Source organism: Aricia agestis, chromosome Z (assembly GCF_905147365.1).
Source record: "Aricia agestis chromosome Z, ilAriAges1.1, whole genome shotgun sequence".
Lineage (NCBI taxonomy): Eukaryota > Metazoa > Arthropoda > Insecta > Lepidoptera > Lycaenidae > Aricia > Aricia agestis.
Window position 1 is genome coordinate 2,323,769 of NC_056428.1, and position 144,179 is coordinate 2,467,947.

At 37.3% G+C, this 144,179-nt stretch overlaps 3 protein-coding genes and 1 long non-coding RNA gene across 4 annotated transcripts; 2 read left to right on the forward strand and 2 right to left on the reverse strand.

The window, feature by feature from the left end:
- Positions 1-16,131: 16,131 nt before the first annotated feature.
- Positions 16,132-75,562, reverse strand: LOC121739071 (prolactin-releasing peptide receptor-like). The gene is made up of 4 exons (XM_042131387.1): positions 75,401-75,562; positions 55,124-55,154; positions 28,540-29,960; positions 16,132-16,436 (listed from the first exon to the last, which is right to left on the reverse strand). Exon 3 carries the CDS (start codon positions 29,830-29,832, stop codon positions 28,546-28,548), a length of 1,287 nt encoding a protein of 428 aa, XP_041987321.1. The 5' UTR covers positions 29,833-29,960; positions 55,124-55,154; positions 75,401-75,562; the 3' UTR covers positions 16,132-16,436; positions 28,540-28,545.
- LOC121739072 lies at positions 18,138-22,714 on the forward strand. The gene is made up of 3 exons (XR_006037391.1): positions 18,138-18,203; positions 21,559-21,560; positions 22,699-22,714. It is a non-coding gene; the product is annotated as an uncharacterized LOC121739072 (long non-coding RNA).
- On the forward strand, positions 44,800-47,119 carry LOC121739475. The gene is made up of 3 exons (XM_042131960.1): positions 44,800-45,622; positions 45,672-46,280; positions 46,404-47,119. Exons 1-3 carry the CDS (start codon positions 44,800-44,802, stop codon positions 47,117-47,119), a joined length of 2,148 nt encoding a protein of 715 aa, XP_041987894.1.
- A 12,967-nt stretch (positions 75,563-88,529) lies between the features above and the next one.
- LOC121739476 lies at positions 88,530-89,976 on the reverse strand. The gene is made up of 2 exons (XM_042131961.1): positions 89,511-89,976; positions 88,530-89,272 (listed from the first exon to the last, which is right to left on the reverse strand). Exons 1-2 carry the CDS (start codon positions 89,974-89,976, stop codon positions 88,530-88,532), a joined length of 1,209 nt encoding a protein of 402 aa, XP_041987895.1.
- Between the last annotated feature and the right edge of the window lie 54,203 nt (positions 89,977-144,179).

Consider the following 144,179-nt stretch of genomic DNA (forward strand, 5'->3'; position numbering starts at 1 on the left):
TGAAGAATTGACCACGTGAGCGGACATAGGCTTTTTTTTTTGCGGAAAAATGTACGGTTGCGTGAAATTCCTAAATTACGCAAGCGAAGCCGCGCGGAACATCTATTATAAGTATAATTATAATAAAATCGTTGGAAAGTCAATTCTGTACATTAAATATTTTTGTACAATATATAATACTTGGGATGTGATCTACTATAACTACTATGCTAACGCGGACGAAGTCGCGGGCAACAGCTAGTAATATTATAAATTTGTGTCTGTCAATGTGTCTGTCTATCTGTCTTCACGCCCTTAACTGCTGAACCGATTTTGTTGAAATTTGGTATGCAGATACGTCTTAGTGTCCCAGGAAAGGATATAAGATACTTAGTTAATTTGTGGAAAAATATACGGTACTCTTACGATAAACGAATTTTAACGCAACGGAGTTGTGGGTTTCATCTAATTCAATAATTTTAATAAGAATCAATTACTAAATCTACGTTAGTATTGTTAGTGTTTATGATTACTTACATTCAGTTTATTTTAGTTAAGATTCATACTTGTGTTAACTTTGGGAACACTCTATATAATACATTAAATTAAGAAATTTAAAAAAACCCCCGCCAAACAACTTTAAAAAGTAATGAAATAATATATTTTACTGACTTAAAGTTTAAATAATTCCTAAGTGTAAAGTGATATTTAGTCCATAATTGTTGTCACGGTGTGTCGGGGGACCGCTAACAGTGACTTTTGCATTTTGTATCGCCATGTCACTGATTGTCTCGCACATACATACATTAACGTAACGTAGATACGTCTTACTAGTTGTCGCAATTAAGAGGATACACCAGCATAGCTAGCACAAGCACGTAGACAAACGAAAGAAACTAAATTTTGACAGTTTTACCGGAAAAACATTGGAGTAAAAGTTTCTTTCGTATCTCGATATCTTTCGCTTTTGAAAATCTATATGTCAAGCATGACGATCCGCTTATGACATTTAGTTTCTTGATTCTGTTTTTATTTTTATTATGGCACTTGGCTATAAACCATGACCAGTGTCGAGTAAATGGCGGCAAATTAAAAAAATCGATGTATAGCAACCTTGTCTATTCACGAATATTCACGAACCAGATGAACCGCGATTTTTCAGCACGGAGCAGGCTGATGATGATGAACTATAGCTAAGAACACTCTCAATTAAGTCAGCTTTCAAACAAAAAAAAACTAGATCAAAATCGGTCCACCCGTTTGGATGCTACGATGCCACAGACAGACAGACAGACAGACAGACAGACGGACAGACAGACAGACAGACAGACAGACAGACAGACAGACAGACAGACACGTCAAACTTATAACACCCCTCTTTTTGTCGGGGGTTAAAAACAGTAGGTTTCACTAGCTTGCATAATAATTGATGATAATATCATTCGATAACCCTGTATATTTAGGTTAATATTGTTCAAATACGTACCTAATTTCCTGAATAAAAGGCTAGGTCTAGGGCTATCTATAATAATTGACGTAATCAAACAATTTAGCAAGACAAATTGGACGCTTTTAAGTATATTTTGTGTATGATAATTGATAATTGATAGCATGATACCACATAAAAATTACGTATTGTTAATGCAGTCATATTCTTTAGATCATTTACTGCCGTACTCAGAGACGAATATTAATTATTAAATAAGGATTTTAAGCCCCATACCATTATATTATGCCAAACTCTTCATTCAATTTAAGTTTATTATTTTAAATCAATATGTCTCTCATCTCTGACTGCAGCAGTTAGAACAAGACTGCATTCATAACTCAACAAAAAAAATTGGGTTAAGTAATACACAAATGCGTGATTATTATCGGTATCTTACCACAAAAATATACTTAACTGTGTTTTTATTAATATTATACTCGTAATCTTATTAAGTGTTCTATTGAATGAAAATGCTTCAGATTACAGCAACATTACGTTTATTCTTCGAGTATTATCTCTTATATATAAAATTCTCGTGTCACAATGTTAGGCCGCGTACTCCTCCGAAACAGCTTCACTGATTTTAACCAAATTTTATATGCATATTCAGTGGGTCTGAGAATCGGCTACTGGGTACTTAACATATTGATAAGTGCATTTGTTGAATAAATAATAGTAAATTAGTACAACGTCGGCGCGCAACGCATTAACGGATTTTGAGCCGAGGCTTACCGGGCCGCATCGCATCACATCCGCGCGCCGCTTGCTATTGCACACTGTTGCCGGGGCGCAGCGGGTCTTGCCGGGGCGCAGCGGGTCTTGTCGGGCCGTGTCGCATAGACGGAAATCCGCCGAGCAAAAATCCGCGCCGATGCGCCCCGGCACAGTGTGCGATACGCGCATCCGCGTCCAATACAAATTGTATGGAGGCGGATTTTTGCGATGCGCCCCGGCACGCTGAGACGGGCCGTGCCAGGGGGCACGGCCCGTCTCAGTGTGCTCACTCCTTTAGTACGCAGCTTGTTACAATATTTAATTGCAAAATATGTATAGTGTAAAATGAGCTTTAAATTTTGTGACAAAACCACGGTTAATGTCTTTTAACTATTCTTGTATTATTGTCAATTAACATATTTTACATGCATGAAAAAATATGGACTTGAAATAATTTAAACCCACAGTGCATTGTAATGGCCGCAATATTTATTCTTAATTGAGGCTATTCTGTCATTGTGGTTTCATTTTTATTTCTTACACTTTTTCCCGCCAGTTAAAATTTTAAATTTAGAAGGTCAACTGCGAGCGTTTCTAATTCATCAATTTTTCCTGCCAGTTAACATTTCGGATTTGGAACGTCGATAACTTTTTTACGGCAGTGAGCATTAGGCTGCATTACTGATGCAAAGGTTTCAATATGTTCCCATAACGTCATGACGATCGCTTATTTATTCCATTCGTTTTCCGTTCGTTAGTTTTTATACCAGTCATGTAGTTTCCCCAATTTTTATTGCCAATGGCATAGTTTGCGGCTGTTTCACTGTGCAATATAAATTGATATGTGTCAACGTTCGTTGAAATATGCTTTGTTTATTTTAGCACATTTTTTAAAAGCTGATGCAGCAGGTTCCGTGGTAATTTATAATGACAAGTCGAATAAGGGAGTTTAACTAGTTATGCCTCTAGATTCTAGTACTTAAATAAAGTCTTGTCATTTTGTCCTTCCCCAAAACCTACACAGTTTTTCTTTAAAGTTAAGTGGATTTTTATTTCAAAACTATCTAATTCTACCACACACTCGGGAAAGATACAAGAAAAAAAAAATTAACAAAATAATTACAGGAAAGGTAAATACTTTTTTGGGTATTTTATTTAAGCCTTTTGTCGCCATAGTATTCTGTAATAATATATATTATACATATTATCTATGCAATAATTCAAGCACTACATTTTGGATAGACGCTATTAGGCCAAGACTATAATGTGTCCTATAAGAGTGACCATAATTCGTTTGATAATCCGGCATGTTGCACATACCGTATTGACAGAAACGTTTTCAAAGGTCGAATAAAACTTTTCGTTCACTGTCTAGAGTGCAGCACCAGCATAGACTGAGTGTCTATGCTGGTGCTGCATTGTAGCGTGAAAACATTGATAGATATATCCTATTAATTAATGTAAAAAATATTCCTTGTTAACCTTCATCAAATTGCTGAGATCGGAGTGTCGATAAAATGAAAATTCTCGCCGTAAAATTTACCTGTACATTAAAACAATGCCAATAAACTGTTTGTTGCAAGCCGTTAAATAGGCTGTATCGAAGTCTTTATTGCGGCAGGGTAACAGTGCTTAGTATTCATTTTATTTGCTCGGTAGTGGTGTGAATAGATTTTATCGATATTATTATAGGGCCCTAGCACATAGCAACTTTTTCTATCTTATTTCGAGTTCCCGAACTGGTGCTAGGTCAACACGTAGAATGTAGATATACTGAAAAGATTTGATTCGAATTTACTCAGAAATAAAAAAAAAAAATTTTACTCATCGATACAATCGTGAAGCGGTCGCTAGGCTGTGCCCACGGGGTGCACACGGGATGCTCTGAAGTTGACATAAAAATGCGTTACAAACGTGATTAAGTCACGTCACAAAAGCAAAAATACCTTAGAACTCCATCCCTTTTCTCCCAACTGCAGTGACTCTGCGACTAACAAGTATTAGCGGTTAGGCCATTAATACAAACTAGCGGCCAGGTCGCGGCGGCCATCGAAAGTATGGTATGGCGTATCGATATCGTCGTGTTAACGGTACAACACTTAAGTTTATAATAGGCATATTAAATTAATTAATGATGTGAAAATTTTCCTTTCCCTTAGCGAGAGTAAATCTATATAATATACAGGTATTATATAGATTTACTCTCGCTAAGGGAAAGGAAAATTTTCACATCATTAATTAATTTAATATGCCTATTATAAACTTAAGTGTTGTACCGTTAACACGACGATATCGATACGCCATACCATACTTTCGATGGCCGCCGCGACCTGGCCGCTAGTGTGCTATTAATGGCCTAACCGCTAATACTTGTTAGTCGCAGAGTCACTGCAGTTGGGAGAAAACAACAACAATGTAACAATACTTACTAAGTAATTATGCCTTAGGCTGAGTAATATAGTAAATAGAGTTCACTGTAAAAGTAGTTGACATAAAAGTAGGTACTCAGAGCTGAAAGTATTACAAATTATAATGTCAATAAATGAACATTATAATATTTCGCGTTATAAGTAGGTTTTAATTTAAAAAAAAAAATATTGCCGTTCATATCTATCTGTATCAACCCATATTTGCACCAACTTACTTTAACTATAACTTTAACCATAACCAAATATCAAATGAACTGTCAAATTCCTAGTAAAAGTCCATAATGGGCGCCATATTTGACGATAACATTTAGAGCTGACGTGCACTACGACTTTTTGCCGCGCGATTATTTTACCGACCTACAAAAATTCAAATAAAATGTCACCTTACCACATACGCTATAGGTTTCATTTTACTCTACGCCACTAAAAAGCATCGGCGGCATGGGTTGCTAGATCAATATCGGTAGGAAATTAAAGCTATAGCCTATGTCATAAAGTGACATTTTATTTGAATTTTCGTCGGTCGGTATAATAATCGCGCGGCAAAAAGTCGTAGTGCGCGCCAGCTCTCCTTAACTATGATGTACCGTGCTACCCACCCTAAAATCACTGACATAGGGACCGTACGCTAGTGTCACCAATCCGAAATTTGAGTTTACTCGATTATTCACTAATTGATATGCGCTGCTACTTATGATCCCTACAGGTTACTATACGTGTTTATTAAAAAACCAAAACGGATTGCTCTGTCATAATAAAAAACGCCATTGTTGAGTACGAGTCACTCTAGCTGAAAAGCGACTATGGCCGTTTAAACACTCTAGAGCTAGGTTAGGTACTAGCTATGTACTTTTGTCGCATAGTATTTTTCTTTTCATGAGTCCGCATTATATTTTATAGGGTGATCTGTTCAAAATTCAATGTCACATAATATTATTCCTGATCTTTTTGTTTTGTAACCATGCCGTATATTTTCTTCACCTAAAATCTTTTTACGGCAGTGTCGAGGACGAATTTTAGCAATATAATGTCTTCAAGGACCAATAACAAACATAACTGGTTTTATGGCAATTTGCCACGCCTTTCTGTCTCAAGAGTTGTGACCAACTGAAGAAATGCTACAGCCCTAGTAGACAAAAGGCAAGCGATTATCGTAAACGCTAACAAAATTCAAATTCTAATTCTTTATTAAGCATACAATTATATTTTGATGGACCAGAGGGCCTAGACAAGCGGCATACGATTATCGTAAACGCCAACGTCAACGCCACGAAATATATGCAATTTGACATAAGTCATCGCGTCGCTAGCGAATACTAATGTCAAATCCCATACATTTTGTGGCGTTGACGTTGGCGTTTACGATAATCGTATGCCGCTTGTCTAGGCCCTCTGGTCCATCAAAATATAATCCATACTAATATTATACATGCAAAAGTGTGTTTGTTTGTTACCTCTTTAGGCTTAAACCGCTGAACGGAAAGGGAAAGGACAAAGGATACTTTTTGTCCTGATGAAAATGAACGGTTCCAGCACGATAACGAATTTTGGCGCAACGGAGTTAGGGCGTCATATAGTAAAGAACGGCCAAATGTATGAGCGGTACCTCAGGTCCTACGAATAATAAAAACTAGGGAAGAGTAACTCCATCAAAAAATTGTACCAAGAGGCTACAAAATGAGACCGATTTTGTATATTTATCATAAAGTTAATATAATATTATATTAACCAAAAAATTGCGGGCAGTAGAAATTGTATACAACCGAGGTTGAAACCAACCGAAAGTATGAAAGTTCCACAAATAGCAATACCATGTACAATAGTAGGTTGTTGTTGGTAACCTAATGCATTTCATAGTACCATTTTGCAGTAACTTTTCCGTAGTATTTGTGATCCATAGGATACGGTATATATACAGTTCTCCATTATCCTTTACCAGTGCCGAATTCATTTTTTTTTATGAGACTAGGCCACTCTTTTTCCGCCGCCCCATGTAAGTAATGTGTAGGGCCTCTATGGACGCTGCCGCCCCCGGGCCGTGGCCTTTAACGGCCTATTTATAAATCCGGGACTGTCCTTTACCGAAAAACATTCGTCTTTGTTTCCATTCACATTAAACAAAATACAAACGGCAGTAAGTATATATTTCCTAACAGCGTTCAGATATTGTAAAAGTGTGTACAGTTTAAAACCTCTTTAAACACGTTAAAGTTTCAAAAACCATTGATAATGATATTAAAAACACTAGATATTAACACAGATTATAAAGGCGTTTAGAAGCACTCTGAAAGCTTTTACAGTACGCAAACTTTTCATTCTCTACCTTTATCCTTACTATCATAAAAATACAGTTCAAATTCCTTAATTTATATACATTTTAAACTTTGTTAACTGCTCTTAAAACTTCTTCCTGGTGCAGTTCTTCTATACTCTATACCTTTGGTATAAAGTTCATAATGCCGTGCTAGATGTGGTCATAAGTTTGTTTATGCTATGCGGCTATAGTAAAGCTTAGCTGCCGCCTGCCGGATAAGCCAATACAGTACTTCTGACATTGATATAGATCAAAAGCGGCGTGCGAGTAAGTGTGATAGTTGATACTTTGTATGTGCCATGTAACACGTTCTTAGATGATTTAAGTAGAGCTATCATATAGCAATAATGCTGCTGCCTGATACGTAAATGCTAGGACAGCGGCTCTCAAACTTCTTTGATGGCAGAATCATTTTGAGAAGAGACATTTTTGAAAAGAAACCTCAAAAATGAACGTCTTTGAATGAATTGTTTTCACGCTGATGTCTGATGACATTATTTGTAAAAACAATTAATCTCGCTTCTCGTCAAGAAGCTCGCGCCCCACAAGATTTTTACGAAGCGCCAGGGCTCCGCGGAGCACACTTTACGGCGGGGCCGGGTGCCATCGAAATTCTCATTTACATATACGTCATACCAAAATCATTTTCTCATACGAAAATATTTAACGAATTTGAGTTATTTTTCAGCACAATTATATAGTTTCCTGCCCAATTTACTACAAAATATTTAAACACTAAAAATATTTTTTAGTGTTTAAATATTTTGTAGTAAATTTACTACTAAATATTGAAACACTAAAAAATATATAAATAAATAGTAGTAATAGTAGAATATCTCAAGAACACTGTCTATTTTTTACCGTGTAACCGATTTATGGACTTTTGCATGGTTAATAAGGTTATACTTTCAGTTCCGGGACAGACTAAAATAGTTTTTAGTTCGGAAAAACGTACGGTTTCCGAGTGATAAATAAATTTGAAGGCATTACGCTATAGTACGGGAGCCCTAGAACATTTTTTGACTATTATCAAACTAATTTTGTGTGAGTAGCTTCATTTTGATGTCTTTTTAAAATGAAGCAACTCACACAAAATTAGCTTGATGGTAATAAAAAAAAATAGTTCTAGGGCTCCCGTACTATTATGTCATTATCATTGTAAATACCGTATTTTCGCAAGACAAACATTCTGTTATTCTATATTTATTCTTATCCTGAGTTATGAAATCTTTGAGTATTAACCTATTTTAAGAAAACTAACTTCTAACATACTTTTAAAAGAGTTAAGTATGCTTCTTATTAATTTTGTTATCCTTAAACTTAAGAGTTATCTGCATAGTTTTAACTAATAGTTACAACTTTACCGTTTAATAGTTCGCTCAGTTAACTCAGTGTAGTTAAATACTACTTAGCGGATTAACTTCAATACAACTTTTCATTAGTTAAAAGCTATTTCGTATAAATGCTTAAAGCTTAATAAAAGGTAGGTTTTTCACAAAAATCTGTATTTAAACTAAACCTAAGTGTTCTTTCTAGGACAAACCCTAAATAAAAAGCAAACAGTATTTTTTTCTGAATGTGAACTCTATGCAGAGTGTAACAAAACTAAGTGATGATACTTTAGGCTGTGTATGTGTCCCTTATATAGAGTTCACTGTGAAAGTAGCGGCGCCGATAGAGCCATTTTTTGGGATTTGTTACTCATGGAAATCATTAATTTTCCCATACAAAAGTAAAAAAGTAACTATTTCAGCACTGCTACTTTCACAGTAAACTCTATAATATAAGGTACACTTTCACTGTACACACCCTAAAGTGTTATAACTTAGTTTTGTCACACCATTTGTGTTAGTTCTTTTTAACGAGCAGAGGCGGCGTAGGACGTGGGCGACGATCGCTCACGGCCTCGCGGTCTAAAGGGCCTCGCGCCCCTTGGACCACAAGGTTTCTTTTTGGATTAACTAGTTTTGATATTCAAATATTCATAAATATACGTGGGAGAGCCATGCTTTGGCACGAATGGGCCGGCTCGACCGGAGAAATACCACGTTCTCACAGAAAACCGGCGTGAAACAGCACTTGCGCTGTGTTTCGCCGAGTGAGTGAGTTTACCGGAGGCCCAATCCCCTACCCTAATCCCTTCCCTACTCTCCCCTATTCCCTTCCCTTCCCATCCCTACCCTCCCCTATTACCCTATTCCCCCTTAAAAGACCGGCAACGCACCTGCAGCTCTGCTGATGCTGCGAGTGTCCATGGGCGACGGAAGTTGCTTTCCATCAGGTGACCCGTTTGCTCGTTTGCCCCCTTATTTCATTAAAAAAAAAAAAAGTTTTACACATAAAAGTTTGAGTATCAAAAAAATATTTTTCTCAACAAATCCGTCCTCTTGCTTTATCCACCAGGGTGCCTCGCAAGATATACAGTGTGTAACAAAAATAAGTGATAATACTTTAGGATGTGTACGTGTTCCTTGTAGAGAGTTCACTGTGAAAGTAGCAGCTCTAAAAGACGAATTTTTTTTTCACTTTTGTATGGGCAAGGGATAAATGGGCAAGAAAAAAAAAATTGGTCTTTCAGCTCTGCTACTTTCACAGTGAACTCTCTACAAGGAACACGTACACACCCTAAAGTATTATCACTTGTTTTTGTATTATGTCACCCACGTCAAATTTAGGTCTTGCCCCGCCACTGCTAACGAATAATAACCCTGACATGGTAGACCGTAAATCTATCCATCACACGGGAATCGCAGATTAGATGTTAATACGAACTATTATATAAACTATCAGTGGGCTCATTTAAACCATATTTAGCGGTTATACTCCCGCTAACAAGTCATTGAGTGACTGATCATTTTTTTATTATATACTTTCCGGCCATCATATATATATATATATATATATATATATATATATATATATATATATATATATATATATATATATATATATATATATAACTCATTTAAGTTTTACCCCACATAGAACACGAACTGTACACAATCCTGATTGCAGCTATTGTCAACAATTGGTGCCGCAAATTGTTTTTCAGCGCCTGAAATGTTTTGACAGTTGTGTTTAAACAAGATGTTGCCTGTGACTTGGGAACGGAAAATTTCCGTAATTTTGCTACTAGCCTATAATATCTTTTTTACACTACGTCTGTGGTTGTTACAGTTTTTGGTTCCTAGAATAAGGACTTGACTTAGCATATAATAATGTATGTACTATCAGAGAAGTTGATGGGGGACCCATAAAGTTCATGAACGGGCATTGGGTAACTTTGTATGGACAGTGGCGTCATTTTTTTTTTCCAGCGGCCAGGGATAAAACCATAACTATTTTGTAGCACTACACTAGTGAAACATATGTCAGTAATAAAAATTGTTCTATGTAATATCGGAGCTGAGCTACGATTATTTTAGTATATTTATTTTTGCATTTTATGATCACAAAATTAATAGTAATTAATGTTACTTTATGGAGCTATCTTTAACAAACAGGCGTAGAAAGGGTATATTAATCTGTTGGATATAATATATTTCTCACTAACTATTGCCTACGACTTCGTCCGCGTCAAATATGAATAATTTTTCATACATATTTTCACACTGGGTTTAACTCTCGTCCGACTAAAATATAGCCAGACTTGAGACTATATTTCATTAGACAGTGGTTTTCAAATAGCCGGATGCAATATTAGGCATTTAATAATTATTGTTCTTGGGTATTAATGCGTTGTGGGTAAAATGACTCTAGGGTGTTGTTACCATAATATAATGTTGATTATTTCCACTATTTAGCGAAGTTTTCAGTATGCAAAGTAGTATGATGCCCGACGCCACCAGCTTTCGGCAGAATTTTCAGTCCAGCTTTTATAACCTACTTCCCGACTCATTATAGAAGTACAGCTGCAGGAATGTGTTATAGAATACTAGCTGTCCCGGTGAACTTCGTGTCACTTTAACCCTTCCTGGACTTCTACGAATATTTTAAGACTAAAATCAGCACAATCCGTTCAGCCGTTTTCGTGTTTTAGCGCGACTAACACATTTGAAAATCCATTTTTATTTTGTATAATATATACTTATGAGAAGATTAACTATTTATTTACACAAAAAATATGAAAAAATCAAAACGGCCACTTTAAGAAATTCGAGAAAAAATGGATTAGCATTTTTTGCAAAAGCAAAATAAATAGTTAAATGACGGTGCGGCGCGTAGATTGTATGTTAAATGGTTAAGTCTTCTCTAAAATGTACGAATATAACTAAAATTAAAAATAAATGATGAGATGAATAATTAATTGTTCTTGTATCTATAATAATCTATATATCTACAGGTTGTAACATAAGTGGTAATACTTTAGTTAGGGTATACATTATGTGTCCCTTGTATAAAGTTCACTCTGAAAAGAGCAGGGCTGAATGACCAAAAAAAAATTTTTGTGATTTGCGCGCCCTGGCGTACAAAGAGTTTCCCCAAACCAAAGTGCAAAAAAATCTCTTTCAGCGCTACTACTTTCACAGTAAACTTTAATACACGGGACTCATACACAGTACACACCCTAAAGTATTATCACTTAGTATTGTTATACCCTGTATAGGTACTAATTATTTTTTTTATGAAATAAGGGGGCAAACGAGCAAACGGGTCACCTGATGGAAAGCAACTTCCGTCGATTGATTTCAGCAGCTTTCGCCATAGTAAAGTATAATTTACCAGATCGAAAGCGCGACTAAGGTCTAAAAAGCAAGCGTAGACGGATGTGTTACGTTTTTTGTAATATAAAACTGTCGACTTAAGGGCAAAGATTGCCGATGGGGAAGACTTTAGAAAGGCTGATTAGGGTAAATCAGCCTTTCTAAAATCTTCCCCATTATAGTTAGTGATATAGGTCGATAATTTTTAGGGTTTGAAGGGTCACCTGTTCTGGTATGAATATCCCACCCGCACCCCAGTTTAACGAAAATTGCTTTTCAAACTTCGAACAGCGTAAGAAATTTAGGCTCTTTCCTATCATAACTTTATCAACATTTCAACAATATATTTCGCCTACAAAACATATTATATGATATTCAGAACACGTTATTATATTCGTGCTTCGCGGGCGCTAGGCCATAAATTTCCATATGAAAATATCTTGACACCTCCGCCTTTTACAAGTATTTATTGGCTTGTAATGTGCTTGTTGGCTTGTAAATTATGATAAAATTACTTAAACGTACCATATTCGAGACGTCACATTCGTAAAATAATTATTTAACACAATATATTAAATAGATTTACTTACTTCATAAATTATAGCGTGTCAGCGCGCCAAAACTGTATCTTTATTTCAATGTTGGTACATTCCTCAGCCTTATTTTCTCGCTTTTGAGTTGTCTTTATTTTTAACCATTTTAATAAATTTTAATTTTGAAATTAAAATAGATGTAACTAGAACAAATTCTGTGAAATTTTTCGGTAAAATATCATATTAAGTACTTCGAATTCTCGTAGCCTATCAAAAGCCTATTTTGTACCATTGAGGAAATTGATTCTTAGGCAGTTGACAGATCGACGTCATTTGGCCGGCCGGTAAATTCTGATCTATCGGCTGTGTTTGACGTAGCTCGACCAAACTACTTTGGTCCCTTATCTGCCTAGGAATTACTATCTAGTATCTATATAAAAACTTTGAAAAATCCGCAGCGACCATATTTGGACTGGCATCTTTTACGCTGGCATCAAATACTACTTATTAAGTTGTTTCATCTTGTTCCAAAGTTTCTGTGATGAAAGAGCATAAAATAAAAAATGATTTGTCGTCATAATAATATGAGGTAAGACATAAATTGTAATTTAATTGTAAAGTACATGTTTTCCGGGATTCCTTTCTCGGAAAGTTGTTTGCCGTACAAAACTGTGCATTTTGACGGGACTAAACCGGGGCTCAAGCCTGTTATGCGCCTATTTGAAGTAAACAAACAAACTCTTAGATACTTTTCTTGTTATTCTTAGCAAAATTTTATGCATTTGGGCCTTTGCGAACTATACGTGGGAGAGCCATGCTTCGGCACGAATGGGCCGGCTCGACCGGATAAATACCACGTTCTCACAGAAAACCGGCGTGAAACAGCGCTTGCGCTGTGTTTCGCCGAGTGAGTGAGTTTACCGGAGGCCGAATCCCCTACCCTATTCCCTTTTCTACCCTCCCCTATTCCCTTCCCTTCCCTACCCTCCCCTATTACAATATTCCCTCTTAAAAGGCCGGCAACGCACATGCAGCTCTTCTGATGCTGCGAGTGTCCATGGGCGACGGAAGTTGCTTTCCATCAGGTGACCCGTTTGCTCGTTTGCCCCCCTTATTTCATAAAAAAAAGGATATTTCTGAATTTATAAATTAGACTTTATATTTACGTTCTCTTAATAGTTAATACTATTACAATCACTCTACAGGGTGTAAGGAAACAGAGTTATAACTTATAACACTATAGGTTGTGTACATGTGACATGCGTAGCAGAAAGTAATTTTATTAGCGCTGCTCCTTCTACAGTAAACTCTATAATATAATCACAAACACATTATAATCATCGCGTTGTTTTATTACAGCTTGTATATGTAGCAGAACCTTCGTGCTTCAACTTACCTTGTCATAAATAACTTTTCATTCTCAGAACTCACGAATTTAATGCATTTTCTCTTTAAGACGTATTTTCTATACCAACGATCTTCCAAAGATAGATTTTAAAGGTCAAGTATTAATTAAGTAGAATACTTATTTGTAAAGGAAAGCCCTGAAGGTTAAGCCTATTTGTAGACATGATCTAGGGACCTTTTGTTTTTAGGGTTCCGTACCCAAAGGGTAAAAACAGGATCCTATTACTGATACTTCGATGTCGTTCCGTCTGTCTCCAGGCTGTAACTCAAGAACCGCTAGACCTCTGAAATTTTTAATGTATTTCTGTTGCCGCTAAACAACAAATACATACTAAAAACGCAATAAAATTAATATTTAAGGGGAGCTCCGATACAACAAACATGATTTTTTTAGGTTTTTTTGCTCGTAATCAATAATGCTAACAGCTAGGCACTTGAAATTTTCACAAAATCTTTAATTATATTTGTACCTTAATAATTAATAATAAAATTTAAAAAAAGTAAATATTTAAGGAGGTCTCCCGTACAAGAAACACAATTTTTTGCCTACTTTCGCTCTATACCGGTACCGAACCCTTCGTGCGCGAGTCCGACTCGCTCTTGGACGATTTTTCTAACCACTCGACAATTTTGCTTTGAGAGCATAGACGTAAAGGTGACTTAAATTGTAGGTTTTCATTTTGAGCTTTTGGCTTTTTTTTACTTCAAGGTGTTAGGTGACATTACTAATATTTTGTGTCTATAGTTGCTGTGTTTTTTTTCTAGGTCTATACTACTTATAAATTGTAACTGTACTTACCTTCTTACTTGCTCTACTGTCCTTTTAGAATACGTCTGGTCTTGAGACAGTTTGTCTGATGAAAGCTAGTCAGCTTAGAATCTGTCTACGTCGGAAACCTGTAATTTGTGTCACACCTAAAAAGTTCAGTCTATTATACATTTTGTTGAAAGTCTGCGTCTTTATGTACATTATTATTGCAATAGTCTGTCTTATATCTCAAGTGAGAACTCCCTCTTATTTTCTGAGAGCAAAATTGCGAAAAAATATTACCAGCGCCTCGTCCCACACGTCAGGCGACTGGTCCTAATGGGATGAGATTTTGTTAGCCGGATAGTCAGGCTCCTACCGCTCCAAGTTTGTTAATGCACGCACCATCAGAGAAAATTGATAGGTATTGGTACTGAACTATAAGAGACGTTAATTCATAGGTACATGGCGGATCTACGTAGTTTGGTCGGGTTATGTCAATCCCAGCGGACAGGTTGCGACTTACATTAAATTGACATAATCCGACCAAAGGACGTAGATCCGTCAACTGCCTATGAATCAATTTCTTCGTTGGTACATGGCGGACCAACGTCATTAGGTCGGGTTGCAGCAATTCAATGTAAGTAGGGTTTGTAATAATGCAACCAAATTAGATAGGTCCGCTAAATCCTCTGAGAGTACCGTCCACTAGCAACTGTTGCTTCTAGAAACAATAGGAAAATCAATTAATTAGTCTTGTTTGTTAATTAATGGCTCCTCGTCAGAATAAATCATCGATTCGCAATTATTTTCACCGCAACTTATTGGCCGCAGTCACGAACTCTGCTAATGAAATTTCATCAAGTAATAAATAAAGTTTTATGACCCTAGGAAGTTGAGGAAAAAATATTGGGGACTTTTTATGAGGTTATTAGAGTTTTCGGGCTATTCCAAAGGTTTTATCGGAAAATGGTTACTTAGTGTAGTTTATCGGCAGAAGTCTAATCTGTTTCAACTTTTGAGGATAGATTATGAAATTACTTAGTCGTTTTCTATACTTACCAGGGAGAAAAGCCTCCATAGTCAAGTGGTTTAGAGCGTGGCTCTTGACTCGGAGGTCGTGGGCTTGATTCCCGCGTTGGAAACATGTTCACCTGCTGATCACCTGATTGTCTGACAAGTAAGATGATGTAAGAGTCAGATGGACATGTAAAAGTCTGCCCTGTGCCTGATCTCTCGCCAGTAGTGTCGGTCTTCCATTCCGCTGTATCTCCATCTCGCAGACCTTTTTAAAAATATCAAGTGCCTACCTGTTGCCATTATTGATATCGAGCAAAAAAGGCCAAAAAAAAAAATAAAGTTTGTTGTATGGGAGGAGGGATATTAATTTTATTTTGTTTTTAGCATGAAGTTAGTTTGATGTTATAGCAGCAACAGATATACACAATCTGTGAAAATGTCAAAAGTCTAGCTATAGCGGTTCTTGAGATACAGCCTGGAGATAGACAGACAGACGGGCAGACATACATCGAAGTCTCATGAATAGGATCCCGTTTTCGCCCTTTGGGTACCCTAAAAAGTGACGAATTCACCTTATGTCTCTATAATAATATGCGTGTGAAAATTCGTTCCACGCCCAATTTTAAGAGAGCAGAATACGAAAGCCAATATTTTAATACGTATATAAAAGCGACAATCAGTTTTACAAGCAGTTAAATAATATTTTTTCTCTCTCTGACCACCTGCAGACTTTATTTACCACAATGCGTCCCCATAAAATGAAACAATAAAACATTTAATACGTTTTATTCTCCTAATAACATCGAATTGCACTATTTTCTCATTGACAATATACAAGGCAGACATACACTATTAATCTTAACTTTATTGACTTAACTATAGTTAAATTAAATAACTATAACACGACTTATTTGAAAAGGTTTCGCGCCAATGGGCTCAAACTAGTTATATAACTTTATCGGTGCAAACTCTTTTCAGTAGTTTATTTACACTTACATAATATTATCTACATTATTATACATCTGACATCTCCTAAGTATAATTTACAAAAATATGTATAATTTTCAACTATACACGTAGTTCGGTGATGTCGGCAGTATCTGGAATGAAAGAAAAAGAAAACGTTAATATATTGCTTTAATAAATTATACTATGTACTATGTAGTAATATACTAACAGAGAAGTTGATTCTTAGGCAGGTGGGGACCTACGTAGTTTGGTCGCGTTACTTCAAACTCAGCTGACAGATCACAATAATTAACATAGAATTGACAAGATCCGACCAAATGACGTTAGCCTGTCAAGTGTCAACAGCCTAGGAATCAATTTCCTCGATGGTACAATACATAAGTAAGTATACTGAGTCAGTTGTGAACTTGTGACACTATCCTACTATACTAGGTACATTGTTTAGTTTTTTTTTTAATAAGTTTGACGTGTCTGTCTGTCTGTTTGTCTGTGTGTGTATCTGTCCGTGGCATCGTAGCATCCAAACGGGTGGACCGATTTTGATCTAGTTTTTTTTGTTTGAAAGCTGACATGATCGAGAGTGTTCTTAGCTATCTATTATCAGCCTGCTCAGTGCTGGACAATCAGGGTTTATCTGGTTCATGAAAGGCCGTTAGCAACTTGTAGTCGTTTTAATGGGTTTTATATTTCATTCTAGTTCGTGACATTTGTGAATATACATTCATACGTGGGAGAGCCATGCTTCGGCACGAATGGGCCGGCTCGACCGGATAAATACCACGTTCTCACAGAAAACCGGCGTGAAACAGCGCTTGCGCTGTGTTTCGCCGAGTGAGTGAGTTTACCGGAGGCCCAATCCCCTAACCCTTACCCTATTTCCTTCCCTACCCTCAACTATTCCCTTCCCTTCCCTACCCTCCCCTATTACCCTATTCCCTCTTAAAAGGCCGGCAACGCACTTGCAGCTCTTCTGATGCTGTGAGTGTCCATTGGCGACGGAAGTTGCTTTCCATCAGGTGACCCGTTTGCTCGTTTGCCCCCTTATTTCATAAAAAAAAATATATGCGATATACGTATACACATAATACTGGAAAGTTGACCTGGTGCTGCAGCATCACCTGGTAATCAATAGGATATCCAATTCCTCGCCAAATAATATTTATTGCCTTTAAGTTCAAATAATTCCTAACTTGTGTAAAGTAATATTTTAGTCCATAATTGTTGTCAAGGTGTGTCGGGGGACCGCTAATGTAGATGTTTGATTTCACATAACAAGTTTAAGGATCAATTCACAGCGATCTGAATCGAGATAGGTAACCAGCGACTTGGCGATTGTAGGTTGTAGTTTACTTGGCGGTCCCCCGACACACCTTGACAACAATTATGGACTAAAATATTACTTTACACAAGTTAGGAATTATTTGAACTTAAAGGCAATAAATATTATTTCATTACTTTTTAAAGTTGTTTTGGCGGGGGTTTTTTTTAAATTTCTTAATTTAATTTTATTTCTTTACAAGTCTATTAACATTAAAGTTGTTTTTGTAGTAGGTTTTATCTTAAGAAAATATTATTATTTTGATGATTTATATTTTCAATCAGTTGTTACTCGTTGCAAGGTTTCAGGGTTACCTAATTTTGAAGTTCGCTAATCATGGAAATAATTAAAAAATGTGAAAGTGTTTGTTCTGTTCTGGCTTAAATTAACGAACCGATTTCGATGAAGATTTGAAGATAGGTACATATCTTCAAAGTGAGGACATTAATTTATCCGAAGAAATGTACAGTTCCCTCGCGATAAACTATCAATTTTCGCTGTAATAATTTGAGTAAGGTCAATGTGTCGAAGTCCGTCTGGGAGGTAAGTCCGTCTATCGGTAGTAACTTCCATATTTGAAGTGGGTAAAACAATATTGCAGAGTTAGTTTAATCTAAGAAACAGACATGTTGCTACTAACTACCTGTTACGAAAAAAACGATCTGCAATTTTTTCCCGTTTTGAACACGCAGTCGGAGTGTAAGTCTCTGCCAAAAAAATAAAAAAAAATGGAAATACGAAGGAACTCTTGGAGTTTCTTGGATTACGTAAGTAATTTAGTGATCCTTTTACTTATTACTGATGTTCAATTCGTTAATATCGCTTTAATTTCGTTATTATCACGTGCAACATATGTCCAACCTAAAATTGCAATAATTGGGAAGTCCGTCTAGTTTGCATAAGGAAAGGTCGTCATATGCTGGTCTTGCCTCGAATCAGATATTGTCAACCTTTTCAGACCTACATGTATTTATTGTTAATTTGCATTAAAAAATAGGACTGCTAGATCATAGTTTAACGTTGTTAGTGGCGGCCGAAAAGGAAGATCTTCCGACCGAGAGAGATAGCATGCTCGGTCAGGCCGAAGCCCACTGACGTCATTTCAGACGTTGTATATATCTTGCCGTTCTCTGAAACTTCGATAGCGCGATGCAGGAATGTTAGGCAGATTGTGGGTGCCACAATAGCATTGCCCAAATTTTACTGCACAAAAAGAGCCTACTCCTTTTTAAAAAGTGGGCAGCGCAGATGTGACTCCCCTGGTGTTACAGGTGTCCAAGGGTGACGGTAGTTCACTTACTGTCAGGGGATCCGTTTCCTTGTCTGCCCCTTTATCGTAAACAAAAAAACTTATAAAAATAAATTCTTTTTCTAATGCCATAATTATTCGTTTCAGATTTATACACGTCATGAAAAATCCTACCTCCCGGACCAACAACCCGTATAATTTTAATTGGGCGGTGAAAATTATGGTTAAAAACGCGTAACTTTCGCGTGCATGGCCCCAATCTGCTACGTGAACTAAAAATTATTCCGACTGACTAAATATCAATATTAAGGAATAAAAAAAATTGGGTACTTAGTAGACATATTATTATGAATAAACAATAATCAAATCAAAATTAAGTAAGTTTGTTGAAAAATGTCTTATCCCATAAAATATAAATGATAATGAAGCAATATTGTTGATTTTGCCGGCACTAATTATTATAATTTTGAATTTGTGATAAACAATATTGCATATTGTTATTAATTATTTTGTGTTCATATTTAATGTTTAATTTTTCAAAAAATTTTTGTAACCACTTAGACTTACGATATGCCGGACTTGCCCTAAATTGTTATAAAATTAATTTTCTCTCGAATGCGAACCTTGTTACCGACACTTTAAACACATTTTTGAATGGCCGTTTTGCGGCTTTGCTAGAAATCGTTGCCATGAATATTACTTCACTGGTTAGGGCTATATTGCTACTAGACGGACTTACCTCAAACTGTAAGGGAAGTCCGTCTACACGCCGAGTTTTTCAAAAATAGCACGTTAATAGAAAAATACTGCAAATAAGACTAGTTTTAGATCATTATAGGTCTAATTAATATATACCCTATAATTTCCAATTACTTTAAAAAGCGAATCTCAAGTCAATAAATTATGTTAAACTTTAATTTGAGAAAAGTATGCCGGACTTCGACACATTGACCTTAATAATTATTGTAGAGTAGCAAGCATAAAAAAATACATTTTTAATGAATATAATCTTTCTTTGTTCATAATGCTGCTTAGTCAAGTCTCACAAAAGATAGGTCTCTTTCGAGTTTAGTCAGCAAAATGTCATGTTGAATCAACGTTAAATATCTAATTCAAGATCGTCTTGATGTTACTATAATTGACTACGTCTAGACTAGTCATCATATTCATGGTAATTCGTGAGGCCACTGAACCGGGTGATTGCTGTAACCTCCTAATACCCAGTAGTCATGTCTTGTATACGAAATGAGGATAATATTAGGAAATTAATGAATCCTAAAATAGAAATTCCTAATTTTAACCACCTCCGTAAATTATAATTAACTTGGTGACTCTCGCAACTCTGTCGCGCCAAAATTCGTTTATCGTGCAGTGACCGTAAATTCCCCTGGATTCAAAGTATCTTCATGCCAAATTCTGCTAAATTGTTTCAGCAGTTTGGGCATGAAGAGAGAGAGACAGACACACTTTGTCATTTGTAATATTAATATATATTGTTTTTTATAATCTAAATAATATTGTGTGCCCGTCACCGACAAACAACACTAATGCACTATCAGAGAAGGTTGATTCCTATGCAAATCGGGGACCTAAGTAGTTTGGTTGCGTTACGTCAAACCCAGCTGACAGATCACAATTAACATTGAATTGACATATTCGACCAAATAACGTTGGTCTGTCAATTGCATAGGAATCAACTTCCTCGATGGTACATTCATCATCGCAATGACATGTCAGTAAACATGTAAACAGTGTGCCATTATGTAAATTAACCGAATGTTAAGTAATTTCAGCTAGATATCGCATCAATATCTTAGGCGCTGTATATTTTACCGGGTGGTGAGCAATGAGCATATTTTGTAGTGTCTGTCTGTATGAAAGAGTGCTATGTCCGATCGACGGCCGACGACGCCATCGTTTGCAGAAGTAACCGTTTAGCTGGTAGAAGGGGAGGACACTGGATTCTAACGATTTTTTCTACTTTAAAACTTAATATTTCACAAACGGATCCCTAAATCGGAAAATGATCTATGAATACTCATAATATTTTTAAAAAACCTATCCAACGACACCCCACAAGATGGGGTGGACTCGAAAAAAAATTCATCCCCGGTTGATGTGTATAGGGAAGGTACCATAAAAAAAATATTTTTTTAAGTTTTCTTGTACCATTTTGTCGGCATCATTAATATGTGCATTCATGCCAAATTACAGCTTTGTAGGTCCTATATTCTCTGAGCAAAACCGCGGACAGACAGACGGACTGACGGACAGACGGACAGACAGACGGACGGACAGACCGAAACTATAAGGGTTCCTTGTTGACTACGGAACCCTAAAAAGTGGATAAAAACCTATTCTAAGGAATGTAATGAAATGAAATGAAATTTTATTTTTCCAAACAGATTAACAAAATAGACAAAAACATTTACTCGCGATGACACTTATAGTAGCCCACAAGGGCTGTGGCACAAGTGTCAACGCCCACCTTCGAACCAGTTAGTACAATTAACAAATTACAATAGGTATAGCTTAATTTAAACAAGAATGTAAAAAACAAAACAGAAAAGTTTTTTTTTAAATCTAGTGTGTGTGTGTGTGTGTGTGTGTGTGTGTGTGTGTGTGTGTGTGTGTGTGTCTAGTAGTAAGTACATGTAACATACAAAATTTCATTAAATCGGTTGAGCCGTTTTGGAGGAGTTCGTGTATGTTCTTGAGTGTTCTTGATTCACAAATTCATAGATATAAAATCAAAATGGATGCTCGTGACATCACAATATCACCAATGCGCCACTTTCGTGACGATTCGTGCAAACGTTGCGCAAATGTCGCGTTGAACTAATTTTGTTGACGCGCCTGTGACGACTGTGGGTCAACAACAAAATGTGCCATGTGTGTACAGTAGGGGAAATTTTACGGTTAACTTACGTAGTACCTAACTACAGTTACTACGCACAGCTTACAAGCTGTGGCTTATAATATGAGTTACTTGCTACAACTTACAAGCTGTCAGCTGTGACTTATATATAACGAGCTTTTGCCCGCGGCCTCGCTCGCGTTAAGAAGTATTATTATATACAAACTTTCATCCCCTATTTTAACCCCTTGGGGTCGGAATTTATCAAAATCCTTTCTTAGCGCATGCCTTGGTCATAACATCTACCTGCATGCAAAATTTCAGGCAAATCCGTCCAGTGGTTTGGGCTGTGCGTTGATAGATCACCATGTCAGTCAGTCACCTTTGAGTTTTATATTCGTCGCTGTTAGCGGCAGTTTATAATTAGTACATAAAGTTAATATACCTAGCGGAATAGAGCAACAATCTCGAGCTGTCAAACGAAACCGAAATTGGTTTCATCTGTGTGTAAAAATATGTGTATATCGTACACACTCACACAAGCATGATTGAACATGATTTCTATGAGATTAAATTGTCAACGTGCGGCACTTGCCGACTGGACGTCAAAAAAAAAGAGTGCTGCTGTCATATATCACACATCTCTTTTTACCACGCAGTGTTACTGATAGTGACATCTCTCTTGCTCAGGCCTTTGTTTCTCTATTCCTAGGTATATTAACTTTATGAATTAGTATGTATTTAATTTCTATTTTAAAATAAATTGATTAGATTCTGTAAAAGATATCGAATCTTCAAAGCTGCGTACATACGATCACAACACGTAAAATAAATACCGCGGTTTGTTTGCGAGCCAAAGTGTTTTTAGCGGCGATAGCTCACTCTAAATATTTACGGCTGTAAAAATAACTAGTTTTATCGATGGGTTTTATTGGTAGACGTCATTTAAAAGTGCGTACAAATAACGAGACTAGTTACATAATATATTTCTGGCTTGTTACGTGATTTTGTCTATAGTCTGATGAAGTTTGAAACGAATGATTCCGGATGGAAATAGTAGCTTATATGGTGATCTATTGGTAATCTGTAATTGATAATAATAATTAAATGTTTTGGTTTGGTAAAACAAAATACACAGGCATTAAAATCATAACTCTTTTATCTTAATCACTGCTCACATCACACACAATGATCACTCCATCTTAATTTAACGAACCCTTTGGCATAAATTGCTTAGTGTATTGTCTCTCAAACTTCATTGAAGTAATATCTGTAAGTGCTCACTTTACTACAATCCTATAACCCTATAAAGCTTAGGCCAAACCTACGCGTCAGTGACGGAGCGTCAAGTTGCGTCAAGTTGTCAAATGTGTTTTTTGTATACGAAACACACATTTGACAACTTGACGTGACTTGCGTCACTGCCGCGTAGGTCTGGCCTAAGCTTTAATAAAAGCTATTATAGATCCCTATTGAACTAGGCTAGATCAACAGGAGATTCTAATAACTGGTTCAATAGTAGCTGTAACCGATACGGGGCCGGGAGAAATAAACGTTTTATACAGCGACTAGATGTCGCCCGCGGCTTTGTTTTTTACATAAAATTAGGGGCAAACGAGCAAAGGGCCCTGATGGAAAGCAACTACCGTAGCCCATGGACACGCAACATCAGTAGAGTTGCGGTGCGTTGCCTTTTAAGGCGACGGATAATTTGGCTATAGCGATATCGATTTTTCTCAGCAATGACAAAAGCTAAGAAATTAAAGTTCATTGTCAGTATTCATCATGTCTTTGTCTTTGAATTACCCATAGCATAACACGATTTGTCAACTTTTATAACATAGACCTCTGTAAAAAAAAGGGATTCCTGTTTTGCCAACAGAGGAGAGCGATTTAAGCTTCCAAAATTTGTACATAAATTGGTTCAAGCATACACTTTAATTTGCCCATAGCTTATATGAAATATATATATATATATATATATATATATATATATATATATATATATATATATATATATATATATATATATATATATATATATATATATATATATATATATATATATATATATATATAGTTTTTAAATTACGCGATAAAAATCATTTTGTCGCTTACGCCTTTTTCATTTTTTGCTTGTTTTCGATAAGAGGCCGGGACGGCCTCTCATAGAATCAATCTAAAACATATCCACGGTTTTTTACTTTAACGCGGCCTCACCTTGGGGCAATACGCTCTCTTCTTGAAGGTATGCAGGTCAGATAGGTCCGGAAATACTGCTATTGACAGTTCGTTACCGAGTTTCACACTGCCTGGCAGTTACGCGACAAACGCACGGTGGAAGACTGCCGCTTATCAAGCTGATGGTATATTTTCGCGTGGACGTTGTGATTTATATAGCACAATAAAGGTACAAGTTGGAACCGAGCGACACGCGACAGCTGCTGCAGACGACGTGTCGTGGCGACACTATAGGGGGGTGAGCCAAGATCTTTTCTTTATCGCTTTATAGAATCGCCCATCTAAATGTGTCGAATTGAAAGACGAGTGTAACGTCAACGTCATATTAACGAACGCTTTAAATGTCAATTCCATACATTTTGATAGGCGATTCTAGAACAAAGCGATAACGAAAAATTATGATAATATTCCTATGAAATGCCCTCCGCAGCTAGCGACACGTCTTATTCGTAGAAATACATAGAAACCAGTATTTGTCGTGACGACACGTCGTCTGCAGTTGTCGTGTCGCGAAACGGGATAAAAAATCATTTTTCCGGTCCTAAAGCCTCCATTTATGCAAAAAAGACAGTTTTCAAATTGTTAGTTACCCACTTTACCAACTTCATGTCTTTAATTATGTTAGCAGTTTGTTTGTATATCGATCAGTTCTGCGCCAAGGAACATTGATAATTGATGTATATAGGAGGAAAGTCAACGATTCGTGGGATAAATTACACTTCAATATTACACGATGTAATCTTTCACCTTCCCAACATTTGGAAGGAAAAATTGTTTCCAACGAATATGCTCTGAAACTAGACTTGTTGCGTGTGTATGTAATATTCCTGCCCCCGTAGACAAACTGTGGCAAAACGCTAACGCTAACGCTAACGTTAACGCTAACGCTAGCGCCACAAAATGTATGGGATTTGACATTAGTATTCGCTAGCGAAGCGACGACTTATGTCAAATCGCATACATTTTGTAGCGCTAGCGTAAGCGCTTTGCCACTTATCTACAGGCCCTGGTGCGATTATACGGGCAACTAAAATTGCTCAACTCTCGTCAACTTTGACGTCACGACTAGGTACATCAAGCAATTTGCGGCAACAAGCAGCAATATTGCGCAATACAATATTGAGTGATGTGGCCATCGAATATTTGAGCGATATGAAATAAATTGCTCCATATTGCTCAACTAATTGCTCCAGATCGCTCCATTCGTGTCGCCGAGCAATTATAGCCCGTGTAAGCGCTGCTGATTCTGAATCGCGTATGCGGTAGAAAGAAAATAGACAGATACACTTTCGCATTTCTAATATTATTATAGATATGTCGCAGCCGACTGGTTTAAATAGCCGTTCAATCAAACAGCTAGCCCTTTGACTGCAGGCCCCCGAGCCCCCCTTTTATTTGTAGGCGGTCGCCGGCTGCTGCCGCAGCACGCTCGCTGCGCTCGCTCGGCTCCCTCTGTGTTGTGGTCTAAGTTCTAACCTAACCTAACCAACTTTTGGACTTTCTGGATTGTGTTTGTTTTTGTTTTGACGGGGGGCCGAACCCCCCTTTTGCGGGAGGCCGCGTCCATCCATTTCATAATCTCGTAATTTCTCCTCGAATATTTGTTGCAATTTTAATTCACTCGTATGTGCCTCCACAATTTTTGTCTCTTTAATAACACTTGTAACTTTTATTAACTACTTTCTTTCCGAAAAACAACCACAAACACCAACAAAAACCTGCTAGTTGACGCCATATTGTAAATAAAACGCACCTAGCGCCGCAGCGGTGCGCGCTGAACTACTTTAATTAGCTTTTGAATCAGCTGTAGTGTAGAACGTTTTGAGCGACTAAAATATTCAATATAAAAGCTAGACGTGTGATTGAATGGCGTTGTTCAGTCAAAGGGCGTTGTTTGATTGAACGGCTATTTAAACCAGTCGGCTGCGACAGATACATTAAAGCCGTATTAACCCATTCTTACCCTCTTTACCAATGATAAATTTAAACAGCGAATAACTATACAAGATCTACTTGCCTTTGTGTATCACATATCAAAAATAAAATGATAGACAAAGACACGGATCTTGATTAAGCCCGGCCGCACATTGTCCGAATTCTGATCAGAAACAGTTGAATTTCGCCGGACCGCCCGCACCACCCCGCACACTATCCGAAATATCCTTCCGGCGAGTTCGAGCTCACTCGGCTCAGTACAAAATGTAAGTGACAGTGCGGACGTTCAACTGTTTCTGATCAGAAATTTCGGGCAATGTGCGGCCGGGCTTATGCGGCGTAAATATCTTTATTATGACCCAAGAGCCAGCGACAGCCAGACTTTAGTAATTTTATAAAAGGTGAAGTTAAGGCTTTTTCGGATTCGGTCGCGGTTACTTAAGGAGGTATCCAGTCTTTCTAACGTTAGATGAAGGTCAATTTATTTATCCAATTTTTTCGGAATGACTGTAGGAATCTAGTCTCCCACTGCCGGACACTTATGACAGTCGCTTCCCACTTCCAGACACCCTCAAAGTGGTCTCTGACATTAGTGGTCTCTGACATTAGTGGTCTCTGACATTAGTGGTCTCTGACATTAGTGGTCTCTGACATTAGTGGTCTCTGACATTAGTGGTCTCTGACATTAGTGGTCTCTGACATTAGTGGTCTCTGACAGTTACTTATTCTTTTAGAAGGAGGGCTAATCCCAAAAATCATAAAAGAGGTCTCAATCCCCTAAGCTTTATGTTATTACTTTGAAACAATATTATTTCTTAACACCCGGTATTAAGTTCTATAAGAGCAATAAATAATTTGAATTATAAATTAATTTCCCAAATCCCAGCTACCGCACCAATCTCTGGAGCTTAAAACGGTTCAATTTACTGTTTTGCTAAATAAGATGTTGTAATTTTATTGTAATGTAAGATTTGAATTTCTCGTTTTTTGGGCCAAATCACTCAATTTTCTCGTTTAAAGCGCGGGAACTTTCCCGGGACTAGAAGTATCTCCATACAAAATTTGAGCAAAATTGGTTCAGCAGTTTGGGTCTGAAGACCTCTTCAGGGCCAAACTGCTGCACACTGGAAAAAACCGCGGGGAAAAAGCTTGATTATGAAATATGTTTAAGGGTCTAGATGCCGTATTCATTTAACATTTTTGGAACTTCGGACATTATTTATAATATTTAGAAATTAATGTAAGAAGATATTAAAAAAAAAAAAGACAGATTTTTGAATGACAAGCCTTTACATACGAATTATACTCTTTTATTTATGGTTGAAGTCTGTTGACAACAAGGTGACAAATTGAAAATGGATGATAGTTTTTTTTATTGAATCTTAGATACTATTAGACAATGCTTACACGGCCACTCTGAGATCAGCTGAGTCCCAGAGACAAGAGTTGTAAAAATATGATAAAGTTAATATTTTTTTACAAAATATAGGTAGTAGTCCTAATGTCATTGAAACTGAGGTCGAATTTCGACCATTGGGCGATCTCTAGTAAAACTAAGACTTTATCCAGCAAAATTTATTTTACAACCAAACATTCAGCCATATAACACGAAGATTTCGTTGAAAGCATATTCGATTAGTCTCAAGTTTTATTTTTCTTACAAACCTGTGGATTTGGCGTCTATTCAAATACTCTTGCCAGCTGACTCCAGTAGTCACTGACCTATTTAGAGTTGTGCAATACACTTTGGACGTGATATTATTTTCTGTGTATTTAAAGTAGCTGTTGTCCACGGTTTCGGTAGATATATTATAATATCAACGAATTATTTTCACCATTTTTCCACATTTTCATAGTGTGATGCTATATAGTCGCTGTCAAGCAAGCAATACGATTTTTTGGGGGGTGATACATAAATGTTTATCCATATAGCCTGAGGCCTACGATAATTCTGTCTATCCATCACAAAAAAAAAATACGAACAAAGATTAACGCCTTTTCAGCAAACAAACTCTTTACCTTTATTATATTTAAAAACTAGCTTTTGCCTGCGGCTTCGCTCGCGTTAAGAAGTATTATTATTAATAAGGTATCAAAGTACCTTACTCATAGCACAGAATACATATTAGTACAACCACAGAATATAATATATTAGTAGTACCAAGTACAACTCATGGTCCATAGATCTAAACTCCCCTCCCGCACGCGCACCCCGCCTTGGTGATGCCCACTTCGCAACGGGCCGTGCAGCAGAAATCGTAATAACATTTTAATTTCGCCATAACTTCAAAACCAAACGTCCAATTTTAATTATTATTTTAATCATTCAAAGGCCAAATTATCTTCATAAACTATACTTAGCGATGAAATAATTTATTTTGATAAGGATTAATAGCGTGAGTAAAATTAACGCTTTTAAATGTAGTAAAAAAATCAATATTAAAAAAAAGTTGTTGTTGTGCCTCACTCGATATCTAAGATAGGTATAGTGTGTTGCGGACTTTTTTGTAGATATTTATAAGATCTACAATTAATTAGAACATTTTATGGTTCTATCCTTTATAGTTTAGGCAGCGTACGCAAAAAAATAACTTTTATAAATATATATTTATAATATAAATAAACGATACTCACCACAATTTAAAGGGCAGAGACGATTGGTTCCTTTTCCGAAGTTTTTATAGATTTATCTACAAGCATGTACATGTTGATAACGTCTTCGTCCGGACTAGGGTTTCCCACCGGCTTTTCATCTGGACTGACATTCTCCTCGTCGTATAGATATACCTTCATAGTCTCGTCCTGAATCTTATACCGCACCGATGGCACCTTATTCACAGTCGACGTCAGGAGAGATTCCTGTATAGTCTCGTTCCCGTTGCACGTTTTCTCCGATCTATACATCCCTGTTTTTTCCGACTGGTTGAAGTTCCGCTTCGACTTTTTCGTCACCAAAGCGCCCAAGCACGGCAAAATCTGCTTGAATTCCTTGCGGAAATTCTCGTTCAGCCATGCGTACAGGAACGGATTGTAGCACGTCGACGACATCGCTATGAAGTGGGCGACGAAAAATAGAACCATGTAATACTTCCAATCCTCCGCAAACGAGTAGAAATCGCTGCTTATGTTTATTGAGTTGAGAGGGAGCCACGATACACCGAATATCGTGACCATCGCGATCAGCATTCTATTCGTCCGTCTCTTTCTTTCCCTCTCGGCATCCTCTTTCTTACTGTTCTTGCTGCCCGGACGAGATTTCAATCTGTCGTTCAGTTTTATACTGACGCAGGTGTAACAGAACGCCATCACTATGAACGGTATGACGAATTGCATTATGGTGGTGCCGGCCCCGAAAGCCTTCCTGATCTGATCCGATGGCCACTTCTCCGAGCAGTAAATGTCGTGGAAAGCCATGTAGTAGCCGTACGGAAACGTGACTATGAGAGAGAAAACCCAGATGCAAACAATGAGACCGATGCACGTTTTAATCTTCATGCGGGGCTTAAACGGGTAGATTATGACAAAGAATCTGTCTATAGCGATCGACGTGAGCGTGAGCGTGGAAATATAGATGCTGCAGCCCTGGGCGTAGGGCATTATATGGCACAGCAGGCTGCCGAAAACCCATCTGCCGAGGAACGTGTAGAGAGGTGTAAACGGAACGGCAAACACGCATAGCAATATGTCAGACAGAGCTAAATTCGTGATGAATAGATTGGTGACAGTTTGCATCGCCCGGTTCCTGATCACCGCATAGCAGACTAGGGCATTACCGAACAGTCCGACTACAAATATGACGCTATACGCTGCGCAGAAGGCTGCCTGGACCGCTATGTCCTCGATCGGATCAGCGTTGCTTTCATTTTGGCTCTTATCGTAAGCGTTGCTCTCATTGTATAACGTTTCGTTGCCCCATTCGGTATGCATACTTTTGTTGGTCCTATCTATATCATAATCGGAGGTTCGCTGTCATGATATCTCCTCGTCTTTTCCTTCCTAATTGACATTCTGATTGTCTGGATTCGTGTCTACTTGAGCTGCTTCATCTCGAGGACCTGTAACAAAGGATCATGTTCATTTCGCATTCCACAATAGATCATTGTAATCGCGAGCACTACTGCTAATTAGAAGGAAGACTCCAATTTCTTGATTAAATTAATTTACTCGAAACGAAATGACGATATTTTACGAAAATAGCTCCAATGTTATTCGAGATATAACTACTTTTCGGTTTTTTTCTACTTCGGTGGGAATTAACATTGTATTTTTTGCTAATGGATTCTCGAAAAGTATTTATTATTTTTTCACCGATCATAATAATCTTTCTTTTGTTTTCTAACTCGCTGTCGTAATTTGAATGTCTTTATTAATTTAATTTTGTAATTATGTTTTTTTGTCTGTCTTGACACCTAAACCTTTAATCTAATTTAAAATGATATATTCCTAGAATTCCGCGAAAATGAATAATATAAGGTTTTTTTTTCAAATAATTACACTTAAAGCCTGTTAAAAAAATTAATGTAGACGTGTGATTTACTGCTTAACTCGAATATACTAAAGAAAATGATAAAAAAAAACATTCTGTAAAAAATAAAAAGTATAAACGTAATAGAATTCAAAACGAGATACAATGATTCCTCGGTACAAGCAGACAAAGCCACTTTTATTGTACAAATGCAGTCACAAACTCGTGTTTTTATTAAATGTTTATCTTCTGTATTCTAAATGCACACAACAGTAAGGTCTGTATTAAACATTTCTATCTATACTGTTTAGAAACTGAAAGAAACTGAAATACCTCAAAGAATTTTGGTCTTACCACAAATGATTTACTTAAACATCTATTGGGACCATTTTGTACTATTTTTTTTTCTAATCAGCTGTTCAACAGGTGCTTAAATCTTTTGTAGTAAGACCGTTGATATTTATATTGTTTGTTCCGAAATTACTGTACTTGATTAAAGTATCGAAATCAATGTTATATAGGACCACGGGAGAAGACCTAAAATTTTTAAATTTGTATAACTTAATCATGATTTTTATTTATTAGATGTAATGTTACGGGTCTTAGAGGCCCGAAATAAATGTTTTTTTTAAACTTCCTTTGCCTTGACGTTGCAGAAAACATATTATTCTTGTTAAACTATTTTATTATTATGTTGTGACTTATTATGGGCATGCATACATAATATTTATCGCTTAGTTAAGACAATATTATGCGAAATATAAAGTTGCATCAGATTAATCTTGTTTTATATTACAATAAATAAATTATTTTCAACTGTGAAGTAGGTAATGATAAAATTGATAATTAGTGTTTAGATAAAGTACTGTTGACAAAAACAATGGGACTCTCGCGACGAAACTTTTTACTCTTCTTGTTGAAACCTTTTTTTGTTACCCCGTAAAAAGTTTTGTCATTTGCATACATTTAGGTATATTACGTTTATTTTCTATTCAAATTGAGCTCTAATCGACGAAAGAGTTTCCCTTTTTTCCTCGATATATTTTTTCAGATTTCATTATAATTTAGCTGAAGTAAAAGTAGTAGTTTGTGATGTTACTTCTTATAACAATCTATATATATAAAAGAAAGTCGTGTTAGTTACACCACTTATAACTCAAGAACGGCAGAACAGATTTGGCTGAAAATTGGTAGGGAGGTAGCTTAGAGCCAGGAGACGGACATAGGATACTTTTTATCCCGTTCGACAGCGTTCCTGTGTGACTTGACATGAAACGTCAGTCACTATAAAACGTGGTATAACAAAAAAGAATCAGACTTGGAATAACAAAACGAAAATGACAGCTATGTAATTGACGTAAAATGACAGCTATGTAATGACGTATGGATGACAATTTGATATTTGTAAGAAATCAATATTAAAACCATAGACTTATTATATACTATTAAAACTATTTCTATTAAATAAATAATTAACAAGTGGATTGAAGTGAAGTGAAGTTTAATTAATAATGCCGCGACCAAGACGATCGAATCTTATAAAAGAAAGTCGTGTTTGTTACAACACTTATAACTCAAGAACGGCTGGACCGATTGCCATGGTTTTTGATTTGTTGGATTTGTTTCCGTCCCGAATAGCAGAATACATCTTAAAAACAATGAAAACTCGATATGTGTAATGATTAATGAATACTTTATCATTTCAATAGATGCTGGTTTGTTTATTACATGTCAAACATTTGTTGTCCAATCCTGTCAAATAGTGTAACAACTATTTTTTTTTTTGGAGCTTATGGCCTGGTTGCTGAGACCTTTAGCCCGGCCGCACATTGTCCGAAATTTCTGATATGAAACATTTGAACGTCGGCCGGACCGCCACACTACGTCGGAAGCTGGCTGAACCGGCAAGACTAGACGATAAAGTACGAGACGTCATCTTGCAGGAGTCAAAGGGCGAAGAAGGTCATGACAAATTTACCGGCGAAAATTACCAGCAGAGTCACCGGGAATTTTTATAATTTTGTAATTTAGAAGACAAGACTTATTTTATTACTTATTGATTATGTTTATTTTTATGAAGAATTTTTAAAATAGGTTTTGATGATTATTGCGCACATGTTGCCTCCCCCGGGAGTATATTTATTTTTTGTAAAATGTCTACAAAGTTCAGGTACTGTTACATTTGTTTGTTTTAGACATTAATTTTCGAAAATTTTTTATTAACCGAAAATAATACGTAAGATTGCCATTATTAGTTCCGCCACCAGAGCCATTGTGCTCCCTGCTTTATGGCGAAACACTAGAATCACGACATTTCCTTCGGTTTTCCTTCCTGGCGCTATAACTCTAGAACGCACGAACCGATTTCCACGGTTTTGCATTCGTTGGAAAGGGCTCGGGCTCCGTGAGGTCTATAGAAAATCAGAAAAACCTTCAAGAGAAAAGCAGGAAAATAGGGAAAATAATTTTATGGCAAAACAACGTTTGCCGGGACAGCTAGTTAATTATAATATCGTTTTCTTTGTAGAATTATGTTCCTTAGATAATCATGATTATCCACCATGTTTGTGAAGTGTTACCATCTAAAATTATGAACAATCATTATAAACATTAAATGTGTATTCGTCTATGGTTACACAAATTTTGTAATCGCTTGAATTTTTCATGAACCAAACTAGCAGAGACCGTTACAGCCGCGGATTCGCGTGCGAAAGGTTCCAAACCATTTATCAATATCAAAAAGAAAAAGGCCATAAAGTGCGTTTTTTTCATGAAAGGTCCTGCTTTTATGCTTGGGGCACGGAATACTAAAATAAAGAGCTAAAAGTGCTCCAAAAAATGGACATTTTTAGACATAACGTTCAATTACTGGAACAATTTACACGTGTAAGTAATTGTAACCTCATTATTTATGTTACATTACATATTTTATCACCTATAATGTTATTTATTTGAGGCCCGAGGCGAATCTTCAAATTAACAATTTCCCCAAGGAACGTTTTAATGTATATAAATTATTATTTTACTGAAAATATGTTGGGGCAAAACGCCGCGGGGTACCGTCGGAAAAATAACGAAAATTATTATTTGTTTCAAATTGCTACCGTAAGACTTTATTTCCAAGTTTGATTAATTTTTTTGGGATTTCAAAGGGTTTGATTTTGTGTATAAAATTAATCATAATTTTTTCGAGCTATAAAAATGTTATCGCAAGTCGTAGGATGAGCAATGACTGAAATTCTGTTGCGGCATATTAAAAAATCTTCCTAATCAAATAATCACCCTATAATCACCAAAAGAAATGTACCGAAAATGTTATAATAATATATATGTCACTAAAAACAAATAATAGCTTAACAATTCCTCACAACTAGCTGTTAATATTAAGAGTTTGTAGTCAGCTGTAAAATTATTTTGTAACAATAATATTATGCCGTTGACAATATTAATTTTTTATCACTGTTTACTTAACGTTTGCATAGAACGTATAATTTTTTACTTCTAAATGATTGAAAAATCGATGATTTTTTGCTATCAAACCTTCGATAATGTACAACGTAGTTTTTTTGTGTGCATTTTGTTGCGGACGGTGCACGGCCATTTTGAAACGTCATCACGCTACAGAAGTAACACCCCGGCATTATCAACGACAAGAAAAAATAATTTACGACCCACAGGAAAATCTTATCTCCAAAATGTTATCACGAATTTTGTCGTAAATTGGACAAAATCTTAGCAAACATTTTACTTTACCACCAATGTCTTATTGGAATTAGGTATTTTCTTAGTTTAACATTGAATCTTAGTATTTACATCGTATATTTAAGGAGTACTATTTTCTTGTTTAAGACTTTGTTCACGTAGAATAAGTAACCCTCCTTAAAAATATATTTTCTGTTAATATGAAAGAAAGAATGTTGATTCCGTAGTATAATATTTTTTGACGACCTCTGTGGCTACTGGCTCAGTTAATGGGCTGTTGGTAGCTCAAGTCGGGGGTCGCGGATTCGAATCCCGCCGACGGAACTAAAAGTTTTCATAGTTCCTGGGTCATGGATGTGTATTAAATACGTTTTTCTCTAAGGTAATTTAAGTAAACTACGTTGGTTCTTTATATCTCTTTCAGCAGTTCACATGCCAAATCCTTAGAGTTCGAAAATATAATAAAATAATATTAATATGATCATCTCTTGTGTAAGAAATTCAAAATTTTTTGATCTAATAATTTGGCATACGTGCGTTATGGCGACGCGGATGCCTTGATAATAATTTGGCTGTAGCGATATCGATTTTTCTCAGCAATGATTAAAGCTAAGAAATTAAAGTTCATTGTCAGTATTCATCATGTCTTTGTCTTTGAATTACCTATAGCATAACACGATTGGTCAACTTTTATTTAAACACAGAATAATCAATCAAAAAGACATCTGTAAAAAAGGGATTCCTATTTTGCCAACAGAGGAGAGTGATTTAAGCTTCCAAAATTTGTACATAAATTGGATCAAGCATACACTTTAATTGGCATGATGACTATTTTTTTTTCTTATCGGTAATTGAAAGACACTTAAAAATAGAAACATCGTTGAAATAATGACTCTGATAGCTTAAAAATTCACCAAGATATGACAATTCAAATATCTCATACAAAAGACCTGCCCGAAACGCTCCATACAAAGTGCTACGAAAGTATGACGTCAGTCTTTCGTAGTTTGTACGCATCGGGACTCGGGAGACAACTTTGTTCGTCAGTTATTATAATATAGCGTTTATGAAAGTGGTTTCATAACAAAAGTTGATTTTAATTGCATAAGTTATCGAATTGTATACAAATATTAAGAAATTTAATTGAAAAAAAAATTCGACTTGAATATCCAACTTTGAAGGCGCATAGCAAAAAAAAATACAAATGCTATCAAGCTGAAATTTTGGGAACAACAGTAACAAAATTTTGCTAATCTTTGACCTTGTCATCATCCCTATTTTAAATTACGCGACAAAAACCGTTACGCTTAGGTACGCCCTTTGAATTTTTTGCTGTTCCATTGCTTTTTTTCCGGCCGGCCGGCCCGGCCTCTCATAGAAAACAAGCAATCTAAAACATATTCAACACGGTTTTTCACCTTAAGTTGTGTAAGTCGCATCTGCTAAGAAGATTATTTTATTTCATCGCTTAAAAACAAGATTACAATACAACCGCAAATCCTAGTAACAGTCCTAGTTTGCCAGATAAGGGAAAGAAAATATCGTCATTATTTGTGTCTACGACGTCGTTACACTACTCGTAATAACTGGTGACTATTTTCAGATATAACGAACCTGTTGAACGCGCCGTCAAGATCCATGAAAATACTATAGGCTGTATTTCGTTTTGTATGAATCATTGGTTACCTTTTGATATTTAAGTACTTTTTTTTTTGTACTTTAACATTATAATATGGATTACTAGCTTCCACGATGCCAAAATCTGAAAGACGTGTCTATGCTTGTGTTTCAATTTCTTATTTTTGAAATGAAAACCTTTTTAGGAGTAACGCTTTTCGATAGGTTTAAACTCCTGATCGAAATTCGTAAGACTGTCAGACGTGTAAAGTAGGAGAGGAAGCATTATGTCAGCATTTATCTGCCTGCTCCTGCTTTTTCGTTTTCACAGTTTGCAATCCGTTGTTTTTCAGTATTAAAGTTACATTACAATAATTTACAAGTACAATTTTATAAAATAAGTACAGAAATCAATTTATATATCCATCTTGCTCTAACAGCTGAGCATATTAAACAAGACAGATTACACCATTAAGCATTAACTGTCGTTTAATTCGCTCGTAAACCGGCACTTGCTTAGATTAGCTGATCCCGGTCAGACTTAATGACTTTACTAATTTTATTACAATACGTCCAAGAAGACTTTTGGCAGTTAGGGTCAGTTCATATTGCTAAGTAGCGAGGCGTTGCGACTTGCGTTGTATATTGAGCCATTCTTTGAAACAGGAAGCATAATACTGTCAATTCAATGTGTATGTTTTTATGTAGTAAATAAAGTTTGGTTTAGATTTTAGATTATATCTAATTTAAAAATTCATCCTAATGGATCGCATCGCCTCAATGTGAACTTAAGCGACTTTTTGTGGGCGATTTTTATGTGTCTATTTTTAATGACTAGTAAAATGTGGTTGGGGTCGGAAAAATTCAATTGTTACGTTTGGAATATGTCTTGTCAACTATCGTTGCCTAAAAAGAAATCAGGTTATGTGTTTCATATATTATTATTTATCATTGGGATACTCAATATGTCTGTGCTTCTGATTGTGTAATATCACAATCCAACCAATCAATTGTGCTATTAAAGATTAGCTCGGGCTGTCAATAGATGGGCATTGATACCTTCCAATGTTTGATGCAATAACCAGATGACGATATTTGATGCAATATTTGATGCAATATTTGATGCAATAACCGATTTTGGCGCAACTCCTGCGCCAAAATTCATTCATCGCGCGGGACATTACATGCATTTTCCGGGACAAAATAGTCCTGGGAAAGAACATAGGATACTATGTTCTTTCCCAGGACTTTAAGGACTTGAAGAGGTAACAGACAGATAGACTTTTGCATTTTTATATTAGTATGGATATTACGAGAGTGTAAATTGAAATAATATTATGTCTGTGGAATTAACTTAGATTAAGCTCTATTTGTTAATGTTTAAGTAATCATCATAACATTTAGGTGTTACCTGTGCGTATGTTTTAATAATAATAATAATAGAATATCTATGGACGCTTCACACCACGTCAGTCTGGCCCCGTGCTAAGTACCTGAAGAAGAAGGCCTTGTGTTACAGGCAACAACCAGACAACGGAAATTTATATTTACTTAATACTTTTATACTATACATAATATTTTATTTAAGATTTTTACTATACGATACACAATTTTACAATATGATGGATGTGCCATCACCCAGGAACTGAGAAAACTTTTTTTCCGCCGGCGGGATTCGAACTCGCGACCCCCGGCTTGAGCCACTGTGGGTCGTCGTATGTCGTCGTTTTGCCGGTCTTGTTAAAATTCAAGACAAAAGCTTTTATTTTACGTCGCAGTAAAATTCTGCGAGCTTATTACCAGCAGTAACGGAAGTTTACGGCGTACTTAAATTAACCTCCCCTAGTTACTAGTAACAGCCATAGTTATGTGAATAACATTAAAACTATCGTTGGTGAAAATTTTGAAAATTTACTATAAGTTTCCGCTCTTATTGCATTATTAGCATAGATTAGCATTTTTGGGTAGGTAAAAAATACAAATGTTAAACTAATATCGGGACACGGGGCACGTGAGCTGACCATACGTAAGGCCGCCAAGGCGTATAGAGATAGTATGAAATCTGTGAGTAATACTAGGTAGTGGCTAAGAAATATCATTACTGATATTCTGCTTCAGTCTTAATGAACGTATGTTGGGGGATGATTCTATCTACTTTTTAAATTGATATTTTTTGAATTTTTTCATATATATTATAATATATAGTTTCCTATCTGACTAATAGTGTATTGATGATAACTATTTACCGCCACATTTAGAAACATTGAGTAATTATTACAATACTTAAATTTACGAAGAGTAACAGAAAATGTTAAAGTCTTATTATCTTTAAGTTAAGTTTTTAGAGTTCCCTAAGTATACCCGTGACTAGACTTTTCGACTTATAGGAAAATAATATCTGCTGAAAACACTGGCGTTGGCCCACACAAACGGCGGCAAGGGGGCGAACACTATTGACATAATGTAATGTACCTATATCTCGGTGGCACTCAATAGTTTGGAGTGCCGGAGAGCTCCGCACACAGTATTTCGGTGATAAGATACACTATCACTCACGTCGGTCTGGCCGTTTCTAACAATTACATGTCAAATTCTCGAGTTTTCTCGAGTGTGTCTAGTCGACTAACGGCCGTTCCCAATATTTGATCTATCTCTGGTTTCGCTCTAATAGAGATAAGAATAGTTTACATTAGACATTAGAGACATATATTTTATGTCAATTCAATGTTAGCGATTGGTTGTATGTCAAACCAGAGATAGATTGAATATTGGGAACGGCCGTAAGAGCTGACGACCAAATCGGTAATGTGGCTTCAACTGTATTAAAACTCCGTTAGCTACTTCCCTGAACAGCCTTTTCTGATAATCTGCGTGCTGGCAGGCCGTGGGCGGTAGTGCGGGTGTGGTGGGGTGGGGAAAAAAATGTGAGAAACTTTATTTTTTTCCAAACTGTTGCCCTGTACTTCCTGTGCACCAAAAAAAAAAAAATTATCGATCGAGTGGTGGGATGGGGTTGCCAGCGTATACAAAAAATATACAAAAAATCAGCCTGTTAGGGTTCCGTTTTAGGGTTCAGTAGTCAACCAAGTTTTGTTGATTACAGAACCCTATAACGGAATCCTAACGAGCTGATTTTTTGTATATTGATAGGTTATTACTTATCAGTTATATAATTTAAGAGTAAGATTGTCCTACAAATAAAACAGTCTATATTTTAGGACCATCAATTCAAAATATGAAATCCTTTCTATCTCTGTTAGCTACCACTTTCGAGATTTTTCGCAAATGAAAATGTTGTTTGTCTTATCAAAATGAAGCTACTCACAAAAAATTAGCTTGATAGTAACAAAAAAAAATTGTTCTAGGGCTCCCGAACTATAATAATCATTAAAAATGTCTCTGGGTGTGTCTTTTAAACCATTAAATTTTCTTCTAAACAATAATCCACTATTTAAACTAGAATCAGCACTCTGAAACAGTTTTTTAATTCGTCCAAGTCCATGAATCTTTCAAACGCCGACGTTTCACACTAGGAATTGGTACAAGATTTAAATTCAAATGGCTGAAGAAAATCCGCTCAATTCTACAAGTACAAATTGCAAGACACAGAAAATGCTAAGAACTATTTAGTTATATAGTAGGTACCAGGAAAAAATAGGCAAATGAATATTATTCTAGGTCCTACTATTTTATTTAGGGAAATTAGGCGATACTAAGACGATTAAAGTGAAGTGTGTGCTAAAATTTGTCGCGTCTCGATCGATGTTATTTTGAAACTTTATCGATAGCACAAATTACTTAGGTGCTATCGAGTATCGACAACAATTCCTAGTGTGAAACGTCGGCGTTTGAAAGATTCATGGACTTGCTGCTTTACTTTTGCCGTTGAAAAGCTGCATAAGCACAATCGTCGTCCATGAGCTAAATTATTATATACTAAATGACGCCCGCAACTCCGTTGCGCCAAAATTCGTTTATCGCGCGGGAACCGTACATTTTTCCGGGATTACAACTATCCTATGTCCTTTCTCGGGACTCAAATTATCTCCATGCTAAATTTCAGCAAAATCGGTTCAGCGATTCGAGCGTGAAGAGGTAACAGACAAACAGACAGACAGACAGACACACTTTCGCATTTATAATATTAGTATGGATATGGAAGTATGGATTTGTTCAACTTCCCGGCTTGCAGTCCTTGCGATCATTTCCTTTCCGTTCAAATATTTTCAAGTTGCCTTAACCAAAGTTTCAGCAACGAATGTTAAAATTAACGCTCGAATTAGAATTACGTCACCTCTTTCGTTTTTCTTATGAACGAAAGAGAAGATGCATTTTAACAAGCTGTTAACACTAACAGACGTTGGTAAAATCGGGGCTCAGGCCTCAGTCTGATAGGATAAAGCAACAGCAACGCTTAAAACTGCTCAGCAGAAGCTGTCGACACTACTTTATAGATGTTGAAAATTGTTCATTGTATTCAAATAATATGCCACTTTATGACCTAGGTTTATAGGTTTCATTTCGCTCTACACCACGCAGCGGTGACGACCCATGTCACCGCTGCGTGGTGTAGAGCGAAATGAAGCGAAATACAGGTAGAAAATGAAACCTATAGTCTAGGACTCTAGGTCATAAAGTGGCATTTAATTTGCCGATTTGCGATGCGGATTTGAGGGTCGAAGGCTAACTTAAGACCCCACTATCTGTAAATGTAATTTACATTTTGTAAGACACCGAGATCTGTGAGTGTTATTTACATAACATTACACTCACAGATCGCGGTGTCTTACAAAATACAAAATTTTAGTAAGAACACGGCTGTAAGTGTAATTTACATTTTCATTAGTGGCCGAGTGATTTAGGCCGATATTAGAAGCTCGTTAGTCAACTACGTCACGTGGTGCTGAAGGATCATCATCATTATCACGGCACTAAGCGCTTTGTGGATTTAGGTAGGGAGTTTTTTTTTTTTTATGAAATAAGGGGGAAACGAGCAAACGGGTCACCTGATGGAAAGCAACTTCCGTCGCCCATGGACACTCGCAGCATCAGAAGAGCTGCAAGTGCGTTGCCGGCCTTTTAAGAGGGAATAGGGGTAGGGATGGGAAGGGAATTGGGGAGGGTAGGGAAGGGAATTGGGCCTCCGGTAAACTCACTCACTCGGCGAAACACAGCGCTAGCGCTGTTTCACGCCGGTTTTCTGTGAGAACGTGGTATTTCTCCGGTCGAGCCGACCCATTCGTGCCGAAGCATGGCTCTCCCACGTATAAATTTTTTTTTTGATTGAGATTGAGATTAGTAGAAACTAGATGACGCCCGCATCTCCGTTGCTCCAAATTCATTTATCACGCAAGAACTGTACATTTTTCCGGAATAAAAGTATCTATGTCGTTTGTGGTCGTTCCCGGGTCAAAAAGTATATAATTTATACTCAGCAAAATCGGTTTAGCAGTTGGGGCGTGAAGAAGTAACAGACAGACAGACACACTTACTTATTTATAATTGTTGTGTAATTAAAATAGCATTTTGTATCGTAGTGCTTTATTTGTAAAGAATAGTAATGAAGTGACGTAAATAAGCTCGGTACTATGGCAACGACCAAAAGTAGCATAGATAAAGTATATGTCAATAATAATAAGTAATAAGGATGTAATGTGTAACATCAATTTTGGATTCCCAAATATTCGTACTTACTAATATACGTACGATCACACTATGACGAGGCGCACCGCGCAGCGGAGCAGGCAGCATTTTCCATATTACTATACATAATTGTGTTTTATACCTATAGCGTACTCAGTCATAAACATGTATGGAAAATGCGGGCCGACTTGCGGTCATCCGTCATAGAGGGCACGTATATTTCTATAGTTTTCCTTAATAATAACTCCCACACCGGTTTCGGTGACGGTGGCCGGATTCATTGAAGCCAGGCCAATAACGCAGGAGTAATTTTATAGTGGCCCAAGTGTGTGCGCAGTACACAAGAGCACTCTCTATTCCTTTTACTCTCATAACCCAGTGGGACGGACGACCGGCACGACTGGCGAGAGATCAGGCGCAGGATTGACTTTTTACATGCACATCCGATGCATGGATCATCTTACTTATCAGACAATCAGGTGATCAGCCTGTATTGTTTTCAACGCCGGAATCGAACCCACGACCTCCGAGTCAAAAGCCACGCGCGCACGTTCTAAACCACTGGACCACGGAGGCGTTTAACATCTTTAATAATAATATTATGCAGCCTATTATAATACGTATTATTATTAAGTTTTTTCTGTAATAGTTGATATCATAATAAATAATATTATGATACAGTCGAATGTGACAGTTTTATTGCTGTTGCGGTTAATAATAATGGCCGAAAGTTGAGATAGTTTGCAAAACAATAAGACATAAGTTATGTACAGGGTGTAACAAAACTTAGTGATAATAATTTAGGGTGCGTACGTGTTCCTCGTAGAGAGTTCATTGTGAAAGTAGCAGCGCTGAAAGACCAACAGTCCCAGCGTCACGAGTTTCCCCATACAAAAGTAAAAATAATTTTTGGTCTTTCAGCGCTGCTACTTTCACAGTGAACTCTTTATAAGGAACACATACACACCCTAAAGTATTATCACTTAGTTTTGTTACCTTGTATATTGTGATCGGAAGTTTTAAAAACTTATTAGCCAAGACATCATTACATAAAATATAAATTGTCTGCCAACAATATGCTGGTTTTTAATATAAAAGAACTGATAATAATATGGAAGAGCTATTATTGCATTGCATGTGCAAGAGCTATAACTCTATATTATTGCACCTCACGTTGGTAGCGACAGCTGGTAGAGCCATAAAGTTAATATACCTAGCGGAATAGAGAAACAAAGGCTTGAGCAAGCGAAATGTCACTATCAGTAACACTGCGTGATAAAAAGAGACGTGTGATCAGTGATACATGACAGCAGAACTCTTTTTTTGACGTCCTGTCGGCACGTTGACCATTTTTAAATCTCATAGAAAGATGCTTGTGTAAGTGTACGTACACATATTTTTACACACACAATATGTAAATCAATTTCGGTTTCGTGTGACGGCTCGAGATTATTGCTCTATTCCGCTAGGTACATAGTTTCTTGGTGAAATTATAGTGCTTCAGACTGAAGCACTATAATTTCACCAACATTAGAGCTACAGATAGACAGACTACTAAACGGAGTGTAGCGGGCCGCATTTTTCATACATATATTTTTAGGACTTATCCCATATTCAGTAATCAAAATGTATTGAAAATGCGGCCCGCCCTGCTGCGTCTTGTCGTATATTGTTATCTTTAGTGTTATAATTTGATGTCAAAGCATCTTTAACACAAACAACTTAAGGTTCATTTTCAGAAATGGAAAATAACTTTTTACGGATTGTACAGTCGATTCCCAAAAGTTTTTCACAAGTTATGAACTCCATCACTAGGAAATAAGGTCAAGGAATGGTAGTTTGTCTTCGACTATACAATATTATAGTGAGTCGTGTTTTTCACAGAAATGTGGTGTAGTTTTTGTACTTTGATTGATGTTCTAAATGTATTCAAGATGTTTTTGGAAAATGTATTTATTTGGAATTGGAAATTACTTTTCCTTGATTTTCATTTTGCTTTAGATAGCGTGGGGTTTTTCGTTTTCTTTGTAAGTGGGTTTTTACAACCGTTTTGGTTGTATCTAGATAAAGTTCCCGAAAGAAAATTCCCGACATACCTATTTACAGTATGCCATGGAAAACACTGTACTTTTTAAATAAAAAGATGTGTAATCTAAACTATTGTTTCTATGTGAAGAGGTAATAAACATAAACATTACACACTAATAATTACGTTCATCTTCCAAATGCTAGATATGTATGATATGATATGTTTTTTGTAAAATCAATGTCAAATAAAATAAATAACTGTGATTTACCTTATATTTTAAATCTCATTAGACTTGAACAAAACATGTCACAATTAGCCATCCATCTAAAAATTTACTTCACAAATTAAAATTAAACAAGTTGACGTTTTTAATTTACGCAAAATATTATTAGGATTAACTTGTTTTAGAAACATTATCAGTTCTAAAAAACAACAAATTGAGTTACAAATTAACAAAATTCTGAGAACTTTTAAAATTTTTAGACTTCGCTGCTTTTACTAGACTAGACGGTGCTTAATTTTCTCATTAGCTTTATAAATGTGCTATTGGATAATTGATCTATGACAGATAGTTGATCTACGTAATTTGGTTGGTTTATGTCACGGCCAGCCGACAGATCACGATTCACGACTGACATTGATTTTACATAATCTGACCACATGCCTAGCGAACTCAGCCATTTACCTATGAATCAATTTTTCCGATAGTACAATAGCTTGTAAGTTGTGAGCCATTGAAAAGTAGGTAGATATTGTTATTGGATATGGATTTTTTATAAAATTACAGTTAAACAATATTGCTGGTTTGTGTTTGAAAACATATTTTTAATGAGACTATACTATCCCACTGCTAAGCAAGGGCCTCCCCCAAGGCTTTCGGTCGGTCTCGTTCTAAGTTTGTAACGAGCATCTTGAAAATCATGCAACAGCAAAATATTACGTTGGCAATCTGCAGAGGTATAAAAACTATCTGTATTAATATTAGACACAATTATTATACATACGTCTACATTAAAAAAAGAAGGGATACCCGTATGAGGAAAACACCAAGTGGGTAGTAAATCCCCATATCCTTTCACATAATAATATGTTTTCTACAATGTGTCATAACGCCTTGTCATAGAACAAAATAATACTTATAAACTTAGTACTTTCGGCACTCAACAATCTATATGCTCAAAAGAACAAAAAATTATAATATAATATTATATTACGGTTAGGTTAGATTAGGTCGAATTGAGAAGGGGGCGATACCGGTCCGTCCACGTCGTGTCCCTGGGCACCTCCCCCGTGCCATCGTGAGCTTTTTCACGGTGACACGGGAGGGGTGGCTGAACGCCGGTATGGCGTGTGTTTGTGCGCGTGCTTGTCGTGTGTGTTTGGCTGCGCCCGCAGTGTGAAGGACGGGCCCGCGACCCGGGGTGTCGGAGAGATTAAGATGGCTGAGCGCAACTTGAAAAATACTCCCCGGACGGGTTCTGGTCCCTCAGCGGCCGGGGAATGCCACACATCCCCGAAAGGAGATGTCTGCCGCGCGTATACGGGGGCGGCACAAATTGCGTTGAATGAATCGGAGGCCGCAAAAGCGGCGAGGCAGAGGGCTATTTTGGCGGCCCTAGGAGGCAATGACGGCGCGAAAAAGCGCGACAGCCCGAAGCCGGCGCCCATTACCGCGCCGGCGGCGGAACCACAGACTGAGAAGAAGTTGAGGGGCGACAAAGATCTTCCGCATGTCCTGCTGACACGCGAAGCGATCATGCCGCCCCCGTCTCGAATCCCCGGACGAAACACTCCTGGCCTAGACAGCGAGGACGTGCTCTCGGACTCCAGCGAAATGTCTGGCATGTCGCTGGACTCCGGGGGCCTGCCCGCATTCCTGGACAGGACATGTCGAAAGAGGCGAGCAGATGATGACATGGCACCGCCCCTCAGCAAAGGAGTGGCGTCCAAACCAAAGAGAGGTCGTGGCCGCCCGCCGACAACCGGCCAATATGCCGGTCTGGCGAAGGCACAGGCCGACTTTAATCGGGAGAAGGAAGAGGCTTTTCGTTTACAGGCTGAGGAAGAGGTCGCTGACCCAGCGCGGGAGGCGAGGAAAACGCGAGCGACTATCAGCTCCGCCCGCTCCCAATCCGGACTCCCCGTTTCTTCTCCTTCGCGAGAAGAGGCTATGGAGCGGACAGGCGTTGATCTCATGAGGACGGTGGAGATTTTGCTGAAGACCATTGAAATGGTTGCCACGAAGTCCTCCAATCTTAAGGGTACCTACGTATGGTACTACGGAGGCTACCATTAAAATGGTCTTCTAAGAACTGAAAGATCGTTCCTCATCGGAGGAGATCAAGCGGCTGGAAGCTCAGAATGCGCGGCTCGAAGAGCAAGTGGCGAAGTTACGCCAGGAGCTCGACGAGTTGCGCAGACAGATCTCCCAGCAAACTGGTGGTGACGTGCGTGAGCTATTGGCTGAAGTCTCCCGTGCAAATGTGGAGACCTTTGGCAATATGCTCAACGCCAGGCTTGCTGGGTTGGAGGACCGTCTTCTGCCCGAACCGAGACGGAGACCCTCGCTGGCGTCGGACAAAAGGCCGCCGATCGAGGAAGAAATGCCGGGACCCCCTCTGCACAAGGCGAAAGGGAAACCGGCTAAGAAGTCGCAACCGTCAGTTGCTGCATCGGCCCCTCTAGAGGCCCCTGCTGCACCCACGGCGCCCAGGCCTAAAGAGGCCAGGAAAAAAAAGAAGCGGCCCACAACGGCCGCTCAGGAGGCGGCGCAAGGGGAAGCGAATACCAGCTCCACCTGTACAGAGACCCCTTGGACCACGGTGGGTCTGAAGGGTAAGAAGAAGAAGGGGGCGGCTACACCATCTACAGCCGCCCCGAGAAGAAGAAGAAAAAGAAGAAAGGGCTGCGTCCGTTCAAGTCCGCCGCCATAATTCTCACGCTGGAGAAGGAGGTGGACAAGAGCGTGACGTATGCCTCTATATTGAAGGAGGCGACGAGTCGGATCGACCTGGAGGAAGTGGGTATAAACCACAAAAACAGGGTCCGATTCCGACTGGCGAGGACGGGTGCCCGGATACTGGGAGGTAACCGGAGAAGACGCCCAGCAGAAGGCGGACGCCTTCGCGAACAAAATGAGGGAGGTCCTCGATAGGGACGCAGTGAAAATCGCTCGCCCTGTCCAAAGAGTAGATTTGCTCGTCTCCGGCATGGACGACGCAGCGACCGCCGCCGATGTTACCAAGGCGGCGGCAAAAGAAGGCGGCTGCCCGGCCACCAATATCCGGTCGGGCAAAATCACGGTAGGCCCCAGGGGCGCACGGAGCGTGTGGCTCCATGTCCCCACGGACGCCGCCAAGAAGTTAGTAACTTCTGGGCGGCTGCAGGTGGGGTGGGTCCTGGTAAAAGTGGTACTGCTGGCCGCGAGGCCAAAGCGGTGCTACGGATGTCTGGACACCGGCCACCTGGCACCGAGCTGCCAGTCCCCGGTAGACCGTAGCGGGAATTGCTTCCGTTGCGGGAAGCCGGGGCATAAGGCCGCCGACTGCACGGAGGAGCCCAGCTGCTTCTTCTGCGCAGAGCTCGGTAGAGAAAGCAACCACGTGCTGGGGAGTAACGGCTGTTTTACAGCAGCCAACAAGCCTCCCAGCACGAGGAGGAAGCGCAAGGCTCCCTCCAAGGCTCAGCCGCGTAAGCGGCCTGGAGCCAATAAGGCCGGGGCGAGTGAAACCGCCCCCGCCATGGAGGTTGAAGCCTAGGCCTGTGGGTGGTTGATCGGGGGATCACCGCCCCCGATGCCCGGGGAGCCTCTCGGTGCAGACAGGCGGCGGCAAAGGCTGCTGCAGGACGCGGTGAATGCACTGCGATCCCGCTTCTTCACGTGTAGCGCTGACGAGGGCATGGGGGGGTTTTAGTCGGTAAGCCTCTGCAGAGGGAGTCCGACATACCCCTGCCCCCTCCCCCGAGGGGGCGGGGGATGCGTAATGTATTTCCCCTCCTCAAAAAAAAAAGGTCGAATTGAGAAATTTTGGTTCAACCGACTTCCAAAATGGAGGAGGTTTCTCAATGTATCGCGAATAACAACATAATTATTGCCTCAATTCTTGCCAGTATTCGCATCAATAGCTGATATTTAAAGATATTCCCTCAGATGTCAATTGAATGGATCTAAAAATAATATTATATTTTCGTGTCTCTGTAGATCACAATGATCTATGTAGAGAGACGAAATATTATAAATGATTCTAAGTTTGTGATCCGATTTGAGAAATTAAATATGCTGAGTACGCATTAGTACAGCGGCGCGTGCCGGCCGATATGACATAGTCTCTGGTTTTATATAGGAGATTTTTACCAATACCTATTTTTATCTTAATTTCGTTTTACACAGTTACAGTTTTTGTATGCTAACTTAGTTATGTATGCTGTTTGTATGAGTTTAAAACGTGAGTTCTATGACACATGTCACGTGCGCGCTGTCAAAACTTTAGCTAAGCCTCTCTGAACGGGAATGCGGGAAAACTTTACCGTGTTAAAAGTACTTTTTACTAAAAAGCCTGTTGGCTGTTTTGTTCGTAGTTTCACTCGATTGTCGGAGGGCTATGTTATACGTTCTGGCCCAATCGTAAACGGTTTGTTTAAACTTAGGGTTTCAAAAAAGTTTTAGTCGTAGCAATCGATTTTGGGATTTTTCGACAGAAGTTTACATGTTTAATCATACATGTTTAATGTAATCAATCGAAAAGACGATACAAGAGATAAACTACAGTCGAAGCATAGAAATCCAGGGTTATTCATGAGTCATGACTCATATAACTTTGAGAATAATCTCGGAAAAACACAACTGCAGGCAGAAAATCAGAAGGTCAAAGATGGATGGATGGGATGTCTTAAGTCGTAAGCAAAGTGTATGACTCATAAAGTTAATATACCTAGCGGAATAGAGCAACAATCTCGAGCTGTCAAACGTAACCGAAATTGGTTTATATCTGTATGTGAAAATATGTGTACGTATACCTACGAATAATAAAAACTTACACTTACACAAGCATGATTGAACATGAATTCTATGAGATTAAATTGTCAACGTGCGGCACGTGCTGACCGGACGTCAAAAAATGAGTGCTGCTGTCATGTATCACACGTCTCTTTTTACCACGCAGTGTTACTGATAGTGACAGCTCTCTTGCTTTGGCCTTTGTTTCTCTATTCCGCTAGGTACCTATATTAACTTCATGGTATGACTATAATAGAGCCTTAAAGGCATAACAACGTCACCTCGTAACATAAGTAGCGCAAACAACGTTACGTACACAGCATTATATTTTAATAATAATTGTGTTTGCATGGCGCTTAGCGTCATTAAGCGTCATGACGGTCGGGCTAAGCGGTAACGCCAACAATGAAATAACGTGTTTGCCGTCACAATTAACGTTCCAGACGCCAGTGAATCAGTATGGATGCGTCAAAACTTCATAGTTTGAATCGATTTTGAATATCTGTCAGTACTTACCTATCTTTATAGATAAGTGATAATACTTTAGAGTGTGTACGTGTTCCTTGTAGAGAGTTCACTGTGAAAGTAGCAGCGCTGAAAGACCAAATTTTTTTTCACTTGTATGGGGAAACTCGTGACGCTCGGGCCCTTGCCCATACAAAAGTGAAAAAAAATTTTCGTCTTTCAGAGCTGCTACTTTCACAGTGAACTCTCTACAAGGAACACGTACACACTCTAAAGTATTACACACTGTATATATATACAAGAATTGCTTGTTTAAAGATATAAGATTATATTATATTAGTATAGATAACGCACACTACTCCATGCTGAAAAATTAAGAAGTACTTATTATAATATAATTCCTTTCCCGGGGGCCGGGGCTCAAAGCTGCACTTTGTCATATTGCGACGTTTCAATGTGCCAAAAAAAACACGCAGAATCTGGAAATGTTTTGATTTTTTTTTCTTTTTCCACCAACCACGGACTATTCTATCGTAATATAAATTTAATCGACATTATTTTTAATGAGAACAAATTCCAATATGTCTGGTGTTAAATCGTCGGGAATAATCCGGCTATAATCCGGCTATCTGGAACCCGGATGTCTCGGTCAGCCGGATTTATTGTCGGAGTGCGGGAGCGAATGCAAATCGAGTAATAAGTCGGACATTTTGGCGACGAAAATATTTTGGGTGTGGGTGGGTTTTGGGTCTTTGGGTAAAAAGTTCGATATATGAGGAAAAACGGTTCATTAAGAGCCACCACTTTTTTGACAGATTCTCCATACTCTATCTCTCAAGTGAAGTGGTGGATAGCGTATCCGGCACTTATCAGGTAGAGAAACAAGCCCTTAATCTATTTTTTTGAATACCTAGTACCTACATAATATAGTGGTGCAAGAGGAAATTATTAATGCAAAATATTATAGTTTAACGCATATCATAATTCATAAGTCATAACGCAATAAACGTTTGCCAGGTTAGCTAGTCTAATAAATAAAAATGAATTTTAAATTATGTTAGTCTCGCTAAAACTATAGAACGGCTGAACTGATTTGGCTAGCTTTAGTCTTGAAATGTTCGTGGCAATCCAGGGAAGGTTAATATTAGGAGTAAAGTGATAAGAAGTTCACCGGCTCATCTAGTTGACAAATAACATTATTGGTTCCGTTATAATCCTGATCAATATTTTTATTATATCTGATATTTTTATTATAGCTAGTAATGACATATCATAAATGAAGACCTGACTGGAACAACCACATAACTAACATTATATAACATAAGGACAATAATTATTACTCATTTTGTCCCTTATAATTTGAAAATTCTTTGTAACTTATCTCTTTGATCTATTATGTCTGGCTACACATAAAATGCACAGTTATGTTATTTCAATCTTTTTTCTGCCCTAAATCCATCATTTATGCAAAAAAAGACATTTTTCAAATTGTTACTTACCCACTTCACACATGTATGTCTTAGAATCAGTTGGAATATTTCCATGGTGAGACAACACATTTCTCTAATCTGTTTACTACTAGCTGATCTTGTGACCATGATTACTTCGTGAATCGTGAATCATCTCGATTCAGAGCTAGGGCAATATGTTATTCTAATTTTTGCTCTATATTGGTATAAAATAAAAAAAACTTGTAATACGTATACTGTATTATGTATTTACATAAGACTAAGGGCCTATTTTACCACCTACTGATAAGAGCCGGCTATCCACAACTTATCTGACAGATTCTCCATACTCTATCTGTCAAATTAATTAATAGATAGCCTATCAGGAAGTGGCGAAACAGCCCGGCTAAGACTCTTAAGGATACGCGCATATTAGGTAAAGTAGTAAAAGCGTAGTGGAGCGGGCTGCATTCGGATGCGATAGATCATAAAAGTGCATGGAAACGCAACCCACCACGATGCACCCCGTCATAATATGCGCATACCATATTATTATGTATTGCGACAATTTACTATTGCTATCGCCATTTTGTTACGTCGAGCATTCAGCAAAAGAAAACCTTATGAATGAAAGGCACAAAATGGATACTGTAAAATAAGTGTAGCGTAAAGTTTACTGCCCATAAAGCAGAGTCTCGTCGGAATATCTCGTCTAATTAGTCCAAACTAAGTCTACAGCGCTCTCGTCGGTCGTCTGTCATCTGTTAAAGACGTAAAATACGACGACGAAATTATGATGAAAAAACCGAGACTCCGGAATTTAAAAATAGAAAGTGTTGAAAACTATAAGCGCTCTTGCAAACGAATGTCGACGCGTGCCGTCGTCGTCAAGTGCCTTTCGTTTGGAAGCCTGATGGCCGATTTACACGGGTGACTAAAGCCGCACGATTTCCGATGCACGGCGAAAATCGACCGTGTAAATGGCAATTCGACTACGCCGCATGCGGCTAAAGTCGCAAGCCCCAAAGTCATGCGGTCAATGGCCGCATGCGGCTGGTGAGTAAAATCGACCGTGCAAACGCTCAGTCACAGGCGCTCGCTTGCTGCGAATACTACTGTTGACTGGTGATTTGCCGGGTGACTAAAATCGACCCGTTAGTCACCCGTGTTAAATGGGGTGGCGATTCGACTTGGACAGGCGATTCGAGTGGTGGCTTGCCGGGTGACTAAAGTCAACCCGTTAGTCACCCGTGTAAATCGACCATAAAAGGTGTTGAAATATTAAATTTGTATAGAATAGTTAATATACGAGTATATCAATATTGTAGCTTTTTTAAATTTTTAATTAGGTCGCATCTGAACCCATAAGGGAGAAGCCAATAATTTCGGCTGGCAGAAATTCTGCTGCATTCAGTTTCATACAAAAGTCCTGTTTGATTCACACGAGCGTAATTTTGTCAGTAATGATTTGTATGAAAAAATATTTATTCTGCGACTCATAACTCACAAATTATAATATTTATTACGCTCGTCCGGCTTTACCCGAACCATTAACACCAGCTACGTGCATGCTATTATTTAAAAAAAAGCAGTAGACTGCTTACTGTAAAAATAGCAACATCATTTTTAAGAGTATGTAACTAATTAGTAAAAACTTTATGAAATGAAAACTCTTTTCTCAACAACTGTAGGAGCAATACCTTTAACCTTTCTAATTATGCGCCAGATCTAAAGCTGACTAAAGTACTTATATAAATGTCAGTAACATTTTCCCGAAAAGTAACAAATCTAAAAGTTTCCATTTGAAATCACGCTTTATCTTGAAGGCTCTCCGCAAAAAAAAAATAAGACATACTTAAGCAAATCTCCGCCCTGGGACGCCATTATTAATACTGGAGCGGTCATGGTCATTGCTAATGAAAATCTAACTGCGTATCCGCAAGATATTTTATCTGTAAGCATGTTTTCGTAACTCAGACTCATTTTTTTTAAATAAGAGGCAAACGAGCAAACGTACCGTGCCGTCGCCCATGGACACTCGCAACATTAGAAGAGCTGCAGGTTCGTTGCTGGCCTAGCTTGTAAACACAGAATTGATAGGGTGATTTGGTCGATACGATTGTTAATTATTAATAGAGAAACTGGTAGAGACAGTTCTTAAAAAAATAGGAAAAGACGTCATCGCTCCTTCTAGGGAAGGCTTTGTCCCAAAAAAAAATTATAGATTTATCCATCGAATGAGTTTTAATTAGTTTATCCGTGATGTTTCTAGAATAAATATTATGATGATTGCATGATCAAAAATTTGTAAGATGGAGGGAGGGTATCCCGTTTCGTCTTTTGTTTTCACTTCTCCCGGCATTCATAGAGTGCAACCCGTTTATTTTCGACTTCTTAACGAGCGTCATGGAGAATATTTATATACCTACAACATGCGACTGAATATTTCATACTCAAACTGTATATTGTCGTTTCAAACCGAGAAATTCAATGGAGTTTCCTATCGAGACATAGTATATTCAGGTCAAGATATTTTACAGAACGAATTCGGTAACAATTCAGCTACGGTTAAAGTTTCGTGAAAAATGTGAAATTGTTATCTATGTTATTAATTCTTTTATATTTTAGATATATTTAACTGTCGCAGATATTTTAAGTGTAGAAGTTATTGACTCTATTAATATAACTTAGAGAAATTCGGGAACGGTAAAATAGAACTTTTCCAAAACAGCTTTGACACACTTTTTTGAGTTGTAGAAACATTTTGCTGTATTTAATTTTATTGAAATATTGTTATACGTACTCTCTCTCACCGGTTTCAATAACGGTGGTTTAATTCAAACCAAGATCTACTCAAGAGTCATTTGTAGTGCTCAACCAGATGAGATCAGGGCTCAGGCGCAGGGCCGACATTTTACATTCACTCGACGTATGGATTATGCATTTGTTAAAATGTTACTTGCATATTTGGTTATAACAGATCAGGCTCATTGTCCCAGTCGAACATAGAAATAACATATTCCAACGCGCAAATCGAATCCACGATCTTCGAATTAATAACCTCGCTCTAAACCACTGAACCACGGAGGCTAGTAGATAAGAGACGTGAGTCGTGACATGTCGAGTAAAAGAGTGTGATCTTATAGGGATCTAGTTATGATTTATGTTGTTTTTAGGGTTCCGTACCCAAAGGGCATAAACGGGACCCTATTATTAAGACTTCGTTGTCCGTCCGTCTGTCTACAACCAGGCTGTATCTCAAGAACCGCTGTAGCTAGGCTTATGAAATTTTCACAGATTATGTATATCTGTTGCCGCTATAACAACACATACTAAAAAGAAAATAAAATTAATATTTAAGGGGGCTCCCACATAACAAACGTGATTTTTTTGGCCTTTCTTGCTCGTTATCAATAATGGCAACAGGTATGCACTTGAAATTTTCACAAAGGCCTGAATTATATGTGTACTTACTTTATTAATTAATAATAATATTAAAATGAAAAATATATTTAACCCATACAAAAAACACAATTATTTCTGGCTTATTTTTGCTCTATAACAGTACGGAACCCTACGTGCGCGAGTCCGACTCGCACTTGGCCGATTGTTTAAAAACATTATCATGCTCTTAAAAGCATGTTAAACCAAATATTGAATTTAGCCTAGCCTGGTGCAACAGGCAGCAAAGCCGTATTGGAAAATACAAAGGAAGTTGCTTTCAAACGGGCAACTTTTTCATATTCTTTATCACAGAATATGAAATCTAAAGCGGGCGTAATCTCTGATAGCTTGAGCCCTGTGATCGCGGAAAATACCGCCCGCATGTGAAATATAAATCTATAAATTCCGCAACAGTTCAAATTTTTGTTCTATATTAGTACTTATTGGCCAGATTTTTGAAGAGAATAAATCTAAAATATGTATTAGAAACTAATAGCATAAGTTTGTTAAAATTTATATTCCAAAAAAATATACGTAATGTCATATTTCAATAGCGTTCCAACCACAGAAATTAATCAATACTTACTACTCCAGCATGGAAGAAGAATGGATAGAGTCTGGAGACAACGTGGATAATATTCCTGATGCATGTAGTTAGTATTACTATGATGAAGAAAATGAAATCTTTAAAATAACGGCAAATAAAGACCTAAATAATAAGAAAAATGTAAAATGTAATGTAATTTTCTATGTCAGTTCATGGTTATCCATCTTTTATTTTCATAAATATAAATTTTATTACATTTAAATGTATTATTTTTCCTTAAAGTGTCTACCTAATGGTAGGTTTTAGCATTAATATGCTAAAACCTAACCTAAATTACAGTTTAAAACAGTATGGTTTGCAACCCTAGGCCAAACTAATACGTTGGCCGAGGTAAGCACCAGCCCTGGGGTCATTGGATTTGGCGACCAGTCTTTTGGAGAGATCTTTGAAAAGGGCTTTTGCGTCAGGCCCCCACGGACCCAAGGTTTCAACACCAAAAGGCAGAAATTATTACTCAGATCAGCACCCATTTCGAGAATTTTTCAGTTTCAGTAAGTATTTCAAATTCTGCTAAAAGCAAGTCAACAAATCAAATCAGAGTAAATTGTTTACAAAATCTTTTCTGAACGTCGAGACTATCGACCAGCCTATCACCGAATATTTTTACTAAGTAAATCATTATAGATCCGATAATTACATAGATTGATAATCCTTCTCAATCGGGAAAAGCTAGATCGATCCCACATTTCTCAATTGATATCAAAACGTACCTTTACGTATTTATAATCTCAAAGCATATATTTAATATATTCTTTGTAAGTTGAGCTATTTCTGAACTATCATAAATAATAATTGTACTTACATAATAAACTCCAACGAAGATGTGTCACAATCTGAAAGCAAAGAATTCTCCATCAATTTCATGTATCGGAGACTACTCCATCCATTCCGCGAGGAGTGAAATTATTTATGAATTTCCTTGATGTTTCGTAATACACGTTATACCATTTTTACGTGAGTGCGTTTCGTGTGTATATTTTTTATACTCAGCGATTGACTGTGAGCTCTGCGAGGTTTATTGCCTAACGAAATTATATTTCACTAGCGGACCCGACAGACGTTGCTGTACACGAACGCAAATGTAGCGCCACTGATTAGTGAATCTAAGCCATCTAGGGCGTCACCCAGAAAAATCAAGTGACATACAGACGTATAGTAAAATTATATATTAAAGCAAGCATAGCAGCAAGATTTGACTGCCCATTCAAGATGAAAATCTTAACTAGGGCCTAAAAATAGGATAAGTCTATGTAATAAATTTATTGTGAAATATTAATATGACAAAATAGCTGACCCGGTGAATTTCGTAATACTACCCTCATAATACAAACCTTCCCTGGACTTTCACGAATGTATATTTCAATAAACGACATAGGAAATAGGAATATGTACTTGGAATTTCAATCTTTACCCAGCAAAATGCAGTATGCATCTGATATACTTAATCAATATTAGATTAAGTATATCAGAAGCATACTGCATTTTGCTGGGTAAATATTGAAGTTATGGAAATACTTTGAGTTCTCGGAAAGGACTTATTATTATTTTTTTAATCAGGTAAGAGTAATACGCTGATTTTAGTGTCACGCTTACTGCACGAGACTGAGAGTATATGACTGAGATGTTTCATGTATGAAATTATAGTAGGAAGCGTTTTTGAACAACGCGTAGCGGTGTGCGTTGATATTTTATACATTTCGGTGTCGGTGCAGACGGTCAGAGAGCGGTCAGCGTGACACGAAAATAGACCTTACATAACCTCCTTCTTTTCAGAAGTCGTTTAGCAAAAATATGCCGACGCGTACGGCGTACTCCAAGGCTCTAATTGTAAGACCGACGTTCTTTAAAGTGTATGTTATAGTGGTTATGATAGTGTCTATCTAATCATATTAATCCCCCTTATCGCATCTCAAATGGTGATCCATTTTAAAATGTTTTGGCGGCAAAATCACAGGAAAATAATCCATACTAATATTTTAAATGCGAAAGTTTGTCTGTCTGTCTGGTAAATTTTGGTGTGGTATACTTATTTTGGGGCAACGGAGTTGCGGGCGTCATATTCTGGTACAGGGGCTCCCAAACTTATTTTGTCGACCGCCCACTTTGAGAAAAAAATGTTTGGCGCTCCTTTGTTTCTTTTGGCCCACAAGAGGGCTTTATCACCCACTTTGGGAAAGGCTGTTCTAGTAAAACTATATTTTCGAGATAGGTGAATTCGAAAACAGTGTTTAATTCTAATAAAAATAGTAATTATAGATTGGTAAATATAATGCGGAAGTTTGTCTGTATAATATGTTTCTCTTTCACTCGTTACCGACTGAACCGAGTGTGATAAAAATTACAAATATATTCTATGTCCTGGAAAAAGACTTAAGATAGTTAAAAAAATCCAAGATTATATTTTGATGAAAATAATCGGCACAACAAAGTTTTACAGCTTAAATTAAAATTTTCAAAATAGGGAATACAATGCAAATATCGGTAAAAGGGCGCCACTAGCACTAAATAATACGACCAATATCCGATAATTATATTGCACACGTCTTATTCATAATATTGACAGAAACGTTGTCAACCGTCTATGCTGAGTGCTACCTCTAGCGCACCGTGAAAACATTGCAGTTTTTTTTTGTGAAATAAGGGGGCAAACGAGCAAACGGGTCACCTGATGGAAAGCAACTTCCGTCGCCCATGGACACTCGCAACATCAGAAGAGCAGCTGCAGGTGCGTTGCCGGAATAGGGGAGGGTAGGGAAGAAAATAGGAGAGGGTAGGCAAGGGAAAAGGGTAGGGGATTGGGCCTCCGGTAAACTCACTCACTCGGCGAAACACAGCGCAAGCGCTGTTTTACGCAGGTTTTCTGTAAGCTCATGGTATTTTTCCAGTCGAGCCGACCCATTCGTGTCGAAGCATGACTCTCCCACGTTAAAATCCTATTTGAATAAATACAAACAAAATATACATTAAATAACTTTATGTTAAAATAATAAGATACTTAACTTAACGTTAAGAGCCCATATGACCCTAACTTGACTACATACTTTAACCTAGATCTCAAAATCTGTAAGGTCTAGAAAACTGATTTTTAACTCAAGTAACTTCAGTTCATAAAGATTAAATGCTCAAGTCGAAAACACGATTACTCAAAAAATGTTCGATAGTTTATTTTTTACAAAAACATTACTTTTTTGCTTGGATCTTCGAAGTTTGCTGTCTTTTCTTTAATATTTTTTAATATCTAAAAAGGTATTGATAAAACCTAAATTTGCTCAAAACACTTTTTTCATAATCATTATAGTATATGGCACAGATAAGTAGACCACGTGAAGGATCATAGGCTATAGATTTTAATAATTTTGCGGGTCGCTAGTAAAGTATATTATGTATGTGGGACTCTACGAACTACCCACTAAAACCCCATGGTGCTCCACTCACCGCAAAGTTACAGGCACGATCAACCCACCGCAACAATATTAAACTAAGCCTAACCGTTCACCAATCGTTTTGATTAATTCATTCTAACTAAGCACTTAACATCTGCGACTCGTATGCCGGGTTGCACGAAAACTTTGTCATTAGACATAAGTTATTCTCCAAATCTCTGGCAAGAACTTGCAGCCATTAAGCAATTATTTTCAAAGCAGAATTGATAACGAACAATAACAATTTACGACGCTTAAAAAGTTAATACCAAGCTATAAACTTGAAACAAAACATTTCTGACGGGGAAGCCCTGAAAGTTGCAAAGTTACGAAAATAACTCTATTTTCGTAACTTTTCAAGAATTTAATTTGGCTGGTACGTTTTTTATTAAACTGCAAAGTAGGTAGCCCGTTGACGGAAATTATTTGATTACGAATATTTTTAGAATGTTTGAAAAATATCAGATTTTGATTCTTAAGAATAGAATGATCAACGAATTACAAGGAAAATTGTTTGTGTTCACAAAGAAAACGCTTTATTGAATTAAAGGAAAATTTTACGGGATTAGGCTTTTTACGAAAACAATAAATATGATTTACCAATTATTTCTTTAAAGGTTACTAATATTATGAATCCAAAAGTGTGTCTGTCTGTTACTTCCTCACGCCCAAACCGCTGAACCGATTTTGCTGAAATTTTGTATGGAGATACGCCGAGTCCCGGAAAAGGACATAGAATAGTTTTATCCTGGAAGAACAACACCGCGATTAACAATTTATTTTATTTTATTCATCTAGTTAAAAATTAGTAGAAAATGTGAGTGTATTCAAAATGCCCTTTACTTCGCCAGCGTAGAAATTACTTTATTGCCTAGCCGTTTATAGCTGCACTAAAGCTATCGTATGGTCTTTCCTAGAACTAGAACCGGACAAGGAAGGACACGGTATAATTTTATTCTCATAAAAATGTACGGTTCCGGTGCGATAAATTAATTTACTTTTTCTGTTTTATTTAAGTTTCAATTAGTGCAACTAAGTTAATGGCAACAGCCATTGCTATAGTTTATAAAAAACGAATACTGGTAAAATATTAGTCGTATCGTAAGTATTACAAATCACTTGAAAATAATAAAAGGAGTTCGAATTTAAAACTCTCTAAATTTTTATTATTTTTTTGCAAGTGATTTGTATTGTACGACAACTAATTTTTAACACCTACAAGTTACTAAAAACTTGTAGGTGTTAAAATTTAATGAAAATTCTCGTTAAATTAGGTCATTGAAAATAACATTCAGTTTTTCTATTGCAAGCTGCACGAATTTAAATAGCACTTTGAGTGTCGAGGTGGCTTCATAATGTATTCAACGACCGCTTTATGACTTTTTAAACCGATATGCAGAAATTAACATTATGTGGGCTTACACGTAATCTGACGCATTAAATAATAATCTATTCTTTTTAGCAAGAAAATAGAATGAAAATAATTATTTTATTCTTTAGTAAGTATTCCATTTGAACGGCACAACATTAATACTCGGTTTCTAAGTTTTTCTTCCAGCTATTCACTAAAATTTTTTGACTGGGCGTCAAAATACAAACCAACAATTAACAACTCTGTGTAAAACTCCGTCCAATAAAACTAAGAAATTAGTCATAAGAGGCCGCGCGGCACATTCTTATCCAAGATGTCATCCAAGGCCCATTATGGGACCCACTCTAGTAAATGTAAAACTATCGATGGCTAAACTAACTTTAGTCAGTCATTATATTATGACCTTTTTCGATGAAAACAAATTAAATGGGAAAGCTATTTCGAATACTTCGGAAGTTCACCGACCTCTACGTTCTCTGTAACGTAAAACTGTCAAATATTCAGTACCATTTCCTCCTGCAATTGACAGGAGAGATTTTGACAGGCCAGACTTCCCCAAGTTTTGACCGGTTAACACTGAGACCACAGCATAAAGAATATATAGTACAGTAACTATATTAAAGTATACCGTATACAGAATACAGTGTACAATACACAGTAGAGAGCAAAAGTAAGTCTGAATTCAAACTAGCTCAATTACACATGAACTATTTTGAGCGCGTGCTATGTACAGTGCTCCCAAAGTGATAATGTGCATAGAAATTTTCGTAATTTTTCGGCAATGGTCGTATTTCCCGATCGTCAGAAGACGTCGCTGCAAGCACTGTTTTTAATTAAACTTAACTTCAAGAAAATCAGCGCTTTGCGGCAACGTTCAGGAGCCTGACGTAACTTGAACGTTACCATGGTAACGTCACTGGCCACGTCGCAATGGCTTCCGGGTGAGTTATAGACTATAGTACTTATTGACGGACCGGCAACAACGGACAGCCACCGGCTACATGATATTTACTTCTATTTCCTTTGAATAAGGTGCAAAATGCAAGTGCAATGTTTAGGGCATTTACGTTTCAGAGATTCGGGTGTTTTCGTGAATATCTTACGACAATTAGCGAAGAGTTGCATGCCGTATCCAAAACTTTCGCTTAATAGTTCTTTTTTTCTGGAATTTCTTATGACCAAATAAGTTGCACATTTTCCACCCAGTAAAATGTTCTCGTCGCACATGATACAATAATCTGACAGACACTGCAACTGAACAAAATTGACAATGTTGGCGTTGCGTTCGTTGCCGCATACAATGGGGATTGTCCATTTTTTATTTATTTTGCTCATTACAAAAACATTTCGAGGAATAAGGTCAGTGCTCGTTTTTCTGTATATAAACGAAAAAAATACCCATTAGTTACTTATATTTTTGAACAATCGGAATTTAAAACATATCCGATGATGACGTCAGAGCAAAACTTTAAAAATTTATTGAGAAAAAACTAGCCAATGAATTTCAAAATTATTTAATTGATATTCTTAAAATACCCTATCGCCGAAACGAAAGTTGAATGAAAGAAGATGACGAAAATTGAAGATGAAAGTGAACAGTGTGGACATAGCTAATCACACATATATTATGTGTGCGTGCCCTCTAGGTACTCAGTTTCAAGTATCAAGATAGTCTACTGTATATTATCATTTATTGTGTTCAGACGACTTCCAAACTTCACTAGACTGTTATTATTTATTAGATTGAAACTTCTTCATCAAATTGCTTATTTGGAAGTTTGTAAAAGAGATTGAAAGACGACTTTATTATTTGATAGAGCCATTTTAGAGCCTTTGATGGATCAAATTAGAATGTAAACGGATTATTAGGAACGAAAAAAATATATCAAAGGAGTTTTATAAGTTGACTTAAGCGGCTCTTAGATTCTTCGTTCCGAATTTTTACCTGTCAAATACCTTAAATTTTTACAGGTAAAAAATTAATAGCTTACCAGTTTTGTTTGTATCTATACATGTAAGTAGTATTTAAGATACAAACAAAACTATTTTTGTAAGTTATAGCAATGTAATAATAAGTAATGAATTGATAGTTATATTTAATAATTTCTTTAATTTATCAACAACATAAGGGAAAAAGACGTCACTGCAATCGGTAGTAAGCAATTAACATAAAAATCCGTACTAATAATATAAATGCGAAAATTTCGTCTTTCTGCTACAGCTCTTCGTGCTTATACCCTGGACCGATTTTGGTGAAATTTGGTATGCACATACTTTTAGTCCCGGTAAAGGACATAGGGTAGTTTTTGTCGCGGATGGTGCATACCGGTGGTAGGCAACGTAGTTTCTTCGTTCGACTTTCAAAAAGTGTATCATGATACCCATTTTAAATAAAAAGATATTTTATTTACTTTATTTATGGATGTAATGTACGATTCGGTACTTTTGGCGAAACGGAGTTGCGGGCGTCAACTAGTGCATAGAATAATGCCAAAATATACAACAACAATACAATATAAACATTTGTAAAATAAACAAGGTATTATGTTTATTGTACAACTTTAGCTACTTTCTTCAAAGGGTTAAATACAAGTGTTTTCCATCAGCTAAAAGGGTCAGTTCTTGGCTTCACCGGGGGGCAAGTCCACTAATGTCAGTAATTTATGTCTATCCGCAAATCCGTTTGCTCTGAAATATGTAAGAAGATCCCATAATGCCATGCCCTTTTGTATGGGCAAATTCATGACGCTGAAAAAAAAAGTGAATTCTATATGAACGACACATAATAATAATAATAATAATAATAATCATATCTATTTCATTCAAATTTCTAACCCGCAACCCCCGGCTTGAGCGCTGACAACACGCCCAACCTCTGAGCCACAGGCGTCGTCGATACGCATACATACACCCTATAGTTGCTATAGTATTATCACTGAGTTTTGTTACACCCTGTATATAATTATATATCCCCCTAATAATCTAGTTCTACTAGCTATTTGACCAAGCTTTGCTCGGTATTCGATAAAACACGAATTATTTTTAACAAAAAATTTAAACCGACTTCCAAGGTAAAAACAATAATAACATCCTTTTATTATGAACTAAAAAGTATTAAATAATTTTTCCTATCTAATAGTGCCTTTTTCCGAATTCGGCTAAACCTCAACTATTTCTGTACTCAATCTTCATCATTTTGAAGTCGGTACCAGATAGCTGAATCTTTAGTTCTCTGACAGAATATTTGAAACTTTTGGAACTGGCACCGACTTCAAAATTACCACTACGGTCGAACATACAAAAAAAAAAACCACAGCAGAATATATAACCTCCTCGTTTTTTGGAAGTCGGTTAATAAAATGATATTTTCTAAAAATGATTCCTAGCTAGATTGATTTATCGCCCCCAAAACCCCCTATATACTAAATTCATGAAAATCGTTGGAGCCGATTCCGAGATTCCAATTATATACATATATACAAGAATTGCTCGTTTAAATATAAGATAAGATTGAGAGAATGAAGACTACATGAAAGAATGGATTTGTCAGATGAAGACAAATGTACCGAGGGTCGAGAGATAATGCAGACAGATCTTATCGCGATAATGGACTCAGACTTTAAATAGGACTTTAAATTGAGATTCATTAAGCGCAAATTAAAAATTTAAAAATAATTTTCTGTAAATTGAACGTTTAATTTTTTTTTACCCCGCCTTTTATAGTGAGAATTGCAAATCTATAAACAAATAAAACAATATTTATATTTTAATTTCTCAGTCCTTAACTCCTTAAGTATTGAACTAACTTTCAAAAATACTTTTCGAATATTGAATATTTATGTCGACGCCGGAAGCTGTCGAAGAGCTTTGTAGAAAACCCCGATATTTCTGTTCAGTTGCACCGGTACCGCCGATCCTTTTTCAATAACACCTAAACGCTGAATTTCAAGAAATTCAATATTGAAATACATGCAGCTTTGAAATCTAAAACTTTTTGCTACAATTTACTAACCTAAAATTTACTTTTTGACAGGCAATGCGTTTTGACAGGTAATTGGGTGAGCTGTCAATAATTTATTTTCGGTACAAAAATCAAAATCAAAATTGTTTTATTTCTGAATAAATTTAAAATAAATGTTTTCAGAAAGTCCTACATGATACCTACCACCGGTTCGGGAACTAACCCGGCGAGAAGAACCGGCGTAAGAAACTCGCACGGGGCCCACTTTTTTACCAAAAAAAGTGAGAAAAAAATTAATCTTTTAAAATAAAGTTTACAATTTTGTAACTAAATATTATATACAATATCCACATACATAATTATTGTAAGTCCTATAATAATGAAGAAGTAGCCTTGCAAGAAGCCATCCTACTCCCAAGGTGTGCCATCGTTTATGAATAGATATAGATAAAATAGAGAGAGTCTGATATTAGTTTTATATACTTAATCATTAATATATTGCTGTTGTCTTTGTTATAATTTTGCAGTTTTCATGGGACACAGCTGGCAGACTCGCGTGAAATATTTCATAATGGCGAAAGTATAATTAAAAAAGTTTTGAAATATGTTGCCAGGATAGCAAAACTTTGGTATTATTTGAATTATTAAAGTAATTAAAGAAAAGCTAGAAATACTAAATGTTAGTGCCAATTAACGTCTAGGTATAGCTAATTTTTAGTGTTACGGATAACACATTTTCATAATAATCACAATTTGAATCTTTCAATGTAACCCACATTGAAAAGTTCAGATATTCTTGCGAAAAATATACTGGAAGACTCGTTTGCGATTTCAGTTGGAGGATTTTCACCACAATAACTTGAAACTAATATAGAAGTTAATTTTTTTTACTGCATTTGGCCGCTACTGTCCTGTCCCTTTTTAAAAAAAATATTTACACTGTTTATACAAACTTTATACAATGTTATGTCTTTAAGAAAGCGACTCTTTCAAAATATTAGATATTATGTAAGTACTCCTACAAAGAATTGTGTAATCTTAATAAAAAATTGATTATATTATTATAGTTATAATCCCGTTTTATCATTTATTAAGAATATTATCCCCACAGTTTATGTAGACCTAGTCAATACAATGTTTTGTCCTCGAGTTGATCAATTTATAATTAGGAGAGATAAAATATACTAGGTTAAAGCCGAGCTTTGTGAGGGCTCGCGTCGTTTTTCTGCGCGGTAAGTTTTTTAATATTTTAATAGTAACCAAATCTTGAATGACCGATGATAACACATCAACATAATTATAAACAAAAATTACTATGTTATAGGACTAAGCAATAAGCGTGTTAGTTTTTCCGTAAAGACGTATATCACAAATTAAGGGCGCGTATTAGATCAAAATTGCTTTACATGATTGTCTGTAATTTCAATATTAATGAAAAACTGCATGTTAAATTAAGATGCAGCAAACTTCAGGACTAACACTAGTGACTATGTTACTCAAAAACACGATAGCATACAATTTTCTCGATAGAAGTTGCTTCCAAATCACCTATAATTAACACGTTAAACTGCTAGTATTCGAGTAATACATTAAAATAAAGCTTGAAACTTTTTAGTATAATTACATTATAGATAAGGCAGGGATTATGTTAATTATTTTTTAGTAACTTAATAGATATCCTTTAAAAAAATACCTATAACTGCCCGCTAACTTGGCGATGATTCCGGGTCGTCCTTTTTTACCTGGGATATGAAAGAGTGTGATGAGAGAAGGTTTTATGGGTTTTTTTTTTTTTAATTCACTAGGGACCTCTTGTTCCCCCTTACATGATAAGGGACAATTTCTGCATTTCTTTATTTATTACATGTTCGTATTTTAAGTAGTTGTAGGTACATGTTACGAGTATATTTACCCCTAGATATTTACATATTGTACAAGACATTATTCCTTTCATACATACACAACTTTTCCATCGTTGTCACAACTTTGCAATTAATACTTATATTTAACATTTTTCTTGACATTTATTTTTTACATTCAACTATTATTTTCTTTCGATTTACATCATTTTTCATTTTTATCACAGCTTTACTTTTACTTATTACATAAAATTGAGAGACGTTTAATACATTTATTCTATATTATTTATTTACTTATATTGTACATATAGTTATATACCTTGTTTTATTTTATAGTTTATTTTACATTCATAGTAGTTGCCTGTCTTATTTATTTCTATTTTGTAGTTAAAATACAAATGTGAGCCATAACGATTTTCATAGCGTGTGGATATATATATTAGGGTGTCCCAAGCTATAAGGGCGAAATTTTTTTTTGTGAATTTGGGTACGCATACCCGCTATATTTTTTCGATTTGACCCTTAAGGCTTAAATATGAAATATTATTGCAATCGGATGATGATAACCCGTGCCGACTTAGCACCAAAGTTTGAACCTGAAAGTTAGTATGGAGAAATATAGGAGAATTTAAGAACTTAATTTTAATTCAGTTAATAAAACAAATTTTTATCAGTAACTTGTATTATTCTCATAATAAACATAAACAGGGCTTTATTTTTCATATTTTCTTTTCAATGTTTGCTTTTTACAGTCCGGATACATTTGCCTGTGTTCTTGTACGCAACGTAGTAGAAATTGCTTTTGTTCCTCTTCGACAGTGACCAAGCCATGAAAGTCTTGCATTAACTTGACTGCTCTTTCGGCGGTATCGTTTACTGCTCTTAAGGTCTGTACTTTCATTTTAGCCTGTTGAAACGAAGAGTTATTTGACCACAAAGAGGGAGACTCGTTAAGAAAGCTGTCATCAAGTTTTAGGCGAATAAACAAAGATTTGCTCTTGACAGAAATAAAGTCTTCGAGGCTTTTCTCGTAAAGTGGGCCACAGAGTTCTTGTTTTGATGGCATGTAGCGCTTACCATGAGCTGATGGAATTGTGTTGGATAAGTTAGCAACCATTTTAGTTTTAGTTTCTTGGTCTACATCATCATCAAAAAGAGACAAAATAGTCACCTCATCGGTCAAATACCACAGGTGCTGACAGAACTTCTGTAAAGCTGCCTTTGAGATGCTTTTGTCAACTGCTTCGTAGGCCTTCATGGCTTTTAAAAAGCAGAGGTCTTGGTAAGGAGCTTTCACTGCCAAAATACATTGCAACCAAGGTTTGACATAAGATGTGACGATGAATAGACAGACGTCGAGGAGGGCTTCTTTTTCCTTTTTTGCTATTCTGCATTGCGAGCTTAGAAATGATATTTTGAGAGAGTAAATAGCTCTTGCTATCCACCTAGCTTGGTGCATAGCGCCTGGAGGCCGGATTTTAAATTTATTTTCTGTATCACCGTCAAGAAATTTTATTGAAAGCTCTATTAATTCGCGATAGTCATCTCTAACAATATCTTTAGTTAATTCTCTCCGGTAAAACTCTAACAGTTCCTTAATCTTTGCATCACTCAGGCATGATAGCTTTTCTTTGTGACTCTCTATTCTCTCAGAATTTATGTTTTTCCAGTTTTCTCGGAATTTTTTGAACAATGGGATGTCAGGGCTCGTCGTAACTTGGTTGATTTTAGCTTCAAATACGCCTTTCAATACTAATTCATAAACATGATGCCGACAAGCAAATATGAGTATTTCTCTGTTTAATTTCTGTTCCAGGAGCACACAGGCGCCATTAATTCGACCTGTGTTTGAAGCAGTAGTATCACAACAGAGCATCTGCACTTTGTCCTCAAGATTCCAGTCCAACAGAGCATTCCAAACCGCTTCTGCTTGTTCACGACCTGAAGAGTTGTCCAATTTAGGCACAGCAAGAAGTTGTTCTTTATCATCATATGAAATAAGTATTGGAAGTCGTTCTTCTTTACATTTTCGTGAATCTAAAGCGGGTAAAAGCTTTCCGTCCCAATGAACAGTTACAGTATCTGGTACTTTGTTCTGGAAATCAGCTTTAATTGCTTCTGCGCGCTCCGTTCGCTTTTCCGTGCGAATTCTTTGAATGGTCGACTTACTAATTGGAAATTCGTCAATGTTATGCCCAAGAGCTTCAATAGTTGCTTCTATAATGTAAACAGAATTCCTCATACTTATCTGACACCGATCTAATGCAGCAACCAGTTTTGGAGTTATGAAACTTTTCCTTACAGAAATATTAGACTCGGATCGTGAGCTCAAGGGTGCATGAAAAATTTCTTGTGAACTGTTTTTTTCAGAATCAGATGATGAATCTTCTTGAGGAATATAAGATGAAGTTGAAGGCGCCAGAATTGAATAGTGTTTAGCACGCCGTTTTTGCTCTTCGATGCTTCTAACGCGCGCCTTTTCTTCTTTTTCAGCCAGTTTTTTGTCTACTCCAGCTAAGTGACCAGGCCGACCTGGTTCTCTCTGTCGTTGTAAGAAGATCCTATCTTCGTCAATCTTAATTAATTGCAGCGCATCGGCATGTGCAATATCAAATAAGTTGTCTAAATTTGTAACAAACTCCTGTCTACGCTGCTGAAATACATTTTGCGTCTTATTAGCATTCTTTTGCAAATCCCTCCAAACTTGGTACAAATTCACTAGTTTCTTAACGCAGTTAGGAAAAGATTTAGTTGGAATTCGTGCCTTTTCCCAATAAATAATGCACTCGCGAATAGCCAGATTCGCACTTTCACTTACACTTAAATTCACTTCACGAATATTGTAGAATAGAACTGCGAGTATTTGTCCATTTGAGGGAAGTTTTGAACCAGTAATTTGGTGTTTTACGTTCCCTATTAAAAAAATATCCTTTTTTGAACTGCGTAACTCGACCGACATCTTGATTGTACAAAAATAATGCGTTCACTGATTAAACAAACAAGTAATAACATGAATATCGGTACGATCGCTGCCGCGCGCCTAGTAAACAAGTACCCACATGTTTCGATGTAAGTCGGCACGGGTTGCCGTGTTTCAAATGACATGAAATTTTATATACGGTAGTTTTGACATTATTCGAACAAAATAAGAGGGTATGCGTTATAAAAAAACAACTTTATTTTTTTTGGGACACCCTAATATATATATATATATATATATATATATATATATATATATATATATATATATATATATATATATATATATATATATATATATATATATATATATATATATATATATATATATATATATATATATATATTCGCTAATAAAGTAAATGATGAGGTAGCGCAGGAAACAAGAAAGGATACTTCTAAGGTAGTAGAGAGTTATGCCGCCAAGGCGGCGGGGGGAGTAAAAACCCTACCGTCGGAGCCGAGGCCCATAACCGTCCACTCCTTAGCGGTAACGGACAAAGAAAATGATATGACAGGACAACAGATAGTGGATAGCGTAGGCAAAATAATAGAGGCAAGAAAGGAGGGTATAAAAGTAGAAAGGATAAGAAAAGGGAAAGGGAGGAAGGTAATAATGGGCTTTAGGGACAGAAAAGAGAGAGACGAAGTAAGGAAAAAGATAGAGATATGTGCAAGGGATAAGTTCGAAGTGGAAATAGTGAAAAATAAGGACCCCCAGGTTATTCTGTATGGGGCGCTGAAGTCGAACACGGACGACGACATTTGTGACGCAATCCGTGTTCAAAATAAGCACCTCATACAGCATATCCTGGATGGGGATGAGGACAGGATAAGGGTTAAATATCGAAAGCGTGGTAAGGATGCCCATACTGAGCACGTCGTGCTGGAGGTGTCTCCGGAGATATGGCTGTGCCTCACTAGAGAAGGCCGCGCATACATCGATATGCAGAGGGTGCGGGTCACCGACCAGTCCCCCCTAATACAGTGCTCGCACTGTCTGGGGTACGGACACGGGAAGCGATTCTGCGCCGATATTGCTCCGGAGGTGAGGTGCGGCCATTGCTCCGGAACACACCACAAATCACAGTGTGAGGGCTTCGAGGGGGGTACCGAGCCATGCTGCATTAACTGCAAGAAAAATAATTTAAAAGCAAACCATGGTGCGTTCGGCCGAGAGTGCCTGATAAGACAAAAATGGGAAGCCATAGCACGTGCGGCGGTATCGTATGATCCTGAAGACGATGCGTTCGTGGAAAGTACATGGCTCTACGAACGCACACGAGCGAACACCTTAATCTGCTCTTCTACAAGTTCCTTTATATTGTCTGTCCTATCATGTATTTCAAATTTTAGCCTATGGTACATTTGTAATATTAGCTCCTTACTATCGCAGTTAGTAGTATTTCCTTCGTTTGCCTCTATATTACATTGTACTTCCGAATCCTTTGTTTCCTTTATACTTCCTTTCCCCTTTCCTATCGATTCCCTCCTTACTAATCGCTCTATGTCACTAATTTTTCTTTCCAGCTTTTCCAGATTATCTGCTAAACCTGACCTCAAATTTCCTCTCATATTTCTGGTCTGGTTTAGCAGACAGATACTGTTTTTAACTGTTCCGCTTACCTCTGCCTCAACGGAGTCGGTTCGTTTCTGCAATATAGGGCTGCTTTGTTGGTCACTCTGCATACCCTCAAGGTTGGTGTTTGCCCTTTATCTTTTTGGGTTTTACACCCATCTTAGGCGTGTGTGCCATGGCCATTTTGCTTATTTTATTTATATATTCTAGTATTATTTATTGGGGGAACACGTCAAGTTATTTAAAATAAATGTATATATAAAATAGCGTAGTGTTTTATTTTAATATGTGTATATAATTGTAAATTTTCTATGTATAATAATGGTTTAAATTTTTTAAAATGTAAATATTTTATGCTATTTAGTAGTCCCAATGGGGGCTACTAGTCTAATTTTTTGTCAATTATAATATAAAATAATAAGTTTATTTTTTTTAAATAAAATCTGCTTTAAAACACTACCCTAATTATACTAAAACTTACTCTAATCGGTTGCCCCAATAGGGTACAACCGGTCAATAAAACTCTAGTTAAAACTAAAATATAAAATATGTATATAAATAAACCAAAAGGGATGAGCCGGTCAAGTTAAAATGACTACACTTATGAAAATGTATATATAAAATAAAACTGTAAAATTAAAATATAATATTTACACTGAAACTTATCCTAATCGAGTATGCCAAATAGGGTACAATCGGTCAGCAAATTTATAATAATATCTATCTAATTGTATATCTAAAGTGTTTTTTAGGTTGGTTGCCTCCTTAAGTGCTCAGCTGGCCGATTCTGTATCGTACATTTGTGAGTTAATCACTGAGTTAGTAACGAAACGGAGGAGTGAGCAACGGAAAGTGCCACTTTTGTATGCAAGTGAATATAAAAAGTGGCACTTTCCGTTACTCACTCCTCCGTTTCGTTACTAACTCAGTTATTACCTCACAAATGTACGATACAGAATCGGCCAGCTGGTTGTGGGATGTACTAGGGCTCGGTCCGCTCGCCCTGATAAACTGGGTACCTAATACCTATATCAGCCGTATATTCAGGGTATGTCCGCACATAACCATTGTTTTCGTATAAAACTCGGAATCGTTTCCGTGCATGTTTTATTCTCATTCGAAGCTCTACGCGGGGACACTCGGATATTCCAGCTTTGTTTCCCGGCATATTCTAAACAAACATATGAATACTTTATTCAGCCGAGTTTAGTACAAGTGTAGTAGAATATTGAGTATTTTATTCAATTTCAACCGACTTATAAAAAGCAGGAGGGTACATAAGCATGACATGACATGACAATTATCATTGTCAGAGACACAAAATATTTGTCTAGTCAAGGATTATGTAGTACCTTCTTGGACGACAATGTCATGGAAGCATAAGTACCTACCTATCACAAGTTTGTATTCAAGCGTTGCCTAAAAAGTGTCATTTTTGATTTTACAATGTGGCGCCCTCGGTACCATTATATTTAGATACCGTGTGCTAAAATCAGTATTATCATTAAAATACTTACGTCATAATTTTAACAAAAGCAGAAACACGTGTGACTTTATAATTCATCACATTATTATGAACATTCAACCATTAGATTGGAAATGGACTAAACACGAAACAAAACTGCATTAAAGTAACATAATCAGAATCAGAATTAAAAATAATCAGAATTGGAAGAATCGTGTTAAAGTATGTAAGTGCCCACGGGATTTAGCCAGCTAGCTGAATCAGCCTATTAATTATGAGCCCATCCTACTTACAACAGTTCAGTTAAGGAGCTGGCTAGGCTTTTAATTAAACTACTGTCATTTTTTATAATACCCGCTGTACAATTGTCAAGACCATTCATTAGAATTAATATAACGAGCTAAAAAATTATGCAAATATTTAAGAATGTGTCATAAGTTTAATTTCATGTTATTCACATTGAAGAAACGCTTCATTCTAATCTAAATTAAGTATACATTTTGTTGTGAGTGATGAAACCAAAACTAAAAATTACAGATATCAACTTTATTCGTTATAGATATTTTTTTTACCTTAAAATATGTAATAATATTATGTTACACTTCAAATTGTAGCATCACGGGCCCTATTATTTTTATATTATAGGTAGGAACCGTACATTTTTCCGGGATAAAAACTATCCTATGTCCTTTCTCGGGACTCAAAGTATCTCCATGCCGAATTTCAGCAAAATCGGTTCAGCAGTTTGAGCGTGAAGAGGTATCAGACAGACAGACAGACGGACAGACAGGCAGACACACTTTCACATATATAATATTAATTGGTATGGATTTTTCATAATTTTAAGGTCAATTTAAGTATTCAATGTATCAGTTTTCACAATATATTCTAAAATTAAATTTTAACTAGCAGTTTATATTATATAGAATATAATTTAGAGATTTTAATCTAAATCTTACCATACCTTAAATCATCTTCTCAATCTAACCTGTATACTTATTGTTACCTCATATTACTAAATAGATTTCTGGTAGGTGATTTTTGTAATCTTTCGAGAAAAAAAAGGCTTAAACCTTATGCTGCGTTTATATGCTTGCCAAGGGGCAAAAGCCTGCCAGCCTCCACAAGGACAAGCGTGTAAAGAGAGTACCTGGCTTGGCTTGCGTGAGCTTGTGGAGTGTGGACGCTTGTATTCGATTCGCTGTAGTGTCGGCTTTTAGACACAGATCAAAGAGCGCTTGCGACGCGTTCACACGTTGGCGCGCGCTAAGTAGCCGCTGTGAAAAGTTAAACCAAAGGTAATAGCCGACACAAGCTGTCCGCCATGCTTCCGGATGTACGTAATACACTGACTCATTCACATGCGTGTATACGACTTCCAAATGCCAAGAGAGATTTGTGGACGCTTGTGCCGATGCTTGCCAACCCTTGGCAGCCATGGAAACGCAGCACTAGATTTTCAACTTTTAGCTACGGCTTTAACTAAAGTTTTTCGGTCCGACACTACATATTCCCTTATCACTGAACAATGTTTGCCTAAACAGTACTAATTGATGCATATTATGTTACAAACAACATATCTGTTGTATGTTGTCCTTATGTTTTGAACTATGAAATAGATACCCTATTATTATCTCTTTATTTCTATTCAGTATCTGTTACAGTTGTACGAAAAATTATTATGTAATTTAACAAAAAATAATTTTTTTAAGACAAAGGCATATTATTTACATAATTTATAACGTTTTAGTAAAAATAGAGATTATAGGTTGAAACACTTACGGATTTTTGTCGCGGAGCACTTTTAATAATCCCGACGTTTCGGCTGCTTTACAGCGGCCTTGGTCACGGCGCGGGTGGACTGAGGTGACAGGCGTCCAATTTCTTAATTTATTCGATCCATTAGGTACTGATAGGTTCAAACTAATACATTTACATCCTCCATCATCCCTTATTTTATCCCCATGGGGATTGAATTTATCAAAATCCTAGCGAACGTCTTCATTAACGATTTTAATTCAATCAGTCGAAAGTCTAAGAAAATTAATAAAAATTTCATCCCCTATTTCATGCCCTTAGGGGTGGAATTTATTAAATACCTTTCTTAGGGGATGCGTACGTCATAGAAGTTTTATACATGCAAAGTCTCAGCCCGATCGGTTTAATAAGTTTTAAGTTTTTAAGTTAAGCGAGACATTATTCAGTCCGGACCAACGCCTACAAATCTACAAAGCGCAGGTTTGGCCTCATATGGAATATTGTTCTCATATCTGGGCAGGTAAGCCGAAATACCAACTACTCCCTCTGGATCGTATCCAATGAAGGGCCGCTCGAATTATTGTTGGCTGCTATATTGTTTCAAACAGCCTGGACCCCTTGGAATTACGCTGAGATGTAGCTTCGTCTGCATCCTCTATCGGTTGTATCACGGGGAGTGCTCTGAGGAATTGTTCGGAACTCAGTTTGGAATACGTCCTGAACGGTAAATACGTACCACGCGAAAAGTATACCATCCTAATCACCTTCATGAGCGGCAGTCTTCCACAGTGCGTTTTTAGCGTAACTTTCTGCCGCGCACTGTAAAACTGGAATGAACTGTCACCAGCAGTATTTCCGGACATAAGTCCGGTACGACCTGCAAACCTTCAAAAAGAGAGCATAAATTCCATCTTAAAACGCACCTGCAGCTCTTTTGAATTCTGATGTTGCGAGTGGCCATGGACGACGGTATTTGCTTTATCAGGTGACCCGTATGCTCGTTTGCCCCCTTATTTCATATTTTTTTTTGTTTCTACTAAATTTCGTTCCCCCTATTTTACCCCCTTAGGGGTGGAATTTTAGAAAAATAATTTCTCAAGGTATGCCTATATCATAGTAGCTTTATGCATGCAAAGTCTCAGCCTGGACGGTTTAAAATTGACAAAGTTTCATACAAACTGTAATCCCCTATTTTATTCCCTTGGGGGTAAAATAATTTATGAAAATTCTTTCTTAGTACTTCAGCCCGATTCGACCAGTGGTTTGGGCTGTGCGTAGATAGATCACCATGTCAGTCTCAAAGGTCACGACTACCTTGAGTTTTATGTATATTATACTTTAAATTATAGACGAGCTTTTGCCTGCGGCTTCGCTCGCGTTAAGAAGTATTATTATATACAAACTTTCATCCCCTATTTAAACCCCTTGGGGTTGGAATTTATCAAAATCCTTTCTTAGCGGATACCTACGTTATAACATCTACCTGCATGCCAAATTTCAGCCCGATCCGTGTCAATCAGTCAGTCACCTTTGAGTTTTATATATACCTACAGATTATAGATGAGAAAGATTTTTATTAATTACTACCTGTCCCGGCGACGTTGTTTTGCCATAAAATGATTTCCCTGTTTTCCTGCTTTTCTCTTGAAGTTTTTTCTGTTTTTTTTTTCTATAGACCTCACGAAGCCCGAGATCTTTCCAACGAATGTAAAACCGTGGAAATCGGTTCGTGCGTTCTGGAGTTATAGCATCAGGAAGGAAAACCCGACTTATTTTTATATATTAGACTTGTAAAATAAATGGATGATATTACACTACAACGTAGAAAAGTTAAGTAATCGTTAAAAAATTCTAAGTGTGGCCGTAATATTTTCTTTGCAATATTTCGACCCAGTAAGTGTCTAATCAACGAATTTCGTCATGTGTGTAAATAACTCGTACATTTTTGATGTCAACAAGAAAGTTCCGTCCCTAAACTACTATTTATACAAGGGTCACTGTAAATAACGACATAGCTGTGACAATCTTCCACGCAAATATATGTTGACTGACCTCTAGTTGAAAGTAGAGAAGTTCCAAATATTTGGGCTAAATTCTAAAACTAAATCGAATATTCTGAAATATGTGACACTCAATTAAATTTTGTTTTGATAAACTAGATGATATCAATTAGTAATCGCGCGGGAACCGTACATTTTTCCAAGATAAAAAGTATCTTATGTCCTTTCCTGGGACTAAATGCCAAATTTCATAAAAATGGCTTCAGCGGTTTGGGCGTGAAGAGGTAACAGACAGACAAACTTTCGCATTTATAATATTAATAATAAGTATTATGGAAGTGTTCACTTATCTTATGAAATGTACGGTTCCCACAGGATCATAATGAAGCATTTGCTCACAACGGGCATAAAAACAATTTATTTATGAAAGCATCCAAATCAAAGAAAATTAAGTAATTAAGTATTATTATAGATGGTCTCGTAAGTAATTCATTATTTCTATTAATGTTTCTCTTGGTTGTTTAGTGTTTTTTAATTATTGTTGTATAATTATTGTAGAAATAAATTAATATTATTATTTAAATTTAACATTGCTTAATTTGAATTGTTTGTTTAGTAACAACAAAAACAAAATAATAATAACAACATAAAATATTACGAGATATAAAGTTAACAAAAACTCACCGAAAGTCTCCAAACTTTACAACAAAGTTAAAACTTTACTACATCAAACTCAAAAAATTATATCAACGACTTAATAACAACGTTTTTCAGCAAATGTCTATTAATTTTCACTCGAGAGGAAATGAATTTTCGCGATTTTCCGCGTCGTCCCGTCCGCTCCGCACTGAGTTAGACTGAACACTGTCGCCACTCGCCTGTCAGTTGTTTTCGGTTTTCAGTAATCATATTTATCTATTTCTTAACAGTATCTCAGTATTAAAGATAATAGTAGATTATTTATCTTAAGAAACATAAATAATAGTTTATTAAAGACAGAACGCATAATATAACAGTAGATTTTGATAGAAATTGTGACGTTTTGTTATTTTTGTATGCAAATTATGTGACATTATGACAATAGACTGATACCATCAGTCTATTGTGTTTTTTTAAACAAGGAACAATATTTATGTAAAATTCATAATATTTTCTGCTAAAGATTATTTATAGTTTTATTAGCTGACCCGGCAAACGTCGTTTTGCAATATAAAGTATTTCGCCCATATTGTTTTATTGAAGACTAAACAAGTATGGCACCATTGCAACGTCCCGTCGCACAAACAATGGTCGCCGTTAGTCTCGAGTTCTCATAATTTACAATTATTTATTCAACAAATGAACTTATCAATATAAAAAGTAGACAGTAGCCGATTCTCAGACCCACTGAATATGCATATAAAATTTGATTAAAATCAGTAAAGCCGTTTCGGAGGAGTACGGTAGTAATTATAAAATTCTCGTGTCACAATGTTAGTTACCGTACTCCTCCGAAACGGCTTTACTGATTTTAACCAAATTTTATATACATATTCAGTAGGTCTGAGAATCGGCTACTGGCTACTTTTTATATTGATAAGTTCATTTGTTGAATGAATAATTGTAAATAAACTCGAGACTGACGGCGACCATTGTTTGTGCGACGGTGCCATACTTATTTAGTCACTTCAATAAAATAATATGGGCGAAATACTTTATATGGCAAAACAATGTTTGCCGGGACAGCTAAACATTTTTATTTAAATATTATTCGATTGGTTTTGTTAATAGCTGTGTTAATAGCTGTGCTAAAAGCATAGTATTGTATATTGAATTTTTGCATTCTCCGTTGCTCCGATGTTTGTTTATGGCTCGGGGAACCGCAAATTTTTAACTATTCTATTTGTGGTCAGACGAGTATGATGCTTATTGCTATATTTCCTAATACAGAACTTGTTTTAGAAACTTTTGTAGAGCTCGGTAGAGAGACCTAAGTTTATTTTTCACTTGCTTTCATGTTTTTGGACGACTGAGACTTCAAAGCAGATGCTAATTAATCACAGACTGTGTAGAATTCTAGCAACGTTTTGACCTATTCCAATTTCTAGACCACTGTTACTAAGGACAAAAATATATCTTTCCTTAGGACTAGCCGTATAGTAAAATATGGAAGCTTTTTTGTCTTGCGAAGTAAGACTGGTAATAAAGCCGCAAGTGTGTGGACAACGTTTTTAGGATTTCGTATAAAAGTGCAAGACGTATCCTACTGGTGAAACTTCAATGTATGTCTGTCGTCAGATTGCATCTCAAGAACTGTGGAGAAATTTTATGTATTTCTGTTGCCGCTATACCAACAAAACAAAAATATATGGGGGCCTTATATAAATATTATAAAGGAAGCGGAGCACTATCACTTTACGCCCTTTTTTGATCGATATAAATTGGTAATAAAGATGTCATATAAAGTAAATAAAATGATAATTACCTAGTCAATGGTACTGAACCAAACCACTAGGTGTTAAGGTTCAGATCTACCCGGTTTTGTACATCGGTTTGAGGCTGTGGCATTCCTGACTCAATTAAGTAATGTTCCACAGTGAATAACCTCGAATCGCGTGCAACAAAGCTGATTAAATTCTGTGGACTCTACTACTGTTTATGTTGTACACTATAAAGATTACGCTTGATTTAAGACTGTTTAAGGCTATGCAAATTACAATGACCCTTTGAAGGGTATTTCCTTTTTGATCTTAACAAACCACGCACATAACGACTTTTATAATGCTTTTTACGTTTGATGGAGAACCATGATTGTTCCAGCTGTTAGTATGCTCAATCGTCGTTAATCATTATCTATTAAAGATGAATATAATTATTATGCATAAATGGAGATAAATAAACTTTTGTTAAATTTGTTAAGCGTCCTGAGTCCTGCACACTCACGAACAGATGAAGGGTACTAGCCAGCCGATGCAGACTTTTTCAGTGTGAAGTATCAGTTAATTTTCTTGTGCAATCCTATCGCTTTAAATTTTTCATATAAAGAATAAAAACATATTTATTTCATGTTGATAACTGAAATCGGAAATTCGTTACTATATATAACAAATGATCGATCAATCGACAATCACTCATGTTAATGTATTCCTAGATCAATTTCAATCGAATCCAAATTTTCCTTGTTCCTTATTTGTTCATCTTATATCTTTAAACGAGCAATTCTTGTATATATGTAATATATATAATTGGAATCTCGGAATCGGCTCCAACGATTTTCATGAAATTTAGCTAGGAATCATTTTTAGAAAATGTCATTTTATTCGTGTTTTATCGAATACCGAGCGAAGCTCGGTCAAATAGCTAGTGAAGTATTTAAATACGACATAATAAAGTTACACGTGCGTATTCATTCTATTGTTTGTAACTTTATTTGTGTAACACATAGGTAAGATCTAACTGCAGCAGTGCACTCAGAGTGGAACATTAAATACTTAATTGTAATTAATTCATAAGCCCCATACAATATTATCTGTCAAACTCTTCATTAAATTGAACGTTAATCATAATTAAAAGTCTCTGAGACCTGCGGGACTAAAATGGTCACATTTAGCAATTCCTCTCAATCAATTCAGCAAATAAATTGTCAAAACTGTCTAACAAATGTCAAATTAGTACGAATTACTAGACTTGAACTGCAAGGAGAGTGACCATTTTGCTATTAAAGAAAAATGAATCTTAATATTATGATTCTCCAAAGCGACCATTTTAGGCCCGCTGAGTATCTTCGGCGGTAAGGTGTCTAAAATTGAAATAATAATAACTAATACACATTCTTTCGATTATTAATTATTTTAGTATGCATTTTATAAAGCACATACAAGGGGACCACAACAAATTCGATTCAAGTGTAACAATTTGTTCAGTGGGACTAAAGGATAGTAGAGAATAGAGATACATTTCTAGTTCCAAGTCAACCAATTCTTATACATTATAAAAATATTACTTACTTATTCTTGCTCTACCCAAAACGCAATTTGTACTTTGTAATATTTACGTCCATTGGAAATGTTTATAAATTCGTAAAATATAAAAAGTGAGGAGTCCCGAATGAAGGCAAGAGAATAAAATAATTGGCCAAATGCGAGTCGGACTCGCGCACGAAAGTTTAAATTGAAATTATTTATTTTCAATTTAAACTTTCGTGTAAATAAATAATAATAAAATATTTATTATTAATTATTAAAATATAAATACAATTGAATATTTTGTGAATATTTCAGGAGCCTATCTATGATGACAATTCATAATTTATGTCGAGCAAAAAAGGGCAAAAAAATCACGTTTGTTGTATGAGAGCCCCCCTTAAATATTTACCCCCTTACTAATAAACGCTGTATCAGCTTTGAATAGTTATACAGTGTTTTGTCTTCTTCAATCCAATTCAAAATGTCACTTGTGTGACAGAAACAAAACAATACAACGCATATACATTCAAAGCATATACAACGTTTATTAGTAAGGGGGTTAATTTATTTTGTTTTTAGTATTTGTTGTTATAGCGGCAACAGATATACATAATCTGTGAAAATTTCAACTCTCTAGCTTTTTTTTACGGCCCCTGCTATGGGACCTCTTTTTCCCCCTTCCGAAGGGGGAACAAGAGGTTCCATTTTCCACTCTCTAGCTATTACCGTTCTTGAGTAGAGACAGACAGACAGACAGACGGACAGACAGACTGACAAGCAGACGGACAGACAGACATACAGACAGACAGACTGACAGATAGACGGACAGGCAGACATCGAAGTCTTAGTAATAGGGTCCCGTTTTTACCCTTTGGGTACGGAACCCTAAAAATAAAAAGAAGCGGTCTCACTACAAACAGAAATGTAAACAAATGTAATTGTTTTAAATGTACAGGCTAAGTGACTGGCGTTTTGTGTACATTTAAATGGAAATTAGTAGATGATGCGGCAGTAGATCCTGTGTGAGTTTTTGAAATTTTGTTTGTTAAGCTTCTACGCAAAAACTACTCAAGCAATCATCATGATGCAGATGTTAAAACACGAGCGCAGTCGCGGGATAAAACTAGTAATCCTTACTAATACTTTAAATAATTTTAAAGTGTGTCTGTTATCTATTTGCACTCAAACCGCTGAAATTTTTATAAAATTTAGAATGCTGATAGTTGGGAAGCCAGGAAAAGACATGATATAGTTTTTATTCCAGAAAATGTATCTAAGATAAAGGAATTTTTCCGCAACGTAGTTGCGTGAGTTATATAGTACAAAGTCTAAAGATTCAAGAGTTCAAGACCGTTTCAAAAATAATTTGACTTCTAGAATTAAACTTTGCTAAAGAATGCTTTGTTTACATTAAACAGTAAACGAACTCACAAATAATCGAATTGTAAATGATAGCAACATTGATGCATTTTTATTATTTTAATAAATTAATGTTGAACAGTGTGTGGCACACACGTTCCAACACACACAAATATACACACCTATATAGCTATGGGTGTTTGTATATTTGTGTTGCTTTTTGTTAATACCAAAATTGAAGTACACGCATGTAGAACTCCCCAGGGACCGTACAACTGTGATTAAAAGAAACCTAATCGCGTCCCTTTTTCGTGAACTCTACATCCATTATATTATGTGCCAAGTAAAGGTGGTTATACTATTCAAGGAAAAAAAAAATTAAATCCTTTATGAAAACAGTTTTATTAATATAATATTTAGTTCTTATCGATGTGTCGCAGTCTGCGATTCAATTGAATGACTAGCGCACTCATTGAATGACACCATTCAATTATTATAATTTATATAACTAAACTAAAAGAACAACTCGTCAAGTTTGGCTGGGTTCGACGTAACGCGATTAAACTACGTAGTACGTAAGTCCTTATTCTGTCTAGGAATCAACTTCTCTAATAGTACATAATTATTAATTTGGTATGATCCCATGATTCCATCATACCTACTTATTAATAAAACGTTTTATAAAAAATCTAAACAACATTCAAATCATCACATTTCAACATTATGAGTGCACTTCACAATCTAAATAAAGCAAGCTCTTATATTTTGCGTCCGTAAATCGTAGCTATATTATTTATTGTCTAAGATTTATTTATACTCGTATTGATAAAAATATGCACGTCGGAATAATATGACGCGTTTTCATAATAGCTTGTATTTATACTATGAAAGCTAAGCGCATTAAAACATTTAAAACATCGCTATTTTAGAATAGGGGCTTTGACTTTTCTGTTTATTGTAATCTAATAATAAAAGTTAACAAAAATTAAAAAGGACGCCTTATTTATTTTCGTCTTTCATTAGAATTATTCAAATTAATAAAATAATAATAAAAACAATATTTTTTACAAATTATGCGTTGTCATTGGCTCTTAATATTATACGCATGCAAAGATCCGATTTAATTAGACTACTGGAGAATGGTAAGAATCGTGTTCAAAGATTTGTTACATACATACAGCCCAAACTAATTACATGTTAAAAATGTGAGCGAGCTGATGATGTTAAAAACGCTCTGGAACATCAGCATACAAAAAAAACGTGAAAATCGACCCATCAACCACCAATGTTTGGATGCTATGGACTTATGGACAGTTAACTTATGGACAGTTAACTTATGGATAGTTAAATAAAGTACAATCATTATAAAAATTGATCTTTAAAACGTGTTTAATACAAAAACGCTCCAAAATTATTAGATTGATTGTGATAAAATCTGCTATAGCTTACATTTTTAATAGTCCATTTCGTTATTAAAAAATATATTATTATCATAGGATTCTGTGTCATCGGATATGAAATTCTTGGTAACTACGCCCCCGTTTCTCCGTGGTGAAGGATTTTGACCGAGAGGTCATGGGTTTGATGAACTACGAGTATGTGAAACATAAAATTAATATACCTAGCGGAATAGAGAAACAAAGGCCTGAGGCACAGAAAATGGATCTAGTCCATTTCTGTGGCCTGAGGGCTGAGCGAGCGAGACGTCACTATCAGTAACACTGCGTGGTAAAAAGAGACGTGTGATACATGACAGCAGAAGTCTTTTTTTGACGTTCAGTCGGCACTTATCGGCACGTTGACAATTTAATCTCATAGAATTCATGTTCAATCATGCTTATGTAAGTGTATTTTGTACATACGTTTTTACACACAGATGTAAACCAATTTCGGTTTATTTCGGTTTTGTTTGACAGCTCGAGATTGTTGCTCTATTCCGCTAGGTATATATTAACTTTATGGTTAGAACACATAACATAACATGCCGTTGTTACCTAGATGACTATAGATAGATAGATAGTCATCTAGGTAACAACGGCATGTTAATTATTATTCTTCGCATTAACAAACATTGTAAATGTTTCAGCACAAATTTCGACCAGATAAATCGGTTGCAACTTGCAACAACAGCAAAAACGAAACATTTTTGATGCACAGTTATAGAAATACTGAAGAGGACTACCTTTGTCTCCAACATTCTGTCTTACTCTACTTTTGTCTTACGAATTTTCGATAAGGTCTCGTGACCTTAGTTTAACTACTTTTACCGAGCACAAAAAACCGTTGCTTTAAACGTTTTCTCTATAAAGACCAGTGTGACACAACGCAATAAAGTGACGTACATTTATTATTCCCACATTAATTAGCCCCATTTTCCGGCAACAGAATATCTTGAAAACCGTCTCAGATACCAAGAAGTTCTGGCAGTACTGGTGAACATAAATATTTATTACAGATTCCTTCATTTCGGTGTAGAAGAAAATAGATATGGCTTTGCTACCTTGATATATTTTTTTCGACATTCATTCATTATTTCTTTTTAGGCACAATATTATGATGGACACACACAGAGACATTAATTATTAACGATTTCTATTTTATCAGCCCATGCTGTTTCACTGCTGGGCAAGGCCTCCTCCAGAGTTAATTTTTTTTCGATCGTTTAGTTTTCGATCATTAATAATTAACGATAACTTATATTAAATTTAGTGTCTATGGAGCGTATTAATAAAATCAGACTAGTTGATTATTCCTATGGTTATAAAAATGCACAAGCAAAGTAGAAAATCACGGTAATGGTATGATTTTTCTAGTGTTGTAACTTCTACTAATATGTCAGTGCAAAATTTCATCAAAATCGATCTAATAGTTACGGTGCTGTTTTTGATGCAAACAAGAATATTGTTTCCTTTTTATTTCTATTAATTGTCAAGAAGTATTACGATTATCTATTTATTTATTGATTTATTATAAAGCCTCACCAGAACAGCATTTGTGACATTTTAAAGTACATAAATTTTTTTTACAGATAAAATGAGTTCTAATGACAGGGGAAGTACGGCGTGCGTATGCGACAGAAATTAGACGAGATAAGATGTAGTGAATATGGTGATAAATGATAATGATAAAATAGACTATAACGCCTATTTGATGCAACACTAAGAGACTGTTTCACCACTTCCTGATAAGTGCCGGATAGGCTATCCACCACTTAACTTGACAGATAGAGTATGAAGAATCTGTCAAATAAGTTGTAGATATCTGACACTTTATCAGAAAAAGTGAAACAGGCCCTAAGTATACGTGTTGCCTCAAATATCTAGATTCTGGATAGTTATAAATTATATAATAGCTTTATATAATTTATAATTAGCTTTATATTGTACCAGATGACGCCCGCAACTTTGTTGCGCCAAAATTGATCCGTACATTTTTCCGGGATAAAAAGTATCCTATGTCCTTTCCTGGGACTCAAAGTATCTCCATGCCCAGCAAAATTGGTTCTGTGGTTTGGCCGTGTAGAGAAAACAGACAGACAGACAGACACACTTTCGCAATTTATAATTATATTAGTATTTATCTTTTATTATCCATCTTAAAATGACGTCAAAGCTAAGATGTTTGTATCACTAGTTCGTGTCCTGATAAGTATGATAAATCGAATAACTTTTTGCCTTCTTATTACCAGGATAACCATCAAAGTTAGTTTTCCTGTAGTAGGTACAATAAATATGTGAGGTGTAACTATGCCATGTCTATTCGTATATCTATCTCTATGGCCTCGTCCTATTAAAACAATATAAATTAATATACTGTACGATATAATGCCAAATTGACAGACCGCAGTAAATTCCAGTGAGTTATATTTGTTATTTTTATTAAGACTTTAATTGGTCCAAAGTGCCGAAATTGTGGGAATACGTCTACATAAATTTGGTACGATTAGTTGGGAACAGTTTGCGGAAATTCCAACGTTCTGAAAATTTTCCAAAATCGTAGCCGAAGCTCAGAGACTCGTAAATGTTGAGTAGCGGTTCTCAAACTTATGTATAGCTCGCGGAGCCCTAACCTTGCGGAGGCGGAGGGCTACACAAAATCTAGTTAACTTCTTACTAGAGACAAATTTCGGTACACATATCAAGTCTAAGATTAACTGAAGCTGAACACTAGACGCTAACATCATTTTCATCGTCAACATCAGAGTTAATTATTCGTAGCGTAATAAACTTTGAGTGGATGTGAAAAATATGCTAATACTCTTGTAATCTTGACAAATCTCAATTTAGGTCAAATGAAAACATATTTTAGGTCACGGGTCTGTGAAACTTACTCGTAAATTATTATTATATGACTTGTGCAATTTCGCTTTTTTCGCCTACAAAAGGATCCCAATATGAATTTATACTTTTGATCATAGAGGGTAGATTTCCAAGAAAGAGACCACCTGGTAGACCAAGAAGAAAATGGATCGATGACATAAAGGAATGGACCAGATGTAGCTACCCACATTTTTTTTAATGAAATAAGGAGGCAAATGAGCAAACGGGTCACCTGATGGAAAGCAACTTCCGTCGCCCATGGAAACTCGCAACATCAGAAGATCTGCAGGTGCGTTGACAGCCTTTTAAGAGGGAATAGGGTAATAGGGGAGGGTAGGGATGGGAAGGGAATAGGGGAGGGTAGGGAAGGGAATAGGGTAGGGGATTGGGCCTCCGGTAAACTCACTCACTCGGCAAAACACAGCTGTTTCACGCCGGTTTTGTGTGAGAATATGGTATTTCTCCGGTCGAGCCGGCCCATTCATGCCGAAGCATGGCTCTCTCACCTATAAAAAAGAAATTAGCCCAGGACCGGAAGAAATTCAACCAGCTGACCGCCAAACTTCGTTATGAAGAGGGCACTAATTAATAATGATGATGCGCAATATGCCGGATCATATTTGACTGCATATGCTTGTAGGGCCCTCTACTGCGACCTTTGCGTCATATTCCCTACTAAATAACGCCCGCAACTCCGCTGCGACAATTTCGTTTATCACACGGGAACCGTACATTTTTCGGGATAAAAAGTATCTTACGACCTTTCCCGGGACTCGTAGTTTCTCTATACCAAATTTCAGACAAATCGGTTTACCGGTTTGGGCGTAAAGAGGTAACAAATAGACACATATTCGTATTTATAATATTAGTATGTATATGGATTTCACACATCATGAGCCATCAGCGCCGTCGGTGCGTACGCGCAGTCGACGCAAGTCTCAAGACTATTGTCGCTACTATAACTATGATGCAAGTCACCAGACCAGTCAGTAACTCAGTAGTCACAAAACTTTGAAGTTATGTATGGAATTTGTAAATATTATGTGACTTGTTTTTTTGTTACACCATAGTAGTAACTGTAAAGTATAAAAAATCAGCCAAGTGCGAGTCAGACAGTTTCGTACTATTATAGACGAAAAATAGGCCAAAAAATGTGTTTTTAATATAATATTATTATTAAAGTAGACATAATATAAGTAAGGCTTTTATGAAAATTTCAAGTGCCCAGCTGTTGCCATTATTGAATACGAGCAAAAAAGGCCAAAAAATAACGTTTGTTGTATGGGAGCCCCCCTAAATATGAATTTTATTTTGTATTTAGTATTTGTTGTTACAGCGGCAACAGAAATACACAATCTGTGAAAATTTCAGAAGTCTAGCTATAGTGGTTATTGAGTTAAAGCCTGGAGACAGACAGACAGACAGACGGACAGACATCGATGTCTCAGTATCAGTAATGGGGTCCCGTTTTTACCCTTTGGGTACGGAACCCTAAAAACTATGGCTCTCACTTAAAAGTTAGAACCATTTGATATCTACCACTGAAACTTACGAAATGGCTAACAAATAATAAATATTTACTATTTGTTAGTTACAGTTACAAATAATAAATATTTACTATTTAGTAAATTATTTGAGAAAGTGCTCCAGACAAAGGCATTGTTGAAATGAAAGCTCCGAACAGTTTTACTTAAAAGCTCTGTTTTATTTACGAAGCTATATTTTACGAGATAAACATTAAGCTAATATTAACTCAAAGTAGTTTTCAAACTTATACACATCAAAATCTATTTAAAGTATTTGAAACTATCCAAAAGCATCCATAATATTCTAACATAAATATTTTGTATAACAATAACTATTTAGGTTGGATTTTAGGTTGATCCTAAAGGTTAAAATATTTATTATTTTCTTTAGTTTTAAAAACTTTGGTCCACCCACTAAATAGCCAAAAAATATATAAAGAAATAAATTAAAACATATGAGAAATATGGCTTCTAACCTACCTTCTAGCATGTCAATTTAGAAACGAAAAAATTAGATCAAAATCGGTTCACCTTTTTGGATGCCACGATGCCACAAACACACAGACCGACACATCAACGTAACAGTCATCTTTTTCAGCGGGGGTAAAAAATGAAAACTTAGGTCATAATTTATAATATACTTATTATTGTAATAGATAAAAATTATATTGTAATCAAAACGAAATTGTAGAACCGATGTTAATAATCAGAATCGAACGTAATCAAAACTTACATTATTTTTGATGTGTTTTGGATGTGAGAATATTGGATGCTGCGTCCTCTTATAGAAACGTGACGCGTCGTGTCACCGAACTTTGCTATTGAGTAGGCGACGTAGAGGGAAAACATTTTAATTATTTACTACCTTTTGCCCACGGCTTCGGTTTCGGTTTTGATCCCTTGTTGGGTGGAATTTACCTTCTCTTGGGTGGTAGGTATTTAAAAAAAATGTGCCCTTGTGCAACATAAAAAAAACACTTGTGTAAAATTAAAAATCAGGTAGAAAGGTTTTGAAACGTTAACCCCTTCTAAGGTTATAATTTTTGAAAAATCTGTAACTAGCTTCATAACAATTCATTATTTTCTTTTTCTTCAAATAAGTAAATTGAAATTTAAATAAAACAAGGAAGAAATAGTTTTGGGGTGAAAATTCCTTACTTTAAGTGGATACCTAGTGCCTACATGTTAAGGGAAAATTGTCAACGAAATTTTAAGTATCTAATGGGATTGGCCAGTGTATAATATTATGTATCGTTGCCTCTGTTCTTAGTCTGCTCTTAGTTTTTGCTATTTGTACGACACGTGTTGTATATTAATGTGCTTTAATCCACAATATCAGCAGAGTAGACAGAACTAAGGAGTAACTCGACTTCAAACAAACGGGCGAATTTTAAGAAGACGGAGAGAGATATTTAAGAAAAAAAAAGACGTAAAATGTTGCTACACCGTGACGTGCATTTTCACGTTACGTTGACGTAAATTTTCAAGTCACGACAACGTACCGTGCCACTCCACGACGTGGAGATGTGGGCAGGCCGTAAGGGCATGCACGTTACGGTGTAGCAACATTTTACGTTTTATTTCTTAAATCTCTCTCTCCGTCTTCTTAACAATAGCAGAAGCAGAATACGTATTGTGCGGTCCATATCTGGATAAGTATAATAATGTAGCAGTTTTACAAGACATGGTGACGAACAATGTTGCTACATCGTGACGTGCATTTTCACGTTACGTTGACGTAAATTTTCACATCAAGGCAACGTACCGCGCCACGTTACCGCAACGTTCCACGTTGACGACGTCATAACGTGGACATGTAGCAGGCCCTTACTACGGCAAACGTTAAAAATTTCGAGATGTCTTCTGAGTTTAGTCGTCCTACTCGTTAGTTCTGTTTACTCTGATATCAGTATTCCAAACGTAGGTACCACGACATGCACAAAACTACCACTACTGAGATGTTATCTAGCTAAATAAACACTTTGAAAGTTTCAAAGCATATTGCTCGTCATTAAAACATTTAAGGCTGAATTTAAATTAAATATAAGGACCGAAACACAATATAACCGCGATGCGGAGCCGCGCCGCTGACATCGGCAGTTTGCGTTGCGGCGTCGCGGCGTCGCGAAAGACAGCGTTTTGGTAGAGTAACCCGTTCCTTGTGATTTTTAAGGTTCCGTGGTTAACAAGGAATAGTTTCGGTCTGTCCGTCCGTCCGTCCGTCTGTCCGTCTGTCTGTTCGTTTGCCTGTCCGCGGTTTTACTCAGAGACTATAGGACCTACAAAGCTGTAATTCGGCATGAATGCACATAATATTAATGTTGCCGACAAAATATATATATTTTTTTAATGGTACCCCCCAACATACGGGGATGATTTTTTTTCGCGTCCACCCCACTGTGTGGGGTGTCGTTGGATAGGTTTTATAAAAATCTTATGAGTGTTCATAGATCATTTTCCGATGTAGGGATCCATTTGTGAAACGTCAAGTTTCAAAGCGAAAAAATCGTTAGAATCCAGTATCCCCTTCTAGCAACTAAGCGGTTGCTTCTGGAAATGTGAAAAAAATCACGAGAGTAGGAAATATGCTGAATTTAAAAGGAAAATTTTAGGGCTAAGAAGACTTTCACCCGGTTTCTGAAAGGCTGATCAACACTAAAATTAACTAATCGTCTGTTAAGAGTGTCAGGTCCATGATGGTCGATGAGGCTACCCTATTGTCGAGCGTGGCTTTGATCCACTGTACAGTAGTTGGATCCATGTCCCTCAAAGCCAGGCTATTTGTGATACAGCTGGTTGAAGTGTTGTCGAATGCACCTTCAATGTCTAGAAAGACACAGAGCGCAATCTCTTTATCTTCAATTGCTCTATCAATGCGATCTACTAGGTCCATTAGAGCCGTTTCAGTAGATTTGCCTTTTTGGTAGGCATGTTGTCTTTCATGCAGAGGCTTTTTAGTGAGATAGGTGTCCCTTATGTGTAGGTTGACCACCTTCTCCATCGTTTTGAGCATGAAAGAGGTGAGGCTGATTGGTCTGTAGGACTTCGGTAAAGCCTTTTCTCTGTCCCCACTCTTTGGTATATAGGACACCTTTATCTTTGTCCATGCCAATGGGATGTAGCCCCACGCGAAACTTGCTCTGAATATTTTCAGTAGCACTGGGAGGATAATGTCCTTGCCCTGTTGGAGGAGGGCCGGAAATATGTTATCCTCGCCGCCGGTCTTGTAAGGCTTGAAGCTGTCAATTGCCCATTTGACTCGGTCAGGCTTGAAGATCGTAGAAGCTCTTCTCCAGTCGTCAGGCGATGGTCTGGTTTTAACAGTCGTATGGGAGAAGGCTTCGTTACTTTCGAGATGGATACTGTTGGGGAAGTGTACGTCGGCTAGTAATCTTAGCGTTTCTTCCGCTGTTTTAGTATAAGTACCATCTGGCCTCTTTAGAGTGCTGGGATGGGAGCTAGGGGCCTTCGATTTTACTTTATATAATCTGGAGGTTTGCGAGGTGTTATTCACTTCCTCCCAGAACCTTGCCCAAGAACGTCTTTTGGCCTTCCTTAACTCCCTATTAAACGTCGTCAGGGCGGTTCTGTATGCGTCCCAGTTCCCGTCTCTTTTGGCCCACACGAATTGCACTCGCCGCCTCACTGAAACTCGGCTTGGGCGCCTGAGCACTATTGTGCTTGGCTGCCTTCGTCGGTCTTTCTTGTGAGTTGGCGGTGTCAGAGAGCTGCCGTTTGGAGCTCGTACGCTTCTCCAACTCCTCGGCATACTCAGGAAACTCACTGAGTGGTTTCTGACAAAGGGTCTTCACCTCGTCGAGGCTCTTACCCCTTGCCATCCACCACTCAATGCGTCTCTTGCCGGCCCCACTGAGTTGCCTTCTTCTCCTCTTAGGGCCGTTAGCGGAAACGCCAGCCCTAGCCTGAGAAGAGGAAGGTGCAGAAGCGCTAGTTGTTGCGGGGTCGGAGGGGGTGCCAGACACAGTAGTGTCCTCTGCCCCGACAGACCCAGCCAATAAATGGTCCTCGGCTACGCCGACTTCCATCACCTCCGTGGAGCATAGAGCTTCCAGTTCGGCCACTAGAATATCCTGGTCTTTATCAGAATCCATAGAATTCCCACGAGAAGCTAGGGAAATAAAAGGTCCACCCCCACAGAGCCCCGCTTGCAAGGGTAAGGCTATTTACACCTCGAGGTCACCTGGTACCGAGGGTCCTCCGTTCACGGCTGACTTCCCCCAGCCACGCATCCTTCGGCACGGGTCGGCTAGCACCGATTGGATTGGGTTTTTGTTGTCGAGTTGAGTTCTGGTCTGGGTCAGAGCATTAGACCCAAACACAGACCAGACCACAACCCAACAAAGACCGACTGATCCCGAATCTGACAACAGCTTATCGCCGCCGTCCGAGGGAGGAGACGCACCAGACTGCCCATCGAGACTTGGCTGTTTACACAGCCAGTCCCAACAGGGTGAGTCTAGCTCGCCTCCCCCCCCCCTGAACGGCGGCGACGCCACAGTCAGGTCCGAGGTCAGCCGGTCCGCCGGTCGATCAGCCGCCCGCTTGCTACATCCGCTAGATGTTTCAAGCGAGCGTTGCCCGGGGACACCGTCACGATTACTTCACCAGAATTCAGAATACCACCGACGTACAGATTTGATCCGTTAGTCAGGTGGCACCGAGAGACTGGAGACGTATTCGTGCACACTTGGAGGTAATCGGAAATCGCCCCCCCCCCCCCCCCCCCCCGCCTCGCAAAAATTGATCATAGATTAGTTAATTTTCGGCTGATCAATGTGTCAGAAACTCAAACTGATTTGACATCCATGCTAAATTAATAGCAGCGTTAGTTGATCAGTGATTTGACAGACCTTTCAGAAACCGGGGGTTTATAAGTTAATGGTAATAGTCGATCAACCAAAAAAAAATCGGCGAAGTATAAAGGAAATTTTCGTTCAAATTCCTTTTAACGTAACTGAAATGATGTTGTAGTAGTGTAACGTATAAATGTACATTCATTGACCATACAAAAAATATCAAAAACCCTATACTGCGCGTGGGCCGACCTGCACTTGGATGGTTTTATTTATTGTGAATGGTTACGTCTCTGGCATGGATCGTCGAAAGAAACTTATTGCTTATTTGTTATTAAGAAGACATTACTCGGTTTTAAATATACGACACAGAAGATACTGGATACATCTATTTAAGAGGAGTCCACACCGCCGTTTTTCCATACAAACGTTGTCCCCTGTTTCCTCCCTGAATAATGCTGGTAGAGTTATGATTTTTTTCCTGAATATCTATAGCCACTATTAGCATGCCCTTATGTTTTCTTTTTTCATAATTATAGTATTAAAAAAGATAAAAACGTCCAAGAACCCAAAAAAATGGCCAGATTTTTCTCTGTGTTCAAACACCCAGAAAACAAAACTGGCTAGAATGTACAAAAAAAAAAAACATAGGAACACAGTTCAAGCCTTGCTTTAATTCTTAATGAAAAAAGTACTTAAATCGGTTAAGTTTTGGAGAAGGAATCAGCGGACAACGAATCGAAGATTTTCTGTTCTTTTATTAGAACTTTTGTCGTATTGTCTCTATCGCGCTCTGCGGTGGGAGACTTGAGATTGGTGAGACAGCATTACATTTTCAAATAACTATTTTTAATTTCTCTCGCCCCTGGTGTATCCTCTTAATAAGGCTATGAATACCGGTAGCAAGTACTTTTCTCGAAAATAAAAAGCATTAAAGATAGACGAAAAAAAATTTCACCTACTTGAGAGTTGAGAATGAGTATAGGTACTTATTATCATCATAGAGCTAAATAAATACAGTAAAATAATGTAAAAGGAACGAAACCCGTTACTGCTTTGTAAATGCCGGGCTTGACTATAAGGTAAAATAAAACAAATTACTTTCTATTGATAATATTTATTACACTAGGAATCCCAGAAACAAACTGAATCATTGTGAACAAGCGTAACGGTCATAACGCTGCGGCACAGCAATGCGGTTATGTGTTTCGGCCCTAAGGCCGGTTTTATTGGGGCGCTTTCCGCTTGCCGACAACAAAATGGTCGCTACGCGTTATTCGTATATCGGGGACAATAATTATATCTATCCATCTGTCCGTTACCACTTAACGCTCAAACGATTGAACCAATTAAGATATAATTTTGTTTGTAACTGAGTTCTAGGATAGGACGTTATAAAAACTTTCAATCGAAAGTTTGACAATGACCTGTGTGATAAACGAATGAAACCTACTTGAAAACTGGATGTTGCTCGTTTTCGCAATTACTATAAAGTCGCGGGCAACTTTAGTTTGATAATATCTGCGTCCGCGCGAAAGAGCGTTTTGGCCGCTAAACCGCGAGATCACAAGCAATTATCTTATGTAACGATTTGACAGCGGCACGGTCGCGGTCGCGCCATCATTTACATACAATAATTGCTTGTGATCTCGAGATGTAACCGCCAAACCGCACGTTCGGGCGAACGCATATAAATTGAGCCTGACAGAAGCCACAAGTAAATGCTGTTGCCTGTTCATTTATTATTCGTGTAAACAAGCGTAGACGAAGTAACAGTACTGGCCCCTTAGACAAAGTCCCTTTCATTAAAAACGATGACGAAAGATACTTTGTCTAAGGGGCCTATAGTCTGCAGATACATCTATTGTCTGAACAATGTCATACTCCGCCTCAAGTTAGAGTTCCCAACTTTATTAATTAATTACATTTATCGGCGACAAATAATAGCTTTATATGTTAACGAGCTTTTGCCCGCGGCTTTGCTCGCGTTAAGAAGTATTATTATATACAAACTTTCATTCCCTATTTGAACCCTTTGGAGTTGGAATTTATCAAAATCCTTTCTTAGCGGATGCCTACGTCATAACATCTACCTGCATGCCAAATTTCAGCCCGATCCGTCCAGTGGTTTGGGCTGTGCGTTGATAGATCACTATGTCAATCAGTCAGTCACCTTTGAGTTTTATATATATAGACTAAGTAATAAGTTTTGAATAGCAACTTTAAAGTTTGAATAAGTTATATAGCTCAATTCACGAGGACACAAAACTTCATATAATTAATGTTTGTCTTTTTTCGTGGCGGAACCCTTTAGGGAAGTGACATTTTTGAGTGATCCCCATAATAAGAATGATTTGGTCTTCGAATGAATAATTGTCTCCATGCTGCATGTAATTGGTAAATTGCTAATTGACAGCTCGAGATTGTTGCTCTATTCCGCTAGGTATATTAACTTTACGGTCTATATGTCGCAGGGAAAAGAAGATATCAGGGATATCCCGAAATCCCTAGGGATATCACGAAATCGCGGTAGATACCGAATATTCTTGTTTCTTACGTCTTCTTACTAAACAAATCTAGTGAAATGTCATTTCACTAAACTAAATCTAGTAAAATATCAGAAAAGCGGATACCGCCGAATAAAAATCGAGCTACGCATTTCTCTCGGTCGCTCTAATACCCTATCATTATCTTATGGGGGCGACTAACCCTAAATTGACGATTTTATAATAAATTTTTATACTTGAAAATAAGCCCCGAATTGTTTCATTTTGTAGACATAGATACTACATTATATTTCCGAGAATCAGACCTAGCAAAAATACGATATCTTAAAATTTTCTCGATCACAAAGATGCATCTAATTTTCACGAATTTTTCATATATTGCCATAACCGTGCATTAAACTAAGTTAATATTTTAACACATTGTATAAAATTCTATCATTGAGGAACTGACCTAGCGGATTTTTTAAATGTTACATATTTATCGAGTTGTTAGGAAAAAAAAATTTTTCTTTTTATTTAAATGAATCTGCGTCGTCCTTTTTCACCTGGCATATGAAAGACGGGCGTGAGTATGAAGAGAGAAGGACGATTTTTGCGTTAGTCGCCCTCTCAACGCGAATGGGGCATTATAAGCGTGAAGGGATCTTATTATCGGTATTGAGTTAATAATATCCCCATAATATACATTTAACAGGCTATCGAACTATGCAAGTAACATGCGCGTAAGTCTGGAAAATATTAAACAATGTTGAAACTCGAGAGTCGTAAAAGGTGATATTTAGAAAATCACATTCAAACTTAACGTACACGTAATAATTTAACGACTAAAGTCACACGAGCCGCGCCAGCTCGAGCGACCCATTTGTTTCACTCCCACTAGTGCCCGTGTGGGTATTAGAGCAAGCGAGAGAAATGCGTAGCTCGATTTTTATTCGGCGGTATCCGCTTTTCTGACATTTCACTAGATTTAGTTTAGTGAAATGACATATCACTAGATTTGTTTAGTAAGAAGACGTAAGAAACAAGAATATTCGGTATCTCCGCGATTTCGTGATATCCCTAGGGATTTCGGGATATCCCTGATATCTTCTTTTCCCTGCGACATATATACCCATCCAAATATTATGTAAAAGTAGAGTGTAGATAGGGACTCTTTAGCATTCATACAATTTTGGTAACGCCTCCGTGGTCTAGTGGTACAGAGCGCGGCTCTTGACCTCCAAGTCAAGAGCCGCGCTCTGTACCACTCGTGGGTTCGATTCCCGCGTTGGAAACATGTTATTTCCAAGTTTGGTTAGGACAATGCAGGCTGATCACCTGATTGTCTGACAAGTAAGATGATCCATGCGTCGGATGGGCATGTAAAAAGTCGGTCCTGCGCCTGATCTCTCGCCGGTCGTGTCGGTCTTCCGTCCCACTGGGTTATGAGAGTAAAGGAATAGAGAGTGCTCTTGTGTACTGCGCACACACTTGGGCACTATAAAATTACTCCTGCGTAGCTGGCCTGGTTTCAATGAAACAGGCCACCGTCACCGAAACCGGTGTGGGAGCTATTATTATTATATTATTTAATTTTGGTAGGTATTATGGTCTAAATAAATAAAAGGCATTTCATTATAGACTAGAAGAAAGTGTTTTTGATTTTCTGAGTTTATTTTTCATTAAGTCCTAAGCTAATACAGAAAATATAGGGTTTGTCAAGGCTTAGGAAATAATTGAGACCAAACTGGGTAAATAATAATTTCAGGAAAATTTTCGTGGTTTATTATTTTAACCCTTAACCACTGACGTGCAATTAAGTAACATTACCGCTGACGCACGTATGGGATATGTATACCATTTCGAATGCCTCCTGATGTGTCGATAAAGTTTAATTCTGGTGTCAATTGCAGTATTTTTATTTGGATACTTTCAAATGACATAAAGATATAAATAATTATATTTATTATAAATAAATTTTTATGTAACAAAAACCTTAGTGACTTACAAAGTAGGATATTTTTAGTAGTAGGATTATTAAGGATTATATTAATTAGAAAAAAAATCACAATCAGCACAAATCAAATTATACGGCACTTTTTAAGGACAGTTGTTGCATGTCGACTTAGAGCACTGCAAGCAAACTGATTTATGCAAGCGATTGACATCCGTTTCGGGTTCTGCGGTTTTTCTTTGAAATATACATGGCAAATTTTAATTGTGTATAATTTATGACTTTTGTTCTACGAATAATAAAAACTAAGGAATCGTAACTCCCATACTATTACCGTTTTAAATTTGGTGCCTTTTGATCTGTCATGTAACATCAGCCTAGTAACGCTCAAGGTCACCTAAATATTGCAAATGTATTTAAATGTGTACCTACCTAAAGTACACTTTTTTGACAAGTATTGTGAAGCATGTTTTTTGACGGAGTTACTTTTCCTTAGTTTTTATTATTCGTAGCTTTTGTTGCTTTTTTGACCAAATTCATCACCTTGGCATCCTTGGCCAACCAATAAGGGTAGAGAGCTCTCGTGAAGGCTACGGTATCATAATTAATTTGTGTGTCGTTTTTGGAAATATTCTGTTCAACTAGCCTTTTTTAGACGTAGAGGGTTCCCAAGATGAATAAGACACCCTACAATTCATTTTTATCTACGGACAAACAAAAGTAATTACTTGAATAAGTCTCACTAACACTGACGCTAGTACCTCACACGTCAGGTCGTCGAAATCACCTGCTTGCAGATATCCACTGCATCCGCTCTCCCCTGCCTTCGACGCGTCACTGGCCAATAGGAAACTACCAAAAAATAACACGCAGAAATTGCCGCGAAATTTTGAGTTTTGAATGAAAAACCGCGTGGGTGACGTACCACATACGTACGTGCTTAAGGGTTAAAAGTACAGTAGTAGACTCATGAATAATTAATGTTAGATAATGACGCTTTAGTTCTAAAATTCACAATTTTAAAATGTTAGTTGTAACTTGTACCGTGTACGACTGCATTGGAATTTGGGGTACACTTAGAGTGTGGGGCCGTATTTTTGATCCGAAGAAGCAGCAAGTAGATTTGATGCTTTGACTGCAAAGACGAGAAACAAAATCCGTCAATTCTTTCGGGTTTCACAATCCAAGGAATGTTAAGGGGTGCGCTGGCTGATATAATTAAATTTAAAACTGAAAATTTCCAAATTAATGTTTCTGGCCATCTTCTGCCTGTTACCTCTTGTGTTTGTTGCTATTAATATACCGGCACAACGGAATTGCGAACATAATATGGCCAATAACAAAATCTATACTTAATATTATAAAGCGGAAGAGTTTGTTTGTTTGTTTGAACGCGCTAATCTCAGAAACTACTAGTCCGATTTGAAAAATTCCCGGGACTCCAAGTATCCATACCAAATTGCAGCAAAATCGGTTCAGCGGTTTGGGGGTGAAGAGGTAACAGACAGACAGATAGACACACTTTTGCATTTATAATATTAGTATGGAATATGGATATTCATCACACGTTTTGATCAATAAAATTATTTGTCTGTGATCCTCCTCCTGAACATCTGACGTAATCTATGAACGGCCTCTGCCAAGTTTGAGAAACTCTAAATGTAACACAGCGACCTCACTAATATCGTGGCAGTTACAGTACATTACTGCCACTTGTTGCTTCACAAGTCACAACGCAGTTGATTAGGACTCGCGTTAGAAGTTACACACTGCTGTTACTAGATGGCACTATTTAAGCTCTTCATGAAATTAAACGACCTAATTTGCTTTGAAACTGCTCAAAACTGTAATAAATAATAATATAGGTACATGCTTTGTTCTTAATGTTATGCTAGTGTTGATTGGGAAGTCGATTTATGGGATTTTGGGAATGTTTTAAAAGTATTAGTCCCCAGAACAATAAATTATTGTCGTACAGAAAAATGTATTAACGCACAATCTTGTCAATATATTATCTGATTGTTTGGCACGCCAAATGAACCGATTTAATCCTTGTTGTCTAAAATATATTATTTATAATTTACCTAAATAAGCAATTTTCTGAATATATTTTCTTTTTCAAAACTTTAAAATGGCTGCAGTTTCTGAACCTACTAGGTCTCCATGACGCTCGAGTGATTACACAAAAAGCACCTTCCTCTCCCCTACTATAACTCCTAACCCCTTTTACCCATTTAACCCCTTTTTATATTTCGTTAATAAAGCACCTTCCTCTCCCCTACCATAACTCCTAACCCCTTTTACCCATTTAACCCCTTTTTATATTCCGTTAATAAAGGCATCTATTTCAATAGGTACAGGCAATTACTGGCGAAAGGGCAGTCATAGACAAGTGTCCCAAATCTGTCACAACCAGGCACCGAGATTGGATCTTATAAAAGCACTGGTTTAGTAAGGACCTTGCCATCAAAAAACATTCTTAATTGAGTAGTTACACATAATAATTAGTTGAAGGGTACAGGCAAAGAACAGGGAATGACACATTTTTTTTCTGAACTTTATTGAAGGCAAATCTTTGCCTATAGTAGTTTAGTTCCCGTTCATTTAATTTAAAAAAAAAACAGATGGCGCCAAAATTTTTATCTATGGCCGCAGGCTTCCAAATGTTCCTAATATACTTACCAATAAAGAAAACCGTTTTTCTCAAACTATTCATTAGGACATTCCCATAATACTAGCTTAAAGCCGAGCTTTGAGAGGGCTCGCGTCATTATACCTTGACTGACTGATGATAACACATCTAAATGTAAATAAATATTATTATGTAAAAGCACAAATCAATAGGCGTGATAGTTTTTCCTTAAAGTGTACCACAAAATGTACAGGTTGGGGGATATACTAGGGCTCGCTCCGCTCTCCCTGATTATGTTCTTTGCCTGTACCCTTCAGTTATTTTTTTTTCACCATCATAATATAATTAGGATTTAGGACTTATACCATTACTATATCAAGTTTTGATACACTATAAGCAGCTGATGTAGAAATGAAAATTCTGTACATTAAAGATATTAAAAAATAATAAGTGGGGGGTGTTACTACATCGCTAATCGCTATAGAAGCCAAAAATGTGCTTAGTTTTTTTGTCAGTCTGTCTGTCTGTATGTTTGTTCCAGCATCACACGAAAACTACTGATCCGATTTGAATGCAGTTGTTGCAGATATATTTTTCTTCTCCCAAATGAATATATAAAATTTTTCCCCCCACCCCTCTAAGGGGACAAAAGATTAAGGGGTAAGATTTTGTTTCAAACTTTTTCTTTAACACGAAAAACTAGTGATCCGATTTGAATACGGTTTTCGCAGATAATAAATTTGTCTTCTTCCAACTTAACATCTATCTGTCTATCTGTCCGTCTGTCAATCTGTCTGTCTGTCCGCCTGTCTGTAGACGCAAATAGCCTATTTGTATTTGCACCAGACAGTACTACCAATAAAAATTCTGGCAAATAAATATTTGAATTTGAATAACGTTGTATATAGATATATTATATGTACTGAATAACGTGTATTTTGTAACTTATTAATAGCGTTTAGTGTTGTAAATCCTATTTCCTACTATCCATAATTCCATAATAAGAATGGGAAAGTGTGTTTGTTTGTTTGTCCTTCCTTTACGCCCAAACGAAGCAACCAATTGACTTGATTATTGACATAGACTTAGTTGAAAGGATGGAGAGTAACATAGGCTACTTTTGGTCTTAGGAAAACATCATGATCCCAAAAGAGGCTTACGAATTTTCGAATTTAACGCGAGCGAAGCCGCGGGCAATACTAGTTAATAATACTATTAAATATCCTCTGAACATTTAAGTTTCCTAACTCTTCAAACACATTACAAAATTAAAATAACTAAGATGTTTACAAAACTTTATCCAATTTGTCTTAAAATTGTTCGAAGTCAACTTATTGAGCGATATAACGTGAGTTTTGAAGTAGCTTGGGCGAAGTTCAAAGTCTATAAAAGGGTATCACAGAATATAGAATATGTTCGATGATAATAATTAAAATATTTAGTCTTGAAAAGAAAATTCGTATAAAAAATTAACCTTTTAGCTGCTGCGCTTAAAACGCCGACTAAAAATTCGTCTTAGCGCCTTTTGAAGTTTGCATTTTTAGTTTTATAATATTCACTATATTTTAGTTGCTAATAAAATATTTAAATGTTTATACATCATAGAGTTTATTGTTAATCAAACCGACCTCTGACCTTCGGTCACATATAATTGAACGATAAAATTATAACCGAAATTGTCCCATAAAAGTTTTCCCGCCATTTCGGTTGAAAATAAAAATGGCGCCTGGAATTAGCGCGACATTTATTCGCAATCAAGCGCAAGACCCAGCGGGCGAAGTGTCATAACGCTGATCCAGCTATAAAGTGATTTTATTAATTCTCGGGTTATATTCTTAAGATGAAAAAGATAGTTTATTTTCTCATGGTTCTTTTTATAGTATAAAATTATTATTACTACTGTAAACGATCCAAGCTTATAGTTCCTCGAAATCTTTGAAATCGCATCTACATCCGCATTCATATCCAATTTCCACAGTTCATACACACTCATCTCAGCAAAGTAACTGAAAAAGTTGCAGCAAAATTGCTGTCATAACCAAATAATATATTATATCCTCGTGGAGAGTTTTTTTGATATTCATGTTGCTAATGACGAGAATGATGTTGCTATTGTGTTATAAATATCTAGGGCCGCTAATGTCAGACCAGAAATAGCCTCTCTGACGTCATGGTACGTCACAGGCCCAGTCCAGCTATCATGTGCCATATCCTTACTAATAAAATATCACGCTTAGGAGAATGTGGAAGAAACGGGGGAAATTATTTGAAAGGGCTTATATCACGAACTACTGGAGCAATTTTTAATGTTATTTGGCACAGATAAGAAGTAGACCACGTGAAGGATCATAAGCTATAATATTAATAATTTTTTCATAGCATAATAATATTAATAATTTTTTCAGCGGCTATAATATATTTCATACCCGTGCGACGCCGGGGCGGGTCGCTAGTCCTTACTAATATTATAAATGCTAAAGTACATATGTCTGTTACCTCTTGACGCATATACGGTTTAACCGATTTTGGTGAAATATGGTATGGAGATCCCTCGAATGACAGGAAAGAATATAGGGTATTTTTAGTTACAAAAATGTACGGTCTCCGCGCGATAAACTAATTTAACCGAGTTTCTATAATAATAATAATAATATTATAGTTTATGAGGTTCTAACTACTAGGATGTAATTCCTGCCTTTTTTACGCAAATAGACTGTAGTCAGAGTAGACAGAGTGCTGTAGTTACACAGGAATTAATTTGAAGTCGTTTTACTATTATACCTATTATGCTTAGCACGCATGTTAATGTATCGAATGCAGAAATTGATGGCCAGCATTATACTAATTATTCGTTTTGATAAGCTAAAACCGCAGACTGTACTATGTGGTACTATGGTTTGTTTATGATACGTAGGTACTATGATAATTTTGAAACCTGTCCGTTTCTTTGCAGTCGAACTACTGGTAGTTATGTCTATGGTGGTAATAGTATCTATATAGTAAGTCTATGATAGTATCTAAGATTCAATAAAAAACTATAATCCATTTTTAATTGGCAACTTCTTGTCAACAGACTTCAACCATAAATAAAAGAGAATAATTCGTTTGTATAGGTTTGTCACTCAAAAATCTGTCCTCTTCTTGAGTGTGCATTATGTAGTGTGTATAATGTTTTATTTGTTAAAAAGATGTATGATAAAAGCATAATTTCAAGACAAAATTAGGTCAATGCACTCCTTCACCATATAAACTACTTATAACTGTACAAAATTTCATTCACCTACGTTTTCGCATTTTTCGTCAAAAGGGATACAAAGTTTTTCGCTTGCGTATTAAGAGGATACCACAGCAGCTAGAGAAATGAAAAAAAAGTACGTGTAATATCTATAGCTGTCTCCCTTACCTCAAGCCTATATCGCAGAACGCGATAGAGACAACTGCAGAAAATCCAGAAAATCAACGATTCGTTGTCCCCTGATTCCTTCTCCAAAACTTAACCGATTTAAGTACTTTTTTCATTAAAGATTAAAAAAAGGCTTGAGCTGTCTTCCTATGTTTTGCTTTTTTTGTATAATCTATCCAAATCTGTTTTCTGGACGTTTGAACACAGTGGAAAATCTGGCCATTTTTTTGGGTTATTGAACGTTCATATCTTATATAATAATTAAATTATGAAAAAAAGGAAAACATAGGGACATTGTATTAGTGGCCGTAGATATTCAGGAAAAAAATTATAACTCTACTAGCATTATCCAGGGAGGAAACAGGGGACAGCGTTTGTATGGGAAAAATGGCGGTGTGGAATCCTCTTAATATATAGATACCAAAGAATTGTTATATTCAAATCGTTTTGATATGACTTATGATTAAGAAAATCACCGAATTAATCATTCCATTTGGATAAAATGTGATGTTTAATTTGGTGGCAAAAGGAAATTATACTTGTGAAAAAAATATACGAACAAAATATTTCGTAACAAAGATTATTACATTTCGTAATTAAATTTTGTATTATGCCGAATCTCGCGGCAGATTGTGACGAAATTCAAGTGAAGTTAATTAAGTTTGTGCTTATTTTGTAATGTGATGTGGTTTATAATTTGGGTTACATTTGAATAAAAATATTCCAACCCAAATTGTAAACCACATTATGACGTCAAAGCTTAAGCTAAGCGCCCACTCGAATTCCTTTTCGAAGGCTAAAGCTTTAATTATTATCGTCGTTTGTGTACTCTCTTGTAGGCTGGGGAATTCAGAGGTGTGTGAGTACGAATTTTGATAATAACAAATTTTTGTATACTTAGGCCCACTTGCGCCAGACTGGGTTAACACGCTTAACTCTGAGTGTAGCGCGTGTGTTAATTATTATTATTGTTTGTATGTGCGCGTAATAATAGTTGTAACGACGCCCGCCGAATCGAGTCGATCTTGTTGCATCGGGGCTCGAGGTCAAGGGGCACCGCGGGGTGAAGCGTCCTGGAATGCACCGGCGAGCGCGGCACCCCCGCGCCAGTCGGGACGCGCGAGCGTAAGCTGCACTACTTGATTGTGTACTTTGTTGTTATTATACCTAATTATAGTTATTAGTGAGCCACACCTGTATTTTAAGTGCATAAGTAAAGTGAATAAAAGTATTGCACCTTAAAAATTGCGCCCAACTTGTGGCCGGACCACAAAAATGCCGAAAACGCGACAACAAGAAAACGCGAGTGCAGAAGAAACTGACGCTAACATGGCGGCGCCCGCGCCCGTGAATACCGGCGCCACATTGTCAGAAGCCCAGTTCACCGCACTTCTAAGCGGCGTGATCCAAAGTCTTCAGTCACAGACACAAGCAGCACCCGCCCCGACTCCGGCGACAGCAACGGTAGGAAATTTCGTCGCGAGCACCGCCCGCTTCGATGGAAAGAAAAACGACGCCGACGCCGTAGAAGCATTTATCGATAACATAGTTACGTACAAAGAGTGTGCGAATGTACCGGACCACATCGCGCTCCGTGGTATGCCTATGCTGCTAACGGGAGAGGCTGCGGTATGGTGGCAAGGCATAAAAGCCACCGTACAAACGTGGGACGACGCAATAAAAAGGCTACGTAACATGTTCGGCGCACCACGTCCCGCCCATTGGATATTTCGCGAGATTTTCGCCCGAGAACAAGAGGACGAGCACGTCGATTCCTTCGTGTCGAAGATCCGTGCCCACTTCGCTCGACTCCCGTACGAGGTTCCCGAAAAAATGAAGATAGACATAATTTATGGACTGTTAAGTGATAGTATTAGGAAGTGCGTGCCGCGCGAGAATATAGATAGCATAGATTGTTTGTTAGAGCGCGCTAGATATGTACGGCACTCTGTTTATAATGTTAACCCGTTAAACGCGGATGGGGGTAAGTTTGTACCAAAGGCGCCCGTTGCCGATGTTTATTCTAATACCGTTAGTAATACGGATAGTAAAAATAATATCGTGTCTAAACGTGTTAGAACGCGTTGCGCGTCGTGTAGGAGAATTGGTCATACCACCGACGAATGTAGACGCAACGTAACGCCCAATGCCGACGAGGTGAAAGCTAAACCGATTTCTTGTTATGGTTGTGGTAAAGAAGGTGTGATTCGCTCCAAGTGCCCGACGTGCAGGAGCACCGCTTCGACCGACCATCAAGTAAGTTTTCAAACGGCCGTTACGCGCGACGCCGGGGTGGCGCGCGCGGTTATAAAGATTAAAGTGTTTTCGCAGGTTGGTGTCGCTGTGCTGGATACCGGCGCCACCGAGTCCTTGGCCAGCCCAGGACTTTATAAAATATTATTGAACAACGGAGTAAGTTTTAAGCAAGTTCGTCGTACGATTGGTCTCGCCGACGGGACACGACAGGTGAGCAACGTATTATTATGCGAGACTAAAGTTTATCTTAATAATCGTGAGTTTACGACCAAGTTTTTAGTAATCCCAGAAGCTAATAATAGGACCCTTCTAGGGCAAGATTTCATTGTGCAGGCAGGTATATTACTCGACCTGAAAAACGAATGTTGGCATTTTTCAGACGCACCTGGAGCGAAGTTCCAATTCTTCAAGGGGGAAGCGCGAGTTAACGCCGGCTACACCTCGACTATGCAGCTGACGCTGGAAGATAACACTCTGATGTTGAGGAACGACGAAGCGACGCAGCTGTCGACAGCTCAGAGGACCCAGCTCAACCAGCTGATCATCAGTCAAGCTGAGCGGTTTGCCGACCGGGGACCGCCGACCAGCTACGCGTCTCACCGCATTCGGGTCGATGAGAGACAGGAGCCTATAGCTTCACCACCGTACCGCTTGTCACAAGGTAAACGTGAATTATTAAATAACGAGCTGGAGAAGCTGCTGGAAGCAGACGTGATTGAGGAGTGCGAGTCGCCCTGGGCGGCAAACGTCGTACTGGTCACTAAGAAAGATGGCGGCGTACGACTATGCGTGGACTACCGGAAGCTCAATGCCGTGACGGAACCGGACCGATACCCGCTGCCGCGCATAGAAGACGTACTGCACGCTGCTAAGACCACTAGCTACATGACCACCCTCGACCTCCGCTCTGGATATTTTCAAGTAAGTGTCTACGATGAGGACAAGGACAAGACAGCATTTATAACACCAGCTGGTACTTACCGGTTCAAGAGGATGCCGATGGGCCTCCGCAACTCAGGCGCTACGTTCCAGAGATTAATCGATCAGTTTAAGTCAAACCTGAGCGTACCGATTGTGACAGATGAGACCGACGGGACCGAGATATCGCAGAGCCCACGTGGAAACAGACCCGTGACAATTTTAGGATACCTCGACGACCTCATCGTCTTGTCCCCAGATTTCAAAAAGCACCTGGAAGACCTGGAAGCTGTCTTCAGGAGGTTGGAGGTGTTCAACCTGCGAGTCAACCGTGAGAAGAGTTGTTTCGCCAGAGACTCAGTAAAATTCCTTGGCCATATTATTGTTCCTGGCGGTTTACACGTTGACCCGGATAAGACTGCAGCTATTGCTGAAATGCCTGCTCCAAAGAACGAGAAGCAGCTCAAAGGATTTTTGGCGACGTCGAGCTGGTTCCGACGTTTTGTACCCAACTATGCTGCCTTGGCTAAGCCGTTGACTGACCTCTTAAAGAAGAGTAGTACCTGGAAATGGACTGATGACCAGCAAGCTGCATTTGATCATATTAAAAGACTTTTAGTCACTGCCCCTATTCTTCGACAAGCTGATGAAGCTAAACCTTTTTCCCTCAGGACTGACAGTAGCGGCTACTGCCTCGGAGCTGTCCTGATGCAGGGGGAGGGCCCTGACGAACGGCCTGTGGAGTACGCCAGCAGACTGCTACAACCTGCGGAGAGAAACTACTCAACCACGGAAAGAGAAGCTTTGGCGGTCGTGTGGGCTGTGACGAAGTTCAGAGGGTATATAGAAGGTTCAGAGGTAATTGTTAAATCTGACCATCAGCCCTTGCGCTGGCTGATGAGCTTAAAGACACCGAGTGGCCGCCTAGCAAGGTGGGCCCTGACGCTGCAGTCATACAACCTGCAGATACAGTATACTCCTGGTAGAGTGAATGTCATAGCAGACACTCTCAGTCGCCCTCCCTGTTGCGACGGTGGAGCAGAAAGTTGCGAGGTGTGCTTTGTCACTGTAGATATACCACACAAGACTCCTGCAGAGGTGCGTGAGAGCCAGCTTAAAGATACCGACTTGAAGAACATTATCGAAGATTTAGAGGCCACCGACGATCCCTTTAGGGGGAGGAATTGGTCAGAAAAAGGGTACCTGATGTCAGATGGTGTATTGTATAGATGTACCCCCGAAGCCGATGACGCTGATACTGCTTGCCTTGTGATTCCAGCACACGAGAGAGAGCAGGTGCTCGCCGAGTTTCACGACGCACCCACAGCAGGCCATTTCGGAGTGGAGAGAACCCTGCAACGCATCAGGACCCGTTACTTTTGGATGGGTATGAGAACATACGTTACCAATTATATAAAAGGATGTACTGCGTGCCAACGCTACAAGGCAGATAACAGGAAGCCTGCCGGCTTGCTCCAAACGCCTGCGACGAACCGACGCTTTGAGGTCATCGCTGTTGATTTGTTTGGGCCTTTGCCGAGAACAGCTAAAGGCAACCGCTGGATTTTGATAGTGGAGGATGTCTGTTCCCGATGGACAGAGCTGTTTGCCCTGGAGAACGCCACCAGCGTGGAATGTGCCGCTGCCCTGGTAAGCGAGGTATTCTTGAGATTCGGAGTACCACGGAGGATGATTAGCGATAATGGAGTGCAGTTTGTCGCTGAGGTGATGCAGCAAGTTTGCCACACCTTCGGCATCAAACAGTCGCTGACCCCTCTATATCATCCCGAGGCGAATCCCGTAGAGAGGAAGAACCGCGACCTAAAGCCGCAGCTTGCTATCCTAGTGGGGAGAGATCACGGCTCCTGGGACGAACACCTGCCCGCAATTAGGTTTGCGATGAACACGGCAACGACGGCGAGCACCGGTTCTACCCCGTCATTCCTTACCTTCGGAAGAGAGCTGCGAGCTCCTTCCGACGTGATATCAGATATGAGAGCTATTGTGGAAAACGATAATTTCGTTCCTAATGTTACTCCATACTTACGCAGGTTGTCGACAGCACTCGTAGACGCGCGAGAGGTTCACGAGCGTGCCCAGTCCATCCAGAAGAAGTACGCCGATAAAGGTAGGAGAGCACCACCGGATTACGAGGTAGGTAGTTTAGTCCTCTTAAACACTCACGGACCGAACAGTGTCGGATCCGGGCAGTCTGTTAAGTTTATTCCGAAGAGAGACGGTCCCTATCGTGTCAGTGAAGTAGTTAGTCCCACGACGTATCTTCTAGAAGGCATTGGACGTTACCACGTGTCACAATTGACGCCATACGTTGGCGAATTAGAAGTACCTGTTAGGGTCAAACGTAAGCGGGGGCGACCTCGTAAGTGCTAGTCCGAACGCGGGACGCTAGTTCGAACTAGAGGGGGAGTTTGTAGCGCGTGTGTTAATTATTATTATTGTTTGTATGTGCGCGTAATAATAGTTGTAACGACGCCCGCCGAATCGAGTCGATCTTGTTGCATCGGGGCTCGAGGTCAAGGGGCACCGCGGGGTGAAGCGTCCTGGAATGCACCGGCGAGCGCGGCACCCCCGCGCCAGTCGGGACGCGCGAGCGTAAGCTGCACTACTTGATTGTGTACTTTGTTGTTATTATACCTAATTATAGTTATTAGTGAGCCACACCTGTATTTTAAGTGCATAAGTAAAGTGAATAAAAGTATTGCACCTTAAATGAGTTAAATTATACTTCGAATTTAAATTAACAGCATGTCTTGCACCATCAAGAGTTAGGAGTTAACCTCGTGTTAATTTTTTAAATTTTTAAATTTTTTTACCCACCGATGTCGGAGGGTTAAATCAACTAACTCTGGGTTAGTAATATCAAAACTGAGATTTTTCGGTTATGACTTAGGTTTGTACTTTGTTTGTATGAAGAATTTATCGAATACATTAGTTCGGACTCGTATTACAGAAGGGTTGTAGATCTGTTTAGGGTCCCGTATTTACCTACTTACAAAGAGACAAAGATTTTCATCGAAGATTTCGCCTAGAAAAATCTTTTTATTAAATAAAATTGATAAATTAATATTTTATCAATTAAATAATTGCAATATACAAATGAGCATAAAAAGTAATTCCCTACCAAAGTTTAATAATAATATCATTGGATTAGTGCGTCTTTAGTGAACTTCTTTATAAATAGGTAGACTAGATAAACATTGGACACAAGTGTTTCTTCCCAATTTTTATCATTTTCCGCTTAATTTATTTGCACAAAATATCACAATTCACAACACAATGCGACATAGAACCACGTGTCATTTCAAATCTGACATAAGGAGATAGCCTTATTTAAAGTACTGTGGAGCGAGAGAGAGCAGTACACTTAAATTATTCAGCATTCGCTCTATCATATTTGGCTGGATGTAAAAAGAATGAATGAACATGACATAAGCCCGGGTTAGTTGACTCTGGGATAAATTCTTCTGGTGCAATATGTAGTATGAGTTAAAAATTAAAAACGTTAACACTGAGTTATTAAGCCCCAGGTTATTTATTTAACTCAAAGTTTTGGCGCAAGTGGGCCTTACTTACTTAAACGTGTAACGGACTTTTATCCTAAATCGCACTATCGAAGTTTAGTAAGCGAGTTAGTTGTACGGCTACAGCCGTACATAATATTTTGTACGGCTATAGCCGTACAAAATATTATGCCATCTCGCTATGTCGGAAATATCCCTTCAAGTCTATCATTGTCGCATAAACACAAAAAAAAATTGAAACAAAACTTATTAATTACAATTAGTTGCCGAAAGATGTGTGACATAAAACCATATCCTTGCATTATTCCAACTGCTTTTCTTTTTGTAGCTTCTTCACATTTAGCCCGGCCGCACATTGTCCGAATTCTGATCAGAAACAGTTGAATTTCGCCGGACCGCCCGCACCACCCCGCACACTATCCGAAATATCCTTCCGGCGAGTTCGACCTCACTCGGCTCAGTACAAAATGTAAGAGACAGCGCGGACGTTCAACTGTTTCTGATCAGAAATTTCTGACAAAGTGCGAAATTGCTGACGGGCTAACTGATGGACTAATATTAATGAAAGGTATAGAATAGTTCCGGGAAATTACCGTAACTGTAACCGAGCTGCATTTAGCACCTTTAAAACTATTTGAGTTATAATAGTGCAAATTCGGTTACGTAACAAAATATTTGCAAAGAACATTACAGGCAACAATATCTACATGAAAAGTTATAAGTTCGAACTGTCCTACCGTTCAAGAATCTCTCAACTTTTAAATTAGTCCGTAACAAGATAGCAAAGCAAATATTCTGAAGTTAATTTAAATAAAATAGTTGTGATGCAGATTGCACGAGGACTCCGTTTCGTTTCAATTATTCTGAAGTGTCTCTCGGTGGTTGGGGTTTGTTAGTTCCACAAATTGTATGGAAATAAACATCCATAGTCTTGGGTTGGGTCACACAACTCTGTTAGATACAGGCCGAAGTAAGTATATTGAATGGTCGAGGAAAACGTTTTGATCTAAAATAATTATTCTAGGACAAGATTACTGGCAGGAACTCTCAAAAGTCTTATGAGATTAGTTAGTTATAAATTATTATAATTTATAAACGTTATAAAATCGCCGATCAAAATGTATGTAATTGACATAAGCGTTCGTCAATACGAGGTTGACGTTCGACGTCTTATGTCAATTCCATACATTTTAAACGGTGATTCTATAAAGAAGCGAAAATATCTTGGCTCACCCCCTGTTTCACCACTTCCTGTTAAGAGCCGGATTACTACTACTTAACTTGACAGATAGCATGGAAAATCTGTCAAATAGGTAAGTTGCAGTAGCCTTAGCACGGCTACCAGTAGAAATGCGAAAGTATGGACAAACTGTGGACATAAACTAAAGGTGCCGTTCCAATCTTTACCGCGGCCAATCGCGACCGACAAAAATTCAATTAAAATGCCACTTTATGACAGACTATAGTATATGTCATAGAGTAGGATATTATTTGAATTTTTAGGACTATAGTCTGTCATAAAGTGGCATTTTAATTGAATTTTTGGGAACGAAAGAAGATCGGAACGCTACCTTAAATTTATCTCCACAGTTTGTCCATACTTTCGCATTTCTACTGGTGGCCGTGCTAAGGCTAATGATATCAAATCCGGCATTTTATCAGAAAGTGGTGATACAGGCCACCGAAAACACGCGGCCGAAGTTCGGCATGATTACCCTTGCAATGCGCTACGCATACAATATAACGCGACGTATTTTCGGCATAGTCGTCAGCTATTTAAAAAATATAATATACCTACTTACATTGTAGGCGTAATCATGCCGAACTTCTGCCGCGTTTTTTCGGCCTAGTTAGTGTATTTAGAGTCTAAATACACTATTCTAGACACTAACTATTATCATTATGACTCTCTATTATTAAAACTACAAGTGCATAGATAACTTTTTAACATAGAGTTCTACGGAACTCCGCGAGCTTACGAAAAACGAATCATCATGTATAATCTAATACTAGTTATTATATAATTTGTTTGTTTTACTTATATAGCTTAAGTAAATAGAGGTAGTTTTCTAAGTTAATTTATTAATTTTCTATTAACAAAAAGAAAAATTCACAGCTTTTAACGTTAAGTGGTTTATCCAATTAGTCGATCTGGTCTTGTCATCTGTCAATTTGACGGCGACCAGACTGTCAAACTGAGAAACTGTTTTGACAGGCGTTTGACAGGTGCTCAGCCCCGTGGAAACATTGGTTAATTCCATTTACATTCAACCCTTTTGTAGGAAATTGATAAAATGTGGGTAATTTAATGATAACAAAATTTTATGACATTAAAATTATTTGACAATGATTTATGATGTTACTTGGAAAGTAATTAAGTTTAAGGGTCAATTATTATGGGCAATGATGAATAACCATGATTGCAACAAGCACAATCGACCTCGAGCATAGACTTATTTATATACTGTCGTAAGTTTATGACCTCGAGCATTGGTTGTCATCGACGAATATGCGACGGTATATAAATAACTTGTTGACGCCCGCAACTCCGTTGCACCAAATTTGTTTTTTTTTTTTTTTTTTTTTATGAAATAAGGGGGCAAACGAGCAAACGGGTCACCTGATGGAAAGCAACTTCCGTCGCCCATGGACACTCGCAGCATCAGAAGAGCTGCAAGTTGCCGGCCTTTTAAGAGGGAATAGGGTAATAGAGGAGGGTAGGGAAGGGAAGGGAAGGGAATAGTTGAGGGTAGGGAAGGGCATAGGGTAGGGGTTAGGGGATTGGGCCTCTGGTAAACTCACTCACTCGGCGAAACACAGCGCAAGCGCTGTTTCACGCCGGTTTTCTGTGAGAACGTGGTATTTATCCGGTCGAGCCGGCCCATTCGTGCCGAAGCATGGCTCTCGTTTATCGCGCGGGAACCGTACATTTTTCAGAGATAAATATATCTTAAATCCGTTCCCGGAACTCGAAGTATCTCCATGCCCAGCAAAATCGGATCGGTGGTTTGGGCGTTGAAAAGACATAATATATAGACAGACTGACAGACAGACACACTTTGTATTTATAATAATATTAATGTTTAGTATGTGAAGATTCACGTTTATAATCGGTTGGAGAGGTAGGATTGAAACGTGGAGAAAGGGAGGCGCGCAAGATAAAAAGAGGTAAGTACATAAGTAACATGAATAATTCTAGATGACCCGGAGAACTTCGTATCACTTTCCTCCCATTAGATTCTTTTTTTTTTTTAATGAAATAAGGGGGCAAACGAGCAAACGGGTCACCTGATGGAAAGCAACTTCCGTCGCCCATAGACACTCGCAGCATCGGAAGAGCTGCAGGTGCGTTGCCGGCCTTTTAAGAGGGAATAGGGTAATAGGGGAAGGTAGGGATGGAAAGGGAACGTAATAAGGGAGGGTAGGGAAGGGAATAGGGTAGGGGATTGGGCCTCTGGTAAACTCACTCACTCGGCGAAACACAGCGCAAGCGCTGTTTCACGCCGGTTTTCTGTGAGGACGTGGTATTTCTCCGGTCGAGCCGGCCCATTCGTGCCGAAGCATGGCTCTCCCACGTCTAAATTAGATTATTATATTACTATCCTGTATTAAACACGTGTAACCATACTAATTCTTATTAATTTTACATTAAATTATTATAAATAACAATTAGAATTTAGAACTTAACACTACAGTTAAGTTCTAAATTCTAATACGCTGCTAGTATTTAATAAGGGAAACAAGTGAAACTTTATTTATTTATTCACCGTAAAAACCTTCCCAGGATTCCCATGAACATTTCAACACCAAAATTAAACTTACTTAAATACTTAGCCAAATCATTTCTGCCGTTTTCGAGTTTTCATTGCATTTTTATTAATAGAGACCAAAGATAGATAAGTATATATTTTAGTATGGATTATACAATTCCAACGATATCTCAATGGTGTCGCCAATTTTTGCCAAACTTCGCTCAGCTCATCAGGATCAGAACAGCGGCTATGGCGTGAAAAACATACTAAATACCATAATACCCATAATATGTCCTTATGACACCGTTCATTAGCGTACATTTTTGTGTAACAAGAGCGCTCATTAGTGTCTACGCCATTACGCACAAACACTTCATTACGCTGGACGGCTATTCGAGCAATTTGTCTCATTCATATTTTTGCACTTTCATTTGGTTATTGTTTACTTCTTAAGGCGGAGGAGGACGATTGATCGGACTGATCGCAGGCCGAACGTTGACAAATATAGAGTGATACAAGCGATTACGAACGTGTAAAGCATACGTATACGTTTGCCCATGATTGTCGTCAACATTTTATTATGCTGCGCCTCATTCGAGCATATTTTTTGCACTTTTATTTCATTATTGTTTATACTTTTTAAAGGTGTCCAATGTGTATAGGACAAACCCATTGAGCCAGTGCACTGGACCTATGTGGTCCGCTCCTATTATGACCAAGTAGGCCTCTACTTGCTCATAATGTGAGCGAAATTTCTTCACGCGTTGGCTCAATAAGTTGGCCAATTGGCCCCATGTGTACAGCGGGCTTAAGATGACGCCGCGTTAAATTAAAAAACCGTGTTAGATATGTTTTAGATTGCTTGTTTTCTATGAGTGGTTTTTGTCGTGTAATTTAAAAACCATAAATACATTTCCTATAAGCTATGGGCGAATTAAAGTGTATGCTTGAACCAATTTATGTACAAATGGAAGCTTAAATCACTCTCGTCTGTTGGCAAAATAGGAATTCCTTTTTTTACAGAGGTCTTTTTGATCGATTATTCTGTGTTATAAAAGTTGACCAATCGTGTTATGCTATGGGTAATTCAAAGAGAAAGACATGATGAATACTGACAATGAACTTTAATTTGTTAGCTTTAGTCATTGCTGAGAAAAATCGATATCGCTACAGACTGGTGTCAATCAATCAAGGTGTCACCTTAAGGCCGAGGAGACCGATTCGTCCGATTGGCCTGATCGCATGCCGACGGACTTGTGCAGACGCGACAATGCACAAAACGAGTCCGTTATAGCTGAGGTCAGCTGCGTTTCCGCGCGTCAAATTTAATAATTAATTTTAAAGTCAGTCTCGCTAACTCGAAAGCGGATGAACCGATTTTGCTAATTTTACTCTCAAAATATTCGTGGAAATCTAGGGAAGGTTTGCACGGTGAGAAATAATGTTAGGAGGAAAGTGATACGAGATTCACTGGGGGGCATGACTTTAGCGATTGATCATTGCCAGTGATTGTCATCGATTGTGCATAAAAATCATCCATCATGGACAAAGGTTCTGTTCACTCAAAAAAACACTGTAATTTGTACTATATATAGCAAAATAGTTTCTCGCAATAAGTTATGCTTACAATCACTAGCCATGTAGATTGCGTTACAACAGATAGCAGAATGTAATTCAGTATTGTAATATTGACTGTTTCTGTTTTTAGAGTTCTATCCAGGGCTCGGAAACCGGTTGCAGAACAAAACCGGTTTCGGTCATTGACCCCAAACCGAAATCGATTTCGGTTAAAGGTTGCACTTTACCGGTAAAAACCGGTAAACGCAGAATACCGGTTTTTCTTTAATTTCGGTTTTGGTATTGAAAATTAACCGGTAATTGCTGCGGTCATTGTACACTGAGGTTAATATGTCAAGATCAGGTTACCGACGAACAGGTGACTGGCGGCAACGTCATCACTTTGTGGGAAGAGTGTACAATAAAGAGTTCTACTTTTACGATAAATTCTCATAAACAGATTAAAAACGTCCTCGAAACTGAGCCGGTAGTCTTTGCACCCGAGATCGCACCGATAAATCACATCATCAATATCACATTGCCTAACGTCGAAAACGAGGAGACTGTAAGCTACAATCGCTCCTTGCTTGCCCTCGGGGAGAGCATCCAGCAGATGAAGAGAGCGTCGGAGCAGATGGAAAAGTGACTGTCGCCTCATGACATCCACCATTACGCCGCCCAATACTGTTTAGCGGCAGTAGTCTTAGCAGTAGCGGTAGGCCTATGGTGGGTCCGCCGGCCTGCGGTCCTGGCTGACCCGCCCACGTCAGCCACCCAGGCCGTGCCGGCCGCCCAGGTCGCGCCTGCCGCCCAGGCCGCGCCAGCCGCCCAGGTCACGCCTGCCGCCCAGGCCGCGCCTGCCGCCCAGGTCGCGCCAACCGCCCAGGCCGCGCCGACCGCCCAGGTCGAGCCGGCCGGGCCTCCAGCGGCGCCTCCGCGCGCCACAAACGACCAATGTGTGAGTGCTAGTGTAAGTGATAAGTGTGTGAGCGAAATAAGCAAACAATCAGAGTATTGTGTTAAGTGTAGCTTAGTAAGTGAACAAGACAAAAACAGTTCTCCTATTTTAGGGCCCTGTAGTTTTAAGATCGATCATTAGCATTAATTTTGTCGGGTCTCGTCTGTAATTTAGCATAAGCAGATTGTTCTATCACCTTGTCTATAGGTTAGCTCATCTAGCATTCCATCAACCATTCATCCAGCAGCCACTTCTCTTGCCATCCGGGAGCATGTACGGTGCAACCGTACAAATTCCATTTTTCTGTAGATTTTTGTCAATTCACATAATCATCAATTTGTCAATTTCACATCGCGCTCATTTTAAATATAATTTAGTTTTAACGACAGTTGCCGCAAAACCGTCGTGCCTTGCGGACCACTGTAACTAGCATTTAGCATTTAGCATCATAAAGCATAGCAAATAGCAATATACAATTTATCAGCAACTATAGTTTTATTATCTATCTATAGTTTTATCATCTAGCAGCAATTCTCAAGGTGTACCTCGTAAATGTAGTGTTTATTTTTTATTTTACTCGATTTAAAAACTGTATTTGTTTTATAGTCTAAGTCAGCGGCAGGCAACAGGCGGACCGCGGTCCGTGTGCGAATTTTGGACCGCGAAATATTGTAAATATAAATTTAAAAAATTTAAAAACTTATGGTGTATTCCGAACTCTTTAAAGAATTTGCTCCCGTTGGAAATTTAACTAAAAGTTAATTTTTCAACAAATTAGACAAATGCTAACTAACGAAATTTTTTTGAACTTCCATTCTCATTGTACATAAAAAAAAATGTTTAAATAATTTTCGTAAAAATTTTTCACTTCGTGGGGCCCTTAAACATCCTACTTCCTACTAATATTATAAAGTCGAAAGTTTGTTTGGATGTATGGATGTTTGTTACTCTTTCAAGCAAAAACTACTAAACAGATTTTAATTAAACTTTACAATAATATACCTTATACATCAGAATAACACATAGGCTACAATTTTGGGGGAGGTGTTATGTTCGTTTTTTTATGTTCAACAATTACTCCACCGTTTGTAAACGAATTTTAAAAATTTTCTTTTGGTAATTGCTCGTATATAGGGTATTATCTCAATTTGGTATAACCTATATTCACAAAAGTGGTGATCTGATGAAGGGTCAATAAGTAATCGAGGGAGCTCCTCAAAATTTATAGGAAAACATGTGGTGACTTCGGTTTCGTGAGAAGTATGCTAAGCATATGCAAAAGTAAGAGAACTCCTGATTCTTTATAGATACAAGTTTGGGAGTTTCGGCGTTGTTTTAAGAACGGAAAGCATATGCTACTATGCAAATTACATTCATCATCATCATCATCACTACCATATTATACCATGCATCATCCCATGATTATGAGCCTATTATGACCCTGTTATTGGTACTTTTCATAGTCTTTTAGATCGAGACTCGAATTTGTCAAGCGATAATTTAAAGAATAACAAGCGATACTTTAATATTATACGAACTACTGGAGCAATTTTTATGGCAATATTTACGTGAAGGGAGTATAGCTATTTTTTTATGGGAAAATGTACGGTTTCTGTAAAATTCCTAATTATCGCGGGAGAAGCCGCGCGGGACATCTAGTATTTATACAAACATATTTAACAAGATCACACCATAAAAGTTAAAAAAAAATTAATACTTTGTTTATAATAACTTTTTAACTTGGACAAAAAACTATAAATCCAAGTAATATTGTCAAAAAAATTTTGGTTTCATTTATCATCACATAATAATTGTTTTTATATCAATGAAAGACACATGTATTAACTAAAAAAAAATCCACCATTTGTTTATAAAAAAATGTATAAACAAATGGACTATTTCGATGCTTTTAAAAAAATCTTAACTTTATGCTCTTGAAAATATTATGATTTTTAGAAACAATTTTTTTTCTTATTAACAATATTTAATTGTTTATAATCGTTTTTTAAATATTTCTATTGTTAAAATTAATATTGATAGTGAAATAGGCTGAAGACTGGAAGGTTTCTGAAGATAAAAGACTTTTTGCGAGCCTAGCCTTCGAACTTCAAAACTATGCACCGTTTTGTGACGGGAATGAATCGGTAGACAAGATATTTTAAGAGCCCAGAGATGCCTAAAATAATCTCTGACCTGATCCTGGATGGTGATGATGATGAGGAGGTGATGACCAAATTGCAACAAATCATACAAATGAGGAAAATATGTTTGTCAGTATTAGCTCAGGACCTCCTTCGGTGTTTCAAAAAAAAATCTGGTTATCAAATTGAACACTTAATTGTTTTTTTTTTATCTCGATCACAACCATAGTGATATTTAAAAGATTTCGAGACACAGCAGTAGTATATTGATTTTTTTAGTTGTATAAAGGCAAATGAAGGTTATTGCTTTTTGTGATTAATTATCATAAAGCATTCTAACAATTCGCATAATTAATACTTCGTTTTATTCATTTCTTCAATTTAATTTTCATTTTCAATTTGGGGTCAGTAGAGACCCCATGCGACTACTTGTGTCAGTTTTTTGATGCGCTAAATTAAGGGTTAAACAATATAAATATAAAAAAACGATTATAAACAATTAAATATTGTTATTAAGAAAAAAGTTAGTTCTAAAAATCATAATATTTTCTAGAGCATAAAGTTAAGCAAAAGAAAATTTTAAAAGCATCGAAATAGTCAATTTGTTTATAATTTTTTTGTAAACAAATGGCGGAAAATATTTTTTTTTAGTTAATACATGTCTTTCATTAATATAAAACAATTATGTGATGATAAATGAAACAATTTTTTTTTTGACAATATTACTTGGATTTCTATTTTTTTGTATTTAAGTTATAAAATTATTATTTAAACAAAGTATTAATTTTTTTTAACTTTTATGGCGTGATCTGTATGTGTATAAATAGGGCTCCACGAACTGAAATTTTTTTACGAAAATTATTTCAATATTTTTTTTAATGCACAATGAGGACGGAAAAAAAATTTCGAGAAAATTTCGTTAGTTAACATTATTTTGTCCAATTTGTTGAAAAATTAACTTTAAGTTAAATTACCAACGGGGGCGAATTATTTGAAGTGTTCGAAATACACCATAAGTTTTTTTAAATTTTTAAATTAATATTTAATACCTTAAAAAATAATCAGTGTGACGTGCTCGGTTTTGAAGCCGCGCGCGCTACCTAAAAATGCCGCGCGGAGGCCTATTACGGCCGTTAAATTACCGGTTAATTTGGGTTTTCAAAATCGTTTGTGTGTTAGGTAAACCGGTAACCTTTACCATTTGGGTTACGTAAAAACCGTTCGCTTGTTTAACCGGTAAATAAAAGAACGATATATTTACCGGTTTTTAACCGAAATAAACCGGTATTTTCAAACCGGTTCCGAGCCCTGGTTCTATCTCTAAAGTACGTAAAATGAGACCACATTCTGACACTGTTTGTCTATCTGTCACTCTGTCATATCTGATATCTCTTGAAAATATTTGTTTGCGTTTCTTGAAAATGACCTCCAATCAAAACTGATCAAAAGCCATCAACATCAACATAAAATAAACAAAACAAAACAACCGAAGCATAAACATAAAACAACGTAACGAAAACGAAGGAAAACCAAAATGCTTTAGCAAACTTTATCCATTAACCCTTTAGAACTTAAAAGAAATTTAAAATAAAAAATTTAGTCATCGATGGATTTAACCTCAATAAGCTGTCTAAAATTATTCGTTTGTTTGGCCAGTGACCCAGTTTGAAGTGTTGTAATAGTCTGAACTCCAATTCTCGTAAACTTGTATCTGATTCCCAGATTTTTTGACATAACTATTGATAGAATAGTTCCCAGAATAGTCATAATGGAATTGTCCACATATTTTAGGCGACTTCAAACAAGGGGTTATCAATTCGACCCGTTCGTACGTAATATTTCCAGAACTACGCAGTTTTCATATATCTACCGCGTAGTCCGACTTTTGACAGCTGTCAACCTAAGAACGTCCGAGGGCGGAGATAAAAAAATGGAATACTATTATTGATTGACTTATAATATCCATTTTGTGATCCATAGCGATACTGAAAAAATCCTATAAAAACTAGGACATCGACATTTAAACTAAAACATTACTTGTTTTCTAGTTTTTTGACCAATCAGAACGACGTTGGTGACATTTTATGAGAGTAACTGGATAACGGCCGCAACTCCATTGCGCCAAAATTCGTTTATTTCAGCTAAATCGGCTTACACGTGAAGAGTCAGACACTTTCGCATGGGCGTAGCCAGGATTCTACAGGGGGGGGGGGGGGGGCATAGGTCTTTAGAAAATAGTACAAGTACTGGGATTGAAATTTGAATGCCTCCCCTCTCACCCCGCAACTCTCTCCGCTCTCGCTCTACGTTTAGGTATGAAACTCGTGGGGTGAGCAATGAGCATTAGCGACCGATCGCTCTTGTACCTCGGCTACGCCCATGCTGACTTTCGCATTTATATATTAGTATGGATTTTTTTGTGTAAAATATCTAGACTGCATCCAAACTGCATTAGTATAAGATCAAGTAGCAGAATCAACTCACCGGTTCGATGTTTGTCTGAAGTTTGACGCAAACATCTGTGTGTAACAAACTTAATGGGTACAAATTGGTACCAAATAATATTGTAAAGGGGATCGATTTATTTGTTTACATAATATATGTATTTATTATTGATCCTGCTATACAAGCGGGACTTATTTTTATTATTTTAAGTGACTGAAATTGCACGTCATAGAACAATTGAATTATATATGAGGTTGGATATGCGCAACTTTATTTCGAAAAGTACGGTAAGTAAAATACTAAACTTAAGACACATCAAAATCGGTTTAGCGGATGAAACCAACGGTAATTGAATGAAAGAAAGCAGCGGATGAAAGAAAGCGGGCAGATATTTTCTTCTATAGAAATAAATAATATATTGCTAAGAAGGCTGGCAACGCACTTGCAACTCTTGAGATGTTGCGAGTGTCAATGGGCGATGTGTTGCTTTCCATCAGGTCGCTCATTTGCTCGTTTGCACCTAATTAAAAAAAAATCGCCAATTTTGCGAGTCCAATTCGCACTGAATTGGATTCGCAAAATTAAATTTTATTATTAAAGTGCAAAAACTGAGTATTTCGTGAATATTTCAAGTGCTTTTGTTTTGTCGATTAATATCGACCAAAAAATAGTAAAAAATCACGTTTGTTGTATGGAAAATAAATTAAACATTTAACCCTTAAATATTTAATTTATTTTGTTTTTAGTATATTTCGTTGTTATATCGGCAACATATATGCACAATCTGTAACATTTCAGAAGTCTAAACTTTTTAATCGGGACTTAACGCGACTTATTTAAGTAGTAATGCTACTACGAGTACATACTTTGACGTTTCGGCCGTGTTGCAACGGCCGAAACGTCAAAGTATGTACTCGTAGTAGCATTACTACTTAAGGCGAGGATAAACCCCAATTTGTTATTCCGCGACTTCCGGTTTACCTAGTTCCAATATAATAACGAAGTTTTAAAAAATTTGAGGTATAAAGCACAATATTTAAAATACCTTAAACCATAAACATTTTAATAAAACGTAATACTTTGGCTGTAATTAATTTACAAACTCACCTCCGATAAAAATCTATTTCATCGAAATATAAGTATTAACTAGGATAATTATACATTTTATTTGAATAAATTGTTAGTAAATCTATATAAAAAATTCTTTAACCGAACAATTTTGTTTCTTAATGTTTATTTCCAAAGATATATAAAAAAAACATGAAAAATAGAGAAAATCCGCCCGAGTGACTTCAGTTTTATGCTAAGCTAAAATAAATCTTATTGCGATGCGTATACGCTTGGTCTTTGGTTGTGTGCAAAGTTATAGTTTTGGATTGAGATTAATCCCCGCCTTAAATAAGTCGCGTTAAGTCCCGATTAAAAAGTTTAATTATAATGCAACGCGAAAGTTTAAAATGTTATTTCAGAAGTCTAGCTACAGCGGTTCTTGAGTTACAGCCTGGAGACACACAGACAGATAGACAGACGGACAGACGGACAGACATCGAAGTCTTAGTAATAGGGTCCCGTTTTTACCCTTTGGGTACGGAACCCTACAAATAACCCTGATACATTTTCATGTGAAATCCGAATGTCTCAAAAGTTGCTAAGGAAAGTATACCCAATTCCTACCAATTCCCTATTTTCCGTTGGTGTAATTATTTCCTACCCCTATCCCATTATGGACGACAGTATTTGATGAGGGTAACTCGTATCCACGTGACTGTCACGTGCACTAGATCGGGAACACCATTGGGTAGTAGTTTTTTTTTAAATAAAAACTCTTTCGAATTTAGTTACATTGGACAGATTATTGCAAACAATGATGAAAAACTCAAAGCAGATATGTTACTACCGCCCGCGTGGTGAAGATTCAAATACGGCCCAATTGGGCTGTCTGTTGTTTAGTTTGCATCGAGCGCAGTCACGAACGTGCTGCGTCTTGTCTTGCCCAAATAAATTGAAAATGACGTCGTGCGTGTATCGAAAATGTACCAATTATGACTCGAAAGTAAACAAAACACATGGAATCTCTTACTACATGTCTTGATTGCAATAAATACCTCGATTATTTACATTTTCAATTATTTTTTCGAAGAATCCGGAAAAAATCGAATTTTCGTTATAGCTCAGGCGAAGAAAGTGACAACGATACGATTCGACGTTCAAAAATAGAACTGTCTCTTTTATATAAATGGTTTTTCGTATCTTTTGTTTCACTTATCTGTCAAATTTGTCAATGTTTGCAATTTTGAATTTGGAAATTGTTTGGAAGAGATTTAAGCCGGAAAATAGTATGGACGTAACATATCTGTATAAGTAGAATATCATTGATTGCAAATATTTGTGCATCTTCATTTCTTTTGTGTAGTAAAATGTCTGTCTTCAGACTGTCGTATCTCAATTCTCAAGTGAGCTGGGAGTCTTTGGTATGGTATAGACTAGGATCCAGGTATATCGGTGATATTGCATTCCAATGCATGATACAACTTGAAATTAATTAGAGATAACTTCAACCTGAAAGTTGTGAATAGGGGTCTTAGCAGAAAATATTCATAACAACGTATTCGTATCTGAAATTACTGAAATAATTCAAGTAATGTAACTTGAATTTATTCAGGAAAGAATACGTGGGAGAGCCATGCTTCGGCACGAATGGGCCGGCTCGACCGGATAAATACCACGTTCTCACAGAAAACCGGCGTGAAACAGCGCTTGCGCTGTGTTTCGCCGAGTGAGTGAGTTTACCGGAGGCCCAATCCCCTAACCCCTACCCTATTCCCTTCCCTACCCTCAACTATTCCCTTCCCTTCCCTACCCTCCCGTATTACCCTATTCCCTCTTAAAAGGCCGGCAACGCACTTGCAGCTCTTCTGATGCTGCGAGTGTCCATGGGCGACGGAAGTTGCTTTCCATCAGGTGACCCGTTCGCTCGTTTGCCCCCTTATTTCATAAAAAAAAAAACTTTAGAGGTGTCAAGGGACACCCGGATGGAACGAAGTTGTTTTCTATGAGAGAGACAGGGAGAGAGAAAGAGAGAGAGAGTGGTACACGCGCACGCCGCACGGCTTACAACTATAGCAAAAAGTGTAGTACGATTTTTTTCCGTCTAGCCCCCTTTCGCAACGCGCATTATGGAACTTCGTTTCAATTTTTTTTTCTCTAGTTGACCAATGATGGATGAGCGATCGTGAACGAGTAATTATATTCATCTTTGATTGCCCCTTAGTGTCTAAGCACACTAGGCCGAAAATACGCGGCCGAAGTTCAGCATGAATACGCTTGCAATGCGCTACGCATACAAAATAACGCGACGTAATTTAGGCGTGGTGTGTCATCAGCAATTTAAAATACATTGCAGGCGTAATCATGCCAAACTTCGGTCGCGTTTTTTCGGCCTTTTTTTACGTTAGCGCATCCCCAGCACTTTGGGGGGGGAGGGGGGGTGGGGCTATCGGCGTATGTGGGCCTCCCTCCTAGTGTGTTTAGACACAGTGCATTGTGCAAAGTGCTATATTATACACTTTGCGAAAATGTGTCCGTCTGTCTGTCTGTTACCTCTTCACGCCCCAACCGCTGAACCAATTCAGCATAATTTGGTATGGAGATACTTTGTGTCCCGGGAAAGGACAAAGGATACTTTTTATCCCGGAAAAATGTACGGTTCCCGCGCGATAAACGGATTTTGGTGCAACGGAGTCGCGGGCGTCGTCTAGTATTGCATAAGTTGTTTAATATAACAGCAGAGCTATGAATCACGGGATCTTATTTACTTTTACGGCCTCTACGTAATGTTTTTATTGTTCCAAAGGCCGAGTGTAGCGAGCGTGGTAGCGTCAAGGAGCACTTACATTTCTGGTATAAAACATTTATTTTCCTGCCCAAAAAAGTTTTTTATGGGTATAAGGGTTGATTCAGACCGCACCGCGACGCGTAGATGCATTTCTTTTATATGGATTTGGCAGATTCGCAAGACGTCAGCACGCAATTGAAATCTGTCAATTTATGCTATGCACGGCGTTATCGTTACGGTCTGAATTTACCCTTAAGTGATCTGCGGAAAAATCAGGTATTGCAAAATTTGTCATTATTTAAGGCACACAAAATACAAGATGATGTCCATAACTCCTATAAGATTACTTTATTGCGCGGGAACCGTACATTTTCTGGGATAAAACGCATGATAAAAATCACATTGAAAGGGAAGTCCCGGGATGGACGAAGGTTCTCCCGGGATTTTCCTTTTAAAGTATCTTCATACAAAATTTTAACAAAATCGGTTGAGCGGTTTAGGTGTAAAGAGGAGGACAGACAGAGATACCGACAGACATAGAATCTAGATACGAAAACACACACATAAAGAAATGACTCAAGGGAGGGTATAGAGTGCGTGAGCGGAACCTAAGCGATTTTCACTTTTCCTGAGCGTGTAGTTCGAAAAAATTGTATAGAATCAAACTTATAGAAAATTCAATATACAATTTTTTCGAACATGCGTTAACTGTTTTTCACCAATGCGCACGTCGTTGGTGAAAAACCAAAAATTGAGACCTTTGTAACCCCACCCCCTCTCCCTCCGGCTCACCTAACCTCCTACAGCCGTACGTCGACGTCAGGACTTTTGTTATGTTGTCCCTAATCACCCTGAATAAGTTCCTGCAGAAATCGCTAAGGATCCCGCTCACGCATTCTACAACTGCTTTGTTAACTGAACTAATAAATATACGTGAGAGAGCCATGCTTCGGCACGAATGGGCCGGCTCGACCGGAGAAATAGCACGTTCTCACAGAAAACAGGCGTGAAACAGTGTTTCACCGAGTGAGTGAGTTTACCGGAGGCCCAATCCCCTACCCTATTCCCTTCCCTACCCTCCCCTATTCCCTACCCATCCCTACCCTCCCCTATTACCCTATTCCCCCTTAAAAGGCCGGCAACGTACCTGCAGCTCTTCTTATGCTGCGAGTGTCCATGGGCGACGGAAGTTGCTTTCCATCAGGTGACCCGTTTGCTCGTTTGCCCCCTTATTTCATAAAAAAAATAGACGAAAAGGCTACAGGGAGGGATATAGACTAATTTTTGTACGGAAATATGTACAGTTTCAGAGGGATTTAATTTAAAGTCGCGGTATCTCATCTCGTATAATAAAACCTTGTGCCAAATATCATTAAAGCCCGATCGAAGTTTAAGTGCAATCCGAGTTTCTCGTAAATATCGTATAAACATGAAATTTGAAAGGGTCGAGACATGTTAACATAACGCGACTTTCACTGCGACAAATGCGGGTCGCGACAGCAAGTCATCAAAAATATTTATCGACTCCGATATACGTTCTAACTGGTATCAATTACTAACAAGTACTAAATACTAATACTAGTAGCAAGCATAATATCAATTGGTAAAACATGATGTCATAATAATATTTCGTTTCCTAAATCAAAGGTGCTACCATAAATAGGCACATGCCTTAGTAGCTAGCGTAGTAGAAACCATATTTGGTGAGAATGGCGTGGCACTGCTACGAAAAACGACGTCATTGTAATAAATATTTTCACATCTAGTTGAATTGAACCAACTTCACCGCATGTTACTTTCAGCTGAGAATAATATTATATATTTTATTTACATAGCTGCTAGATATATTTTTTTATCGTTATATTATAATACAGCTATGGGACATATTTTACCGCTTCTTAGTTCTTGTAACATTTTTGTTTGATTTAAACGGACCAGTGGGGCTAAAATGGTCACATTTAGCAATTCCTCTCAATCAATTCAGAAAATGAATTGTCAAAACTGTCAAACTGACAAATGTCAAATCAGTAAAAAATATAGAAATGAATTGCAAGCAGAGTTGCATTTTGCGATTTTAGAAAAATAAATCATAATTATTATGATTCATATCATGATTCTTCAAAGCGACCACTTATAAGGACATAAAATTATTAAGTAGTCGCGTCGCTACTTGCTACTAGTCGCGTACTCTAATCACTAATGTGTGCACACCTTTAATAGATGTCGGACAGTAATGGAGTATAAACAAATCTCGTTCGTGGCGGATCATTGGATTTACAAATATTTAATGCTCAAGTGTCGTAAAAACAAAATGGCGTCGTTTATTTTCGTTAGTTTCCGCCGTAAAGTAAAATCGAGATATCAGAATTTAATATAATAATATTTTTATTTAAGTAATATCATAAATAAGTCATAATTTCATTTTTATTGATCTTGATACTTGTGTTATATATATTACGCCGACGAGACGGTATAGGTTTCTCTACATACCATTTGTGATTCTTTGCCTCCTTTATATAATAAAGGAAGTTGAAAGAATATAATATAATCGTTCATAATAAATCGTTGCACATAAATCATAACTAGAGATCGGCCCAATGGTCGAAATTCGACCTTAGTTACAACGACATTAGAACTACTACCTATATTTTGTAAAAAATATTGACTTTATCATTTTTTTTTCAATTCTTGTCTCTGGGACTCAGCTGATCTCAGACTGGCCGTATAAGCATTGTCTAATAGTATCTTTAGATTCAATAAAAAAAACTATAATCCATTTTCAATTTGTCAACTTGTTGTCAACAGACTTCAACCATAAATAAAAGAGCATAATTCGTATGTATAGGCTTGTCACTCAAAAAATGTCTCTCATTTCTCATGTGTGTGTGTTGTAGTGTGTGTAATGTTTTATTTGTTAAAAAAATGTTTGATTTAAAAAGCACAATTTCAAAATATTATTAGTTCGATGCGCTCCTTCACCATATTATAAACTATAACTGTGCAAAATTTCATGCACATACGTTTCCCCATTTTTCGTAAAAAGTACGAAGTTTTTCGTTCGCGTATTAATATTATGACATAATACTTTGAATTATAAGCACTACACAGAGAAATCTCATATTGTGATGTCTATGTTTATAGCTTTAAAATTAATATCATAAAAAAAGTTTGTCTGAATGCATCAAACTACTGGATTAACTTTGATGAGATTTAGCACAGACGTAGAGCCGAGAAGTGACAATAGACAGGGGCATAATTATCACGTAGGATACTTTTGGCTGCGGGAAAATTCAGGTACGGCTTCCGTGTGATGTTGTTTCACGAGCGCGAAATCGCAAGCAGCACCTTAAATATTATTGTATAACTAGTGTATAATCATCTCTTAAATAATTATAACTAAGACCTAAGCCCATCCTTAGTCATGCTATATTTTAGAATATTATAAAACAGCCGTCATTGTCACTTTTCCATAAAGTTAATATACCGAGCGGAATAGACTATAGAGCAACAATCTCACGCTGTCAAACGAAACCGAAATTGGTTTCATCTGTGTGTAAATATAATATGTGTACGTATACACTTACACAAGCATGATTGAACATGATTTCTATGAGATTAAATTGTCAACGTGCGGCACGTGCCGACTGGACGTCAAAAAAAGAGTGCTGCTCTCATGTATCATACGTTTCTTTTTACCACGCAGTGTTACTGATAGTGACATCTCTCTTGCTCAGGCCTTTGTTTCTCTATTCCGCTAGGTATATTAACTTTATGCACTTATCCCACATTTGAACAAAACTTACTAAAAAAAAGCATAAAGCGAAAAATTCAAACAAAATCGTTCTAATCAGTTCTCGAAAGTGTTTGATGTTTCACTTCAAGTCTTCCAAGTTCCAAGTAGTCGCTTTTCAGTAGGCTCGCAGGGGGAAAGCGCTCTCGGCTCTGCTTATCAGTTGGTGAGCGAAGACGGTCGAGCGTACACGCTAGCGGCGCATGCCTAAACTTACTGGCTAATGCGCGGCTAAATGTAATAAAATCCTGGCTGCATAAAAACCTGCCTGATTAAAAAAAACCTAGCAGAAGAGACTCAAATTAAAAAAGGTGAATTCGAATTTCGAAATCTGACATTTGTTATTTTACGGGCGAATTTTGGCGGTTGTGTTTATTTTAATTCCGTCGGTAAGTTTGTTTTTAAGTTTTATTTACTTTAATTATTATGTTAAATTATAATATTAGGGCGATTCCGTTAGAGACGACCCTTGACACGAATTTTTAAATAACAGCATTTGTTACATTTTTTTATTGAATTATAAATAAAAAGATGTATATTTACTAGCAAAAGAACTTTTATCAGTAAAAATTTAAATTTGAATGATTTATAACATTCTGAAGTGATATCATCTAACGACGCGAGAAAAACTACAAATCACTAGCTCGAAGTTGAATTTCACTACATAATATTGACTGTATAACATAAGTTTATATTTCTGAGCAAAAAAAATCAACAATTTTGAATTAGTTTTCAAACATTGCTAAGCAAAAGTTGCAATTGTTGCACCCGCGATAAAAAAAGTACAAAAGTTTAGTTTTCTATTGTTAATAATTTGAAACTTTGTAAAAGTAAGAAGAATTGAGAGGGAAATAGGAATTAATCATTGAAATAAACTATTTTATGGTTTTTAATGAAAAAACAGTACCTTAAAAGTGGTTGCACCCGCGATCGAAGCAGTATAATTGCAAAAGCAACAATTTATTTTTTGACTATTATAGTAATTTTCGTCATATTTAATATTATTAAGGTAAACAATAACGTTAAATTTTATTTGTTATCAATACTTTTCATTGTAATTAGAAGATTTATAAAAAATTCAATAGAGTCACATCGTGTTTTATATTTTTAGATATATTTCATGTATTACATAACAGATGTTTCAAATGATGATTAATCTTGTTTTATTTTTAAACATTTTAGAAGACATGCTACAAATGACATAAAAAAATCATATAATTTTATATTTTTCTTTGAAAAAAATATTTTTACTTATCATTTTCCCATATTCTTTTAAATTATAGATATTAATTTTGAATTTAATGTTTGCTGTAGTTCGGTTTTATAGCAATACATCGAAAAACGTTTGCTTAATTTACATTAATAAATTGTTTTAGTGATTTAGACGATTTATTTTCTCAGATCGATAAATGACTGATAATTAAAAAATAACAACATTTTAAGTAGTATTATTACAACTTACTAATAATATTATGTATTGCATATCAAAAATGTAGAAATTAGTCGCAGACTTATGAGTAAATTAAATTTCTTTAGACTTGTTGCACCCGCGATATTCTGATGTTGCACCCGCGATCGTGGAAATTGTTAATAATTCCTAGTACTAATAAATTAAATTAATTGTATCTAGTTAAATCATTTCTTTGTCTTATACACTTTTGAAATATGGATTAATAAATTACTAAAAGTTTCACAATTAACAGTATTCTCAAATGAACTCGTCCGAGTTGTTAATGGAGGGCCGATTTGCTTGCACCCGCGATAGTACTTCAAACATATTTTGTGGCTTTTCTTAGATTTAATTATAGTTTTCATTTACAAATCATGTTTAAACTAGTTAAAATGTATCCCTTCAGAAGATAATTTTTATTTTGTCAGTAGGACGCTTTAAGTGCGTCAAAATGTTGTACCCGCGATAATGGAATCGCCCAAATAGTAAGTTAAAGTTTAGCAAAATTAACGGTAAATATTAAAGTTATTTTTAACTTTTTACAACGAAAGCAACTTTGTGATAACTTGTTTTTGGAGCTTAGTACCTTTAAATACTTAGTTATTATACGGGTTTTGTCTCAAAACTTAAGGTTATTTAAAATATAAGTATAGCTATTTTTGTATAACATAATAATATTATGATACTTGTATATATATTGTAGTTACATATTATTATAACATATAAATTGATTTATTAAGAAAAATGCAGAGTTTTAGTTTTTTAGAATCGAGCTCACGACTCTATCAGAATAATTATCTACTTTCTTTTCGTTCTTGTTCATTTATTATGACGTTCAAAAACCATGTATTTATTTAATTATTATGTCCTAAAGACGATAATGTGTCTGTCTGTCATTTACCTCTTCACGTTCTTAACAGCTGAACTAATTCAGATGAAATTTGTTGCGTTACTAGCTTATCAGTTTATCTGAATCTTGGGGTACTGTTTTTGCCCTGGAAAAATGTACGATGACCACACGTAATACGTGTTTTTGCACAACCAATTTTTAGGCTATAATATGTGTTATTTATTAATATAATAACATCATTGTATTTTATTGTATGTTTGAGGGGGCGACTAACCCTAAAGTGTCGATTTTATAATTCATTTTTATACTTGAAAATAAGCCCCGAATTGTTTCATTTTCTTAAATTAGATACTACATTATATTTCCGAGAATTCGATCTGAGCAAAAACACGATATCTAAAAATTTTCTCCATAGAAAAAATCACAAAGATGCATCTAATTTTCACGAATTTTTCATTTACTGCCATAACCGTGCATTGAACTAAGTGAATATTTTAACACATTGTATAAAATTCTATCATTGAGAGATCGACCAAGCGGATTTTTAAAATGTTGTATATTTATCGAGTTATTGAGAAAAAACTAATTTGGCGACGAATCCGCGTCGTTCTTTTTCACCTGGCATATGAAAGACGGGCGTGAGTGTGAAGAGAGAAGGACGATGTTTGATTTTTGGGGTAAGTTGCCCTCTTAATGTTTATTGTTTAGGCATAAACATAACATTTCATTGAAATATGTTATACGCATAATAATCATAATAATAAAAACTAATTCTCTCTGGGACGCAATACTCTAATGTACGTTATGAGCTTTTTATTTTAAAACTTTATTGTAGTGCTTATTATTTTAAAAGGTTTTTTCAATACCTATTTTATCTAATAACTAGCGATCCGTCCCGGAATCGCACGGGTTTAAAATATAATATTATAGCCTATGTCACTCACTGAAGAAATGATCAAAATTGATTCAGCAGTTTTTAATTATTATACTCATTACTACCCGTGGCTTATAATAATTGGTCGGTACCGCCGCAAAAGCTACATCCCGTTTTTTTAAATCTGTAATATTATCTTCGAAAATATTAATTTAAATCATATGCTGTATAGGGCCATATATTATATCTATATTGAATCAAAAATGAATTTAAAGTATTTAATTGAATAATGATTATTGCCGTATTGGTTGGTACTACTGATATATATTCTGTGGTATTGGTTAAAAGCGCTTCGAAAATTAGCCATCATTTTAAGTTAAAAGTAAATGACGATGAAGTAAATGAAAAAATTTTATTGTGGGAATAATATACCATCGTGGAGAGGAGTGAGTAGTATACCTTTTTATAGTGTGCAATACTTAGTACATTATTTTGATACTTAAATCTCGTAGGGTTCAGCCTGCGTTTGCAATGTAAGCGGGAAAAAATGTAATTATTAAAAACCCCAAAATTAACAGTATTTCTCATCTATTTGATGAATGTTATTATACTTATAAACCTTATTATACAGTGTTTTGTTTCTGTCACACAAGTGACATTTTTAATTGGATTGAAGAAGACAAAACACTGTATAACTATTCAAAGCTTATACAGCGTTTATTAGTAAGGGGGTTAATCTATTAAAGAAACCCGCATCAAAACCCGTTGCGTAGTTTAAAAGATTAAATAGAACAAAGGGACATGAGGAAAAAAGCGACTTTGTTTTATAATAATATGTAGTTATTTTTTGTTCTAATTATCTGACTGAGTATCTTCATATCAAATTTCATCAGTATTAGTTCAGCGGTTAAAGCATGAAGCTACAGACAGACACAACTTCGAAAAGATTATTATTTTTCCAAATATTAATAAAAATATATTAGTTTGATTGAGTGTTAAATCGAATCTGGAATTTCTACTAGGTTGTCTCTAATTACTTTCATAGAGATTCTACTTTTCGTTAGCTCTTCTTTTCGGACCGGTCGTTATTAGACTGTTTTCAGATATCTAAGTTTAGTTAGAACAATTCATTCCTCTCACTTGTTCGTTAGACAAGTAAGATGATCCGCGCGTCGGACGGGCATGTAAAGCCTTTAGTGTCAGCGCCTGATCGATCGGTCAGTCATGTCGATTCATAATATGAGTATTCCACTAGGTCCTAAGTTTTGAAAGTTAGAGAACATTAGGTATGTTATATTGCCAAAGTTTTTTTTTTTTTTTTTTTTTTATGAAATAAGGGGGCAAACGAGCAAACGGGTCACCTGATGGAAAGCAACTTCCGTCGCCCATGGACACTCGCAGCATCAGAAGAGCTGCAGGTGCGTTACCGGCCTTCTAAGGGGTAATAGGGGAGGGTAGGGAAGGGAATAGGGTAGGGATGGGAAGGGAATAGGGGAGGGTAGGGAAAGGAAAAGGGTAGGGGATTGGGCCTCCGGTAAACTCACTTACTCGGCGAAACACAGCGGAAGCGCTGTTTCACGCCGGTTTTCTGTGAGGACGTGGTATCTCTCCGGTCGAGCCGGCCCATTCGTGCCGAAGCATGGCTCTCCCACGTCAAAGTGTGGGCCTAGTACATAATAGAGTTTATTAGGTACAGCTGTGCAGGAGTGATTTTATACTGGAGTACACATTTTTCTTGCATAGCTTAAAAGGTTTAAATGAAACCAGCTGTCACCAACGTCGCAGGTTTAGGGGCGATTATAATAATAAGTAGGGATTGTTTTTGGAATGCAGCCATTCCAAATGGATGGTTCCTGTATGGCCAGCTGTAACAGCTAGAAACACTAGAAACAGCCAGCGTTAGAGCCGGGACACATAAACACGATACGACGTCGTGTCGTACCACGTTTCACGATTCGACGTCGTGTCGTCGGAATCTACGACGAACATCGTAGAAACTCACGATGCGTCATCTTTGAATTTCTACGTGAGTTACGTACGATGCGACGTTGTGTCGTATATCGTGGCACGTCACGATGTCGCGTTGTAGTTTTTTACGATGCTCGTCGTGGATTCCCACGACACGACGTCGCATCGTGAAACGACGCCGCGTCGTGGTACGACACGACGTCGTATCGTGTTTTTGTGTCCCGGTCCTTAATTCCGCGATTACATTTTAACACACTTTTTCCGACGATCTGGCGCGCCGCCAACGAATGGTGATTGTCTATCGTCCAGCCATTTATCAGACAGACATTTCTTTTTTATTACACGGAACTTCGGTGATCATTTGACTATTTAAAGTGCGGTTTCATTGTTAGCCGCCACCTAGACGATCAATTCTATTGTGCAATATCACGCTTCAATTTTATTGAACAGTTTTATTGACAATTAGATTGAAGGCGCATTACGCAATACGTGACATTGCGCAATAAAATTGCTCGTCTATGGGCCCGCCTAGTCTAAATAGCATGACTCCGATTACCTACCGATATGATAGTCTGTGTGCAAGCACAATAATTAGATTTGTGACATCAGACATGGCCAGTTTGGATGTCAAAAGTAAAAGTTATTCCTTAATAAGTATTATCTTTACTTCAAAATCTATCTTTACTTACTGTAGGTATATAGGTAGGTATGTAGGTAGGTAGGTATCAAAAACGTTAAATAATAATTAGTTTCAAAATTTTACACAGACTATTATAGAGTACCTGAGTTTTAAGAAATTATTAGTTTATGGTAATTAAAGGCTAGAAGTAATTAAGCCCCAATTTCACCAACGACTGTTAAAGTTAACGCCGAAATTAGTTACCGTTACCTCTTTCGATTTTCATATGAATGAAAGAGAAGACATTACATTTTAACAAGCTGTTAACACTAACAGACGTTGGTGAAATTGGGGCTTAAGGTTAGAAGTAAGTTGTTATCGCGTGAAAACGTACGATGCTTTCCGGGTGGGTTTGGTTAGGGAAAGTAGAACCGTGCCCAATATTTAGTAATTTAGTACTAATTATAATATAATATATTCTACAGTGTGTAAAATAAAATAGCCATAGTGTTTCAAACAGCTTGGACCCCCTGGAATTACGCCGAGATGTAGCTTCACTCTGCATCCTCTATCGGTTGTATCACGGGGAGTGCTCTGAGGAATTGTTCGGAATCATACCACCTGCAACTTTTCGCTATCGTCCCACGCAAAAAACATACCATCACCTTGATGAGTGGCAGTCTTCCGCAGTGCGTTTTTCGCGTAACTTTCTGCCGCGCACTGTAAAACTCTGAAATGAATTGTCACCAGCAGTATTTCCGGACCGATACGACCTGCAAACCTTCAAGAAAAGAGCGTATTCCGTCTTAAAAGGCCGGCAACGCACCTGCAGCTCTTCTGATGTTGCGAGTGTCCATGGGCGACGGTAGTTGCTTACCATCAGGTGACCCGTTTGCTCGTTTGCCCCCTTATTTAATAAAAAAAAAGGAAATTTAATCATATAATTAAATATTTTTAACCGACTTCCAAAAAGGAGGAGGTTATATGTTCGTCTGTATATTATTATATTTTTTTTGTATGTTCAACCATAACTTCGCTGTTTGTGGACCGATTTTCATGATTTTTTTGTTGTTATACAGGGTTAAATTCTAATTTGGTACCATGTTCATAAAAGTGGTGATCTGATGATGGGATCCATGAGGAATCGAGGGGACTCCTTGAAATTTGTATGGAAACATATAATGATTTCGATTTTTTCTGAAGCTTTCGTAGTAAATGCTACCAAAAAGTAAGACTTCGCATCAGGTTATACCCTGGATCCGAAGGTACCGAACAGAACTTTTGAATCATTATAGATACAGGTTTAGGGGTTTCGGCGTTGTTTAAACAACTGAAAGCATAAGCCAACACATTAATTTGATTGATCACACAAAGACCCAATTGTTGGTACTTTTCATGATATTTACATCGGAGCAGATGTTTTTGATGATTATTTCTCTGTTTGTGGACCGATTTTAAATATTCTCGTATTGTTGTATAGGATATAATCTTAATTTTGTATGACAATTACGAAAGTGGTGAGCTGATGATGGGATCTATGAGCAATCGAGGGAAATCCTTGAAATTTATCAAAACACTCATAGTGGTTAAAATGTTGTTTCTAGTAACTTAAACATAATAATTATTATGTTACAAATAAGAGAAATTTCATATGAGGGTGTCTCTTGGTCCAAAGGTACTGAACAGAACTCCTGAACCTTAAAAGATGAAAATTTGGAAATTGTAGCATCGCTTAGATAACTCCAAGCATTTACCACAATTTTGCTTACAGTAATATAATATGGATATGGAATAGTTAATATCCGTAGTGGTTATCTACGCATAAAGCCTTGTCTTGTAGATAACTAAAATCAGTGAAAGGCTTTTGCCCAGCGGTGGGACAGTATAGGCTAATTTAAAAAATCATAAAATAGGGTATCCAGGGCTGAAAAGCAAAATTAAGTTCCTACATTATTAACCAGCATTATACATTATTTTGAACATTATTTTGTTCTATAATTTAAAGTATATTATTATTCCACTTTTGTACTACGGTTACTAAGTTGGCAATTTGATAATGATATCCATGTGTTATATAGTAAGCTCTTCAAAATGTATAAGGAAACATAATATTATAGTGATTTCGATTTAGTAAGAAGTATTCTAAGCATACGACAAGTAAGATTTTGCCACGGGTATATCATGGTTCCGAAAGTGCTTAGAGAACTTCTGACTCTTCGGTTTCATTGTTGTTTTAAGAACTGAAAGCATAATAATATGCTACTGTGTAAATTTTATTCAACGTTATTCAAGTTTAAGTACTTATGTGATAGTTTCATACCTAAATCATATCTATCTACAACTGACACGTCTTATGTATTTACCATTACATAAATAACTAAAAAGAGTGAAATTATTACTTTTTAACAAAAAATTCAAACCGACTTCCAAGGTAAAAAATAAGAATATTAACTAAAAAGTATTAAATAATTCTTTCTCTAATAGTGCCTTTTCCAGAATTCGTCAAAATCCCAACTATTTCTGTACATATTATTATAGTCTTCACTACTTTGAAGTCGGTACCAGCTAATTGAACCATGACTTCGCGTCAGAATATCTGAAATATTTGGGACTGGTACCGACTTCAAAGTAATGAAGACTGTACTGAATGTATAGAAATAGTTGGGATTTTGACGAATTCTGGAAAAGGCACTATTAGAGAAAGAATTATTTAATACTTTTTAGTTAATATTCTTATTGTTTTACCTTGGAAGTCGGTTTTAATTTTTTGTTAAAAAATAATAATCGTTTTAAGCCATAGATCAGCCACAGTGGGAGTTAAAGGTGAACAAAATTTAAAAGGGTGTGTGAGACATATCCCCACAGTCCGTGTAGCACTTATCTATCCCCATGACGTTGAGAAATTTCTTGATAAAATCAGATATTAAAATAGATTAAATTCAGTTTACCTATTTCCAAACTACGAATATCGCCAAATACAGGACAGAAATGTAAAACTTATTAGTTCTATTCTTACGCTGATGGAAAAGTAATAAAATTAGGTGTCAAATTAAATTCATTTCAAATATATAATAAAATCAAGCGAGAAAGCCAAGCACATAATTATTTTATGTAAAACGGCCTGAAGAGGCTTCGTTATATTTAACTTTAAATGAATTAAGGTAAATAATTTACCAAATACAATTTATAAATAACTAGCTGTTGCCCGCGACTTCGTCCGCGTGGACTTTAGTTTATAGTTGTTCCCGTACATCGATTAAGTCGTTTACGCGCAAATCAGAAAAGTATATTGTGTGGGAATCGCACATTTTTCCGTGACAAAAAACATTCCTTGTCCTAGATTCAAATTAGTATCTCCAATCCATGCCAAATTTTATCAAAATAGATTAAATAGTTTAGGCGAGAATCATACAAGTTTATTGTGCGGGAACCGTATATTTTCTGGGATAAAAAGTATCCCTTGTCCTTTCCCGAGACAGAAAGTATTGCCATACCAAATTTCATCAAAATAGGTTGAATAGTTTAGGCGATAATCATAAAAGATTATTGTGCGGGAACCGTACATTTTCCGGGACAAAATTAGTATTCCTTGTCCTTTCCCGAGACTCAAAGTATCTCCATACCAAATTCTATCAAAATAGATTGAATAGTTTACGCGCAAATCATAAAAGTATATTGTGCAGTAACCGTACATTTTTCCGGGACAAAATGTATCCTATAGCCTTTCTCGATAAATAGGCTATCTAACATTGAAAGAAATTTTCAAATCGGACCAGTAGTTCCTGAGATTAGCGCGTTCAAATAAGCTATTTCAAATAATTTCCCCCCGTTTTTTTCACTCTTTCCTCTATTTCTTCGCTCCTATTAGTATTAGCGTGATAAAATATAGCCTATAACCTTCCTCGATAAATGGGCTATCTAACACTGAAATAATTTTTCAAATCGGACCAGTAGTTCCTGAGATTAGCGCGTTCAAACAAACAAACAAACTCTTCCCAATTATAATATTAGTATAGATTTAGCGCTCTTACAGACGAACGGCACGTGTCGGCGGCAGTCGACGGCAGCCGTTGACAGTTTATGACGCATGCAGGGGGCCTACCACGACCTTCCCTAAAACTATTATGTTTCCAGAACATTTTGTCGTAAGATTACAATTACATTACCGTACTCACTTTTTAAATATAATTTTACTAAAAAACAGTAAAAAATGAAATATCAACTTTTTTTAAGATCGCTAGCTTGACGTTAAAGTAATATTGTTTATCTGTCAAACGGTGTTGCTTAGTAGAGGTGGTGGTAGGCCCCCTGTTGTGACGTACGGCCAAAAGGTAAGCGTTTACAGGTCCGTATCGTACGCAACGGACGGCTCGCATAAAACGGATAATTTTTTCACAGTACGTCCTCTGAATTGGCAGCGTACGAATTACCGACTAGACTAGTAAATTAATGCTCTAAAGGAGGGTGTGGATGGAAAAGTCGAAAGCAGAAATTTTGACTTAGGAACTTTGTTTGGATTAATTTTAAGATAAACATACTGGCTAGTCGGTAATCCGTACGCTGCCGATACAGTGGACGTACTGTAAAAAAAATATCCGTTTGATGCAAAACGTCCGTTGTATACAATACCGACCTGTGGACGCTTATCTTTACGCCGTACGTCACAACTGCAAGCGTGATAAACTGTCGGTGGCTGCCGTCGACTGCCGTCGACTGCCGCCGACGCGTGCCGTCAACACGTGCCGTTCGTCTGTAAGCGCTCTTAGTGTCACTTTGAGGTACAAAAGGAAATTAAAATAAAGTCATTAGCAAAAAAAATTAATTGTTTTAAGGTAATTTTGTAGAGATGTTAATGAGAATACGAGTAATTTGCGATTTCTAATAGGCTTTAGAGCTGGCGCGCACTACGACTTTTGGTCGCGCGATTATTTTATCCAACGATATCAAAATATTTAGATACGACGTATGCCGTCAAAACTGTAGCAATATTGTCGTCATTTTTTGTCTTACAGTAATATCATATACTACTTTCTCTTTCGCTCATTTTACGCTTCGCTTTGATTTTTCTCGTAAAATGGAAGACAATAATTTAAATATTAATAAAATCTTAGTAATTACGTGTGAAATATTACACCTTTGGCTTTATTTTTATTCCTCGTTTTGTTACTGCACTGTCGGAAGGTACATGACGGCATTCTGAAGCGAAATGTAGCGAAAAACAACGCGGTAATTAATGAATTAAACACGTCCAGCTGTTACCGCGTCCTAAGGCACACTGCTCTCAGATGAGTGAGCTCACTCATTTCGAGGGTGACACATTTTCGCGCTGACGCGGACGTTTGTATGGAATGCCTTTTCTAACGTTCTAATTCTATGATTTTATCGACCTACAGAAATTCAAATAAAGTGCCACTTTATGACATAAGCTATAGATTTCATTTTGCTCTACGCCATTAAAAAGCAGCGGCAGCATGGGTCGCTAGACAAATGTAAGTAGAAAATGAAATCTGTAGCCTATTTCATAAAGTAACATTTTATTTGAATTTTGGTCGGTCGGTAAAATAATCGCGCGACAAAAAGTCGTAGTGCGCGCCAGCTTTTACCTACTCGGAGGGTTTAAATTAAATAATTTAAATTCATGACTTTAATACAAAAATTCTGTATTCAAAAGTTACAAACGAGACCTTATTGCCAGTTCGCTGTCTGTCCTTCTGTGCAACCAGGTTGTGTCTTTAATTTCAACTGTCTAGCTATCACAGGACCTTAGACAGTTGAAATTCTAGGAACTGTTGCTGCTAAAGTAACAAACTAGATGATGACTAGACTCCGTTGCGCCAAAATTCGTTTATTGTGCATAACCGTACATTTTCCGGGATAAAAAGGGCTCTTTTTCTGGGATTCAAAGTATGTCTATAATTATCAAATTTCAGCAAAATCTGTTCAGCAGTTTGGGTGTGAAGAGGTAACCGATGGACAAATAGACTAACAGACAGACACACTTTCTCATTTCGGGGCTGTTTCACCACTTTCTGATAAAGTGCCGAATAGTCTATTCACAACTTTTTTGACAGATTCTCCATACTTGATCTGTCAAGTTAATTGGTGGATAGCCTATTTATTCGTCACTTATCAGGAAGTAGTGAAATAGGCCCTAAGTATAGTATGTAATTATAGATACTAAAAATAACAGCTTCGATATAATATGGCATATTATGGCGAAAGTGTGGCCAAAGTATGAAACGTAAAATATGACGTTAGTGTTTTTTGTATATTTTTCTGCTAAAGACGTTATAAAATTAATCCATATTCATACATCAAAACTAATACTATAAATGCGAAAGTGTGTGTGTGTCTGTTTGTCTGTCTGTTACCTCTTCACGCCTAAACCGCAGAATCGATTTTGCTGAAATTTGGTATGGAGATACTTTGGGTCCCGGGAAAGGACATAGGATACTTTTTGTCCGGAAAAAATTGCGGTTCGCGCGCGATAAACGAGTTTTGGCGAAACGGAGTTGCGGGCGTCATCTAGTATTAAATAGTTCTCTTCTCAAACTAACTTACAAAATTAGCCGTTTTACCTCTCTTCGTGCGCATATCCATCTTTCGTAGACGGTTTTATGGTTTCCTATGGTCTGAGCCACAAAATAAATTACAATACTTCGGTTCAAACTTAAGTTTGCATGAAATAATATTTCTATCTACTATTGTATGACTTGGAACTTTACCATCTCCAACAATTTGTATGACAATAAGCGAACTCAAAACATTAACAATACATATATTGTACAGCCAGATTTCTGCAAGAGATAAACTCTGAGAATAGCCCAATAGAATATTCATCGAACGAAAAAATGTTTAGTGGAGCATACCGAATGATAATTTTCCGGCTTATAATAGGGATAGATCCTAAAATAAATCCATCTGAATCTACGAATAATAAAAACTATATCCGTAGATCTGAATAATATCTGACATACGAGTAGTGATCTATAAACGCACAGCCCAAACCACTGGACGGATCAGGCTGAAATTTGGCATGCAGGTAGATGTTATGACTTATGACGTACTATGTAGGCATCCACTAAGAAATAATTTTTATCAATCCTACAGGGGATAAAATAGGGGATGAATATTTTAAACGGATCGGGCTGAGACTTTGATACCAAATGAATAATTATGCTTATTAACGCGAGCGAAGCCGCGGGCAAAAGCTAGTAGTTAAATAAATTAGGAATTTAGCGTTATACATAAAATTCACACTACCATCTTTTTTAATGACAAGCGGCAAGCCTATTACCTGTATTATTATATACTTACATACGATTTTAAGTCAATGTACGAATCATACTTTTTTGTTTATGGTGGAAGTCTGTAATCTGTTGTCAAATTAAAAATTATTATTATTATTATTATTATTACTAATATTATAAATGCGAAAGTATCTCTGTCTGTCTGTCTGTCCGTCAGTCTCGCTTTCACGCCAAACGCCAAAACTACCGAACCGATTGTAATGAAATTTTGTATACAGATAGTCTAAAGCCTGAGAAAGGACATAGGCTACTTTTTTACTGGAAAAAAGGGTTTTAAGGGGGTGAAAATGCGTAAATTTATTCAAATTAAGTTAGTTCCAAAAATTCATAATAGATGGCGCCGTGCGTCTTCTTCATCGCGCTGACGCTTGCTCAAAAGTCTTTCTATAAGACGTGGTATCATCTTACATTTAAGTTTCGATTTTTTTCGATTGTTATATCTATTCGACGGTATTAAATAACTCAGTACTTTACTCGTATCTGTGCAGTGACGTAACTTTAAACCTACAAATGATAAATAGTTTATGGGTAAAGTTGTGTAAATAAGCTTTAATTTGGCATAAAAAAAAATGAAATACTTATTGTGTGCACACTGCACAGCTGTATTGATTTAAGGGGTACCAGGATTTTTTTATAAAAGCTTTTGACACCAATTTTGTTGATTGTTGCGCTATAAACTGAAGTCCACGCGGGCAACAGCTAGTATAAACTATAACTGTGCAAAATTTCATACACCTACGTTTCCCTCATTTCTCGTCAAAAGGGATCCAAAGTTTTTCGCTCGCGTATTAATATAATAATAACTAGCTGTCCCGGTGAACTTCGTGTCACTTTGAAACCTTCCCTGGACTTCTACGAATATTTTCAGATTAAAATCAGCCCAATCCGTTCAGCCGTTTTCGAGTTTTAGCGTTACTAACACAATTGAAAATCCATTTTTATATATAAGAGAAGATAGATTATGGAATCATAGATAGATTATGGAATAATCATAGATAGATTATGGAATCGTAGGAATCATTTTTAATTGGATACCTAAGGGTGTACACAATATACGATGGACTCTTTTGTTTATCTCTTATATTCAAATTCAAATTCTTTATTAAGCATACAATAATATACAATAGTATAAAAGCTAGGTAGCGTACATCACGTCGTCTAATCCCATACTAAGTAAAAACTTGTGTTATGGCAATCAGACAACGCGCAACAGATGCACGCCGAACAATTTTATCCTAATATATGTTATTTACACATTCACACACACAATCACACTACACTTTATCACGTAAAGTCTCTTTCGGCGACGTGATGCGCGCTTCGTTCGGGAGCCTCCCCCGGAACCTCCGGTAAACTACACCGGCGGGCCAGAACTCCTCCACCTCGAAGATGGATAAAACTTGAGTCGGCACTCTCACCACAAAGGAACTGAAATTCACTTTGTGGCGAGAGTGTAGACGCTCCACCCTCAAGGTGTAGGTGGTCTTCTCGCGGATGTAGTTTACGACGTCTTCGACCGTCATGGACCAGTGCAGGCGCGACACGTAGAGCGGCGCCGCGGGCACCTCGCTCCGCAGGCGCAGCTCGGGCACATAAGGTGCGGTGCCGCGGTGGTTGCGGACGGTGGGCTTCCTCTTCTTCCTCCTCTCCACCAGAACGAAGCCCTCCTCATCGCACCTCCTGCTCTCGTCCCTGTCGAGTCGAAGATGTTCAGCCTTGCGGCCCTCCTTTGCACCCCTCGCCTTTGCCCGCGGGGGCGGTGCGGGGCAAGCAGCGACGCTTGCATAGTTTTTCGCTTGAGTCGATGGCCTCAATTTCGTATCGACGTCATGCGGTGACGCGGACGGCGAGCTGACGGCGGCGCGTATATTATACGATTAAAGATTTTCTTTCTCATCAGAAAATGTTTAGTGGAGTCAAAATCTTCATTTTATTACAGTTAAGTAATCAACTTCGTCTCTGAGTGCGGCAGTTAAATTACTATGAAGAAACCGTAGGCCCATTTCGTGTATAACCTCACACAATATATTAGGGGAAATGAGAACCACGAGAACCATAATGATGTGATATCAAGGCTAATAGAATACTTAGCGCAACACAATACTGTTGACATGACGTATCACAAACAACCCCCTAATTACTGCCATGTAAATAGAAGTATCATTTCAGACGCTGACTCATACGTAGGATGTGAACATACTGTCGGAAAACGCTGCGTTTTGAAAAGGGTGTATTTTAATAATAAAATAAAGTAAATTGTTACAACAGAAAAACAAAGAATATAAATGAAGTAGAATATTTTGTTTTGACTTGTTAGAGCAGCAGAAGACTCGCTTATGGCGTAGGCGGCAGGATGTTAATGAGTGTTGTGAAAAGGATGAAAGGGAAAATTTTGCTTCGTCTTTTTACTGCAGACTGAAGCTAATTAAGCTAATTACTGCCATGTAAATAGAAGTATCATTTCAGTCGCTGACTCATATGTAGGGTGTTAACATACTGACGGAAAACGCTGCGTTTTGAGAAGGACGTATTATTTGTTTCCTCTCATTATTAATGCGCTTTGGTCTAAAGCGTATTGAGCTCTTAGCAGGGAATATTAAGAATTCGGAGCAAATATAATATGGCGTTACTAGCACAAACAGTAAATAATCCGACCAAAATCTGACAAGTACCCGTCATATTAGAAAATTGACAAAAACGTTGTCAAATTGCGAAAAAAATTTTTTTTTCACTGTCTGTGCTGGTGGTGCTAAAATGCAGTAATATATTCTATTATTACCATGTAGGTAGAAATATTATCATTTCAGGCGCTGCGTTTTATTCACTTTGTATTATAAGGCAGTAGAAACAAGACACTCATGTAGGACGTTTTGCACTTTTTAAGTGCCTTTTTAAAAAAAAAAGTAAAAATAAGAAAATTGCGTCAGGACACGTTGCATGATTGAAAATTATAAGACGGTGGGAGAGTAGACTGTAAGACAGCATACTGCATAGGAAAAGAAGGATATTTTCTACCACCCGATGGATATATTGTGCCTGCTGTTTTTAAAATAATAATTTTAAGAAGCAGCTCTGTTTTTCGATGTAAGAAACGTAAGTAAGATACAAGTGCCCAATTAAAGAACTCAGCGAATATAACGCGACGATATTTGACAGTTAGTCACCACCTTAACGTAGGAGTACTACATTATACTGCGTTGTACACAAACATGTTTTAACTGAACATGGCGCGTGGTAATGGAGTTTTCCTATTTATGTTTTTTTTTTCCATTTTATGTTTTCTGATGACTTGAACGCATCAAAATAGTAATTTAAATTTTAAAGCAGATTATATTACAGTGCATCATGATAATTTTATTTTCTTGATATTATTGGGTTTTGACTTGTGAGTTGAAGATTAACAATCCATACTAAAATATAAATGCGAAAATCTCTGTCTGTCTGGTCTGTCAGCTAAACAAACTACCCAATTTCAGCAAAGTCTGCCTGCCTGTCTGTCCGTCTGTCTGTCTGTCTGTTACCTCTTTACGCCTCAACCGCTGAACCGATTTTGCTGAAATTTTGTATGGATATACTTCGAGTCCCGGCAAAGGACATAGGATACTTTTTATCCCCAAAATATGTACGGTTCCCGCGCGATAAACGAATTTTGGAGCATTGAAGTGGGGGCGTCATCTCGTTATAAAATTACTAGCTATCAACTCCATCTACTTACATCTTCAATTGTGATGTAATAATATAATTAATATTGTTTTGAAAGGTCTCTATAGACATGATCCCTTTCAAAGATCACTATTGTCATGCTTTTTTTTTTTATTAAATAAGGGGGCAAACGAGCAAACGGGTCACCTGATGGTAAGCAACTACCGTCGCCCATGGACACTCGCAACATCAGAAGAGCTGCAGGTGCGTTGCCGGCCTTTTAAGAGGGAATACGCTCTTTTCTTGAAGGTTTGCAGGTCGTATCGGTCCGGAAATACTGCTGGTGACAGTTCATTCCAGAGTTTTACAGTGCGCGGCAGAAAGTTACGCGAAAAACGCACTGTGGAAGACTGCCACTCATCAAGGTGATGAGGATGGTATGTTTTTTGCGTGGGACGATAGCGAATAGTTGCAGGTGGTATGATTCCGAACAATTCCTCAGAGCACTCCCCGTGATACAACCGATAGAGGATGCAGAGTGAAGCTACATCTCGGCGTAATTCCAGGGAGTCCAAGCTGTTTGAAACACTATGGCAGTCAACAATTCGAGCAGCCTTTCGTTGGATACGATCCAGAGGGAGCAGTTGGTATTTTGGCGCCCCTGCTCAGAGATGAGAACAATATTCCATATGAGGCCGAACCTGCGCCTTGTAGAGTTGTAGGCGTTGGTCCGGACTGAAGTACTGTCTCGCTCTGTTAAGAACACCAAGCTTCTTCGAGGATAATTTGGCCTCAAGATGATATCGGAACTGGACTTCGCTCGGTATGTTGACGCCAAGTATCTCAATGCTAGGGGAGATGGTTAAAGATGTGCCCTCGAAACGAGGATAAACGACCATTGGTGACTTTTTAGTGGTGAACGCGCAGACTTGTGTCTTGGTGGGGTTGAATTGGACTAAGTTACGTCTACAACGTACAATGCTAACGATTCACACCACATTGATCCCACCAAATACATTGGACAATAGAACTGGATTAATATTATAATAGTAGGGAAGCGTCATAAGACCGGAACACACTAAATAATACATACCTAATCTGTGCGCCTAGCATGCGCCA

Bases quoted from the DNA above. Each gene is read 5' to 3' on its own strand.
- LOC121739071 (XM_042131387.1), bottom strand. From the start codon at position 29,832: ATGCATACCGAATGGGGCAACGAAACGTTATACAATGAGAGCAACGCT.
- LOC121739475 (XM_042131960.1), top strand. From the start codon at position 44,800: ATGGCTGAGCGCAACTTGAAAAATACTCCCCGGACGGGTTCTGGTCCC. The intron at 45,623-45,671 runs GTACCTACGTAT...TGGTCTTCTAAG, and splicing joins GAAGTCCTCCAATCTTAAGG to AACTGAAAGATCGTTCCTCA. The intron at 46,281-46,403 runs GTCCGCCGCCAT...CCACAAAAACAG, and splicing joins AAAGGGCTGCGTCCGTTCAA to GGTCCGATTCCGACTGGCGA.
- LOC121739476 (XM_042131961.1), bottom strand. From the start codon at position 89,976: ATGGATTCTGATAAAGACCAGGATATTCTAGTGGCCGAACTGGAAGCT. The intron at 89,273-89,510 runs GTGAGGCGGCGA...ATACTAAAACAG, and splicing joins GGCGCCCAAGCCGAGTTTCA to CGGAAGAAACGCTAAGATTA.